Raw genomic sequence first — 121896 nt, forward strand, 5'->3', positions numbered from 1 at the left:
ACCAGTCTATTACAAGGCTAACACAGTAGGAAGAAGACAACCATTTTTCTCACACATATTGCCACAGCATGCATGTCTTTGGACTGTGAGAGGAAGCCAGAGTACTCACCAAGAGCCCATGCAGGTGCAGGGAGAATACGTGAACTCCACACAGAAAGGCCTGGTGGTGAATCCAAATCCAAGATAATCATGCCTTGATGTTATAAACACTGTACCAACGTGTTCCCTAGTCTTTAGTGTACCTTACCTCTCTCACCATGATAACTGGATTTCTCCAGTCCCGTATGACCCTGAATAAGCGGTAAGTGGAAGCTAATTGCCAAAAGCCTTGTTTCTTGTATTTAGCAGAAAGCTAACTTCCTCTTGTTTTGGCCTTATTGAATCCACTTCATGCAATACCAGAGTGTTCAGGAACTCTGGTATTGTGTGAAGGTAGTGGATAAAGTGTAATTCCCCTTTAAGATACAGCTTCATTATCTGTTCCTCTATTCGTGCCCCTGCATAACCACATCTGTGCAGATTCAGCACTGTTACTGGCTTCCCTGCCCTGCTGAGCTGAAACATAATAATTGGCTTTTTTGTCCATATTGAGAGTTAATGTTTCTACTTCCTGCTAACATGGGAGCACCTTATCATTTCAGCACAGATAAAACAACAATTATTTTGTTAACATTCAACAAGTACAGCTTCTGGGAGTCTTAGTAACAGACCCACCATCAACATATCAAGGGAAGTTTGTTGAATGCTAACAAAAGAAATAGTAGCCTGAAAGTAGGGCGGATCTTGGACTCTCTGTGCCAATACACACATACAGTATGTGTGCTTTTGCACATACACATGCACTCACACACTCAAAAACACCAAGCAAGCAGAGATTCTCACCCCCACTCTCAATCCTTCTGCAAAACTACCCTCCTTAGCTCATTGTGCCAGATCTATTAAAGCCCAAACAAAAGACACTTGTTTTGATTCGTGTTTTTGCAAAAGACCAGCCTCGAACTACCATCAGATGTGGCGAAGGATCCGAGGATCCACGGACGACACTGAGCCAAGCTGTCAAACATTTATGACAAACTCTCTTCCAAAACAAGGCATAAATAAAAAAAATAGATAAAATATGTCACAAAAACTGAACAAAGCTGTGAGGCTGTAGCTAAAGGAGCAGGAGTGTGATTAAATACAGCATTGGACTGGTGTTCAGCTACAGTAACTGGCACATGGGCACAAGTATAAGGTTACGTGGCCAAAGCCAGTCAGGAGTGGTCTCATATGATACACTTTTGGCCTGGACTTCAAAGAAGTCTCTTTTTACACCCAAGTCTTGAATCATTTTGATGGCAAATCACTGGTGACTGTTCTTGGGGACATTTCCCAGTGTTTGCAATTTCTACTTGATGTCACATGTACTTCAAAAATAAAAACTTAACAGATGTTCAAGGAAGCCCAATCATTCAGTGCAACTTTTATTAGCAAACGAATATTTCATTTATTGAGCAAATCATATATATGCAAATTATTTAGGCTTTTAAATCCTGTATACATTTGTTGCACATCTGCAAGCCACTTTTCAACCCACCTGCTCTTCCTTTTCTGCTGTGTCTATCTTAACCAGCCTGATATCCATTGTCACTGCCGCTCTGTTTTGTGCCAGGCTCTTGCTGGTGCTCTCGCCGCCTCTGGCTTTCCATGTATGCACATGAAAAAGCAGGGAGGTGTGAACTGCCAGGCCTCAGAATGGAGCCATGCCACCAAGGATAAATTACTCCAGATGGTGTCACGAACCAGGCTCAAAGGGAAAGACAAAATATGGAGAACACATATCACTTGTATGAAAAGTAAAATAAGTAATTAAGTAATCTGTTATGTCTGAATGGCTGCAGATGGCCAGGGTAAGTAAATAAAGAAGTAAATCAAAGTCAAATGTAAGTCAAAGGGAGAAAAGAGTGATTGACTGCTGAGGAACATAAAGTATATACCTGCAGATGAGCAATCTGCAAAAAACACCCATCCTGCTTGTTGAGTGTAAAATTACATTTAGCTGGAGCTGACATGAAGTTTAAGAGCCTGAGTGCCACAAATCAAAGGACCATCTTCTAAGTGGCAGCTGCTTGGAGGTTTTTGCCAATGCCACTTTTTGGCTAGAAACCTTCAATTTGACTAGAAGAAAGAAGTAAATGTGGCTGATGTAGACACAAATATTACATTTGGAACTAAAATATCAAAATATATCACAACAGAGTTGTTTTTGATCAAGCCACTAAAAGTACCTGCTGTGAATACTTGATAAATCTTATTCGATATTATCAAAGTAGTGTCTAAATTCTGTCGCTCCACAATTAGCTTCAGCACAGCTTTGATGCTCAAAATTTGTCCCTTGGCTTCCAAAGGGATCAACTCATATTCATTCTAATCAGGAGCAAATAAAAAAAAAAAATACAGATTGAGATTCAATCCCAGTAAACACTTGATAAGTTTATTGCTCGGGAGTTTCACTTCTTATTAAGTACAAACTGAATTTTAGTAAATTATTGTCCCCAGTAGAGTCAAAAAGTATGATAGATTATGTTTTAGGCAGGCCTACCTCATGAGTGACTAGTTGCTACTCTATGACAGTGCAGTTGGTCAACTTTTTTACACTTTCGGTAAAACAAGACAAGGTGAGTATAAAGCAAACAAAAACTTAAAGGAACACAGAGTATAGTGTCAAATTAATTAAATAGTTAGTAGCAGAGGAGGTTGGTATTCGGTTTTAACTGCGTTGGTGTTAATGAAATGAACAGCAGGTACACTAGAGGGGCAACAATGAAACAACCTCAAAACAAGAACAGTTTGGCAGGTGGAGGGCACTGACATTTTCCAGCCCATCTTTTCTGACTGTTTTTTCACTAGCTCTGTATTTGACCAGGGTCAGTGTCCAACTCCCCTAGGATGGCACATCAATACATACCTTTGTCAGGTTTGCTATGTCTCTCAGCACAGTCTCAAGAGCATAGAGGAGATGCCTTGAGACAAGCAGATACTCTTGGACAGGACTCCAGAAGCTCCTTAACCCATCAGCAGGACCAGTACAGGAACAGCAAGAGCCACAAAATTAGATCCTTCAGGTCACTTGTGTAAATATCCCTGACCAAACAATCAGAGAAAGATTTCATGAGGGTAGCTTTAGGGCCCAAACATCCTCTAGTGTGCCCTGTGCTCATGTCCACTGCACCATGGAGCCAGTTTGGATTTTGCCTCCCTGTGCTTTTCACAGATGAGAGTAGGTTCACCCTGAGCACATGTGACAGACGTGAAAGGGTCTGGAGAAGCTCTGGAGAAGGTTATGCTGCCTGTAACATCGTAAGGCATGGCGATGGGAGGCATATCCATGGAGAGACACACAGACCTCTATAGGCGTGGCAGCAATGCCCTGACTGTCATTAGGCATGAGTGAAATTTCATCAGAATGGGCTAGCCTTCCACTTTGATTTTCAGGGTGTCTTTGAATTCAATCCTCTTTATGTTGCCCATTTAAATTTTTCATCAAACATTGTGGCATCCTTTCATTCCTAATACACTAACCAGTACCAAATTGGCACAGCTATCCTGACTTAAAAAGATATCTACTGACATGGCAAAAAGATTTCCACTTACACAAAAGCTATTCATTCATGTAGTTAAAGTGTCAAATTAAACGTAGATAACAACTTCACTATCCTGCAACTTTTTTGATTCACGCACTGCTATTTTTACAGTGACAGTGCAACAGAGACTGAAATACGGTGATTACATGAAATCAATGAGAGCACTTGCCTTAAGGGCCAAAAACTGTCTGCAAACATTCTTCCTCTCAGCGTGTATGAGTGAGACAGCACTGTACAGTAAGTTACAAATCATGTAATAAGTATTATCCTTACATTTACACTGGTTTCCGCTCTTAAAGTCATGATGTGCAGCAGTACAAAAGTGTGTGTGCATGGGGTTTTGTGTGTGTAGGTGTTTGTGTGTATGTGTGTGTATGAATGGGCTGGTTTATTCATAGACACCTTTACCACTTAGTATCACATTTGTCAATGTCAGCCTAATCCCTCCTCATGTCAACACTTAATTAGTAACCCTGGCAACACACACACACACACACACACACACACACACACACACACACACACACACACACACACACACACACACACACACACACACACACACACACACACACACACACACACACACACACACACACAAGCATGTCAGTCCACAGTATCGATAGGAATGGCCACACAGCGGTTTCCAGGGTTATTATCGTAAGTGTTGACAGGCAAACTGCTGAAAAACAACAACAGCTCTCTGCAGTTTATTATACGGATGGGTGTGGATTCCAAGAAAAACATGGATGATGTCAGATTTTACAGTCAAAGTTAAATTAACACAACATTTTCACTGCAAAATCTTAAAAAAAAAAAAAAAAAAAAAATGACAACCAAAAACTGCAAACAAGTCTGTTCCAGTCATGGGCAGAGCATTTTATTTCATTTTGCACATCAACATGAAATTTTGCAAAAGGTAATCAGAGAAAGCATTACTTGAAATAAAAACTTAATTATCTTAATTAAAACAGTGTTCACCAAGTATTACTGCTAAAAAATGTATGAGTATAGATAGTGCACACATCATCTTCAGCGATTCAAAGATTCTCCACTCAGCTAAAGAATAAGTGGGGGTTTGTCCCCATTTTGCCATTAGAATAACATTTAATCTGTGTCATTTATTATATTTATATAAATTAATAATAATTTATTGATTTATACAACAGTAGCAGTGTAGATTAATAAACATAAATGTAAAGTTATCCAAAATGCTACACTGTGAGTCTAAATGCACCAGCACATTAGGATGTCATTGCTGCTCATTGCGAGCTACAACTGTGCGATATGGAAGGAATAAATTTGAGTGGGACATCGAGTCTGATGCTTGTAGACCAGTGGTGTCAAGATAAGGCCTGAGGGCCAGAAATGGCCCAGCAAAGACACCAATTCTTAACACTTAAGATCAAAGTGGGCTGTATGTGGCACGATATTTAAAATGAGGTTTATATCCCTGTTGTGGGGTGTCCACCATGACGCCGTTGTGGAAACAGCTACTAGAAGCATCTTACAAACAAGCTTTTGCTATCACAATTCAGCTGCATTTTCTGCTCTATCAGAAGCACAAACATTTTGTTTTGCACGTTTAGTTTTTCATTTATTCTCCTTGATCGCTGGTAAGTTTAGAATTTTAATGCTCCATTCCTATTGGTTGATTCTTAGACAGTATTTATAATGGTAGACTCTCATCTTCAATTTCTAAAATTGCCAGCTTTGGGCTTCGATCACTGAGCAGTGTAAGACTTCTGATATGGAGGCACAACCAATATAATATTTAGTCTCTTAAAAAAGACTAACTGCACTTACTGAGATCCTACATGAGACATTTAAATGCAGATAAAATCCTTAGTAGGTTTAGGCTGAAAGTCTATATAATTAACAGATTAATGCTGATTTCATCAGACTAGGTGTAATGTCAAAGAGCTTTCTTAAAATGAAAAAAAAAAAAGCAGAAAATGAGCTGACTCTGCAGTTCCCCTTAGCATTGCAAACCATTTTAGCCCCTTTTAGATGGTTATTTTGCTTTTCTTGTCTCTGAATGGCCTCTTTACTTGTAGCCCTAAAAGTTATGCGTTTGCCTTATATTCCTTAAAAAGCTTTACTTTCGGACAGCTTTACATTAGCTGAAAATCACCAGAATGATGGACTGACAGAGCTGATAACAAGCTATCATTTAAAGACCTCAGCATGCTATTTTCAGAAGTTATAATGACACTGAGGATGAATATTAAAAGAAATCCAGATTTTTTCTGTGTGTATTAGATGGACACTTATCATGATCTAACTTGGTGACGACCCTAAGCCTAACACACATCAGAATGTATTTATGTCCCCCTGCCTCGAACTGTTGTTGCTTATGCATGTTTTTTGACTAGAATGAGCACTGTAGTTTGAGTGGATTATAATACATATCATACTGCTGAAAAATGTCCATTTACCAGCAAAAATACTGTAGTTCACTCTGCATTTATGCTCTTTTACTGAAGCCACTTTCCTAAAAAAGTATTATATCATACGAGTATGAGCTTAGTCATCACCTGTTGATGAATAATCCTCATAAATTTGGAATTGTGAAGAAAACCCAGCCCCATTTTGATGGTGCGCTAGTGAGATGCTTCTGCAGTGGGCATTGCTCTGTGCACCTCCTGAAACTGGTTACAGTTGGGATCCCCTCTGACTTTAGGTGTCTCTGATATCTGGACTCCTGTTAAGGGGTCAACACACCAGCATTCTCCCCGCTGGCCGTGGGTGGACATGTTGCACTGGAAGGAGAGAAGAAAAACACAAACTAGGCAAGATGGAAAACACTGGGAAAAAGAGGCGGGAGGGTAAGGAAACACAGTGAAAGCAGGGGATGCATTAATGAAGCATGGCGTAGGGTGGCTTGAGATTTGTGTTCATGTGTGTGTGTGCGAGGATCTTCTGGCGGCGGGGGGTCATTGGATGAGAGTGAGGACTGTGATTCGGGTGGGACAACACTCACCCAATAACAGCCTGTCCTCAGGTTATGCCCCCTACACACAACCCATCCACAGCCACACATGTGATCGCAAACACTCCCACACATACACGCACAAACGGAGGCATGCCAGCAGACTAGCTCCCCTGCAGAGCCCACCCTTCCCCCCCAACCCCCTGAAATGAGGTCATAATTGAAGTGGACACAGTTTACGCCCCGCGTGCGGGGCGGCCGGGTAGGGGACGGCGAAAAGAATGAAGAGCTGGGGGGAAAGAAAAGACTTTCCATTTTCTTCCTTCGATGAGAAAGAACAAAAAAAGTGACAGTTACAGTAATTACCGCGCGACAAGGAGGGACAACTCCAAAAGGGAGCCGAGTGTTGAGGAGGTACAGTGTTCCTCCCTGGGAACCGTGGACTCTAGTCCAAAACAATGCTGTTGTTTGTGACCGGTGATGAAAATTGGCTGAGTGGTTGAGAGCCCTGCTTTAGGAAACGGTGGCGCCTATTCAAATCTTCTTTTCTGCTCTACTATCCTCGTAAGAAAACACTGGATATGTGACCTTGTTTGTCCTCCCCTGTCTGATGTCTATGGATGGGCATAATACAAATTCAAGCCCCCAGTCGGAAGCACAGTTCGTTCCTCGGCTTAACAAAAGTCTTCCCATGAAGTACGCCAAACAGTTTTATTGCCTTGTAACCTTGAGCTCAGAAGCTTGTTGCCTCATTCATGATGACAACATCTCCCCATGCATTTGTGCGTTTGTGTGTGTGTTTAAGAGCAGAACGCTAAGGAAGAGGCGGGTGTGAGAGTTTATTAAGAAAAAAGACAGGGGGAGGAGGCAGGTGGCAGGAGTGAGAAGGAAGTTATACTTTTGCCAGGGTGATTTTGCCAGGCTGATACAAAGGAATTGTGTGAGTGTGACTCAGACAATGAGAGAAAAGAGAGGGGAAACCCCACAAAGTAATACGTGGGTGAAAGAGGAAAAACCAAAAAGAAAGTCTGAGGAACTGAAATGAAAATGTGAAAAGCGAAGGAGGAAACATAAATGCACTCAAAACTTTAATGCGTTACACATGTATAGGCACAAGAATCTCCACCGATACCGAAAGCCACAGAAGCTCTTTCCCATCATCAAAGTCAGCGGTCATTACTTACATAACCACCAGCAAAGTTTAAAACCTGTTGACATCTGCAACCACTTGAGTTTGTTATGGTCTTGTGTTACAGATCACCACGAAACAGTAAGTCACCAGCAAATCCCACAGAGCATAAAACCGCCATGTATCTGCTCACTATGGGCTGAATCACCAAAACATGCCACAGCAATAGCAGGAACCGTAGGAGTGATGTCACAGCAGGTGTGCTGCTTTTTGACAGCAGATGGAAAACACCTGCTGTGACAGCACTGACTGGGGTGTGGCCGTTATTGTGAAACTCGTGAGTTTCCTGATGCGTGATTCAGTGTTCGTATTATTCAGCAAAGATGACAAACGAGTTTACAGTACATGTGAGTAGATCTGAATAATGGAATTAGTCCAACGACGAGAACGTTTTTTGTTGTTTTTTTTGAGTAGTTCAAATGAAGGATGAGGCGTGAAATTCAGTGGAACAATGTGAAACACTGCTTAGACACCAGTGTTTTCATTTGGTTTGGTGGTTTGTAATTTTCTATGATTTTCAGTTTTACTTAACAATAACTGTAAAAGATTTTATTGCCATTCTGAAACTGAAATGTGGCCACAACTGTATAACCTGTGTCTTCCGTGTCCTTTGGCTTTTTGTATAAGCAGAGTGCGGCTCTGAGCACTGTAAATGGTGCTCAGCAGTGGAAGATTTGATAAACAAAAGGGTGACTGGTCAAGAAATGATGTCTCTCAAACTGAACTTTTAGACTACCCTGGGCAAAGAATGGAAAACGAGGCACGTGGCATTGTAAAGCGCTTTGGGTGCCTTGAAACGCGGTATATAAAATTCAATCCATTATTATTATTATTATTATTATTATTACTTGGACAACAAAGGTGACCTGTTTGGGCTTGCTACTTTCTGTTTCCACCTTCAAACTGGTTACGGATTTACATGAGATTGTTACTCTAAAAATAGATAGATACATTTAGTGACTCACCTGACATTTGTATACACCCCATAAACAGAATCACATCAAAATAAGCCATAAGCACACAATACTCAGTCACTTGCACTCTCCTTGAATTTTAGAGATCATTTTGGGCATACCAGTATGTGTTGCACATGTTCAGAGTTTTGATGGTTTGATGAATGAAAGATAGTTTGGATCTGGTTTTCTGAACAACGGGGGCAGCAATTTAGATTTCCCCTTGATGGATGAAAGTTTCCTCAAAACTATATTCTTTGTTGTGCCTTTCTGCTCAGGCATTCAGTTCAAAAATCCTATTCCAGGATACCTGTACTCAAAATTAAATGAAAATGCTACCACATTAGGCTGTGTCCATGCAGGAATTAATTCAAGGTGAACAGAGATCATAAAAACTAATGACATATGGCACCTTCAACTTGGCAAGATAACTGCTTGGTACCCTAGATAAACTTTTTTAAACTTTTCTCAACTTCCAGTTCGGTGATTGAAGCAAGTACCAATGAGTGTGTAAGGTAATGCTGATTGACACATTACCCAGCAGTAGATACATAACAGTATAACCTTCTATCATCTCTTTTGAGTCTGATTTCCAGTGAGAGGATGAACATAAATATGCAATAGATCACATTTAGGTAAGATGACTGATGGACTCATCACACAACAACCCCCAACCAGGAGTCTAAGACATGGCTTTAAGATGTGTATCATAAAACTCGCATTATTAAACATCTTTGCTTCTGCTTGTGATCAAAAAGGTTCTCAATTCTAGTAACTTAACTAATATCCTTTTGGAGATTTTGTTGCCTGGCTCTCTTGCTAGTTGCTGTTGGGGCAGATCGATCTTAAAGTAGAAAGCTACTCAAGTCACAGCTTACAGCAGTTTGGCTACACTGACCACATCAAGGCTGGACAATATGTGGAATAAGAAACTCACTGGAGAGGCAGTCAATTATACTGTTGTGAAGATATCAGTGGAATCCACACTGACAGTCTGACCCTGAGAGACTAAATAATAGCAGCCCATCATCCTGCTGGTTGCACTCATGACCTGATGCATTATGTTCATGCTTGGATTCTCGGTCTTAGCTGAAGACAGCTGACATGACCAATAATTATCCTTTAAAAGAAAGTAACATCAGTTTGACGCACGGGTGGCTGAGGTCCACAGACACAGAAAGTTCTACCGGAATTTAACTTGAAGAGAAGATCATCTAAAGCCATTTTTTTTAATTTACTTGACCAAATTTGGAGATATTTTTTGTTTGCTTCTCAGGTTTTCCAGCATTGTTTGGCAGGCTTTTTGCAACAAGGGCTATTTCTTTCTTCCTTTTATGTCTACCCTCTCGTCAATGGGAAGTCTCAATTCTTTCTTTATTATGCTTCAAATTATATCCTGTAAGAATCTAAAACATAAAATAACAAAAACGTGAAAAGTCTTACCATACATATATCATGGATGGGTCTCTTGTGAATTTATCTGACCCAAATGTTCTCTTTTGTAAAATAATGTGACGTAGGACAGGTGATATGCCAGCAGCTCACCTGCTTGAGGTTATACAGTCCATGTTTGTCACAGTTTGGAAACTTGAGCTGATACAGGTTCTCCAGTGGGCCTCTGTTATCCTCTGAAGTCATTTTAGCAATCTCCTCTAAGACCCTGTCCAACTCCTGCTGACAGGCACTCTACATGATGAGGGAGAAAAACAACAGTGAGTAATTAACATGTACAAATACACCTGTAGTCACTTTTAGGCGAGGCAAAAAAGAGAGGTAGGTTAAATTTGACTTGTGCTGGAGGCCGAGCAAAATGTTCTCCAACAAAAAAAAAGAACAGTGAAATAAAATACATCTGTGCATCTTGTAAAAATGTCACAAATATACACATTTATAGTTAACATTTTTATGAGCCACAGTTAGACAAGCAGCAGTTCAGCCAATATTATTGATGTGAGTCTGCTGGAGCGGAACGTAACTGACTGGGCTGCTTAACTCAACTGGTGGCCACGACCATGACCACACAGACACACACAAACCTGTGCTTTCATGCACGCACAAAATTCTTAGCACACTTTTCCTGTACTTACTCTTCTTGTACTGCACATTTACAGTGTATTCAAGTGTGCACTGTAATGCAGACACACACACCGAGTGCCAGCCTACCCGTGGGATCAAAGGGGTCTGTTCTTATGATTAGTTGGCTGAGGATGAGAGAAGGGAGCGGGAGGAGGCACAGTCTGCCACGAACTTTATCAGACATCTGAACATATAGATGAAAAGCCCTCTCCCCCTCTCTCTGTGTTAGACTCCTTTTCTTTTTCCTAATAAAGACATACATAAACCAACATGTCAAAGACAACTTTTAGTTTCAGAGCAGAGTCCCTGCTCCTACATATTGGGATGTTAGTGGCCAGATTAAGATGGTCCCTGGACTGATTCTGGGCTGTATTTTGCCCATGTGTGTTCTTGAAAGACTCGTGTTGAGATTGATGTCTCAAGATTGGACAAGCAGTCCTTAAGTTGTAATTTAGACACCCCTTTTACAGAAGTGGTTTGGTGTAATAGTCTTTATCTTTTTATTTTTATTTACTGCAGCCTGTCACCACGACTGACCTGATGATGTGCCTGGAGTTTCTCTTCCAGTTTGGGAGTTCAGCTCCTAATACTTCTATTACCACTTAGGACTTTAACCTCCACATCTGCTCCAGTTGTTCCTGGCACTTCTTTATTTTCTTGTGCTCCTTCTTCCTGATGTTGCTGTCCACTGAGATTGCCACATCTATTAAAATTGTGGTCTTCATTGTCAACCACCACTATGTCTGATTGGTTGGCCAGCAACTTGTCTGTCTGGAACTCGAAGTCCCACTGCACTGTTGTTCTCAACATCCTGTGGTGGTATCTCTGATTGGGAGTTACGGACTTCTAATCTGTATATGGTACAGATGTGCCAGTACACTATCTTAGCCACATCTTCTGTCTGTCTATGATACATCCCATGCAGGGCCTTGGTCTTCCATAATAGTGTTCTAATCCTCTTCAATCCCGCCTGTTAACCCCAAGTAGGTGGATCAGTAAATTCATGTCTCACTCACTTATGACTGACAGCTGATGGTTTCACCACTCCTGAATCTACAGTATATCTGTGTTCACTCTTTGTTATGAGCTGGTTTAGGGGGAGGCCTATGCAGAACCGCGTCACCTTGGTATATCCTGCACTTGATGGTAACTTGTGAAATTCCCTGGAATGGGTCTATAGTGTTCTCTTCCACAGCCCCATGTACTTCCTGATGAATGTTATCAGTGCACTGTTAGCCTCGTAGCGGCCGCCGGTCTGACTGTCAGGTGAACTGAACTTCAGGTAAGAAGTTATGACCTGCAGTCTATCTGGGTCAGATATAAACCAAGTTTAGGTGGAGTTTATTTTCGTTATGCTGAGTTTTTCGTACTGCGTACTAGCTAGCATGACGGGGTTTCTATACAGCTGGGTGGGTGCTATGATGTTACTGATGTTGAACTTTATTTTGTTCATAAGGTTAATTAGTAGAGTTGCCAACCGTCCCGTAAAAAACGGAATCGTTCCGTATTCAGACAAAATATTACGCGTTTAGTATTGAGGTGAAAAGGAACACAGTTTGTCCCAGACTTCAGCTACAATGAAAAAGACACAAAGCTGGAGTTATTCTGTCTTTTGCTGTCAGCTGCCTCTTCTTCTCTCATTCTCTCCCTCTCCCGTTTCTACTTCAATCATGAAACTGATCAGCTGGTTACTGTGCAGGGGGGGCAAGGTAGGGCCTTAACAGGGAGAGGGGCGCACAAAGAAATACTTTTCTTTCTTATTCTCATTTAAAATGTCTAGCTTTTAAAAAATAATTATTTGAGCCTTACAACAAACGATTGATAGATTAACGCATATATACCATCAAGACAGTGTACATCACTGTCACAACAGTGTTTGTTTTCATTCAAAGGCTTTATGATTTTTCCTATAATGGTGGGCCCAGAGTCAAAATGCCCAGGACGATTTTTTGTCACAGTCCAGCCCTGTATGCAGCTCATGTGCAGTCTGGTGTTACCTACATCTTCCTATTCAGAAGGCAGAATTTCCGAGTTCTGAGTACAGTCAAAGCACCACGACTGCAGTTTTTGTGTTGGATGTAAAAAGCGCACATGACGCTGTGATGTAGGCTAGAATCATGGCGGCAGTCAACGACGGTTCCCAGTGCGCTGTAGCCGCTGAATCACTATCTTCAGCAGTAGCTTTCTTTTACAGATGTTAGAGCACTGAGGTACCAGAGTGGATCTTTGGTCTTGGGCTCTTCTATAATTCCCACTTGTTGCATATAACCTCTCTCATTAGGTCAACAGTCAACAAAATAACAGCTGGATAGTCTGGTAGCAACATTGGATCAGTGGTTTGATTCCAGGTCAGCCTAGGCACCCAATGCTACTTGAGCCTATGTTGGAATATGAGTGAGCTGGCTTAATGAGGTCTGCATCATGTGTTAGGGAACTAGGGTACACTGATGAGAACCTGACTATTATACTTGTTATTGGATTATTGGATTGCAGTAATTTAATCTTTATGAATTAAGTTGGATACATTATATCTTACATTTTGTTATTGGCTTTGGAAGTTATGGACACCACTCTTCCCTGTGTCCCTCTCTGTACTGTGGAGCCACAGACTCGCCCATTGGTATCTTTTTCTATAAAAATGGGCTGGTTCCCTCTTACATGTCTGCATGTACTGAATGAATATGGCTGTCACAGTTTTTTTTTTATTTTTGTCAAAAAGAAAATTGAGAGAGACAAAAAGAGAGAGAAATCTGTCACAACCAGAGCTCTGACAGTGAAGCCTGTGTTCAGCATATAGCTCTATGATCTCCAATGACTATTCACAACAAAGTGCATATACTCAACACTAGTCATTTGAAGTCCCTCCCCTTGCCCAGCTGCACGACTCCTTTTACTGCACTGTCTCCTTTGTTGCTTCTAATGATCTTGACATTGTATTGTACCGCCCCGCTTATTATTTCTTGGTGTATTTTGTTTTGTTTGGCTGCAAGCGAGGTTGTTAAATGAGGGAGAAAATGAGCAAAAGCATATCATTGTTTGTCTTATTGAGACATATATGGGCGTCCATATGCGTAGCCCCCTTCCGGCCCAAGCTCATTTGCATGAAACAGGATATGTGTGCTTGCACGCCAGCCCATTGACGACTTTCTAGGAACTGTTTTTAATTTTTTGCGGTGTTGCACTGTGAAATGATGAGTGAGTGCTAAATAATGGAAGGGGGCGGGGTTTTAATGTAAAGACTGCATCAAACTGCCAACTGCCACTCCACTGTGGTGAGAAAAACAAGATCACTTTTCATAGTAAAGGTGCTCATTATGAGCAGTTACTGAAGACGCCTGTGGCTGAATAGGGGCACTGTTGCTTCTGCAACTTTCTATTTAATTAACAAACGCATCAGTAAATCATCAGAGTGGAAATGTGTCATTATGTTTGAAAGCATTTCAAACACAAGGCCTTCAGCTGCCAAAGCTATACAAAGAATTTCTCTACAAACAAATAGTCGTTGCATTAAGAATCTGATGTCACTGTAACTGTCACCTCAGCTCATATCAACTGGTGTATTTTTCAACACTCACAGTTTCTATTAAAGCACATAAATGAGCGCTTATATTAAAGCATGGTACAGGGTGGAAAATGTGGAGCCTACCAAGTAAGCTATGAACTGAGATTGAGCTGGGCCTGTAAAACGCATAAAAATATAGAGAATGTCAAGGATTAAAAAGTGAGTGTGTGTTTATTGTGTGCACATATTAATCTGTTTGTCTGAGTAAAACAGTGCCCAGAGGAGGGCACCACTGTACCAGACATTATTGCTCACACAGCACATTTTTGACCTTGTGTCACTGCTTCTTTTGATGGGCAAACATTTCGCTGTATCCTGTAATGATTATCTTTTGTAGGCCTAGAAAGAAGATGTAACATAGGCAGGTAACGAATAGGCCCCTACATTACACACTGCTGAGATTTTTTTTTTCTTTTCAGCTGTTTCTTTTTAACGACATGCTTCTTTGTTTCCATGTCAGGCAGATGAGCTGCAGGGGAGGTTACAATATATACAACAGTTTTGCTCGTACGATTTATAATAACTTGTGGATCCAATTATGTCAGACATGGAGCCAATATACTTCAGGTTACCAGTTAGTCTACAAAAACAAATCCCAGTGAAATGAACCCTGAATTGTTTACCTGTAGCTAAATTATAGGAAAAAGATTTAACCCTGACCTGAGATACTCTCTGATTTATCTTCATCCTTGTTCTGCGGTCCTGAAGGTATTGTTCGAGGGCGGTCTTCTGCCAAATCCATGGGTTTAGAGGCGGTCTCCCGGTGAGTGGATTTTCAGTCCCATGCACCTCTGCAGCAAATAAACACACAAAGCAAATGCAGTTAATGTGTAGCATATGTCCAGATAAACATTCAGACTTCATGGCTTTTTGGTTTCGATCCTTGTGTAACATTCAATACTTGTTAGGTTCCTAGAAAACCTTATTTTGAGTCATTTGTTTGAGTATGAAAGTTTTCTTGTGGTTTCTTTAGTTAACAAACAGATGTTGTACACACTAAAAATTGCCTCACAGTTTTTAGTGTGTACAACATCTGTGCTTACTAAAATGCTCAAGACTCATCTATATTTATCTATTCAGTAATCAAAGCTACTATTAAAAGTAATTATTTATCTAATAACAGGCCCTTTGAAAAGTTGTCTTAATCCTAGAATTAAAGGACAAAGTCATTCTGTGTCCTCAAGGCATCCTGTGACCCTCCTGCTTCATGTGACTAATTCTGTGCAGCCAGCCGTTGTGTGGACCAAACCGTGCTAAGATGTTTTTTGTGAAATGGCCAAGTGCTACATCCAGCCCATTTAGGTTTAAAATACTGAGCTACACTGAGCAGTGGGGGTCTCTGTGAGAGCAGTTACTGTTGACTGTTATAGCAAAGTATGTTCATCATTTGGTGGCGACAGGAGAAACAAAGCACAAACAACAAAACAATCCACTGAGGTCATTCAGGGCAGATCCAGACAGTGAATTTAACGATGCTGATGACTGTAACTTTAAAACAGAACTACATCAGGGGGTTAAAACTGTATGGACTTTCATCAGCGTAGCAGTCAAAACAGTCATGAATTATAGTCCTAAGGTAGACTGGCAGTCAGTGAAGGTGAGTCCAGACTCGTGAGGATGCACATCTGATGAAGGCTTTTCATGCTGAGTAAGGATTTTTTATGGCATCTAACTTTCCTGCCAGAGGCTTTGTGGGTGTGTGAGAGTGTGTGTATTTGTGTAAGACCGTGTGTGTCTGTAATTAGCACTGAAGCAGAAGAGGTTGTAAATCAAGCCTGAGAAGGAAGCCTTCCCCCAAATCTTGGGAGCTCCTTACACATGCCATGGCACTGTCTGAATGTGTCTGTGCTCATGTGTGCTGGTGCACGCTCTGCCAGGTGTGCAAAATGAGCAAGTCCGGCTTCTATGTTGCTAGAAACTTGTGTCTTACAAATCCCTTTCTGGCAAATTTGGAAATTTCCTCTTGAAAGAAAATTAAAGCAATTAAAGACAAACAAAAATAAATCATAACTAAAAAAACAAAAGTGAATTATTTGACCAACAAATGTTTTCAACACAGTTACGCTAATTTTTATTTTATGTATCATCAGTTTACATAAACACTTGCCTTAAGGCGCTTTGTACTCCACCTGTATTACAAAGTAAAGATCCTACTATATTAGAGTGATAACCCAAAATCAGTTAATTCCCTATGGAGAAGCAGTTGGTTACAAAGGGGAAGAAGAGATGCTCAGTGCATCATGGGAAGTCCCCCAGCAGCAGCAGCATAACTAAGGGATGGTTCAGGGTCACCTGATCCAGACTTAAGCTTTACCAGAAAGCAAAGCTTAAAGTATGAACCCTAGCCTTAAAAGTAGAGATGGTGTCTGTCTCTCAAACCCAGACTGGGAGCTGTTTCCATGGGAAAGGGGTTTGATACCTGAAGGCTCTACTTTTAGAGCCCAGTCTACTTTTAGAAACTCAAGGAACCACAAGTGAGCCTGAAGCCTGGGAGCAAATTTTTAGGTTGGGTTAGTATCATACCATGCAGTCTTTGTGATAGGATAGAGCCTGATTATACAAGACTTTGGATGAAAGAAGCATTTTAAAAGGACCAACATTTAACATGTAAGAAACATAAAAATGTGTTCATAGTTTCCCAAATGACAGCGTTCTACCACCACTGTCTTCACTCCTACAATCACTGAACCTATAGTACTCCTGTGTATATCATACAATGAGAAGTACTCATCAGGTTTGGAGAATTACTAGAAATTTGAAGGTCAGTACCCATTCTCTCTAGATGTGTTCCTAGTAAAACACTGACTCCAGGTTAATCAGGAAGATAGTCTGAGCGGTGGAAAAAGGACCAAGGAAAGGTTCAATAGGTACGTGGAAGCTAACCCCCCGGGTTCATAGTTTTACAGGGTCTTGTCAAATCACATGTTGCGTCCTGAATGAAAGAAAATCCTGATTTGGAAAGAAAGCATTTTAAAGTTGATAGAAATTAGCAAAAATCTAAGATGACAAGTCACAATGCTTCTGGAAGTGTTTTCGTAAGACACATCTGCTCTTTGGTCACAGAGGAATGTAGAATGAACCCCACCCCCACTGTAAAACATGGAAGAGGCTCAGTTTGATGCATCTGGGACACAATGAAATGAGAACAATGAAATTAGATGATCTCCAAGACATTCTTCAGAGAAGCACTATCCAGTGTCAGGGACCTGTTATTTTCTAAAGGAAAAGGATACCAATAATTATGGCTAGTTTTTCATTTAGCTTTGCATATCATGTCAGTTAACAGAGGCAAATGGTGGACGATGGCCATAGACCCTGCCAAGGCTGCCCTTTGTCAACAATTATGTTCATAAGTTCTACGGACAGAATTTCTGAGAGAAGCCAAAGTGTTCAATTTTGTGGTTTGGGATAGTGCAGTGAGGCAGAGCTCAGTTGTTCAAGAGGGGCTGGAGGTAAAGCCTGTGATACTCTATGTCAAAGGGAGTCAGCTGAGGCTGTTTGGGAATCTCTCTAGCGTGCTTCCAAAGTGAGATGTCCAACCAAGAGGAAACCCTGGGGAAGACCTTAGACCAGCAAAAACATCCACTGGCTTGTAAACAAAACGGAATAAGTGGAAGGGTGGATGGATGGACCAAATTTCACTGTAATCCATCCAATCTTTAGTGGTATATTTTTATTTGCAACAGTACTGGACAGACTGGTTGACCAGCGTTACTATCCCTCAAGCCAAAATCGTCTTCTTATCGAGATTGGAAAGATTCACATGTGAGCTCCACATGGACAGACTGTGACCATAAATGAGTCCTTAAGTTTCAAGCGGTCAAATTAAATTCCCTACAATCTGTCAGTGTTGACTACATGTAAAAGCTTCCAACCTCCACTTCAGCATACAAATTCAGACTTTTGTTCCAAGTTTTGTTAAGATATTCATGAACTGTGAAGGAATCTTTGACTTGGGAAGGTTTTGCAGGGCACATCAAGCAAGGGCTTGCTTTTAAGAAGAAATGATATCTGCCGTCAGAAACACATAAAAGCATTTTATAGCTTCACAACATAAATGTTAGTGGAAGAAAATGGATGGATGGGTAATGTAAAGCATTATTTCCCCTTAGCAATGCAAAAGTGAATGAAGCAGGAATGCTGTGTTGTGGTTGAGTTAAATAAGGTAGATACACAGCTTGTAAACACTTTTCTGCAGTTGTGTTTGAACTGCCTCTACAGACACTTATAGGAACTCATGACTGCATTTTCAAGCAGAAAAAACCCCAAACTTGTCTTTAGCCAACAGCTGTCATCACAATACTGTATTGTTGATTCTGTCTTCAGCGCCATAGAAACTACCTGTCTCGAGCTGTTTGCAGTGTTGGCTTTGGGTATTGCCTCGATGTGAAGCTTTCACAGTCCTCTCATAGCACAGAATGAGTAATATAGCAGAGCTGGTCTCAAATTGACTGGGCTTTGACGTCCAAGAAAGTGGACTACTTTAAACCCACTGTCTGTGTAAATGGTTCCTCTTAAGTCCCAACCACTTCAAACACTTTACAGCTGGCAAATGTACAAAAAGAAACAGAATAATGAAGATCCCCTTCAGACCTTTTACAGTAAGCTCTCTCTTTCAACTCTTCTATGTGGCTGTGTGTCATTTTAAGCAATGAAGCTGCCTTTGTAGTTGTTAACAGGAAACTTTTGGTGCTTCTACACTGATTGTCAGGCTTAAGAGGCAAAAAGGTCAAAGTCAATTATTTTTCAAAACAGGCTCTCGGGTGCTGATATATTCATTGTAAACTTACCCCCAGAATGTTGTTTATATGTGATTGCTTCAAGAATATTTATCATTTATTTAAAAATTGCATTTAAGAAATAACCTTAAAACTCATTTCAGTTGATGCCCAACTCTTCAGTTTCTCCAGGAGCTTTACTAAATATACTTGATGCCATTAATTAAGAAGTAGAACCTGCGGCTTCACTTTTTCACAGCTTCTCATTAACTCTGTTTAACGGTGGAAAAAACTCTGAGAAAACCCACCAGACAGCAGAGAAACTATGCAGGTGAGGAGGCGTGAGAGCATTTCACTGCTCAAGACTCCAGTAACACGGAGGGTTTGGCAGATTTTTTATGCAGTTGTGTTGCATGCATACGCTCATGTGCAGGTGGTGTGATCCAATATATCTACTGGTCACTTCTGTTAAAGAGGTTTTAGGTCAGTTCTTACCAAAATGTATCTTGCAGAGAAAGGCCAGAGACATGTTATAGTCTTTATGCCAGTGTGACATGTTTGTTTTTGTTTTGTTTTGTTTTAAGTAACTTTACTAAATACAACTAATATCCAAGACATTAAAGCTTAAGATACGTTTGTTGAATAACTGCAGGCTTATATTCCATCCCTGAACTCTGAGCTGACAATACCAACACAACAAAACGCTTACAATTTCACCGAATGCAATGTATTCCAGAAGCAGCTCTTCACTCTATCAAATGCACCATTTTATCAATCAAACTGGACCAGTTCTAGTTTTGAGAGAAGCCACACCAAGATGCACAGAGCAGATGAGCAAGGCAGGAAGTCAGACACAGGAATAATCATGTTTCAAAATAAAAGACCCCACTATACATGAAACTTACCAAGCTCACAATGACTAGGTTGCCTAAACTTAGTCATCTTAAGTATGCTGTACTTTTTAAGTTCTGGGAACAATTACATTTTACACTGAGAGCGATCTGAAGATGTGCGAATGCTCCTTTGTCGGTCTTGCAGTCCAAACACACACTTCTTGATTGTGCCATATTCTGCAGCAGCAGCACTTTCCCACAGCAGAGCAATGCAGAAAATCATGAAAAAGCACATGAAAAATACCCCAAGACATTAACCTGGCCTCCCTGCTTCTAATCTGATGGAACAGCTAGAGTATGCAGATTCATGGAGTCCCCACCCCAACCCCAACAAATAAACTATTTGTTGACAATGTTTTAGTGCAGAACACCACCACAAACTCCAGAGGTGCGGTTCTCAATGCAATTGCTCAGAGTGGTTTTGGCAGCGTGACCAACAAAATATCAGGGATGAGATTTTAATTTTGTGGCTGATTTTTTAAAAATTACACTAACTCTGTACAGACTTAGGGGGGAAAAGTATCCCTCGCCTTGTTGTTCCATAGCCTGTGAGCTTAGGCAGTGTTTAAACAAGCACTTCAGTCAGTCATTGTGGAAGCTGCACATTACTGCTGTGGTAGGGCAAGGTGGAGAAGGTTCTCAGGTTTAACAAAAAACAGATTAAAAGAATGAACTTCGGACTTCTTTTTGCCTGGTAGTCAGAAGCAAATGTTAACATCACTCTGTGTGCCTCCATGCAAACACAGAGGCAACCTTTTGCAAACACTTTAGTTCAAAGTGCAGTATAATATATTGCTATACAGGCAGTGCTGTGAGCATTCATTTGGAGGCAGAATGTTGCTGGTGAAGATGCATCTATTGCATAGTTTAATCTGAAGACATCAGAATATTATGTTTGACAAACTTTATATGTTTTCTGAATCTTAATCTGATAATTAATGCAGTATGCAAGCTGCAACTTCTCAATGTGCTTTAAGATATGAAAGAGAAGGAGAGAGGGCTATTTACACCTCAGAGGGAGTTTTCTCAGGTTTGCAGGCACCCACATGCAACTCCCACCCAAAGTGATCTGTTATAGCTTTAACTTTTCACACATTCTACTGTGTGCAGCACAAATCGACACAGAATAATTAAAGACCATAGAGTGTGAGTGAAGGAGAAGCAGCAAGTCTCAGCAGAGGAACCCCTTCAGGCCATAAAGGGCAGTCTAAGACCACCGACGCCACAAAGAAGAGACAAGGAGAGAGAAATAAACAGAAGCACAAGGAAAGTGCAAAACAGGTTTGTGCTTTGCGCAGTGGGGATTTTTCAGTTGACGACTGGCGGTCTGAGTGGTTTTATGAACGTCACTATTGGATGATTCTGTCCAACCCACCGATGTGTTGAATGAATGGGTAGGGGTAGATGGTTATGATAATAAAACAATGGTTAATTCATGGTTGTGGTTAGGGGAAGGTTTTGGCTGCCAACATGAGAACTCTGGCTACACATCAGAACTCTGAAACTTTAAACTGGATGCCACAACCTGATGAGGGAGACATGGAAATCAAAGATCAAAGTCAAATCAGTGTTGATTGAACAGGTATTCCTGCTGTGTGTTCTACCCTCCACTGTGTTCTCTACGTGTCCTATCAGCTGCAGTTACAGCAGTGTAAAACACTCAGATTAGAATAAAGTATAACAACATTTTTATATTTTTTGCATCACCAAAATAATACAAGCACATTTCTGTGCATACACAGCAAATTCAAAAGTGTTAAATGTTTTGGTGTTAATAGTCTTCTTGCAAAAGTAGAGTTAATTTTACTCTAAGCAGAGTCACATTCTTTTAATGTAACTCTGAGGTGTAAAATGATAGTAGTTAAAATCGAGTGTTAAAAATGAGTGTTTCTCTGTCAAATCTGGAGGTGTTACAATGGAAACATTAACTCTTGACCTCTTAACTCTGAACTCCTAGAGGGGCTATGACACCAATAGAGTAAATTCACAGACTCCGCCTCCAGCACGGCTCCAATCGAAGCTGAAGTGAAGCCGTTTCAGAACATTTTGCTCTACATATTTGAGTTGTTTGCCATGCTTGGTAAGTCATTCTTTCAAAGATTGTTTCAATTATTATTATGAGCTTTTACTTCTGTGGCTCTTTAAGAGATAAGATAAGATAAGATAAGATAGAACTTTATTAATCCCTCGGGTGGGTTCCTCTGGGAAATTCGACTTCCAAAAAAAGCACAGCAACGACCGAAGTTACAGTTACAGAATTGTTATATATATATATATACACACACACACACACACACACACACACGCACACACACACACACACACACACACATATATAAATACAGAGACAAATATAAATAAAATATACAAAGGGGATAAATAGAATAAATAGGAATAAAAAATAAAAATACAAGTGAATTGCACATTTCAAGTATTGAGTCTATTGCACTGTTGACTATTTACAAAAAGTATTGCACAAGGTATTGTACAGTGAGGTGAAGAGGCACTACAGCTTAGTTGTTCCCCCCTCCTTTGTCCACCTGTTTCCCCTCCCTCTCCCCTCCAGAGAGGAGTTAAACAGTCTGATGGCGTGTGGGACAAAGGAGTTTTTAAGTCTGTTAGTTCTTGTCTTGGGGAGAAGCAACCTGTCACTGAACAGACTCTTCTGATTGTTTATGGCCGTGTGCAGAGGATGCCCAGCATTGTTCATAATGTCCAGCAGTTTCTTTAATGTCCTTTTCTCTGCCACTGTCACCAGAGTGTCCAGCTTCATGCCGACCACAGAGCTAGCCCTCCTGATCAGTTTCTCCAGCCTGGATGAGTCCTTCTTTGCTGTGCTGCTCCCCCAGCACACCACAGCATAGAAAACTCCAGCAACCACTGACTGGTAAAACATCCTCAGGAGCTTCCTGCAGATGTTAAAAGACCTCAGCCTCCTGAGGAAGTACAGTCGGCTTTGGGCTTTTTTATACAGGTGCTCTGTGTTGCATGACCAGTCCAGTTTATTGTCCACCCACAGCCCGAGGTACTTGTACTTGTTGACCACCTCCACCTCCTCCCCCTCTATCTGAACCGGCAGTGGACCTTCTCTGGACCTCCCGAAGTCCACAACCAGTTCCTTAGTCTTTGAGGTGTTGAGTTGCAGGTGGTTTGTGTGACTCCATGCGACAAAGTTCCTCACCAGACTTCTGTACTCCTCTTCCTGATCATCCCAGATACACCCCATGATGGCCGTGTCATCTGCAAACTTCTGAATATGGCATAATTCAGAGTTGTAGCAGAAGTCAGAGGTGTACAGGGTGAAGAGAAGAGGGGACAGCACAGTTCCCTGTGGTGCTCCTGTGCTGCTGACCACAGTGTCAGACGTGATGTCCTTCAGCCTGACGTACTGTGGTCTGTCGGTGAGGTAGTCGGAGATCCAAGCCACCAGGCAGGGGTCCACCTCCATCCTGTTCAGTTTTTCCTGAAGCATACAGGGCCGGATGGTATTAAAGGCACTGGAAAAGTCAAGAAACAGGATCCTGACCGTGCCTTTTCCCCCATCCAGGTGTGAGTGGGCTCTGTGTAGGAGGTACAGGATGGCATCCTCCACTCCGACACCCGCCTTGTATGCAAACTGTAGTGGGTCCTGGGCATGTTGTACTTGTGGTCGGAGGAGGTTGAGGAAGAGCCGCTCTAGAGTCTTCATAAGATGTGACGTCAGTGCCACCGGTCGGAAGTCATTCAGCTCATTGGGCCGGTTCTTTTTGGGGACCGGGACGATGCAGAATGTTGGAGTTAAGACAAAGCTGTGTGGAAGGCATTAGCCATGTTGCTCGGTGATAGCATAATATTCTGTTTTAGCTAGCTGAAAGGTATTGTTTGCGGGCAAATACCACAGCCTTGAAAAAAGCTTGCATGTGAATTTTCAGTCAAACTTTTGGTCAAATACACCTAAAACAATGTGTAGAATGTGAAATGTTGGTATAACGGTGCTGCTTGAAGCCTGAAACCGATCGCCCATAAAAATAAAAAAAACGAGCAAACAGCAGTAGCAGACGTCCTGACTGGATTCTACGTTAGCATAGATCCCTCCAGAGTTTTGTGCACACGGTTTAGGTAAAAATGAAAAAGGTTGAGGTTTTACATTTAGTTCAGTATTACCTGTTGCCTGTGTCCTTGTCTTTTGGGAAAATACTTTACACAAGTAATGGCTCAAAGAGGATTCCTTTTTCTTTTTTACTGTGCTGCAATTGTTTACTGGATTATTTGTGCCATTAATTAGTGTCAACTAATTTTTATTCAATCTCCGCACAGGATATGCTTGTGAAGATGGAATATGGGGGAGAGCAGAAGTGCGTTGAAGTTCCACAAAGGGATGAATGAAGGACATGCAAATTGTATTGAAGAAATAAGTGATGAGAATGCTGTTATTTGCATTTACCATGTCAGACCTTTTGATAAACACAATTCTAATGAAAGTGAGAACATGTATACTGTTACATCTTTCAGAAAATGTTTTGAAATTGTGGTGCACAGTTCAGAATAAATGTTTTTCAAAACCATTGCATCTTTTTAGTAAATGTTTAGTTCCAAAAGAAATTTCTAGAAGTTCAGAACAGTAAAATTCCCGCTTTTAAGAATGAATTAGAAGATAACTCTTACGTAGTTAAACTAAAATACTCTTTGAGAGTTAATATATAAACTCTTAACACCAAGTGTTAAATTATCAACTCCAGACAGATTTGGTGTTTAACACTAAATCAGAGTTAACGTACCAACTCTCCAAAAAGAGTTAAATTAACACTCTCTGGTGTGGACCCATATAGACACTTTAATAGTGTTGAAATCAAATCCGACAGTGTTAATTTGGACATGCTGGATTTGCTGTGTAGCACTCTAGTAAAAAGATTCCAATCTCACGAGTTTCTCTTCCTGGTTGAGTGCAGCTTAATCATTGCAAATTGGTGGTCATTAAATATTTATTTTAACAAAAAGATATTGTTGACAGTATGCTGTTGGACATGGGACAAAAATCAAAAATGAAATTAGGAAGAGTAGAGGTGTTAAAGTGAGGAAACAATGGAGCCAGGTGTCTGCTATCCGGTTGTTCAGTGATGACGCGACGAATCCTACTTCCGGGTCTAAAGTAGTCTGCGTTTAATATGGCTTTTGTGTTGTTAACATGTTTAATGTTTTGTATTTTCTTCTATTTGATCTCAAAAAGCTCCTAAAACAGTCAGTGATCACCGTTGACCTCCCTCGGCTTTTATTACCGCTAATCATTTATTTAAGCTCAGTTTTTAAAACCTTAGGATGTAACTACAGCCCAGCCCATGCAACAGTATATGAATGACTAACCTCGTATTGTGGATGGATTATCTCAGTTGTTCTCCTGGCTGAAGTTTGGTCCTTTTACAGCATCCTGCCATGCGATTACATTTGTTTCTGACCACCAAGAAAACTCACGTTAAGTTTTATCGAGTGGAAAAAAAGTTAGCTTGTTTATATTATGCTAACATAGCTGTGTCACTAGCGGTCACGTAGCACATCATTATATACCAGCTAGCCCAACTTCAGTAACCCTACAAACGTCACTGCTGTTTAGTTTTCTGTCTTCATTTATGCTGGAAGTGATAGCAGAGCTGTACGTTTTAATTTGTTTCCAAAACCCCGCAGTCAGGACATGCTATATTGTATTTAGATAGAAGCTAGCGAGCTAACTTCCTGCTAACTTCTAACTCCGTTAAATGTCATAAATTACGTTTTCATGGATGCCTGGATGTTAAACTCAATTGTTACACCTGGTAGAGCAGAACGCTGATCATTTTATTAAAGATGAAAGACTTTAGACAGTTTTTCAACTCTCAGTAATGCCATAGTGATCGTTTGATATATGAACCTGCAGCGGAGTTTAGACCCAGACACGGCTAGTGACGTCAGACTGAACAACCGGATTGTTCTGACTGTATGCTCCCCCGCCTGCTACAGTATAGTACTGCACCTTATAGACAGACTAGCAAGTAGAACACACATCACATCTATGAGCTTAATGCAATGACTTCCCGTATTTGTAAATAATATAATTTTATCCATCTTAATCATCTGTACTTTAATCATTTATTTTTAGCTTATGCATACAAACAATCATCCATCTCAGTATATTATACAATATATATTATCTCTCTCTATCAACACCTACTCCCTGCCGGTGATCAGGTACCCTGCTAGGATAATAAGATGGCCAAAGGAGGAAATAGAAGCCACTGACATCAAGACAAGGAAGCTCCTGTCCATGCATGGAGGGTTTCACCCCAAGTCCAAGCTCTATGTACAGATTTAGATTTTGTACTGTCTTCAGAGAACTGTGTACCGTGTAGCAGCAGGCCTTATTCTCAGAAGACATGTTTGGCCCTGCACTGCAGGCTGACCAATTAGCTCTAATTAATGGGTGAATTTCATTTAGCTGCTCATCTCTGTGGTCCTCCCATTGTGCTTGAAGGGATTGCTGGGTTTCTCTACACAGTATTGTTAGGTCATAAAATCATATCTAAAGAGTTTTAAATGTAATCATTCTCTGAGTTTACTGGAGCACTTAACCGGTACTTTATTTACCACTGCCAAGCAGAATATGTGATCGATTCAGTTATTTCCTCGTCTGTAAATTTGCTAGTCTATCAAAGAGACAGGCAAAAGAAAGAGCAAGTATGCTGGTATATTTGTGGGAAGGCTAGCAGAAATCAAAATTAAAATCCAGTATCCACCATACACACTGCTAGTAACTCTAGTATGTCAATGGAAATTCAATTTGTTTAAATGCAAATCATGCATCATTTTCTGGCCTGTTTTTTAAGCTGGATTCGATGCAACGCATTCAGGCCAAGCCCAATCACTGATTGACTGGCCACTAGAGAAACCCTCCCTTGTACAATTCCCCAAACCGTTGGCAGCAGCAGACTTAAAATAATGTTGTGGAGTGTAAGCGCAGACTTTCAGCCTTTCAAGTAAGTCAAGCGAATTTGTTTTGAGCAAACATTCTGTGCTGCTCAACAGATCGTCCCTGCATAAATACAGTGGATGCTGAAATGTTAATGGCTAATCCAAATATTGCTGCATAATGATGTATCCATGTTTCTGACAGATCTTCCACACCTGCCATAGACTTCAGCACCTCATCGGAGTCAGTGAATTCATTTCCTTTGTCCAGAATTTAAAGGAAGGGAATATTTGGTTTGATGTCAAGACTGGAGCTCACAATCATCACCAGACTAAAACCTTAGTGCACCAAATACTGGCTGCTGCATGTCTGTAAAATGCTTACAACCGACCTTTACTTCTCCTTTCTGACATCATCATCATGCCTGATATCTTTAACCTCTGCTGTATCCTGGACGGGAATTTAGACGGTTTGAAAGATGGTCTATGAAGTTCTCTTCTGAAGCCTCTGCCATCTCTCTTATTTTCCTTTTGGGTGATGGAAATGGGCTTAAAACTCCTCACTGATTGGCTAATTCCTCATTCAGTCATTAATGAACATAGTCTGATTAGACCTCCTTTCTTGGATTTATAGCTTAAATGACCGAGCCCGTAAACTCATCAGGACAGTTTGTGCAGAGGTGAGGGAAGACTGGTTTTCTCACAGACTTCTACGGATATGAAGTCTATGAGTCTTTTTGCAACCACAGGAGATACCCTCCTGGTGGCAATTAAAGAGACACTTTAAAGGCATGGTAAAGGCACTTCTGCACTGGCTTTAGTTTTCAAAATCCAAAGCTATATCCATATTTTGAGGTGTCTATGGCATGGGGTCTCACCGGTTTATGAGTCAGAAGGTTATGGTTTCCATCCAGTTGTGACCTTTGTTTTCCACAATTTTTTAACTCCGTGTTTCTTAGTCATTTTTAAACCCTGCATTCACTCACTGGTTGGGTTTAGGAAGTGAAAGCTACTTTAATTTGATTTAAAAAGGGATTGTGGTTCTGGTTAAAAAAAAAACAAAAACAAAAAAAAAACACCCCAGTGCAACTATAGTGCACTTCAAAAAATGATGATTTTGGAGTGAAAAGTACCTCTCACCAATGCTATAACCCACCTTGTCATATAGATTATAAGGACGAGGAACAAACTCTACCTAAATGAGCCATCCCAGTGGCTTTGACAAAACAGCACAAGTTGACGCCCTGGAGTGGACTTCCAGGGTTTCCACAGTGTAGTACAGGATATCTTGGCAGAGACTTCCCATTCCATGCACTGGTTACTGTCTATTCATTTAGATAAGTTAATAAAAAGACAACACTTTGGCAAGCATACTCCCGTCTCACAGGGAGCGCCTACCTGTATGCAACCAAAGTGCTCAGTTGATTAATCAGTACTACTTGGACAACAAATTGAAACTGGGAAACTGAAAAATCTTGTCCCTAGTCAACACATTTTACATATTTATACACAGATGTTTGTCTGCTGAAAGCACCAAGTCTCAGCAAAGCTCAAGGAGGTTATGAACTCTAGACTGTTTACTCAGGCTGATGTGCTGCTCATTTCAGTGACCCAAAGGACCCACGTGAACCCAGGATCACATCAAATAAGCACAATATCCTAAAAAGCAACACTGTTTTTTTGTTGAACTGAAAAGTGAGAGTGTAAACTTCAGGATCTTTCCTGCAGTTAACGAAATGTGGATGTTGAAGGGTACAAAGAAAGACAGATGTTGATATTAAATAGCTGCCATGCTTGAAAAGTCAAGCTTAACAGAGTGCAACCTGCCCTATAAAACAATGCTCGTTTGTATTTTAACTGATCTGAACGCCAAAGGTGATAAATCACAGCATAGAGCCCATCCCGAGTGCACTGTGCTCAGATAAAATTGCAGGATTGGAAATGGGTTTGTTTTCATTATCCTCTCCCATTTAAGTCAGTAGCCATGAGACGCAAGATAAACAAATAAATATTTAGCTCTAAGCAGTTTATATAAATAGGTCACACCACCTTCTTCTTCTTCTTCTTCTTCTTCTTCTTCTTCTTCAGAGAAACTCTTTTCCAATAACAAACTAACACTGATGCTCACAACAGACACTGAGACATTTATGATTGAATGCTAGCCTTAAAAGTTTCAATGTGTATTAAATTTCCTCCTTAATACAATAGCCTACATCAAAATAAGGCATTCCCAATACGAGAGCTTTGAGGCTACGTGGGTTATAGACATGTTAGAGTTCATTGGAGGGATACTGCTGGTTTGCGCTCACAGATGTGGGTCTGCCACTGCCTGCCAAACACATTGCATATGTCAACATTCATTTTCAGGAATCAATAGTGACCCTTTGTCCCTAATAACTGTAATGTGGGATAGCAAAGCTTAACATTTCTCTGTCCCAGCAGGATTTCTGGGTTGTTTCTTTTGGGATAGTTACAAATATGTTTGATGTAGATGGTGGTTTTTCTGACATTAAAAGAGTTCTGCAGTGAAACTGTAGTCTCGACTCTGCTAATTCTCAGTGAAGTTTTTCCTTCTGTGTTATAACTTCATGCTGAGGTATAAGAGAATATAGGAGAAGTCTCAGTTAAAGCACAGTACAGAAGATACTTGACAGAGGACAAATCTTTGGATGTACAAAACAGATGTACACAGACCATCACATATAGCACTGTGTCAGTTTAAGCTGTGGTGATGCAGACGTAGGTGATTTAACATCATAATGAATTAGATTTCCACTCCTAGGAAATTAATATACTTCTCTGTGTTTTGGACCTTTTGAATATTGTTAAATTCATTTTTGATTTTGAGAAATGATCATATTACCTGGATTTTATATTGTTTTGTTTTCTTGTTTAGTTCCTGTGACTAGAAATAGTAGAGCTTGGTAATCCCTGGTAATTTCCCTGCTATATTGTTAGAGGTGTCTAGTTTATTTTCAAGTTATTTAAGTGTTATCAGTTTCAGTTCCTGCTCCCTTGGTCTGGTCTCTTTGTTTTCTACTTGGTGTCCCCTCCTGTCTGTCATGTCTCTCGCCCTCTCTCTCTCTCTCACTTGTCCTTGTATCTGTGCTCTGTCTCCATGTTCTTCTTTTTGTGTTTCATCCTTTGTCACCCCCAGTCTGTCTGTTTATCCCTGCCTGCAAGTCCTACTCTGAGTCTTGGTATGCATGACACTTCCTGTTTTATTTTGACAGTCCCTTGTCTCATGTGGATTGTGTTCAGCTTCATTTCTCCTGACTTATTATGCCCGATTAGTCCCTCCTGTGGGCCTCCACTTTCCCTAATCATCCTCATGTGTATAAATTGTGTGAGTTCCCCTTCATCCTCACTGGAATGTCAGTTCACCTCCCTCCATGTGTCTTTCCGGGTTTCACAGTCTATGATCTTAATGTTTAGCTTTGCCCAGTTTGATTAGTAAAGTCTGAGTCTCCTTTTGTTTTGTATTCTTCTTTTGTTTTTCTCCCGGCCTAAATAAACTGTCTAGTCCTGATTGTACGCGTCTGCTTTTAGGTCCTCTCTCCAACATGACAGACAGAAGAAATCTAGTCTGGATTCATGAGTACTTCTCATGAGTACTAACTCTGTAAAGACTATATGCAATGACCTCCCCTGTACCCTTAATGCCAGGTTTTGAATAGGGATGGGTATGGTTTAGGTTTTATCCGATACCAGTACCAAACCGGTACTTTTTAAATGGTGCTTAAAGAATGGAGAACACAAAATTGGTCCAAAAACCTCTCGTGTTCAGCTGTTTTTTTGTAAAAATATAACAATGTTAGCCTTTTCTGCAGCTATAGGGGATTTGTGACATCACTCTTGGCTGGAAGCAGTGCTTAAACAATGGAAAACACAAACTTTGTCCAAAAACCTCTCATGTTTAGCTGTTTTCCACTTTTTCTTTGGTCATTTTAGCCTTTTTGGCCAGGGTGAAGGGAGTATCTGCCATCAAACAAGAAGACAGCCGCATGTAGCTATGATGATGTTTGCTAGTTCACCTTACATGCATTAAGTTAATAACGTGGTTAGCAACATAAATTACACACGAACAACATTAAGCTACTCACGCAGAGAAGAACGGCTGCTGCTGCATCATCATCCGTCATCATTTCTGCTACACTGGCAGGGCTAGGGGCCAGAACTCTCCTCTTCGGGTTCTTGGGGAATGTTGCTAACTCCGGGTCAGATAACCAGTGTTGCCAACTTAGCAATTTTGTCGCTCTATATTTAGCGAGTTTTCAGACCCCCTTAGCGACTTTTTTTCTAAAAAGCGACTAGCGACAAATCTGGCGACTTTTCTGATATTATTGGAGACTTATTTATGACGACTTTTTGACGTGCAAACGCGTATCGCTCTTACTCTCAACAAGCAGCGGGTGCTGCCTTGGGCACCTCACCCGTGCCAAAGCGCACACAGGCGGAGGATAGTCCTCCCCAGCTGCTATCAGAGCAGGAGACGTTCACACCTGTGCGTCCGAACAGCAAATGAATAGCGCATGAGCGAAGCCGCTGCTGCCGCACTGACTGTAACGCAGTCAGTTCTTCTTTTAATGTTATGCTGTTTTGTGGATCACAAGGTTTAAAACTACTTATAAACACACACTCTCCCTTGACTTGATCTTAGCCTTTAGTTTTGATTTCGGAATTTTGAAGTTTCACCACCATTTTGGCTACCACTGTGTTGGCTTATTGGAGAAAGAAGTGAACGTATTTGGATGGCAGCACTATAAGGCAAAGCTAGCAAATTTGGTTAATGAGCTGTGTTCATTAACTTTACAGTTAAATTACACAAACACAGAAACATTTAACAGACAAAACACTGAATATACCTCGCCAAAGCACAAATTGCCGAGATGGTTAGTTCCACAGATTATCTGTTAGATAATTTAGTTAAAATGTTCAAAAAGGCACCAACAGCAGAAAAAAGAAGTCCGGATTAGAGGCTCCCACTAGTGGAGGTAAAGCCCAGACAGTGATGGGCTGTAGCTGCCAGGTACCTGTCAAAGTAGCCATGGAGCTAACTTTAAGTCTTAACACTAGGAGTTCTAAAAAGTAAAACCCCTACCCTGTAGAATGGTTTGGAAGAGATCCATGTCTCCTCCAGGTCTAAAAAGTAAGGCCAATGTAGCCTTGGGGGATTATTCTCTGTTCAGTTTATTCAATTTAAATATAAAAAGCGATTTAGTGATTGAAAACAGCAACTACAGATTAATGCAGCTTTAATGGTCTTTCTTTATTCTACTACTTTGCAGCAGTTTTTTCATAGAACTTACCATACCCCGACAGGTTCAAATGTTCCCAGACATCCACATCTATTCTTTGTCCACATTGTCCCAAACCCTGAATGAGCTGCTGTAAAGGGAAGTCAGCATCCATACTTGGGTAGCACCTCAGACCGGTGGAGCACCTTGGCAGATAAACCCCACAGAGCTCTCCCACCTGCCGGGCACACACCGGACAGCAGCCGCAGCCTGGCTCCCTCACAATCTCTGCACATAGCGGATCGACTTTGGTGCATGCCATCATATCCTCTGCGGTGCAGCTTGGGCATCGGAAAGCTAAATCACAGAGTAAGAGTCCAGGCAGCCCAACATATGCAAAAAGCAAACCGTATAAGAAGTACATGCCCATTATAACGCTTGCTAGGTTTGTTAGTGACCACTAAAGGTAAAATGACCCTACAGCACGAACCTCTGGATTCTCTGACAGTCCTCTGTGTTTGGGTAAACACTGTGGTGCCGCTGACAGGGTCCTATCTGCTCTCATATTACCAACTGACTGAGGAGAAAGAAGTCTTTTTTTCCCCCTGAAAGTATCAAAATATAAATCCCTGTTGATAAGAAGGTTCAGAAACTGAAACTGTTGCTTTCAGGTGCTATAATGTCACTCAGTACAAGATTACCAGAGAGGAAAATTTTCAACATTTGTGTTTTTCCATTTCACTCCAATTGCACCATCTACATGTCCTTACTAGCAGGCGGGCAGGCGATACGGTCTCTCAATCACACCACCACACAGTACTGACCCACACATATGGTTCTTACACACACACTGGACTTTCTGGACTTTGGTTTTGCACAACACTGGTCACTATATTCTTCATTTCCGGTTAATACTTGTACAGCTGCTGTTATTGTGTATATATTTATTTATATTTAGATTTCTTCATACATTCTTATATAGTTCTATATTGTGTATTGTGTATTTTGTTGTACAGTTATTTTATTTTCAATTTTAATTTATATATTTATCTTTATCTTATTCTTCCCAGTTAAATTTACCCTTCATTCTAATTTGTGTTGTACAGTTATTTCATTTTTAACCTTAATTTATATTTTATTCCTTCCTAGTTAAATTTACCCTTTTTAATTTTTCATATTTATTTCCTATCTTATTCATAGCCTTTTCCTTTTTTGTTCTCTTTAGGTCACGAGCAGTTGTCCAAGCATTTCACTACATATCGTAGTGTGTATGACTGTGTACGTGACAAATAAAATTTGAATTTGAATTTGAATTTGAAGTCAGTGCTCTTTCTGTGATTTGGCTCCCTCACTTGCTGCGTGTCAGTTAGCACTCAGTTAAAGGTAAGACTAAGGAGCCAAAAGTGCTCTTTTTTCCCCCTCAGTAGCTCAACCATTTTACCTGCACACAGCACAGCTTGTATTATTTTCATTGTGTGTGTGTCATCAGGGCAGAAAGCAGCCCTTCTGACATCTACTGCAGAATTACTCAAAGGATGTTTTAACAGGTATGTAGCTAAAGTGGACACAGTCAATGTGACACCATTGGTCCACAACATCAGCTTTGAGTTGAATATGTTGAATGTTTTTGACACTGAAGCCGAACATCCCATGCTCATGAACTCCAACTGACATGATAATCTTGCTTTAAAGTGTATCCTGCTTTTTTTCTTTACATTTTAATGGGAACCATAATTTAAACAATTACCACCATGTTGGTGAGGAAAGGAAAGGACTGTCTAAGTATTGGACAGGATGAGTAGGGACCACCCTTTTATTTGTCTCCTCCCACAAATTCATATGAAAAGGGGCAAACCGCATGCACAGGATCTAGCCAGAAGTCAGACCCTTCAAACAGAAACTACGCAGGCTAGGAAGGAGGTAAAGTCATCTTGCTGTCTTACACTCCAGAACTCCACCCAAAGGCTGACGTCTAGTTGAACATTTTGACCATTGCAATTTTTGATTTTTAAAGTAAGATTTAACAAGCAAGCGGTAGAGCTGATTCACTATAATGTACCATCACACTGAGTGATCAGTTGAACAAATTAGAATATATAATATGTTAATCAATTTATCTGAATGTATAAAGGTGTCCACTCCCTCCCATTATTACTTTCATTGGGAAGAGATGGGAAGTGAAGCAAATGTTAGGATACTGATAAGCACCTTCCTAGTCACCTTCCTTTTTCCACCCCCAGCAGATGGTGCTGAGGGTGTACAGGTGGTTTTTAGAGCTTTTTTCCACAGAAAATATCCACCCCGTGCTTGGAAATGAGGCTGGTGTGAGTAGCAAATAACAGGGCTGTAAAAACTAATGCAGTTGGCTGAAAGCCAGCGAAATACCCTGTAGGAATACAAAGAATTGCAGATTCAGGTGAAAATGATGTGATTCCTTTTCACGAAGAAGAGTGATTTAAGCTGCTGATTGAATCTAAAAATGCAATAATTAATGTAAACTTGAGCATTTGCAGTTTAAACAGGACAAGTCCTCTGCTATTAAAAGTAAAACTATGAGTGTAATTGTAGCACCACACCAGTCAGTGGCAGGTATTCACAGACATGACTGGGACGCCATGCATTTAATTACACACTGATTAATGTGACCGCTGGACACCGGATTCATAATCAGTCCCAGAGCTTCATGCGCAGCCACTGTTTGATAAAATTAAGGTTGAACAGAGTCCTGGGTTTTGCTTCGGGCCTATTTGGTGCTCTCTGGAGTAATCAAATAATAATCTGCTCCACGGATCTGCTGCAGAGCCTGCTTCTCCAAACCCACAGAGAACATTGCAGATAGCCATTTATTTCATAAACCTTCACTTGCGATGATGTAGGTGTGTGTGTGTGTGTGTGTGTGTTCCTTCTAGAGATTCATGTGCAGAATATTAATACAGTACATTTTGTTGGATTTTTATGCTTTCTTTTTCTGAAACTAATTCTAAATTCTGCATTGTCATCAGCCTCGTGTGTATAGTTTTCTATCAGTATCCTCCTAAATATCAGCCTCCTTTTCAGTTCTGTCCTTTGAATTTATCCATGACTGAGGGAAATAACCGACTCTGGAAAATGTGACCACCTTCTGTAATATTCCATTTGTCTCAGCTAAATGACTCTTTGGGAGATGGATCTTTCAGGAGCCCAGTTAAAATATCTCTCAGCGCCGTAATATCAGGTTGTTCCGCTTAAAAAATTAGACATCCCGACATTGTTCAGCCGTCGCCCATTCATTCAGAGTTGCTAAGCAGCACGTACACACAGAATATCATCGTATTGAGGAGTGGTCGTAAGAAAACATTTCCATTTCAGGAACAGTTTACCGAGCAAACAGAGTACACAGCAGGTAGACACGGTTTAGTTAACGTTGTGCGTCTTTTAAAGACGGCGCACGTGCTGTTTGGATAGCGTCTCTCATGAAACGGAGTGGAAAATGTTTTCACAGATAAACCCAGGAGAAGAATGATGATGAGAGAGGTGGGAGGTTCGGGAGACAGAAGTTGACAAAACACTTTTTCCACACATTTGTTATGTACATAACCAACACTCTTATATTTTTTTTAAGGTTCTGTGACAAACTGGTATTTGTGTTAAGTTGCTTTGAAAGCTGTATGGGAGGAAATGTGATGATTTACAGACACAGACAATGAAAAGGATGTCATCACCCAAATGGTAATGGTGTAGGAAAAATTGTGTACATTAAAGACCCGTTTAGCAGTTTGCTATACTGTTATCACTTAACATTTACTTTTAAATAAATGTGACTCTTATTTTATCAGATAAATTCAAAGATTTCTAATAGTAATTGAATCCTACAAGGCACACTGTAGAGTCCCCATTTACACTTACTGGCACACATATTCATTGACGATTTATTCTGTGTTGTTTTTTGCCTGTCACATGTACATCTGATGGCTTCACTGCCGGGAATATCTTCCCTACAGGCAAGCCAACACACACGGATCAAACTGCTGACCCTCCAGTTAGGTCACTCAGTAGATGACCTGCTCCTAAGCCACAGCCGCATAGTAAGTGTTGTTATATACAAATATCAAATGAGCCAGTCAGATGGAAACAGCTGAATGTATTTAGTAGGGGTGCAACGATACGGTTCGATATTTTTTCGATACAAAAAAATGTTCATGCTTTTTTAATTTATCATTTATTAAAATTATAAATATATAATATTTTAACTCAAAAGGTTAATGTTGCTGAAACAACAAAGTAATAAAAAAATTAATCTATCTGATCGAGAAATCACTCATCTTTGGAAAAGAGAGTTTATTACAGAGAAATGGCTCTTTCCAAAATAAAAGCTATACTATACACCTCTTCTGGGGTATACTCTCAGCAGCATATTAAACATATCAGGTCCCCATGAGGAGAATCATGTGCTAACGGCTGTCTAAATGACTCGGGTAAAGTTTGTAGCATGCGTGCTTGTTGTTTTTGTCTGCTTCCACTTGTCTTTGCATTAGGATGATGTCGGCGTAAATGTGCAGTCATATTCGTTGCGTTCCCACTAGTGCTGTCAGCGTTAAATTTGAAATGACGTTAACGCCACAACAGGGCAAATCTCTGTTAACGAGCTACCGCGGATCGCCCCGTGCCTGGGGCTGGACGGCCAACACGTTACCGAGCTAACTGCGCTAACGCAGTAGTTCCCACCCATGTAACTGAGCATTGCGTGGCACATCCGACATACTGTTTTACTTTTGTCCATGACGTGCTTACCTTCAGGGTCATACTTCACATGAAGACCAAAATAGTTCCAAAGGCCAGATCTGAATGAGGGTGGGGGAGGTTCAATTTGCCATGTTGCAAGGAGCTTAGCTTCTGTCTTGCTAGCTTGCGCTGCGCTCAGTGGATCTGCGCTCGACAGTGCAGCCTAGGCGGAGTAGTTGAACGCAGATCCACTGAGCACTCAACACAGACAGCATTGCCAGAAGAAAAGTTGATAAAATAAATTAAAAATTTTGTATTGTTCGATACATATATGTACCGAAAGCACTGTATCGAACGGTTCAATATCAATACGAGTATCGTTGCACCCCTAGTATTTAGGCATGTAGATGTGTTTAAGACCACCTGCTGAAGTTAAAATTGAGCAATGGCAAAGAAAGGTGATTTAAGTGACTTTAAATGTGGCCAGACGGGACGGTCAGAGTATTTCAGAAACTCTCTGAAAAAGAGAAAATAACAGTGAGAGGTATTTCTCTGGGTGAAATGACTTGTTGATGCCAGAAAAGTAATTTCACCCAGCTGCCTTCCTATCTCGCAGAAAAACAGCAGGAAACCACACCGGGCGGCACTTTGGTCAGCTAAGAACAGGAAACTGAGGTTACAATTCACACTGCCTAACTAAAATTGGACAACATGAGATTGGAAAAAATGTTGCCTGGTCTGAGTAGTCTCAGTTTCTTCTGCAACATTTGGATGGCAGGGCAGAATTCATGTAAACAGATCAAAACATGGATCGACTTTGCCTTTTATCAAGAGTTCAGAGTGATGTGTAATGAAGTACTAGCATCAGTTAAATCCCAGACACTACCATCTTCTGATGGCTGCTTCCAGGATAATGCACCAGAGCTCAAACTGGTTGCTTGAACATGACAATGAGTTCACTGAACTCAAGTCATCTTCACTGTAATGAGTCCAACAGAGAAACTTTGGGATGTCGTAGAACGTGTAGATTCACATCATGGATGTGCAGCTCTAAGATATTTGCTCAGATGTGCTTTAAAGTAGAGATGGACCGATCCGATATTACATATCGGTATCGGTCCGATACTGACCTAAATTACTGGATCGGATATCGGAGAAAAATAAAAAATGTAATCCGATCCATTAAATATCACGAAAGCACCTCACAAAACTTGCAACACGCCGTAACTCACCTCAGAACTTTAGCACGTCGGAGCAGTATGCATCACGTGATAGAGCGGCTGTGGCATGCGGGACCTGTCGGTGGTCTGGATAGCATGTGGAGCTTCGCTAGCAACCCGGCATTTCATCTCCGACAAAGTTATCCCCGAGAGAAGTAAAGCAAGTGTGTAAGTCCATCTCTGAATGTTTGTAAAGCATTCCTGCGTTAAGCTTAACAAGCGACTGCCTCTTCTTGCTGCTACTTCAATCATGAAACTGCTTAACGATCAGCTGATCGGCTTTTCTGTCGCGAGTCCGTCTCTCTTGTTTGTTTTTGGCCCACTTTGCACCAGAAAGAGGAAACCAGCGGATAGACAACAGCAGCACGTTTAAGCTTGATCAGCTGTTGTTAGAATTTATTTATTATTACTTTCTACTCCAGGATCTTTTTCTACGTAGCTGACGCTGGTAACTGTGCAGGGGCGCATCTAGCAAAGTTTAGCCAGGGGGGCCGATAGGGCATGAACAGGGAAAAGGGGGCACAAAGACATACTTTTCTTTCTTATTCTCATTTAAAATGTCTAGCTTTTAATAAATAATTATCCGAATCTTACACCCAAAGTTTTAATCTGATGTAAAATGAATAGAAGTCAATTACTGTATATAGTGACTATTAAGTCTAATATATATACCCTAGTAAGCTATAGTACTTTTTCCTTTGGGAAGGTACCATCTGTGCAGTCTGCAATTTTGTTGAAGAAAGATGTTGAATCTATTTAATTATTCTTGAAAAATAATTGATTTCTGTGCATTGTTTTTCACACTGCATCAAATTAAGGTTGATTACGTTGATTAAGCATCATGAGGTGGAGTGTGAGGGGTGGTTCCCTATTTTTTATTTATTTATTTTTGTTGTTGCTGGGAGTTGGAACCCTATTAGTTAGGTTGCTTAATATTTACGCTAAGTATTCTTTAAAATACCAGAATAGGGAGGATGGTGTAGGTTTAAGTTTATTAGATTGATCAGTATTGCTGAACTATGAAATTTTTTTTTTTTTGCATATAGGTATAACAGAATAGCTTTAGTGTAGTTGTTGTTTTAAACTTGAGTATGAATTTATACAAAATGCAGCAAGATATTTAAAAAAACAGTTTTGTTGATTAAAAAACACTATATCGGATTCATATCGGTATCGGCAGATATCCAAATTTATGATATCGGTATCGGTATCGGACATAAAAAAGTGGTATCGTGCCATCTCTACTTTAAAGTGAATTAGAAAATATCAGTACTAAAATGTACTTGGACAGAGTGGCTGGCAATTTCAAACAAAGAATATTTGATATACCAGCTGTTAAGTGAAACCTAGTACTTTTGCCACCATGCAGCATGCACGATGGTTGAAAAAGAAATCGCAAGACCCTTGTAATGCAAGCGGGGTGTGGTTGTCCCTCTTCATATTGTAATTCAGGCCATAAAATTGGAAATGTTCTCATCAGGGTTTCAGAGTAATTCCCTGCATTGTTTGCCACGAAGGTTCTGTTACATTACCTCAGAGGGGCTTCAAAGTCAAAGCTATTCCACACTTTGTGGCTTTAATCAAAAGCCAAACTATTTTATTACCAATAGTGTTAATATGAAGCTCAAATGTGTTTTACATACAAGCCGGTGATGACGTAGTGACATTAGACTTTCTGTAACCTAGACACCAAAATATTTCAGTTTGATATTTCATATCTTATCTCTCAACTTACATGATCTATTTGACAGGCCAGTAGCATTTCTTTCAACTACTGGTCCGACAGTGAATGCTTTGTTCCAGGATAGAAGGCCCTGACAGACATTACTTCATACACCCAGACCAGCTAAGTTGAAGCATGTTACACAAGGAGCGACACTGACGTCACGCTGGAGCTGCAACGCAGGCCTGGAAGCCCTAACTAGCATCCTTGGGTCAGTCAAAGAAGAGGAAATATCTTTCTCATGTCATAGGCGAGAAATTTCCCATGCCCTGTCTCCAAGAGGTGCAACATACGCTCCACACATGACAGTGTGTTAAGCCACCATTACATCATGTGTGACTGTGTAATAGGCATTCATACACTTTTGCTCCAGTACTGACAATAAAATCCTACAATCCTCCTTTTTCAATTATTCTAGCAAAGCTAAACATGTTAACATCACTTTTAATGATCTTTTTATATGCTGCAAATTTTCATCAGCCAAAACATTAAAACCCTAATGTGTTGGGCCGTTTTGTGCTGCCAAAACATCTCTGAGTTCTTCAGGTCATGGACAGGACCCAAGATCTCTGGGGGTGTCACATGGTGTCGAGCACTGGGATGCTGGCAGTTGATCCTTTGGATTTAGTGGACTCTGTTTTGGGGCATTGTTACATTCCCCAGGCAGTCCTGGGAGAAGAAGGGAGAGACTGGGGTAAGTTGCTCCAAGGGGCAAGATTAGCCATGCCTGCTAGCTGCCTCCTTCCAAGAGAAAGATGGTCACTGGCGCCATCTATGCCTTACCCTTGATCAGATTTAGAGGATTCTCTTGCAAAAATCATCCTCCAGATGCAGGTAAAGGATTTGCCATACAGCTGAATTCTCCATAGCATCTAGTAGCCTGATAACAACAGTCTACTAAGATAGTATCAAAATCAATTCTGCCAAAAATTAGGTCGTGAAAAGTTGTTCTCAAAATATCAGATGATGGCCACCATTCCACCCCTTCATTCCAAAAGTATTATTGACAAAATTACTACAATTTATTCTCATTATTGACACAATAGTTATATTTCACTTTAAATATGATTGTTATATATGCAATGAAATTCTGTTTAACTTTTGTACCACATTTATTGAATCCCACTAATCATGCATTTAACAATTTTTTGATGTATGGGGGTTTCTAGAGTCTACAGCACCACGCAGTACAGAAGACAGTTCTGTGTGCAAAAGCAACACAAAATTACCTGCCACTGTCGTTTTGATATTGTCGGTTATATGATACAACCAATATCTTTGTAAATGGACTGGAATTTATGAAGCCTTTTTCATCATTACTCAAAGCCCAAAGCAAGGTACTTCATGCTGTTAATACCGTTTTTATTGATTGCTCGCTAATGGAAGCAGTGAATGCATATTGAATTTCACAATCTTACTCAATTAACTTTTATTTGTATACAAACAACCAAAACGACAGTAGCCTCAAGACCCTTTGACACACAGGCTGGAGGATCCAGGGATCAAAGCTAACAGCCATCCTTGAATTTGGGAGAAAAGTAGCTACGTTTAAGACAGTCTAAGGAGCTTGGAAAGAAAAGCGTCTGGACTTCTTTAAGTTACTTAAAGATGTTTCACCTCTCATCCAAGAAACTTTGATTTTAAGACAGGCCTCCAGTAAATGCTCTATATAAGCAAAGCCAAGTTTCTGGTTGCATCTGTGAAGATGTATGTCTTGCCAGTGCAGGGTTCTCATACTTCTTTTCCATTTAATCATCACGTGGTGTGCAGCCAGTTCTGTCTTGCTGCCTTTTGAGAACCAGCTTATATTTCAACAGGTTTGAGCACTGAACACGTTACGTAGCATTATGCTGGAAAAGTTGGGGTAATTTTATGGGAAGAAAAATAAAAAAAAAACAGACAGTGCAGGGATGAACTTCACCTGCTTCCAAGATGCCAAGGAGAGGAAAGTCTGAAGAGTGTAGAACACTTAGTGGTATATAAAGCAGCGTTACTGTTTTACTGAAGCGTTGAGCATTGTGGCCTTCATCAGGGTCTTCATAAAAACATAATGTAGGAACCATTTTGAAATAGCAGAGGTAAACTATAAATTTGGCTCTAGATTGGGGATCTAAAGGCAGCTCTAAGCAGAGTTAAAACTAACAGATCCCAAGCATAAAGCTTGGGGTGTGTTGGAGTTGGAAATAACAAATTTCCTCTGATTGTGAGTCTCTTTCAGTTTGTGTGTGCTGACTTTGCACACACAAACCCACCCCTTAATTCCTACCCCACCCCATCTTCCACTGCTGGGAAGCTGGATAAGAATATGATTTAACACAAAGCATAAACATTTACGTTAAATATGTGTCTGTGGTGCCTGTGCGCTGGCTTCTTGACTCTTAGAGTTTTGCTAAAGTCTCTCTAGGGGGGCTCTGACTGGAACACGCCTTTGGGTAGCATGGGAACAGGCAGGCTTGGTCTGGGAAAGGGAGCAGGCTGTTCATTTCTGTTGCACAATCCAATTAGCTCCGAGTTCCACCGATAAGAAACAGCACCAGATCACTACAGAAGCTTTGTGTGAGAAGTCGTGCGTCTAATAGCTGGCTGGTAAACAATCGGCAGCATCTTCAACAGGTTCCGCTTTCACCAGGGATCTACGACAGCTGGTTAACAACAGAGGTACGTGACTGTAGAACTTTTTATCTTTATAGGTTTTGGGTTTCGTAAAATGATTTACAAGTGTTGGCTGGATGGATCGCCGCATAGGTTGTAAAACCAACTGCAATATAACAATTCGTGCATTTACATCACTGACAGTATATGTGCTTTTATAGAGGGACAAACATCACATGTGCACATAAGAGAGGAAAATACAAAGAGAAGAAAATGCTTTTCAACATTCCATGGCAACATCTGTTTTCACTTTTTCCTCCCACGAGATAAATTCATTAGTTTGTGGGAATGTCCAGGAAGCAGATGGACATCATGTCTTCATACACATCCTTTTTTCTTTCAAGGTGTATGCTTGGGATTGAGGTGAAAGTTGGAACCTTAAATGTTAAATGTATATCTACCTTTTAAATGCAGACTGACAAAATGGGAAAGGGTCTCTTTTCTTTGTCTTTGTTATTGTGCATCATAACTAGAAAATACAAGAAATGTCAAATGTGGAAACCATTATGTGCATTTCAAGGAATTAACACTCCAGTGAGGGGAGGAAGCAGAGAAAACAAAACTGGAGAAAGTGTCATTTTGTAAAGCTCAACAAGACAAATTAACAGAATAAAAACAGAATGGAGAATTTAGGTTTGTAGGGAGCTGAGGAGTGATCTGACTATCCCTACTAGCAAAAACACACATGCACAGTAGGCACATTGTTACAAAATCCCCATTTGAAAACCATCTTGCATTATTAATGTTATTTTAGCTTATCACTACTTTGTCAGCAGTCATTTCACCTGCATGAAGCAAATTGGTCCTAAAAAATAATCTCGTAAAAAACGTTGAAAAGGAAAACCCAGTCTGTTTGCACAGTTGCTGAATGGTGGGATTTATGGGACCGTGACCCCAAGGCCCTGACAGACAGCGGGGAGGAAAACAAAATGTGGGAGAAAGGAAATGGATCACTTATCAGAAGCAAACCACAACTAACAAGTGTAGATGACCCACCACCTAAAAAATGTCAAAACCACTGCAGTGTCAGGAACACTACCTGTCTTATGAGTGCTGTCAACAGCCCTTAAGCCACTGTGTGATCTTCAGAAGCTGCAAGTAAGCTACACAGGAACCGTGTAACCAAATACCCCTTCTTTCACAACTTGGACTTCCTCAGGGGACTCGATACGAGCCAGAGACAACAAGACTGTTGGTCTGTGTAAAGGTGCCTGATAACGTGAAGGAGCCAAGGTGGTCGGAGACTTTGCTGCAAAAAAAGTGAGAAGTGTCACGCTGGTGCAGATGGCTCCATCAAGGAAGTTTGAAAACACCTGCACTCTGTGCATGCTGAGGATGTAAACCAGTGGTTGTTTGGTGTATTAATGAATTCTCATAACAATCTTTTAATAGATCATGCTGACTGCTTACCTGCTGGCAATCTTCTTCATCTGCGCAGGTAAGTGTAGTCAATCACACAATCATTGCAGACCAAAAATGAGAACTTAAAAGGTATATTTGGGTTAGAGGAATCTTTTTTTTTTAAGTTTTTATAGCTAAATGTATCAAGACAGACAAAACAGCAGTTATTCACAACAGGAAAATGGGAGCGTTTCCAGGTTTTTTTTTTTAAATGGGCCGGCAAAGGAGAACCTCGGGTGGCTGGGTTGGGGGTGGAGATGTCTCACAGGGACAAATAAAAGCATCTGGAAGTTCAATGAGTTCTAATAATGTTAATATGCTCCACAAACATGCATTAGATGTAGCTGCTTGTAGCAATGTTGGAGTCACACTGAAGGGCAAAGGGAGCTAATGGAGCTAATAATATATTTCAGTTTTACTGCATGGTCTATCAACACATATTTGGCTACAGTTTGCAAAGTGAAAGAGTAAAGGGGGCACAATTAAACCAGCAGCATTCACTGCATGCAATATTATTTATCATTATACTCATATGGCAGTTGTACCTTTCGTTTTGTGTGATTTTCAACAAATTACACAACATCAGAAAAGATTTTCAGCTAGAATATTTCATTCATTTCATCTGCATGCATATATTTGCAAGATTCAGTGAAGACAGAATTATTTGTCATATAAAAAAGGGGTGTGAATGAAGTTTCCTTTATGGACACCACATGAACTATAAATATAATTATTTTTTTTTTTTTTTTTAAATGACATCAGAAACAGCAGTATGCGACATTACGTGATGGCAGAGCTTCAGTTCATCCTTTGTCATTTTTTATAAATATAATTTAAATAAATAAATATAAATATAGAGACCCTGAAAAGCTGAAGATGGAAGATTTTTACGTTTATGTTTTCAAATTGGGGAATTACAAGATATATCCAGGCCTGATACATCTTCTAATTCACAAGAACCCTTCATTACATTTAACTGAAAGCCAATTTGAATCCAAATTATTACAAAAAAAATGAACAGGCAAACAGTGGTGTTTCTAACATTAATATGCGCTATCCTGAATTGAGTCAGCAGTGCTGACTCTCGCCTATGTTGTGCAATGTCATTTTCTTCAGGAATCACAGCAGAAGCTGTCCGTCCACCATGCAACGAGGACCTGTTTGACATCAATGTTGACAACTGCCTGTTGGATTTCAACAAAAGCATGGAGACAAGTGACTATCAGAACATGTGCCCGTGGCCTATGGTTCAAAGGTAAATGTTAGGCTCTTCTTTTCTTCTTCATTTGTTTATTTTTTAAATTTAGCTAATATAAAGTTGTCGGGGGGGTTTTTCTGTGTGTTTATATAAGAGAGACAAATGAGTTATATTTAACTGGACAAGAGGCTCCCATGAGTTTCCAAGACTTGAATGAGTGGTGTGTGATTAACCAAGCATTAATGCATGAGTCTGTGCTGAGCTCAACATGAGTGAAAACACAGGAAGGCTGGATAAAGATCCAGCCTTCCTGTGTTTTCACTCATTGAACTCTACAATGAAATACAGACACTTCTTTTTACTGCCTTTTCAGTAAAGACGTATAATAACCTTTAGTCATGGGAAAATCAGATGCTTTCCAGTCTCCTCATTACATTTGATGCCGGTCGAAGTTTTAATTACTCATATTCTAATGAAAACATGTGAGACCATTGCTCTTGGGCTCATATTTCCAGACAGCAGTTGTTTCTGGAGACTTTAGTCTTTGCCGTGCTACCTGGAGTGGATGGCAGTGGACTTTAATTATGACTGTAATAATCCATATTTTACTGTCAGCATAATTTGGGAGATGAGGTACCGTAGAGTTTAAATGGTGTGTAAGGGTGGAGTGTCCATCGTCACAAGGAGCCTTGCTTGTTGAGCAGGCTTCTGGCTGTCAGGTTCAATTGAGCCTCGGTGGAATTTTTCCACACTAAAATTTTGCAGCGACATCTGGTTGCGAGATTTATGTTTGTTTAGAGAGGCTACGGTTGCTTCTCTGCCCCGAGGACGTGACAAATTAATGCTTAAACTTGAAATGTAAGCTGCTGCCTAAACATCAGCGGGTGATTTCTCCATTTATAAAAATCTTGAAGACACTCAGGCTGTTGATGTTTTTGGCTTTGTGCGCCTATAAACAAGGCGCCTATAAGTGCAATGCAACTGTGTGACATGGATCTATGATCATGCCAGGTGAACTGAGGCAAAAAGCATGGCTTCTATTCATCTGCTGTTGTTTGTTCATGCTACATCCTACTCAGCACAGTCATGTGTTCCCATTTTTTGAACCAGTGCACCTGTACATTTCACTGGCATCAGGATATTTTAATAGTGCATTTGCAAGAAATAAACAATGTTTATATTATTTGGTATCTTATGGCTGATTTTCCCCTAATGATAAATGAAAATGTGCTGATGACCCATTTAAAATGCATTAATGGTGGGTTCTGAAAGAGGGTTGGTCTGTCCTGATGATGCCAAATAAATAATTCATGCATACCTGATCTTTTAATTTATTAATAAGTCTTTACTCAGTTATCCCATGAAATGAAGGTCTGTTTGCAGACAGTTGGGTGTGTTGTGGTCAGTAGAACACACATAACAGCTCTGTTGCCTGGCAATACTGTTAGCTAAACGGGAAACAGGAAGCTGAAATGTTAAGGCCTCAGTCACCCAGGTGGAGAGACTGATCGGTGACCCTCTGACAACCACAATGTGTATCCCTCTGCTAGTCGCTAGGTGAAAATGGTTGCAAAAATGCTACTGCACCAAAAACTTCCATGTGATTACTTTGGTCACTAGCAGATTGTTGCCATTGCCTGCCGTTTGCATGGAAGACACAGACTTGTGTGCAAATACTTACCAACTACTGAGCAGCAGTGAACCTTTTTATGAAAAGGTGGCGTGTTTTATGAAAGCTACAGGCGACTGCAGCAATCTGCAATCGTGGAAAATAACTTTTTCCCTAGTGACTTGTGGTTTCCAAGGATTCACCGAGCAGACTAAGGCCCAACTCTTAAAGCTACATGTATGAATAATGTCGAATGTGCTGACGTGGAATCTGATTCTCAGCCTACAGATTCATGCTGCACATATTTCACACACCCTAAAAATGTTACAAGTGAAATTCTTTACCGCCTGAGTAATTTTGGGTCACCTTGACTTTAGTCTCACTCTCTTTCTCTGCAGCAACTACAACAAATTGATGACATGTGTGGAAGACTGGGCTAAGAAAACTCGGTGTTGGGGTTATGGATTTTTGGTAGATGAGATTTACTTGGAGGTCCACCAGACGTACTTTTCGCTATGTGGATACGTTCGTGACCCCCCACTCTTCACTCTCATCATGTTAATAGCACCGTGTATTATTGTCACACTTTTTCTGCCTCTTCTGTGTGTTCACATCGCCCCCAGGGACACATAAATACCCAGCGAAGGAAAATTGGAATATTTTTTTAGCCAGTGTTCTGACAGTGCTAACTGTGCTTGCTACCTCTGTTGCAGAGATTCAGGAAATTCATCCTGGAAGAAGACACTTCAAGCTAATAAAGAATCATTTTACATAAATCAGAAAATACATTTTCTATTCAATGAAGTAGTGAAAACGCCTGACTACTTAAGTTTGGTTGGATAAGTATCTTGGGCTGTTCACAAAGAGTTTCATGATCCAAAAGACTGCAACGGAGAGGACAACTGTACAACTGAGACTCTTTTGGACCTAAATGTATTTATCCAAGCAGACAAATTGCAGGGGAGCTTATAAACGGGTGTCGTAAATTGAGCAACAATGACTGCAAATCCCCCAAAGGTCACGTTTGGTGGAACAAAGCAAAAATCTCACCTGTTTTAAATATTCCCCTGTCCCCTTCAGGATCCCTGTGCACCTCTGCACCATTTCCAGCGCTCTGGCTGTTTTCCGATCTCTCTCTGGAACTCCTCCTCTGATCACTTGTCCTCCCTTTTGTTAAAACAACAACACTTCCAGCCTTAAATTTAATATTTCGAGAAGAATGTCAGAGAACAACATCTAGTGACTAGTGACTGACATTATCTCCAGTCACCATCATAGTGTTGGTATGTGGCTTTCATAGTGTCAGCACACAAAGCATCCACTACAGGTCAGGTCCTTTTTGACAAATGCTCTCATGAGACACCTCAGATTTTTACAAAAGACACTCTTGACCTTATGTGCTGCCTCTGCACTTGAACAGTTTTTATTTTTTTCACCAAAAATTGTATTTCTAAAATGTTTTTTCGTTTTATAAATCATCATTATGACCTGTATAGAGTGAGCCAGACTAATTACAAGTGCTGGAAGCCGTCCCGAGGTCCCACAAAGGCAGTCTTGAGGGGGACATTGGCTAAATCTACAAAGCTATGTTTTTTATGTTTGAGTTCCAAAACCATAATGCACAGAAAACAACATTTTACAGGATTTTGTCATCCAACTGTAAAATTATAGGAGATATTTTACTATTTAAAAAATAACATTGTTTTGAATATTACCCTCCATAAACAAATATGAACACAACTGGAGGAAATCTATGAAAATGTAACCATTTTATTGTTGTAGTGATTTTTCCCTGCAAAGGTCAAACACTGTATTTCTCTGTGACTTGTTTGGTAAATATACAGTACATATTTATCACATTATACAGTCTGTAAAATGAACATACACTGAGCACTTACCTAATGAATGTTCTTCACTTCCATTATTCTTCCATGTGTGGCAGAAGTAATCTGGTTTATACTGTAATCATTTTTATGTTGACAGAAATAAAAACAATACCATTTGTATTTGAAACACATAATAAATATTTATTTCAGACAAAAAAATAATGCTTTACAGTTTTTTGAAAACCTCTTTGTAGCCATAGCAAGACAGACCTGCTATTAAAGTATTCACATGACCTAAGTGTCATCTACAGATGCAAACATACTGCATTTAATTATTTTTTTCATCCAATTACTACTTAAAAGGACTGTTGTGCAGAGCTCATGCAGAAAACTGTGTCAGTAAAACAATGTAAAGATCCATTAGGTGTTTTGGGGGGATTTCAATACTTGAACAATTTTATGGTTCCTTGTAATCTGCAAAGGATGCTAGCGTTCTTAATCTGACTGAGGATCAGTTGCCCAGCAAAAAAACAGAAAGCAAGTTGAATTTTTTAAGCCAAAGGGGAATTTTCTCAAGAATCGGTGGGTAAACTAGAGACTGTTCAGATCCAGGAGTGCCAATTGGTGATATTATGTCTAATAAGACTCTAGCATCATTTATGCACAAGGTGTTTTTTGGTATTTGTTACCTGATGCACCCGGTTAATTAAATAAGTGCCACTTCAAACTCCTTGTTCCCCAACATGCAGGTAAAGTTACCAAGTAGCGCCTAACTCTAATAAGCAGATTTAAGCGAAATTTGCTAATGCGGGTCTCTAAAACGGGACCATTAATTGTCAGCAGGTAATCTTGCCACCAAAAACACACCTTGTGCATAACAGGGAGTCCCAATTAACTGCTGACCCCGCTGATCATGAGACTCGCTAGCTGTTGTGTGTTGTAGAGTTCTTTGGTCTGGCTCTTATTAAAACCTTGCTAAATGCAGCTTACACCGTGCTGGGAGAAACGTATAGTCGTTTTGTCTTTCGTGGATCAGTCACACTAGAGTAAAAACAGTCCTTATGATTAAAAAAAAAAACTGGTGGTTGATGTGATTTCATGGAACTTTGTTGCTGTCAAAGACCAAGTGCAACTACTGGTGTCGACCAACTGGTCACCCAGAGGTTGAGTGGGTGACGCCCTCAACCTCTGGGCGACCACTTTCAACTGGAAGGCAGTTGCACAGGTTGCCAAGTGGAGACAACTTATTCGTGGTGGGAATGGGACTCACTGTAATCACTCTCAGACTGGCAAAGGTTTTCAAATAATCATTGCGTATTTTGTAAGCACAGAAAGAGTCGGTCTGTGCAGATGAGTGCAACTCGACTGTGACAACTCCTTGCAAAAGGGGACTCGACTCAAGTGGTTGCCGGCTGCTTGTATCCCGATTACATTCCTCTATTAAAAACAAGGCTGCAGAGTGCTTGCGTCATTTTGCACAGGTAAAACCACATCCTACTCACTCTGTCTTAGTGCTCTTTTATCACCGTCTGGACTCAGTAAATTTGCTTTGGAGAGTACAACTGACTGTGAGTGGTTTCCAGACCTGGTTCATTTAGTTTTCCCTAGTGTGACTTCAGCATAAACAAATAGCATAATCTTAAAAATCATAGGTGTTTCTCACTGAACTGAACTGAACGTATTATTATTCTATGAATAAAAAAATACTATCCACAAAAAGGAAGATTAAAAAAGGATAATACTGGAGATAGTATTTAATTTACAGCAGGAGATGAGGAAAATCTGATACCAAAGACAGAAGAAAAAAAATTAGTGGCATTCCTTCAGCATCCACCATATTTCTGTTGCTCTTAAGAAAATATCAGTATTACTGCATTTCCTTGTAGCAGTTAATCTCGTTTCACATGTATCTGATTTATCGTTATATATAGTCAAACCGAGTACACTATTCAATATGCTAAAGACCCAAGCTTGTCAGATGTCTTCACTCAAGCTGATGACAGTGGATTAGTCTTGGTTCAAAAATAACAGAGCTAAGTCTTAGAATTGGGTGGGTGGCCTGGCCTGCTACCACTGAGGCATAAGGTGACGAAATGAGGTGACGTGAGAACGTTGACATGACAGAATTTTCTTTAAGGGTCAGAAAGACCAGAACGATTTTTCTTTACATCTCGTGTGTTCTGACATCCAACACCAGACAGGACCAAGAGGCAGCGCCACACCTTTTCTTATCTTAATAATACCCACAATTCCACTTTTTCTCTTGTGTAAATACTGAAAGGATGTTTTGGTAAGTTTGCTGGTTCTTTTTAGGCTGTGGGCTCCACAGACACAGCAGCTCGTGTCACACACACACACTTGTATCGGGCATACACCTCAGAGCCTCTTTCACCATCACAGGTCGAATCAGCACAGCATTGTTGACAAACAACAACTTTGGCTAAAAAATGAACTATCAAAGCTTTCACTGCATATTTAGTTATTAATGGCACCAACAAGGCATTTTACTTTAAAAAATAAAATCTTTACCCCCCTTTTGATTCTCATGTTCTCAGCCACTCACAGCTGGCTGTACAGCATCTACTCTTAGTCTCTCATAGTAATGCACTTAGTGCTCTGTGTACAACTAACATTAGTGTGTGCTTTTTAGGTATGGAAGTTAAATATTGACAAAACTATTAGACATAGAACAAATGTAAGCTTTCAACAAACTATTAAACAATGTTAGTCTGCCTGAAAAGATTTATAAATGCTTTTCATTTTCTAAATAAAACTATACACTTACTGGTCACTTCATTAGGTACACCTTGCTATTAACAGGTTGGACCCAATTTTGCCTTCAGAGCTGGCCTAATCTTTCATTGCACAGATTCAATTAGGTGGTGGAAACATTCCTCTGAGATTTTTGGTTCAGACTGACATGATAGCATAGCTTTGCACAGTTACTGCAGATTTGTTGGCTGCACATCTACCATCTCCCATTGCACTGCATCCCAAAGGTGCTCAATTAGAGTGATAGCTGAACTCTAGTTTAAGATCACTTGAGCTTTGTGACATGGTGTGTTAGCCTGCTGGAAGAAGCCAGCGGAAGATTGGGACATTGGGGTTATAAAGAAATGGACATAGGAAGCAATAATTCTTTGGTTGGCCGTGGTGTTTAAAAATGGTCATTACACATTGTTTTTGCCACAATACCATCCAAATGCTGCTTGCTAAATTTCTTTTCAGTATTCATTATTTCAAATGAACTGTCGTCCTTGTAAATGAGATGAATACAAACTGAAAAAATTGTCTGTAAGGCAGAAAATATGAGGGATGCTTGCTTACTCAGGGCAATCTAGAGTTTACACTTTTTAAATTTATACAATATTAGAATAATTCTAGGTTACAAAAAATACATAAATGTCACACAAAAAAAAAAAAAGAGTTAAAAAAAAAACCCCAAAACATCAACAACAAAAATAGTTTTTTCATTTTTTTTGCAAAATTATTTGGCAGTGCGCTTTCTAACATGGTGACCACTCATAGTTGTGTCATTAGTAAACTTCCATAAATCAAGTTCCTGCCCCTAAAAACACACTCAGTCAGAGGCAAACATTCAATAATGTCACGAATACGGATAGGGGTGGGTATAATGAAGAAAATACCTCACTGTCTCTGCCCTCAGTTTGCCATTCCAGTCTCTGTAAACTCCTGAAACATAAACACATGGTTGAAAAGGTCCATTAATAACGCAGCCCATTTTAAATGAAACTGCTACAGAGTGCTAATTCAAAGCACATTGTGTTACTCATTAACTCGGGGAGCTGCAGAATTAAATACAGACTGCAGCAGGTGTACGCTTCACATCAAAGTGGAGCTTCAAGTGCAGGCCTACAGAGAACAATCTAGGGGGGAAAGAGAGATTCATTTACCGTTAAACTTCTATGTCACTTCACTGGAGTAAACACATAATTCTACGCACTTGACCTCTTTTTCCTACATTGTACAACATAAAAGCCGGGACTGTAAGCCATAGATTTTTACATAGCAAGCGCCGGATTGCCTTGACCGCTTTATTTACACAAAGAGGCAACAAACTAAAGGCTGGGGAGCAATATTTACAGATCAAAGGTCAGTTTCCCCTGAGACTGAATCTTTGCATGGCTCATAATATAGGGCATGGTTATGTGAAATAAGATGAATAACAGTACATTGCTGACCATTTAAAGTATGTTTATAGTGGGGTTTTGGCCTTGTTTGCCAGTAATTTATAGAAACCTCTTCAGCTGCCAAGCAGTCTCTCTCTCTCCTAACTTACTATGCACTGTTTTCTTTTAAAAGGTTCATAGACTAAATGTTAGCAGTAGATACATTTTGGTAGTAACAGTGCAAAGAAACAGACTTTCATGTTGAATTAACCTTTTTGCCAAGCATCCCCCAGAGTGAGGAATTTGGGTTTGGGTTCAATCATCTCTGCTGTTCTTTTCCACTTTCACTGAATGTGATCAAAGAGTGTGCCATCAAGATATTGTAAGAAAAAACAGCAGACAATTGCTGACTTTCTGCAGATATCCACCCAGTTAGAATCCCCAGGACTCAGCTGACGCTTCCCGAGTGTGTCAGTGATGAAAGCAAGGGAGCCACCGAATGCAAACATGGAAAAAGACCAGAACCCAATGTGCTCACTTTTTTTGTTGTATTCAACAACTCCCGTCTATTTTAAATCAATACGAATAAACTTTATAATCCTAATGTTTGGTGAACCAGACAGTGAATATCCTCAAAACATCTAAATGTGAAGCTTCTTCTTTCAGTTCCTAAGCTTTTAATTGCTGACCGTAAATGGACCATTGAGCCAAATATAGTAAAATCACACCAATTTCCAACACTAATTAATGAATTAGTTTTATCTTTTTGTTGTTTTATGTACAGCAGCTGTTATGTGTTTCTGTGTAGCATGAAATAAGAAAGGTTTCTGAAAATGTGCATGTGTCAAAACTACACTTTATTAGGTACACCTTAGGTAGTACCAGGTTGGACCCCCTTTTGAGATCTGGCGGAGGGATTTTGAGGTTTTTGGTCTTCTGCTGTTGTAGCTCATCCGATTCAAGGTTCAATATGCTGTTCATTCCAAGATGTTCTTCTGCATACCTTGGCTGCAATGAGCAGTTAATTTAGCTACTGCTGCCTTCCTATCAGCTCAAAGCAGAATCTCCTCTGACCTCTGGCATCAGCTATGCATTTTCACCCAGAAAGAGAACAGAATGGTCTTTTTCAGACCATTCTGTGTAAACCCTTGAGATGGTTTTGTGGGAAAATCCTAGCAAATCAGCAGTTTCGGAAATACTCGGACCAGACTGCCTATCACCGACTACCATGTCACATTTAAAGTCACTTAAAAACACCTTTCTTCCCAAATGTGATGCTTGGACAAATTTCAAGAAGTCATCTTGACCTGTCTATATGCATACATACATTACTGCAGTTGCTGCAGTACGATTGACTGATTAGATTTGCGATAACAAAGAGATGAACAGGTGTACCTATTGAAGCAGCAGGTGTCCGTTGCAATATAGGATAACTCTAAAAATAGATGGTAAATTACAATCCCAAGCTCACAGTCAGTCTGTGCAATGCAACCTTCATGCATCCTGCAAATGTTTAAATGCTCCCCAACATTTTCAGTACTATCGTGTCTGTGTTAGCCAAGTGCATTATTCATGACATCTCTTAAAAAATATACCAAATTTAGCAAAAAACTGACAGATACTTCAAATAAAGACACATTTTTCTGTTTTTAACGTGTCACTCTACACAATGTTCTTTATATTTTACACTAACTCTAACAGTAGCTTAAGCTATCCGAAATCTAAATACCACTAAGAACATGGTATAGCGTTAAGTCCAAAAGGTCACAAAATAAATAGATACAACAAAGTAGAAAAATAGGTTTAGACCATGTTAGCTATTTACTTATACATCCAAGGTCATAATAATGGGATCAGTGGAGGGCATTAATCACCTTAAAAAAAGTACAGTGGCAGCCCATGAAGAGGCACAGTCTCTAGGGGATTTTGGATTCACGGGAGACTACATTTAGAGATGAGGACTTGTGCCAGGGAGCTGGGTTGGCAGAGAAACGTGACCTTTTTTTCCTACAAGTCTGTACAGAAAGGAAAAGGACTGACTTAACTCCTTGTTTGCACATCATTGCAACCTATAGACAAAGGCAGTAATACAAAGGAAAAAGGCAGTTTAACAACAGAGGCAGTAAAACCAATTGAAGGCTTTACATTTAGAGAAAGTTCATCTGAAAACATTATTAAGTTTGATTGAAATCCTCTCCTCATTAAAGAAAATCTTTCCTTTCTCACAGATCAGTCCCAAAATAAGCCTGAATTAATCAAGCCTGCTGCAGTCCTAAAGGTCCCCACTATCATTGCACTTATGCCCAGAACCTGCAGACTAATTAAAGGGAGACATCAGGTAAAAAGAGTTCATATAAGTTATGTATGCTGCTAGATTTGGTATAGTCCACTTCAGGTATGCATTCAGAGCTATTTCTGTCAGGGTTAAGACATCGACACCACCACAAAGATCTAACATTAGATGTGCTTTTAAAAAAATGGATTAAATAAAGGTAAAAAGTGCTTATCCAACTATAGATTCTGTATATTTTACAAACACCATTGCAGAAGCTCCTCTTGCTATCCAGAGACAATGAGGTTTCCAAGATTTGCTTCCTCCGATCGGTCAGACCTGCAGGGTGTAGGTGATCCTTTTAGCTGGTTCCAGCTTAAATTTATACAAGCATGTGGATCTCATTGTACTCATCTCGTCCATCTTCATCAAAGTTGGGCGAATCTTCATCACAATCCAGCTGCAAAGGGTTGAAATACCTTATTATTTTCATTTAATGTTCATTCTGGACAAATTAAGCATAGTTTAGCGCTGCCAATTAAAACAATGCTGTGGAATAAACTAGCACACTGACACCATCATTGTTTATTCATAATTTAAATACAGCAATGCATGCATTTTGACTGAGCAGTACTCTGTTAATTATACACAGCAATTAGTGCCTCTAAGATCAATGCCTGAAAAAAAATAGGCTGCTTTTCGCAAGCTAAGGCTTTAGCACAGAGCCCAAGAGACCAGCCGGCAACCATCTGCCAGTCATGTATTCCCTGACCACTTGGCAAGTGGTTGCTGAAGGTTGATGGCATTTGCTGCCGCTAGGTACTCTGCTAGCAATGGTGAAATTAGGAAAAGCGTGACACAAACTGTTTTCTGGAAACAGAAAACATTAACCTTTAAAATAAAAGCTGCATCTTTTGATAATTGTTGGCTGCGGTGGCGAGGCACAACTTTTAATCTGAAGGTTTCTGGTTTGCGTATAACTTTTTCAAGGTTTACCACTGCTCAGCTATTATTGACTTTTTAGCGAGTTCAAATAGCAACGGGCAGCAACTTAACCTAAATTAAACACAAAGACAGAAACAGATGGAAAAAGCTAGCCTGACTGTTTAAAAGTCACCAAATCTTGAAGAAGCAGACTACAGTAATGTCTATCTAATTTTCTGTGTTAATCTGCATTAGCCAATTTAGCATCACAGGTGCAGGCTTTCAAATTATGTTTAACATATAGACAAAAGTAAGACATTTTTTAAAACGTCTGCTTTTATTTTTATTTTATTCTTTTTCTTTATATACAGTTTAGAACTGAGTTATAGGTCGTTATTGGAAAATGTGGTAACAAGAAGAACATTCGTGAAACAATTGCAATCCCCAGTTCAAAAAAAACCCAAAAAAGACATTGGAATGCTGTAATTTTAACTACATAGAAAACGCAATGATCTGCAAATCTCAAACCCATATTTTGTGAACTATAGAACACAGAAAAAATACAAATGTTTAAATTGAGAAAAAAATGACCATTTCAAGGTCATACGGTCATTTTGAGTTTGATGGCAGCAATATATCTCGAGAAAGTTGGGACAGGTACATGTTTACCACTTTGTAGCGTCTCATCGTCTTTTTACATCAGTCTGTAAATGAACTCAGGAGAGCAGATGCTGGACTTTTGGGAAAGGAATGTTGTCTCATTCTTGTCTGATAGAGGATTCTAGCTGCTTAACAGTCCTGGGCCTGCTTTGTTGTATTTTCCATCATGTCCCAAATGTTTCAGAAAGGTCTTGTAAAGGTATGAAGTATGCACTTTAGCATTGTCTTGCTGAAATAAGCAAGGCCTTCTCAAAAAGACATTGTCTGGATGGTAGTGTAGTTGCTCTAAAAGTTGTATATACCCTATGGTGACTTTCCAGATGTGCAAACTAAGGCACTCATACATCCCCCTAGAATCGGAAATGCAGGCTTTTGAACCAATAACCAGCCAGAGGTTCCCTCTCCACTTTAGTTCAGAGGATGCAGCATCTATGTTGTCCAAAAAGAATTTCAAATCTTGATTCGTCTGACCACAGAACAGTTTCCCACTTTGCCTCAGTCCATTTTAAATGAGCCTTGGCCCAGAGAAGCGTGTTTCTGGATCATGTTTGCATATGGCTTCACAATTTTACACTGAGGAATATTATTCTGAGAGTGTTCCACAATTCCCTTTTATTCAGTCATGTAACTGACCAGTTGCCAGTTAACCTAATTACTTGCAAAATGTTCCTCCAGCTGTTTCTTTTTAGTGCCACTTACTTTCCCAGTTTTTTGTTGCCTTTGTCCCATCGTTTTTGAGATGTGTCAGATTCAGACTGAGCTAGTATTTTTCTGGAAGCAAGAAAATGCAGCAACACAGGAAAATGTAAACCTTTGATATGTTTTTTTATATTCCCATGTGAAGAAAATATGGATTTATTTATGAGATCTGCAGATCGCTGCATTCTGTTTTTATTAACATTTTACAAACTGTTTCCACTTTTTTGGGATTTAGGTTATATTTATGGAATTATTGTAGAAAATCATTGATGGTATGTGTCAATCTTGACTAGCAAAGGTCCAAATCATGTACTTAGTAGTTTTCTTTTTTGTTTTGTTTTTTTAATTTGCATTTCCCATACATGGATCATTAGAAGTTTTTCTAGGAATGACTTTCCCTCAGGTTCACATTATTTCATCCACTAATGTGAACATGAGACAAACCAGAGCTACAAGGCCATTTTTCCCCTTTGACTTTCTTTGGTTTACCAATTGTCTATAGTGCAGAAAAGCAAAGCAAAGAATGTGAAACAGGAACATTTATTATGGAGTTCATACAAGGGTGAAGGTTCGGGGGAGTGGAGGATTTGACGTCAAGGAGGTTCAGCTTTGGCAATTTTCAACTTTTGCCAGTCCTTTAGGTGGTTTGGGGCAATTCTGCAGCGCAGAGGGTTCATGAGAACATATGAACGGTGGTCATGTTAAGAATAAGCTTATTTTCTTGCTCTTAAAAAGTTGACATTTAGGAAATGGAAGGTTTTAATTTGACAGTGATGACATGTATGGGTTTAGGTGGATCTGTCCAAGAAAACATGAAACCCAAAAGCAAAAAGCAATATCTGCGTATGTCTTGAAATGATTTGGATGAAATGATCACAGGGGCAAAAATAATCATCAGAACTGTCAGGGGTCAAATTTGTTTCAAGCCCTGCAAGTCAGTATTAGACCGATATAAAAACATGCAAACGTCCGCTGAATTTTAAATTTGCCGTATACAGTAAGTATCTCGAGGCTATGTGGGATCGGATGATTGTGGCAAACATTCTCGGAAAGCCTCTGCTACCTAAACTTACCGCCTGGAGCTCACGCTCCTCGAAGATCCTGGAGAGGATGAGGCGTCGCAGCGGCACCGTCATGATGAGGACGAAGGGGAACGCCAGGGAGGCCGCAGTAGACTTCACTACCCACAGAGCCACGATGCATGCCAGCTGGGTGATGGTAAACATGTTCATGCGCCATGTCTTCACCTGAAGAAACACACACATATTGGTCAGAGGGTTAGAAACCAGGAAATTACAGCACAGACAGATATATCCAGAGATGCACAAATCACATTTTTGGCTCCATCTAGTGGAAAATTCTGCATCTAATCTTTTTTTAAACATGCATGAGGGTTAGATTTTCTGTCTCTCTTTTTTTAAGAAATTCACCAGGGAAAATTTTGAATTACAAAGCCATTAAGATTGGATTTTAAGACATGGGAATGGTTGTAATTTATTTACAGTCTCATAGGCTTTATTGCAAGTTATCACGATAAGCAGCTGCAAAGTTGCTCTGGCTGTGAATGGGAGACATGTTAGCAGGGAGTGTTCCCTACATAACAAGATCTAAGCTTTTCTACGTGAGCTATTAGGTTGGAAACTGTGCTGTTAAAAAAAAATAATAGAGAGAGCAAGCATCTGCGCACTTGAGGACGTGCTGTTTAAGTTTCTGGTAAGACATGAAATACAATCCTACTATGTAGTCCCATGGAGAGTGTGTGTTTTCACGCACTGCTGCTGTGTGTACATCAAGATCCCACTACATCCTAGTTATAACTGTTTTTTTAACATCTAGGTAATCTGCTGCACATGTAAACACAGCAACTTTAGAAAAAGAGGTTATGTTTTTGAGTTGAAGGTGTTAAGTTGGTTTGATGGTGTTAAGATTAGCTGACCTGACAATATCGGAGCTTTGCTATTTTCCAGATATATCACATGTTGATGTACGAGTTATTTTTTTATTACACAAAGTATTCTGTGACCATGGCAGAGAGATAACCCGTCTCTATAAAGATGCAGGCTACTGTCACATTGCCTGTGCTGTTTGACCGCTTAACAAAAGTAATGAAACTCATAAAGACAGCCTGGCTGTGTGCGCCTTAATTTATTTCAAATTTCAGCAACAATATATTGGGCAAAGGATGTTGAAGACGGAGCTTCATCCAGAGGTTCATGGATGTAGTGAAGGAGGACATGCAGAGGGTTGGTGTGACAGAGGAGGATGTGTCTTCTTATAGAAGACTCTCTCGAGTATTGCAGGATCTTTACCTTTTAATATAAAGCATTTTGAGGCAATGCTATAGCCAGCTGATGCAATATAAATACTGAATGATTTACGGGAGGCAAAATTTACAAGGTTTTAGAATACAGCACAACACGACATGAAGTAACGCTAAAAGACTAAAATTAAGACATTTTTCTAGAATCTAGTTTTTATTTTTATCTTTTCTGATTTTTTTTGCTTTAATATTTGAATTAGATGTTTTAAATTACAGATGTAAATGGTTTGACACCAGTAATACAAAGAGTAGATAAAACTATGCTATAGTCTGACAGCTGCAGGTGAAATAAGAGGAATGGATGAATTAGTAACCAGATGGCCAGAAAATGAACTGTGCTTTTCCCTAAACTGTTGAGGTTACTCTCAGATTTGGGTCCAAACTCCAGGAAAAAACTCTTTCGAAACCAGGACTTTAAACCAGAAATCTGGTGTGCATGGTTTTCATTGGGATTTGTCATTATCCACTGTGACGTTGTAGTATGTCTCTGACTCTCAGCATCTAAGCCTCTCTGTTTTTCTTTTGATTTAACTCAAACGCTGAGGACGGACGTCATTTTGGTCCCGCAGTTGCTGCTCTGCTGGCTTTGGTTTCTCCATGTTACCGCTCATAATAGAGCAGAGGGCATGTAAACACTGCTATTGCGTGTGCTACCTTGGTGACGTAGATGTGGTCCGGGTGGTGCTTGGCAGGCGTGACCATAAGCGTTATGCGTTCGTACAGCTGGATGCCCGTCAGAGAGGTGACCCCCATGTACAGGAAGATCCCGAAGAGCACAGCCAGAGGGATGAGGCGGAGAATATCTGTCATCACTATGGACATACCTGATGGGCAAACAGGGATTTAAAGGGGGACTTTTAACATGATTTTACTGCATGCGTGCACAATAACTGGCAACTGTGGAGAAAATTATTCATTCAACAAGGGAACGGGAACGGCCCTTAAAAACAAACACGCTGTCGTGCCTTTTATTAGAAACACACTCCCTCTTCAGATGCCTTGGTTAAGATACTCTGAGGGCTAATCCAAACAGTCTTCTTCCTAATCCAAACAGCATTTCACTCAAACAAAAGCTCAACAATCATGATGACTCACCACGCCTGCATACCCAAACTGGATCAAACTAGACTTAAGATTGCTTCGGGAACCCTACCTTAATTGAAACAAGACTTTCAGTCGGCAAAACGCAATGAGTCAGTGGATGAAAAACAATGCTGCAATGTCAGGCAGTGCATTTTCACTTTCACAAAATTTTCTTCTTGTAGAACGACTGTCTCGGCTCATTTTGAAGACAAAGAATGAAAAATCATTTTAAGCTGTTGTTGGGCTGAGTCAACCTTCATGAATGTCTAGACATGCAGGAGCTACAGAGCTGCCACTCTTCCAGCTCGCGTTTATTTACCTAGAAATAGCCACTGGTTCAGATTCGTGTTTTATTCCATCTTGAATATTGATCTGGTGTAAATTCTGATCCTTACACTTTCCTTACATAGAATGATAAGAAGTGTAATTCTGCCAGCCGATTACATTGTCTCCCCTTTTCAATTAATTTTAACTAAATTAAATAGGTTAATTTCTGCGTTAATGTTGGCAAACTCTTAAAAAACAACAGGCTTTATATGTTTTTCTGTAATTGGACAAAATAATTGCGTTTATTTTGACTTTGGAATTAATGTTGCTATACTTACTATGGCAGCATCCACACAGTGTATATGCAATCATGTGAAAATGGACATTTTCACAGACTCTGTGCAAACCCCTGAAAGACCAAGTGCACCCCATTCAGTATCTTGTAGAGCCATCTTAACATTAAGTAACTTGAGGTAATCTTTTTCTGTCTGACTTAAGAAGAACTTTAGGGTTGATGTAGCTCATTAGGTATAGCAGGTCAACTATTTGAGGATTAATTTATGCACAGTTCTCCTTCCTTAATCTTTTCCTTTTCCTTTTGTTGATTTACTGCTATAATTTGGATCATTGTTCTGTTGCAAGACCCAATTTCAGCCAACCTTTAGTTTGGCTTTTGCCACAAGTGGCACAGTGCATTATTACCAAACATTATGACTCCACTCATATGTCCAAAGCACATTGTTCCAGAAGTCCTGTGGTTTGTTCAGATGCAAACTTTGCAAAGCTAAGTACACTATGTTCTTTCTTTTTACAGAGAAGAGGCTTTCTCCTAGCAACCCTTTCCAAACAAGCAATACTTGTTCAGTTTTTCTGATGTTGTCATGCACTTTAATATTTACCATGCGAATTGAGACCTGTAGAATCTGAGCTTTTGGGTTTTCTAACAGTGTCTCTGTTCACTGAAAAATCTGAGATCTGGCTGAATATGCTGGTCCGTCCACTCCTGGGGAAAATGTGGCATTGTAGTAACACATCCGAATGCTCCAGACCAGAAAACTACGAATACTGCTTTTATAGAAGTGTCCAAACTTGCTAAAGATCAGTTAGTCAAGTGCATTTGATTAGCAGCATCTGGCTACTACTTATCCTCTTAACTCCTCCGAAAGAAGTAATGGTTTAATTTGTTTTTCACAGGACTGCACAGATTCCTTAAAAAAACGTTCTTTTCATTTGACTCGGCCACTGGCTTCACTTTCAGACTTTGAGGCTCCATTCTTGTGTTAAAGCACCTTAAAACTGCATTCCTTTTAATGGCCTGCAGTGGGGAGAAAATACCCCAACTCCTCAGCAATTAGGACCTTTTCCTAATGAGTTTATGGACTTAATTGAATATTTGAAATCTTACATAACAGAGCATGATACACATTTTTTTTTTTTTTTTAAAGAAATCGCAGTCAAAGTGCTGTAGACGTTCTAAACAACCATCTGTTTAGAAAGTCTGCAAATAAATATACATAAATGCAATGTATGTATATCTAAAACAACAGGCTTGATGTCAGGCCTTTCTAACTACAGTTGCTAAGCTATGATCAAAAAAGCAAGGGGGTGTGCTGCATAATCATTTGGTACTCCCCACTCCCATCCTTGCCTCTCCTCTTACCAACAAGCACAGCCACAAGAAGTCCGGTGAGCCTCTGCTCTTTCACCTCCTGGATCATGGGCTTTTCTCCAGGAGCCGTGGCCTTGCTCATCACTGTGAGCGCGTTAACATGAGTGACAGAGCGCACAGTGGCTGCCGTGAGCCACGGCAAGCCAAAAAGGGGGCAGAGGGCACCCAGGATGACAATGAGCAGGAGATCCAGATGGAAGCCGGAGCCTTTAACCAGCCGACGCTCCTTCTTACTGACTATCAACCTAAGATGTTGGAGGAACAAGACGAAAACAATAAAATGTTTATTTTAGTGAACATATTTCATGCACATGTACAGAATTCTTTGCAACTGTATATAATCATGGCGTGCGAACGTACGAAGTAATTTGAGTTTCCATGAAAATAAGAATGAACACAAGCAGGGCAGGAACAACAGACGCCCCCATCATCCAAGTGGGGAAGGGCTTCTTGTCACCAAAGGGGCTGATAAACCAACCTCTCTTATCAGGAGACGTGACAGAAAAACCTGATGGCACATTGAGTTTCTAAAAGAGAGAAAAAAAAAATCTGTTTTTAATACTGAAAAGAAAAATGTGTTAGAGCTTTTGAAAAATGTCTGCACTTGCTGTGCAGGATTTCTGTGATTAGCAGTGACGCTACCTGTGTGTAAGTGTCAGTAATGGCGTAATCCACCAGTACTGAAACTAAGATTGAGATCGGGATGCCAAAGTCACCGATAATCCTTCTGGCCTGGGGATATCAAGAAACCAAACATTAAATTAAAAGTGAAAATACATCCCAGATCTCATAAAGAGAAACATCACTTGAGCATAAGTCAAAGATTATGTAAAAAGAAGTCATGCAGAAGGGAACAACCTCCTGTTGAGTGGAAAAATGCTGATTTGAATTGCTTTTCATATGAATGAGTATAAATTATATGACTGATCTGCTCTTTTTTCATCAAAACAAACCACTTTAGCTATCAAGACTAGCCAGCAGTAGTTTGTCTGTAAAACAGAAGCTTAAAAACGTATTTGCATCACTGAATAACTGCACATAACCGTTTCAGTGCAGAGACAAAGATATTTACGATCTGAAATCACACAGCCTACCTGCCTCGTCTCATCTTAAGCTACAGTTTACCTTCAAATATAAACTGTGAAGTCTTGATACATGCTCTGTCATCCAGGTACAGAAATGCCAGAAATGTTCATCTGGAACAAGTGAGTTATTCAGTCTTAGCTCACTGCAGGTTTTCCCAAACTTATAAATGGTACAGTTGCATAACAGTCATTATGCATTCAACTGCGAATGAAGAATACATTTGTATGAGTGACAAAACATTTCTGTCCAGATGGACAGAATCAACCTTCTGACATAAACGCTGACGTTTTCCTCCACTAGAAGTGCTAAAGAGCAATGTTTCATATATGGCCCTTGTTCTTTCACAGCATGTCACACATCCCTGCTGAGGTTTGGACACCTTTCCACAATATTTAGTGGTAACAGCATGCAGAAAAGCCACAGAGGATGAAGTTTAAACAATACTGTTTCTAAAATATACAGTAAAATATGTATTTATTTAGAAAGTAAATGAAATTTAAATTTCAAGAAGATGTTTCACCTCTCATTCAAGAGGTGTCGTCACTTCTAAAACCAAATGGAAGAGAGTTTCAGAGAGGTATTTAAACCTTAGTGAGGGTTGCTGACCTCACCTGAGCCACGGTGTGAAAAAAGGTGTGGGTCCTTAACATCACCAGAGGTTTCGGCTGAAACCACTGTGACACCTTCCCTCACCCTATCATGAGCATTGTACTTTAGACCCAGCTGCAGCTTCAGACAAATACTGGTTTATCTCAAGGACAAAAGCTCCCAAACACAAGATAACAACACTGGAGGAAATCAATGACTGGTTGTGCCACAATTTTCTCCAGCTAAACAAAAACAAAACTGAAGTAATAGTCTTTGGCGCCAAAGAAAAACGATTACAGGTCACCAGAGAACTTCAATCTATACATCTAAAAACCACAAACCAGGAGAGAAATTTGGGTGTAGTGATGGATGCAGACCTAAACTTAGAAAAACACATTAAGACAATAACAAAGTCAGCTTACTATCACCTCAAGAATATATCAAGGATAAAAGATCTGATGTCTCAACAGGACCTGGAAAAACTAGTCCATGCATTCATCTTTAGTAGGCTTGATTACTGTAACAGCATCTTTACAGGTCTACCTAAAAAAATCAATCAGACAACTACAGCTCATTCAGAACTCTGCTGCTCGAGTCCTCACTAAGACCAAAAAAGTGGACCACATCAGTCCAGCTCTGAGGTCCTTACACTGGCTGCCTGTCCGTCAGAGGACAGACTTTAAAGTTCTGATGCTGGCCTATAAAGCTCTGAATGGTTTAGGACCAAAATACATCAATGACCTCCTGACCCAGTATGAACCATCCAGATCCCTCAGGTCATCTGGATCCGGTCTTTTATCAGTTCCCAGAGTCAGAACCAGACACGGAGAAGCTGCATTCAGCTTTTATGCTCCTTATATCTGGAACAAACTCCCAGAAAGCCTCAGATCAGCTGAAACACTCAGTTTATTTAAATCCAGGTTGAAGACTCACCTGTTCTCAGCTGCATTTGAATAAAGCACCAAATCCACACTTTAAGCTTAAATTTCAAAACTTACATTTAACTACTGATTTTATCTACTGTTCTGATTTTATCTGTTTTGATTTTATATACTGTTGTTTGTTTGTTTGTTAATTAGTTAGTTAGTTTATTTGCTTGTTTTATTCAATTTTAAATCATGCTTTTTATTTGTTCTTGTTTCTAATGTCTCTGTAAAGCACTTTGAATCACCTTGTTGTTGAATTGTGCTATACAAATAAACTTGCCTTGCCTTGCCTTGCCTGTGCATGCTGTGCAGAGCAGCACTATACTGTACACCCTCACCTAAAGGGTAAAGGTCACTCTTTCGACAACAAAGCGGGCTTGACAGAAGAGTAAAAGAAGCCATCTATGTGCCCTGTGTACAACCGTAATTAAACAGATGCGGTGGGTTATGACACCAACTGTCAGCCACCTACAATGCAGTCTTGAGATCTCTTCCCAAGCGCCTCAACCCCCACTCACAACACGTGTCAGCTGACCTTAATAGATCATATGATAGGGTGAGGGCAAGGTATCGCAGTGGTTTCACCCTTGTCTCCATTAAACATAAAGAAGTCCATTCACTTTAGACTTAGACTAGATGTAATAAAAAATGCTCTATAGAGTCCATTTATATTCTCATGAGAAGTATGATATGATTTGTTTGAAAGGATTAAAGGAAGTTTATTACCTTGTTACCTAAAAACCGGCTGTTTCGAAACTTCCTGAGAAAGAATGCAACAAAGAAAGTGCCCATCATGAGCACCAGAGAAAGAAGAGCAGTGTTAGGCTGGTTGTATATGGGACCATCAAAATATTGAGACCCACTGGCGTCAGTGGGATACACTGCCATCAGTGGATGTTCCTTAAAAACCTGGAAGAAAAAAAAAAAAAGAGTAAATCTATACAATGTGACTGATTTTATTAGCATTTGCAGGACTGATTACTGTTTAAATTCTTACCTTGATGAGCTTAGAGAAAGTCTCATAGATGAAGATGAGGGAGATGAGGAAAGCGAAAATCTCCTGTGTAAAAGGTGAGATGTAGCGGACAAGGAAGCTACCCTCTGCTGCCACAATCACCAGGACGATGAAGATGAGCCAGAAGCCGATCCACACTCGACCAGTCAGGTACTCAAAGTTGTAGACCTGACAAAACTGAGTGAGAGGACAGATTAATCACCTGACAAGAGAAAAAGTACATGGGATGATATGAAGAGGGAGGCTTTGTGTTGTCATTGTCTTGTTAAAAGTCACCTTATAGAAGGCCTCTTCAAACACCAGTAAGGGTCCAGAGAAGCCAGTGATGAGAAGGGGTTGTCCAGCAAGCAGTGAGAATATAACTCCGATAGTTGCAGTGGAAACAATGAGTTCAGTCACTCCCATCATGCCCTCTGTTTTCTCTCCTGTATGTAGAAGTAGCCACACAGAGATAGACAAATTAGATGCAGTACATCAAAGAATATGGACTATATATTTTAAGTAAGTTTTGATTACCCAGGAGGCCTCCAAAGGTAATAGTGGGTGACAGTGCGGCAAAATAGATGAAGATGACAGCAGCAATGCACTGCATGTCCAGGGCGTCTTTTAAGTCGCTCACATATTGCGGGTAACGCCTGCGGATGTCGTGGATCAAACCTCCAAACAGCATTCCTGAGCGCTTTAATGGATCCACTTCCTGTTCTCCCTCCTCCTCCTCCTCAGGACTCACCTCTGTGGGCATTCATACAGGCATCACAGCATGAACAAACTAATATCCACGGACCATCCATGAGTAAAAAACAATAAACCACTGCAGTTCTTCAACTGGCCACTTGACGTTACCTCCAAAAGGGAGTCATTTCTTTTTGACCCTCATTTTAAAATGTCCAACTTTATAGTAGAAAGAAACGTCTCCTTTATAACAGCTGTACAGGGGGTAAATTATGTGCTTTATCTTCCATGCTTAAATTTTATTGCTGCTTTTTTTTTGCAAATATTAGTTCATTACTTCTGTGACTGACCAGTGGGTGCTAAAATACGTAGCGATTGATGCTAGCTGTTTATGATGCTAGTTACTGATATGGACCATTTGACCATATTTATGCTGCTGGTTGCTTTTGGAAAAGGCCATCCAAGAAGTCCAGCTTTTGTAAGCAAAATTCTAGTATTTTATTTGGTTGTTAATTAGCTTGTATTGGTTTCTGTCTATATAGCCTATGCACATTCCTTGCTAACAAAGCTTTTTAGCATTTGGCTGATAACTTAACGATTCATTTGCTCTTCTAAATCTAATAATTTCTTCCTCCAAAAAACAAGGTAGTGAATGAATTTTATATTTTTTCTATTTACAATAGATTCTATGAAAACATCAGAACTTACAGAAGAGAAAAGACATGAGAATAGATTAGACACATTTCTTCTGTTGATTTGAGCCCTAATACACAAGTCTCAAGTGTCCAGGTGTCTAGTTGTTCACTGAAGTTTTCCAGCCTTTTCTGAACCAGTGCTGTCTGGAACAATTCAAGTACATTATTTTTTACCTTTGATTTCTGACTCTACTCCAATTAAGGAGCTGTGCTTCTTGAGCTCTCTTTCCTTTCTCTTCCGCAGCATCTGTTTCTGGAAGTCAGCCACTGTCTTCAGGAGGTCTTTTCCCTCCACGTCTGACGGTGGAATCACGATGCTGTAGTCCAGGAATTCATTGATGCCATTCAGGAGGTCTTGTCTGTCATCAGCAAAGTAGGCAACCTCATGGAAGTTCTAATCCAGAACAGAAGTGGATGGCCGTGACAGAAAAAGCAGGATAATTAGAAATCTGTGTGACTTGTCCAATTTTAACCCCCACTTTCTATCACTGGAAAGATATTATAGGATTCAAAACTATTTTGGTTTAGCAGATTATCATTATTAGTAAAAAAAATTACACACCTTAGAGCCTTAGAATAAGATTTGGAGACTACCTTGTCTGACATGAGAGTGGAGAAAGAACGTCCAATTTCATGATAGTCCACGTTGGACTGACTGGGACCGAGAAGGACGAAAATAAATCGAACAGGGACGGGAACCTCAAGCACCGACTCCAGAAGGACTGCCTCGCTCAGCCTGACAAAGGCCATAGCCGGCTGCTCCAGAAATTCAACACAACCTTACAGAACAGGACAAAATAAAGAAATAAAAAAAACCTGCTTACTGATTTGATGTACTTCACAAGAAAAATATTGAGAGTGGCAGTTTGTGAGGCACAGCCAAATCAAGAAATTAGCATTATTCTCCCAGTGGTTTATAAAAACTGAAAAGAAAAACTCTGTCCCAAAGCTTACCAACTAAAACAATGACCGCCTCAGCGTCTTTGGGAATCTTGGCGAGAAGTTTCATAGATCTGGCTGTGGCTGGATGAGTCTCCGGCAGAGGGTGGAGAGATTTCTTGGAGGAAGAACAGTACAAAGATTACCCACATTACTGGCTAGCCAGGGTGATGTGATATAACAAAGAACTGCGCTAATAATGTGACATTATTCTTACATTTGTGGGAACGTAGGTATCAACAGTCACATCTCATTTCAAACCATTTTTTATGCCTCAAAAATATTTTTTAATAAGCTGGTTTAAATTTGCCAACATTTTAAGCTGAGGAGGAACAAGTTTTCGCAGCTAATATATCAAGATGCTTTAACCAGAAGCACCTGTACGCTGACTAAGAACTTAACTCAACACATGTGGCGCAGGGAGGCCTGCGTTCTCCGACTTCAAGAACTACTTACATGACCTCTGACCTTGTTAAGAAGCGTCTCAAAGGCCAAAGTGAGAGCCACGGGCCTCACATCAGGAATTTTGTGTAACCACGTTCAAAATCTGTGCTCACTGTGTGCTTCTTAGAACTTAATGCAAACCATAAACTAAAACAAGACAGCTCAGCATCCCTTTAATCTCCGTCCACTTAGATAGCTGTGTCCAATTACCCCGGTGGGATCTTGTCAGAGCTACTTAATCACTCACTTTGGCTTTGGTAGAGCCAATTTAACGCGCTGTCTGCCTGCACTGTTTCAACGACGTCACATTGTTTCATCGCCGAGACCCCATATTTCTCAGATCTCTGTCAGGAGCCTCTTAAAAATCAAATGAGCTGTGTAAATGACGTTAACTACAGAGACACTGACAATGTGTAACACATTAAAGAGAGAAGAGAAAACTTACAAACAGGCTAACAAAAACGTCTTGTTTGGGATCGTACACGGGTCCTTTGTGTTCGTGGTGCTCATCGTGCTCTTCGGACACCAATGGCTGGTTGGTGTCGTGGACGTGGTTGTGGTTGTAGCTGCCATGAAGACTGCTGGATGAGTGGTGGCGATGAAAACGATTTTTGTGATCGCTTAGATGGCTGCAAAAAAAATAATTATATATATATATATATATACAAAGTATAATTTCCAGCTATGCCTGCAATATAATATAGTCACTAAACTGCAAAAAATGTTAATGTGATTAAAGTTAACATCACAATATTAAACAGCAATGAGCATCTTAACATGGAGGCTTTTGCAAATTAGCAGAACGCACAAAAGCACAACCAAGGCTGTGAAGGAGATTTGGGTCACAGTAAGAGAGCAGATTCTAATGATGATATAAGCAACCAATACCCGTCCACTCATTTCATTTGAATCCCAAAAGTCAATCTCATGTGAGAGCCAAATAAGGGCTAAGAGATCATCAAAGTTATCAAATTGTTATATACATTCTCATTTCGAAATGCCAGTTGCAGTTGTTATCTCATCCATAGATATGGCCAGCAACTGCCATCCTATACTGTCTGCAAGGAAAAGCCTGCACAGTGATAGGAAACTGGAGGCTGGACATTGAGATGGGGATTTCAGGTCCTATCTCCAACACTTGAACCTATGCAGACTCGTACTTGTGGTGGTACAAAATAGACTACCGGTGTAACATTTCAATGCCTAAATCTAACCAGACAGTGAATGAAAACAAAAGTCAGTGAGTAAAAGTGAAAGGCCAAGAAAGTTACCTTCAAAAGGAGGTGGTCGAACTCGAGATGAAGGTTATGGGATTATGCTACCAACAACTCCCCCAACTGTGCTTACTTTTGTTGCTGCTTTAGAACGGAAACACGCTTCTGTCAACGAGGCGGCACCTCCAAAATTAAATGTGTTAACTGCCCGAGCCTGCTCGTAGCTGGAGACAGCTAAGAACTGGTGATACCAAATGATAAGGGTCATTCAGGGGAATAAGAACAACGGAAATAGTCTGAATCAAATTTGGTGCAAGTCCAGTCTTGTAAATGTCAACATTTTTCCATGACATTAATAAATACCTACGTGAACTTTCACAAGACCTGAAATTCCAGTGGGTGCTTCTGCAAGCACTTTTTCAAAGGTAAGAATCAGAAATATAATCTTAACTCAAAGCCTCCAGAAGGTGCAGCTGCTTTTACTATTATTTAATAACTACTGTTTTCAAGGCCAAAAATATCCATGCTCAATTGCCTAATGCTAAGGACAGCTTAATCATTTTTAAGTGGGCTGCAGAATTACCTGGATTCTAGAAATGCTCAAAACAGCTGTGCTTCTTATTCACCTAATCCATCTTTTGTTCATTTAATGTGTTGACCATCTTTACCTCATGCGGCTGCAGTGGAGGTCATAAATCTTAGAAAAGTCATCAGCAAAATCCTTCCAAAATTAAACCGCTTTGCAGCTAATCAGAAAGCGGTTTCAGGAAAATCTGAGTTGACACATTAACGTGATATTTGCATTACGGTATCAATAAAAGAGCCAGAGACTGACCTTTGTAGCCCTTATTTTCTCTGCTTTCTTTGCGTGTGATGTTAAGCACATTTCACCCCACTTAAAGACAAGTTTTTAAGCATGTCAAACTGGCCAAGTTTCACTACATCACTGTTCAGTCCACTGGTGACATCACCTCACTCATTAGGCCCACATGGTCCAATAAGACTGCGCTCAAATTGGAAGAGACAGCGCCCCAAGACAAAAGAACGAAGTGTGACACTGAAGTCAATTGCACACAAAACGTTTCCAAAGGATCCTTAAAGTGGTCTGAGTAAGCGATGAGCTAAATCCTAGCAGCACTTCAGTGTGATTTTATTCCACGTCATAAATCTGATCTTTTAGCCTAGCGATGACTCTAATGACGGAGTGTTCTTTTCCCTGTGGAACCAGCCAGTGACATGCTGGGAATTTATGCGAAAAGGCAGTGAAATGTGGAACGAATGCATGAAGGCCCGCTGCTAAGAACGTCCACTGGCCTGCTTCTTCTGAGTGCATCTGCTGTGGCGCTTTGTGAGCATGTGTGCAAAATATGTAAAAAAGAACTGTAAATGTTGCCATGTTCGCTATAATCCATGGGTCTAACTAAGGTCACCACACCATTATCCAGGAGAGATTCTTCTTCTTCAAATCCAGGCTGTACCATTCTGCCTTAAAAAAAAGGGGGGAACCTGGCAGGACTGAGGTTCTATGCAGTCAGGAGAAAAAGGGACATTCTGAGCTCCTTGTAAAGTATAACAATAACAGGCGTGAGGGAAAATTCAACACCAGTTGACAAAACTGTCTCACTCCAAGTTCAAAAGTTGTTCTGGAATGCGCTTGTCTTCCTTATCTTATTTTCTATACTACTTCCACCTAAGTACAAAAGCATCATTTTAGAAAAGCAAAAGTCACAGGAGCTCTTGAGTTAAATATCATAAGCTGCAGAACAGGATTTAGATTTGTTTCTATTAATATTAATTGGAGGCTTTGTGAGTAAGATGGCAACATTGTATGTACTTCTGACAGGCAGGGCTCGTCTTTCCTCTGGTAATTTAGCCAACATTTACTTGACTTGTTTCCAGTCTCTAGTTATGTAACTGTAAAATGTAATTCGCTGTGTTATAGAGCGCTATTCGATTGGCCACGTGTATCACAGTTTAGCTGTCGTGTCAATGCCAGGGCAAATCAATGAGTGGCAATATCAGGGAGCACTGGAGTCACAGTTCCATGCTTTTATTTGTTTGACTTGGGTACAGGATGTAAGTAACTATATCCTCACGTGTTTTGTGAATAGCTAGTTAAATATTACTTTTTTGAATTCGGATTATGACAACGAAAAGCACGTTCTAGTGTCCTATGATTACCACCACCTTCCCATATCTACTCATATACACTTCCGCTGGTTTAACAGCATCACACCCAATAATTTCCAACAACACCATCGATCCAGCAGTGGCAGGCTTAGACTTACTAATGCAGAAAAAAGCAAAGCGCTGAAAACTCCTCGGCTCAAATAACAGCTGAGCCAGCTAGAAAGAAACAGGAAACATTTGAAATGAAAACACGTATAGTTTTTTAGGAAAAAAGTAAGCCTGGATTTATAAAGTGAATTTTGGGGACACATAAATTTTACACTCTCCTTTTCACTCTCGGTGCGTAGGAATCAGCAACGGTCTTAAACAAAGGCAAAGATCAAACATCCAGGAAGGACCACACAACGAAGACTCAAATGCCAAGTCTAACAGCACAGGCTTTAACACTCAGTACAGATACAGCCCAGTCTTGACATTTGCAGTTCAGTCAACCCGGGGAAGTACAGCAGTTGATGAGCCAAGTCTTGTTAAATGTCACTTTTTGGAAATTCCCAGCTCAGTTCCCCTGAGTTGAATTTTTTTTTTCTCTCCTCTGTGGGATAATGATTAATGAGCAGGAAGGCTTGGATCTAATTCTTCATACGACCAAACCTACAATCCAGGGTCAGAATGTAAACAAAGCTGCATCCACAGTACCCTAAATTGACAGGTTGGTTAATACATGGGTAAAGAACCAACTAAATCTCACTGATTTTAGGGAATATCTCATGAAACAGAAGTCAAGGGATAAACAGGAAGCTTTTTTTCTCAAAGATCCAAAGATAAACATGTTAAGGAAGCACATTCTCATTAAGCTACTGTAAATCCAAACGCATAAAGAACACTTAAACAACCTTTTCTTAACATGAGTGTGTTACATGTTAATATGATCTTTACTCAGGGTCAGGCACAAAGTCAAAAAGAGCCTTAACCAGACTCCTTTCAAATATTTCAAGAAAGCTAAATGGTTTGCTCTTCTGTGTCCCCTGACACAATGAGAACTTTCGGAAAAACTTACACACCAAGTCACATCTTTTTTTCTGCTCTCTATCTGTCAGAGCTAGTGCACACACTGGCACACACGCCTACAAACATAAAGCAGCAGCAGCACACAGGATGACACCCTGTGTTACAAAAATCGAAGGTGGTGTTAGCATTTTAACTAGTCTTTATAATTAAACTGCTGCAAACCAATCGGGGAAAACAATCACTTTTATTTCTCTGATTCACTGCTCTGCTCGGCTTTTATTTTTCATCTCTTTTCCATTAACTTGAAACATCTTCTCCTTGAACTGTGGTTCTTCACTGTTTACCACCGCAGGAAATAATGTTATGAATTGGTGATGCACTCAATCAGGCACAGCCTAATGCTAGTGTCAGCCTGGTTACTGACCTGTGTTTGAGAAGCAGGGCCCGAAGAACGTTGGGCCTATCCTCGGCTCTGATCTGATCGGAAATGATCATCGTCTCCACGACCAGGTGGGCGATGCCGGGCAGAGAGGTCTGTTCGAGGTCCAATAGGATGGCACCTAGAGAAGAAAGGCCAACCCAAACAAGTCGCTGCTGCAACTTTATTCAGTCTTAAGGGGAAGAAACAGTTTTAAGCAAGCTTGAAACAAAGCAGGAAACAATTTGCGGTTTTCTGCATATCACAGTTATGTTTGTGAATTTCATTTCAGCTGCACATACGATAAACTGCATGACTGATAACGTGATGCTTGCTGGACACACACAGGAGCTTTTTACCATGTGTGATGGTGCGGCGAAGCTCCAGCAAGCTGCGGAAGGACAGCGAGGCCACATGAGGTTTTCCCCAGCGGTCCGTCTCATCGTCCACATCCTCCTCGAACTTGATCCAGCGAGCGCGCTCCTTCCATCGCATTTCATGGTCCTTCTCCACAATCAGCTCGTTCAGCTCCACAAACAACTGGAGATAAAACAGGGCAGAAACATAAGCGCTAAAGCACACGCTTGACCCGTTACACGTACCTGTCTAAGATTACTTTTGGAATATGTTTGACAACTGTGTTATGAGGGTGTAACTCAGTGGGGAAAAACATGTCTATCACGTTGTTTATAATCCATAATCAAGTTCCTTGGAACGCATTTAAAGCTGTGAAAATCCCCCCAACTTCTTTTCCAAGTTCCTATCTTCAATACAGTTTGTTTACCAAAACATACACGGAGAAAGAATAAAATAATGATTGAAGACAGTGCACACAGCACACTCAACCAGCTAAGAGAAAGGCTGTGTGCATCATGCACTCGCTGTCTTTGGACAGAACTATGAAGAATAAAGTGGTCTAGAGGGACAATCTGTTACATTTTTAAAAAGAATGACTTTTTTCCTCAGAGCAACACAATTTTTGTTTTTGACTGTCAAACTCAGAAGAAACAAATATGCACTTTGTGCTTAAGCTACAGTAAGACTACACTTGGGACCTGTAATTAAAGCTCTACTGCTCAATACTTATACTAATACTAACTAGGATTGTGTGTGAGAAAGGGGAAAAGCATACACAAAATTATCCCCCACTTTGCAATTCCCCTGAGCATTGCTGATCTATTTTCGCCTTTTCAAGCTTTTAGTTTTGGTTTGTCTGTCTACAGTTTATATCTGCATGTTGGTTATTTCTCAATCCTTTCATCAACCTTTTTTCAAACACAGACTGTAAATGGATAAAGCCATCGTGACACAACTTATTGCTTAGCAAAGGTCATTCTAGAAGCACCAGCTTTTTCAAAAAGGAACCAGTCTGACCGAGAAACTGGAACACAAGAGACATTTAAATGATAGCAACTTGTTAACTGAATATACCTCGATTTAATTTCTTTTTTGACTGTAATGAAGACCATTATTTACAAAAAGAACATCATGTTATAATCAGCAAGACTTGAAACCATGAACTCGTGAGGAAGGTGTTTACTTCAGTCACAGGTCACGAGACAAGGGCTGTTCTCCCATAGACTTCTATGGAAATTAGTTTCATTATGTAGCTAGAGGAGATGCCCCCTGCTGGAAATTAAAAACAATGCGGGTTAAAGGCACTTGCATATTAAATGATAATTTCAGCCACAGAAGCTACATCCATCTCTTATAATCACTTTTGGAGAGCAGCAGGGAGATGTTAGTGGTGTCATGTATTTAATATATATTCTTAGCACTTATTTGCTGATTATATTGTTTTATGTATAAGAGAGGCCCAACTCTGAGTACAGTCTGTGCCAAAACGTACTGACAGGAAACTGCATGCTTTTGCAGAGAATATGAGCTGCAGGCAGAAAGTGAAACTAAGTAGTGTTTGATTGAAACTTAAAGTGTGCGTGACGTGTAGAGGAAGTATATAAATAGACCACTTTGAGCCGTGTCTTTCTTTGCCATTAAGAGAATACACAAGAACTGGATTTAATACTTGGTGCCGTGACCCGGATTCTTTTGTGGCTGAGGGGACTAATTCGGAATTTAAGGTACGATCTGATATGAGGCAAAAAAGGTAAAGCCATTGTACAGTGTCTCCTTTTGTAACTTGCTAGCAGCCTTTGGATCACTTATTAGTTAAAGGACAAGATATTTTCCCTGCAGCACCTTTATTACACAGTAAAAATGTCAGTAACAATCTCAGTTGTTGTCACAGTTTATCTCTGCCACTGTGCCAACACAATATTATTTAACACTGTTTAAGGGTAGAATTCTTAACAAAGCAAGCTATTTAAAGAAAGTTCACTCATGAACCAAAGAAGTTTCTTTATGATGCTATCATAATAAAATCGAAGACTCACAGTCATAGAAACAACTATCAGGAGGCTGTGAGCCCCAGCACATGTGCAAAAGTACTCACATCTGACTGTGTCCCTGCAACAGTATATGTCTCCAGGACCACATTTTGTCATGCTGACGCACAAAAAACAAAAACTATAACACAGTGAAAAGAACACCAGCTATGCTACTGCATGTGATTAAAAAAGTAAGCAAAACAAAACGTGGCTGTCACCGCGCTGCAAACCTCGTGAGTTTTCTTTTCCGAAGCCCTCTTCTTCTTCTTCAGGCTGGACAGCGGCGTAGAACTGTTGCTGGTTCGGCTCATGTGACATCGGGACGACTTCTTCACCAGGTGCCGACGCACCCCAGGGTTATCCTCAAATCTGTGACCTAGTGTTGTCGAATCAGAATGTAAGAGGTCAGAAGTGCTAAGTCATGATGTCTGGATTATTAGTAAACAACCCGAATATGTACATTTAGTAAGAGGTAGGCTGAAATGCTTTTTTAAGTGTGTGTTTAATTATAAAATGTGCTCCATACTGGAACGTCCAATAACATAAGGCACAGACTACACAGTATTGTGTGGAACAGGAAATTATTACAGAAGAGGAGGTTTTACGCACAAACATTTGTCAGTTCATAAAAACTATATTCAAATTCAATTTCCTCGACCTGCCAATCACATGTTATTGAATTTTGGATGAGGCAGCCTTGGCAACGACTCTCCATTCAACAGAGGGGGGAGATTGGGTGGTCCCTAAATTTGAATAAAGGGAATGGAAATCTAAAGCTAGCATAGCTTTTCCACATATGTGGAAATATGTTTAGAGAGAAATTATTTCAAGTTCTGATTATCATAATCTATTTACAATTCATTACAAAACTAAAGAAACACATACACAAACCAGATCCACCAACGGATCTGGTTTGTGTATGCCAAAGTAATGGTGGACTGTACTGCTGCCGACCAGCCAGAGCGGCCAGTGCATGAAAATAATTTCTTCCTGAGTAAACACTGTCTTTTTTAATTTTTCTCCCTGAGCAGTTGGAGGCCGAGTGTTTGTGTGTGCACAAACTGCTGTTAGTGTTCCATCCTGCTGCGTCATGCCTTCCTTGGGGAAACAGAGAGAATGGAAATGAAAATGAAGTTAAGCTACATTTTATTTTGTAAAGTCTCCCAGGCAAAAACCTCTGAAGGTTGGCCTTGTTTGAACTGCCTCAGCTGATCTGGATGAGCTGTTTTTTTCTCACCACAGGGCAGGGCAAAGAAAGGGCATTCCAGTGTAGGTGAAAAGGACATTCTATCCATCTTCTTGAACTCGTTGAACCCATGTCAGACTTTCTCCAAACTCGCAGAGAAACCATGACTTAGATGCCCAATGATACCTGAACCATAGTAGGGTATAATCCAACACACTAGAGCAACAATTGTCCAGATATTTTGTAAATGTCTGATGAACTTTCAAGCATTTAGAAAAAAATCTTTGGAAGTATCAAGGCCTGTAACCTTACATTTGCGAAGAAAACTCCTTTTAACCTCCTGGGGTGGCTTAAAAAAAAAAAAGGTGAGTAAGAAGAAACACTAATCATGGGAAGCCCCCAGCAGCCTAGGCTTATTACTGCATGACTAAAGGGGACTCAGGGTCATGTGTCACAGCTCTAAGTACATCACTTTCTTCTAAATGAAAATTTAAAGTCTAATCTTAAAAGCAGAGTCTTTCTCTGAAACCAAACTAGAAGCTTGTACAACAGAAAACGGGCCACTCTAGTTTTAAATACCCCAGAAACCACAAGTGAACCAGCAGTCTGAGAGCAAAGTGCTCTAATGGGGGGTATGAAGTCTTTAAGATAAAAGGCGGAATGATTATTTTACAAGTTTAAATTCAATTCTAGATTGAACAGGGAGCCAATGAAGAGAAGCCAGTATGGACGAAATATATTTTGTCTTTCTTGGTCCCGTTCAGCAGTCTTCCTGCAGAGTTTTGGATCAAATGAAGGCTTTTGAGGGAGTTTTTAGGACATCCTGATAATAGTGAAAAACAGTAGTCCAGCCTACAATTAATGAATGCATGTACTAGTTTTTTCAGCATCACTCTGGGAAAGGATGTTTGTAATTTTAGAGATAATGCACAAATGGAAAAAAAGCAGTCCTACATATTTATTTGATATACACACTGAAGGACATATCCTGGTCAAAAATGACTCCAAGATTCCTTACAGTGTCACTGGAGGCCAAGGTAATGCCATCCAGAGTATGCATCAAGTTAGACACTGTATCTCTGAGATTTTAAGGGCCGAGTACAATAACCTCAGTTTTATTTGAATTTAGAAGCAGGAAATTAGAGGTCATCTAGGTTTTTATGCAATTAAAAATAGATAAAAGTGGGTATCTTATGCATAATCAGTGAAAATGTGTGCTATGCCTTCTAATGATACTAACTTCTAATGACATGTTCTAAAACACATTCAGACACATTCTAAAACAGGCAGAAAGATTTTTTAAAATAAAATGCCAACATGCAACATTTCAAATGACATATTTTAAATTTTACTTCATGTCAATCCAGCCTATAGTGGCACCACTCCAGTTATACAAACCCACAGGCAGTAGTTAAGATGTTGTGAAATACGGTCTTTAACACGATGAATGTGTGTATAAAATAATACAAATAAATAACATAAATAAAACTACTGTACGCTAGCAACAATGTACTGAGTTGCAGTGCTCAAAATGCTAAGACTCATGATGGCAGCGCTAAAATTTCGCTTTCTCTCACTGTACATTTTCATTGTCATTTAATGTCACATGAAAATACTGGCCTTTGGTTAAAAATGGTAAATGGTCTGTATTTATATAGCGCTTTACTAGTCCCTAAGGACCCCAAAGTGCTTTACATATCCAGTCATCCACCCATTCACACACACATTCACACACTGGTGATGGCAAAAAAACCATCATGGTTTGTGTTGAAAAACCTTATTGCCATCAAGATGTTTAAAGGTAAAGGAATCACTTTGGTTAGAATCATAATTTGACACATCTGCTAAAACAGGTAATAAAGAACTAAATGTATTTTAAGACCTCCAAAAATAAACCCCAGTGCTTTCATCTGCCCCGGGAAAGGTAAAAAACAAGTCCAAAAATGCACATTATAACCTAACCGCCCCCAACATGTCCGGCTGGATAACCACTGCTCATCTACAATCACAATGAACACCGGTGTACCACAAGGCTGTGTGATGAGCCCTTTCCTCTACTCCCTCTTCACCCACGACTGCAGACCTACCAATGGTTCCAACACCATCATTAAGTTTGCAGATGACACAATGGTGATTGGCCTCATCAGTTACAACGATGAGGCCGCCTACAGGGAGGAGGTGGATCGTCTCGCTGAGTGGTGCGACACAAACAACCTGCTGCTTAACACTGAGAAGACCAAGGAGCTCATCATGGACTACAGGAGGAATGCTGACCCACATCCACCCATCTACATTAAGGGGACGGCTGTGGAGCGTGTGAGCAGCTTCAAGTTCCTGGGAGTCCACATCTCCAAGGATCTCATCTGGACGACCAACTGCTCCAAGCTGGTCAAGAAGGCTCACCAGCGCCTCCTCTTCTTGAGGACTCTGAGGAAGAACCACCTGTCCTCAGACATCCTAGTGAACTTCTATCACTGCACCATCGAGAGCATCCTGACCAACTGTATAACAGTCTGGTACGGGAACTGCTCTGCCTCGGACCAGAAGGCGTTGCAGAGGGTCGTGAAAACTGCCCAGTGCATCGCCGGAGCACCACTTCCTGCCATAAAGGACATCTACAGGAAGCGGTGTCTGAAAAGGGCTGGGAAAATCATCAAAGACCCCAGTCGCCCATCACATGGACTCTTCACCCTCCTGCCCTCTGGGAGGCGCTACAGGAGCCTCCGGACTAAGACCACCAGGTAGCGGAACAGCTTCTTCCCCACAGCTGTCAGACTCCTGAACTCTGCCTCCTGACATCTGACCCACGTTAACACATGGACTGGACACACACACACACACACACACACACACACACACACACACACACACACACACACACACACACACACACACACACACACACACACACACACACACACAAAATGGACAACTGTACCTTCATACACACAATAATAACATGGACTGAACCACCACTCACAACCACTAGCACTTTATATAGCCTTTGTAGAAATTATCCACATATCTCACTTATCTTAACTGCACTACTGTATAATTCTGTGTAAATAATCATTCTGTATAATACAATAATTTTTAATTCTACAACTGTTTATAACCTGCATAGTTCCCATTTCTGTATAGCTGTATGTCTAATATTTCTGTATAGTTTTTCATATTTATATCCTGTTCATAGCTTGTACTCACTACAGCCTGTACATACTTATAGTTATAGCATATTTATAACATACCTTCATATCGTGTACATTATAACATACCATAATAGACCCATTTCTGTAATACACTTACATATCTATATTAGTGCTAATATATATTGTAATATATCTATATCATGGCTAAAGCACTTCTGGATGGATGCAAACTGCAATCCGTTGCCTTATACCTGTGACATGTGCAATGACAATAAAGTTGAATTCTATTCTATTCTATTCTAATTAAGGTTTTAACTTTAACTTATATCCTATACTCAGGCTCATCCCAAAATTTCTCATCCATGTGGTGGAGCATCATGACAGCACTAATACGCCATGTTTCAAAGCCAACACAGGGATTAAAAAAGCAGAACCACTCATGGTTTGTCAATGAAATGTCTTTCCGCTCTAGCTGTGGATGAGCCCAAAGCCAAATAGGTGCCACTGGATCAATGGAAGAGTAGGAAACAGCAGCAGTCGAGCACTGTGTCAATTCAGTCAATACCGTGGACAACACTGTTCAGTGTGTGGCCATGAATGAGCCTCTACTGCCAATAATGAAGCTAGCAGCAGGCTAAACGATCAATGGAAACAAGTGAGCTCCCTTCCATTGATTAATCATGTAAAAATAGAATAAAATGCTTGCCCATGTGAATTCCCTAATGTGTTTCGGAAGCATGACGTAACTGTCACTGCTGTCAAATATCAATCATTTAAACAGATGAAATCCTACTCAGGAGTGGTGAACCTCCATGGAAAATACGGCCAACTTACGGATAGGCTCGAGGGGTGACCCCAGCTGGCTGTGGATTGACTCAAGCAAGTCATAATCATCAAAATCCAAGACAAACTCTTCAAAATCCTCAAATCCATCCACGATTGAAAATGAGCTGCGGTGTTCAAATTGGTGTTGCTTTGAGGTTCCAAAGCCTTTCTGGGTGCTGCAACGTCGTTCTGGTCCATGGTGCTTCTTGGTTCCTTGGTTCTCCTGTCCCTCAATGTCTGTCATCTCCACGGTCGGTACCTCCTCCTATCCACCTCTCTCCAAGGGGACACCCTGCTCATCCAACTCTTGAATGCCGTTGCTCTCACTGGTCTACTGACCTGAAGAGTCTGGATGCAACTGCCTCTTTGCGTTGGTTGTGCAATAGCACCCAAGTCCAAGCTAACCGACTCTCGAGAGAGAAAAAACAGCTGGTGGTCACAGTAGCAACTTTTGAAGAATAAGTTGCATGCATCAAAGTGGAACAAAAAAAGAATCTGTGTGATTGTCAATCAAAATATTCAATATTCCTTTCACTACAAAAATATAAGTTAGTCACATGTGCAGATCCTCAGTGTCACAAAAATACACTTTTTTGCCTTAAGTCCAAATGCAAAGCTGGAGCAGCACCCGAGGCAGCAACCTTCTGCTAGATCCACCATCAGAGAGCTAAATAAAAGATTTTGGCATCCACTTTAGCTGCAAATCCAAAATCACTTATTGATAAGGGATGGTCTACTTTAACAGACCATCAGCTGTCAGCTGAATGGAGGCACCACCCTTTTCTAACAATGTCCACACGCTATTGATTATTGGGGTTGCTGGCAAGGCATAAAAGAGTGGATCAGAGATCAAGAGTTGATGCCTTTTGTTTCCATAGCACCGCAATCACTTTCAAACCATGTGATGTATAGAAGGGCCAAAGGTTGCGATCTCCACCTAAACTGAATTAAACTGAAAAAGCACACATACACAGCACAAAGAGAGATGCAGAAATACATACTGAGAAACAAACAATACACCAGCTGAAATTAAACCTATCTGATGAGAAGAACAGAATACCCGCTTCTGCACTCCGCGTTGAGGATATACTGTTTAACGGCGTTAATTGTTAGAGGAAGCTGCACCTTTCCTGTCCCTGCATCTCCATGGAAACCATTGCATCCCCCCCAGATGCCCTGGTCTCATTGGCCAAACCAGGTGCACCAATGTGAGCTGAACAGGACATTCACCATGTCCATTGGGTTTGTGACTCACTCTGCATTTATACGAATGCCTGCATGAGTGTGTTGTGTGTATGCACGGGTTTTTTGCTAGATTGGATCTGTCTGATCAAAACTGCGAATTCTCTTTAAAACCAAACAATGCTTTGCACAATAATCTGAGTCTAGTGGGTGAACTTCGCACTGTAACATTTCCATCAAGCATACCTTGTTTTTCCATTAGAGAATCCATTTTTGCTGTCTCACAAGACCAACAGCAGCACTTCGAACTTTGTATGATGTGCTGCTGCAAAAAACGCTGATCTGACGAATGCCAGCAACCACAGGCTTGTCATTTGCAATTATACTCTTCCTTTTTTTATGCCCCCTTTTTCCTCTACCTCATCTTGGAGTTTAAGTCCCAGTATTATTTAATTAATCACCATATTTAACAGCTGGCCCATAAACGTCCCAACCTGAATATTAACGTCAAAGAGTGTCACATTGCTTTTAAACATCGGAAGCACAGATTGTGATATTTTAAGCTTTAAATAATGATATTTAAAGAGGCAGACTAACATTACTGAGGTCATATTCCCATTTTGGTTGAGAAGTATCTTTTTGAATCCTGTTGAATACTGTCAAGAATACCTCAAGTTGATTTTATTACCTTACAGCTGTCAACACAACTAGTGTTTGGCCAGATTTTCTGTTGGTCTATGCTAACACAAAACTTTTGTACTATTAAATTAATTAGTTATTTAATTAATCACAGGTACTAAGGATTACAGTGTGCATCTTACTGCTGTTAGGCCACCATTTAACACCAAAAAACAACCAAAAAAAACCCCTCCAACTCTAAGCTCTAACTCCACTGAGCCTAGAATGCCGGTGATAGCTGCTGCTAGGAGTGTTAATTTATTTGGAATGCCAGGGGGGAGTTGTTAGCAGAATGAGCGTGTAATTGGTGCGGGTGGCTCGCTCAAAGCTGTGAGCATGGTGCCAAAGCTCTGGCTCTCTCGTAGCTCTTCACCAAGTCCTCACCCTGAATTTTAAGAGTGAAGCCCCTCATAATTTTGGCCCTTAATACTTTTATTTTCAAGTAACACTACATCTGCCATCAATGTAACAATTAGCACAGTAGTCTAATACAGGCCATATGGTCTATTTGCAGAGTTCGGTCCATAATACAAAGAGAAAAACCTCGGTGTGCCTTTACTTACCAATCTGCACACACACAGCTCGCCATCATCAAACATTAACTTTTGTGTATTTTGTGTATCTAAGTGACATATTGAAATATCAAAATACAACTGAAACATGATAGAATAATTGTTGTTCCTCACAGGTTCCTGTGAGTCTGATTCTTTCCTTTGACTTTAATAAATACCTGCAGTTTCTCACAGCATGCAGGGAAAAATGTAAGCCGTGCCCTCATTAATGCATGTGGCACATCAGCATTAACTTAGTTATTAGGATGTTAGTATGCAATTTGATCTGACAGTAAATAAAGTTTTGTTCTTCTTCTTCTATATGTCCCTTCATCTGTTAACCAGATTTCAGGGTTATAAGGCAGACTTGTTTATAATAAAACAATTCTTGTCTTGATAAATCCCACACTCTACCTGAGCTATCAGATTTTCATGGTCCTTTTTCAGTCCTTTTTTATATTAGATTACATACTCTTATCAGAGTACCTGTTTATTTGTGCTGTTCATGTCATTGTTGAAATAAACCGACTGTGTCTGCATCCAAAAAACTGTGTGTTTTATGAATGACCTGCTGAGGTGTTCACTCTACACCATCTACACGTGGTTTAATAAGTGACTTGTTGCAAACTTGTCCCAATCACATCACGGATTAAGACCTGTCTGTGTACTTGAAGGGCAAATTACCAAAGTGTAACAGGGGAGCAGACACTAATGATATACATGGCCATTCCATGTTCTAAGCATCACTCCCTACAAATCCAATGCCCTGTTTTTCTGTTTCTAGAGGGGCCCTAAACAGTCAATGATTGCTCTGCTCTGGGAAAGCAGGAAAAGCCAGGGGCAGGGTCGGCGTTGAAGGGGAATCGACTACAGGCTTCTGTTAATTAAAGCCCCCTGATGCTCGGAGAGAGAGTATTTCTGTGGCCATACAAGCTTTTGCTTAAAAAAAAAAAAATCCTCTTTTAGCATTTATTTTTTTATTATCACTTACAAATTCTTTCTGTTAATTCTGAGCATTTAAGCATGGACCTTCACTTCCTAAAGTGATGCTTTGTGCAACATGTGGTAAAAAAAAAAAAAAGTCTCCCACAATTAACTCATTCACTGCCATTGACGTCTATAGCCGTCAATTGCAGTGTATGAGTCAATGGGTTTAACTCATTCACTGCCAATGGCTGGCAGTGAATGAGTTAAGACTAATCGTGACAAAATGAAGTATGGAGTGCAAAAATAAGTGTAGCTCATGTCTACTTCCATAACTGTGCTACAAATTACAATATGAAGCCAACTGCTGTTAAGGATACAATATATGTAAAGCATAGTGACATATAACTGAATAAATACAAAGACTTTATTACAGGAACAGCCTACATTTGCAAAAATTATGAGTCGATATTATATTCCTCCTTCCTCCATCCTCCACCCTCTGTTTTGGAAGGCTTATTTTTAACAGTGCATACGTGGGGCTGTGTGGGCTGGTTTCATGAGACCGAATGTGTGGGATGTTCATGATGGAGCCAAAACAGCAAAACCCGTCAATGTTGGGCCTCAGTGAAGAAATGGAGTCAATAAATGTTGCAGGCTCTCTAGATTAAAAGAAGCACTGCTGAAACAAAATACAGTTTTGTAGTAGACTTTTTCCTATTATTTTTTTTTGCATCAAAACCATTAGTTAGGTCCGATTATACTACAAATCTGGGACTAAAGTATTTTAAATCTGTGCAATGCTGTGCTTTTAAATGTAAGAATTTGAAATTTAAAGATATTTAAATAAAAGGAACTGTTGAATCTGATTTTAATACATTAATATTCTTGTTATTTCAATCAATATTCAAAATTGATTGAAATCAATTTTGAGTATATATATATATATCTATATATATATATATATATATATATATATATATATATATATATCTATATATATATATATATATATATATATATATATATATATATATATATATATATATATATCTATATATATATATATATATATATATATATATATATATATATGAATAAAAACACCCAGCACGCCCCTGCGGGCGGTTTATCCTTCAAGCTCGGGTCCTCTACCAGAGGCCTGGGAGCTTGAGGGTCCTGCGCAGTATCTTAGCTGTTCCCAGGACTGCGCTCTTCTGGACAGAGATCTCCGATGTTGTTCCCGGGATCTGCTGGAGCCACTCGCCTAGCTTGGGAGTCACCGCACCTAGTGCTCCGATTACCACGGGGACCACCGTTACCTTCACCCTCCACATCCTCTCGAGCTCTTCTCTGAGCCCTTGGTATTTCTCCAGCTTCTCGTGTTCCTTCTTCCTGATATTGCTGTCATTCGGAACCGCTACATCGATCACTACGGCCGTCTTCTTCTGTTTGTCTACCACCACTATGTCCGGTTGGTTAGCCACCACCATTTTGTCCGTCTGTATCTGGAAGTCCCACAGGATCTTAGCTCGGTCATTCTCCACCACCCTTGGGGGCATCTCCCATTTTGACCTCGGGACTTCCAGGTTATACTCGGCACAGATGTTCCTGTACACTATGCCGGCCACTTGGTTATGGCGTTCCATGTATGCCTTGCCTGCTAGCATCTTGCACCCTGCTGTTATGTGCTGGATTGTCTCTGGGGCATCTTTACACAGCCTGCACCTGGGGTCTTGCCTGGTGTGATAGACCCCAGCCTCTATGGATCTTGTACTCAGAGCTTGTTCTTGTGCCGCCATGATTAGTGCCTCTGTGCTGTCTTTCAGTCCAGCTTTGTCCAGCCACTGGTAGGATTTCTGGATATCAGCCACCTCCTCTATCTGCCGGTGGTACATACCGTGCAGGGGCCTGTCCTTCCATGATGGTTCCTCGTCTCCCTCCTCTTTCTTGGGTTTCTGCTGCCTGAGGTATTCACTGAGCACTCGGTCAGTTGGGGCCATCTTCCCAATGTATTCTTGGATGTTCCTTGTCTCATCCTGGACTGTGGTGCTGACACTCACCAGTCCCCGGCCCCCTTCCTTCCGCTTAGCGTACAGCCTCAGGGTGCTGGACTTGGGGTGAAACCCTCCATGCATGGTAAGGAGCTTTCTTGTCTTTATGTCAGTGGCTTCTATCTCCTCCTTTGGCCAGCCTATTACCCCAGCAGGGTACCTGATCACGGGCAGGGCGTACGTGTTGATGGCCCGGATCTTGTTCTTACCATTCAGCTGACTCCTCAGGACTTGCCTGACCCTCTGCAGGTACTTGGTGGTTGCAGCCTTTCTAGCGGCCTCTTCATGGTTCCCATTTGCCTGCGGGATCCCCAGGTACTTGTAACTGTCCTCTATGTCTGCAATGTTGCCTTCTGGTAGTTCAATCCCCTCAGAACTGAGGGGATATATATATATATATATATGTCAGAAGCCACTGACATAAAGACAAGAAAGCTCCTTACCATGCATGGAGGGTTTCACCCCAAGTCCAGCACCCTGAGGCTGTACGCTAAGCGGAAGGAAGGGGGCCGGGGACTGGTGAGTGTCAGCACCACAGTCCAGGATGAGACAACGAACATCCAAGAATACATTGGGAAGATGGCCCCAACTGACCGAGTGCTCAGTGAATACCTCAGGCAGCAGAAACCCAAGAAAGAGGAGGGAAACGAGGAACCATCATGGAAGGACAGGCCCCTGCACGGTATGTACCACCGGCAGATAGAGGAGGTGGCTGATATCCAGAAATCCTACCAGTGGCTGGACAAAGCTGGACTGAAAGACAGCACAGAGGCACTAATCATGGCAGCACAAGAACAAGCTCTGAGTACAAGATCCATAGAGGCTGGGGTCTATCACACCAGGCAAGACCCCAGGTGCAGGCTGTGTAAAGATGCCCCAGAGACAATCCAGCACATAACAGCAGGGTGCAAGATGCTAGCAGGCAAGGCATACATGGAACGCCATAACCAAGTGGCCGGCATAGTGTACAGGAACATCTGTGCCGAGTATAACCTGGAAGTCCCGAGGTCAAAATGGGAGATGCCCCCAAGGGTGGTGGAGAATGACCGAGCTAAGATCCTGTGGGACTTCCAGATACAGACGGACAAAATGGTGGTGGCTAACCAACCGGACATAGTGGTGGTAGACAAACAGAAGAAGACGGCCGTAGTGATCGATGTAGCGGTTCCGAATGACAGCAATATCAGGAAGAAGGAACACGAGAAGCTGGAGAAATACCAAGGGCTCAGAGAAGAGCTCGAGAGGATGTGGAGGGTGAAGGTAACGGTGGTCCCCGTGGTAATCGGAGCACTAGGTGCGGTGACTCCCAAGCTAGGCGAGTGGCTCCAGCAGATCCCGGGAACAACATCGGAGATCTGTCCAGAAGAGCGCAGTCCTGGGAACAGCTAAGATACTGCGCAGGACCCTCAAGCTCCCAGGCCTCTGGTAGAGGACCCGAGCTTGAAGGATAAACCGCCCGCAGGGGCGTGCTGGGTGTTTTATACATATATATATATATATATATATATATATATATATATATATATATATAAAGATAAAGATAAAAATGTGAATGTTTCAATTGTGTAAGCATAGTGGAAGTACTTTTCAGAGCCAGCAGAGGGCAGCAAACCCACAACACACATTATTATTATGTCATCAAAAATGTCCTGTTATTTCTGGATATAATTAGTCACTTAATGAGAGGGAAACAGGGTTCTATTTAATCATTTAATCTGTAGTCAAAGCAGCAGGCTTTATTATGTCTTCAACAGCACTCAAGATAGCATCAAGGGAAACATATCCAGCTCTATGTTAAGAATAATACATACTGACATTGACTTTCCTTTATTGCGAGGTGCACACAGCCAAGAATCTGAAGTCACATCCACGTACGATCAGATCAGAGCACTGATGCGAGTCAAGGTCTTCATTTTTAACTCACTGCATTTACTTGGCATTTACATCAATAATACACTAACACACATAGTCCCTGGCTGATATATAACAATACAGGCAGCTCACAAAGACTCCCCTCCCTCCTCCACCACCACACACATCACTGTTGTGGCGTGGGTGATAAGCAAAAATGAGTCATCTCAGAAGGTGCTTTCAGAGATGGAGACAGCCATCTACCGTTGTCCTGCTCCAAAGCTTTTCCTCAACACCAGTGAGGAATTTAAAAGGCTATTTTTTTGTATTGTCCCCAATAATCACATAAAAAACCCTATTTGACTTGCATTTAATAATAAAAACAATAACATAGCTACCTGAAAACAGACAGTTATTCCAGTATTTCAAACACACACAGGTTTCAACAGGTCTTTGCATCAATTTGCTCTAAATCTCCTCTTACCTCCTCACTCGTTTTCTCATTGTTATGGCCATTGCCAACCCCGCCCTCCTGCTCCTGCTCCAGCAGCCTGCAGGCTGACTTACCTCAGCACCAGCACTCTTCCCTTACCCCTCTACGCTGTTACCAATTTCCTCTCCACCGGGTTTTATCTTCCTGCCCTAAGCCTCCCTCCAGTCCTTCTCTCTATTACTGCATTGTATGTCTCCACTCTATTAAAAGGAGTTTCTACACCTTCGTCAACATGATGTGGGAGAAATGGTAATAAAATAGAGTGACACAGAGCCTCGCCGACTGTGATGCTGTCCAGTGAAAAGTACTAAACACACCAATCGATTTATTCACAGCATTATTAGATCAAGCTCAATTCTATATTTTTTTCTAAATATGTACATGTAAATGTGTGAGTAATGGCTGTTTAAATACTTCCCCGCGGTTATAAATCAAGCACATTGCGGCAACTGTTGCTGTGATTTGGCTCTATATAAATAAAACTGAATTGAATTGAATTATAATCATGTTGCTCTCAATAAAATATCTCCCTCTGCTGGTACTGCATCTCACTGCAACTTACTGCAACTTCTGCATTCATGTGCTTTTCACACTTTGGAGAGGCAAAGTGTGAAATGGACACAGTGGAACACGTGTCTATTACATGTTTTTCTGTGATACTGGGTTGAACATAAACTTCCCTAAAAATACAGTGTAGTATTTTTCTTACTTTTCATGTCATCCAGATCAGCGCTGACCAACATTTGGGCTTCAGCCTCATCAGTGGGCACCTGCTGATAGACGGCAGTCTCCAGGGCAGTCATGCTGCCGATGCAGATCCGCTCCCGCAGGTCGTAGTTGTTTCGCTGGGTGCCCGGCAGACGGTGGTGGACAGGCTTCTTGCGGAACCAGCCATGAGGTGTGATTGAACTTGAGGGATCTGATCCTGAGGGAACACTGACAAAGAGCACTATAAGTTAATTTTAATTTAATAATTAAATAATTAATTCTTTGACATTATGAAAGAACTTTATTTTATTGTTTTCAAAACCAAAATATGAACCACAATGTAGTCCACAAATCAACCATAAATCATCACATTATAAAGTATTAATATACTTTATGTTAAAATCGTTTTTGATAAATACTCTCTTGGCTCATGCACTTCGGTTACTTTACCAACAGAGGGCTTCACAACACAACAACAGGCCTGGATCTCCTCTCCAAGCCTCTGAGTCATCCTCAGCTGAGCTTACTCAAACACAGCAATGAAACGCTGCATGGCTCAGGCATGATGCTTGTTTCTGTGCTTTTATCCAGTGAGCCATTAGCAGAGACAAGGACTTGAATCACCATGGCGCCCCTGACCTCCCAACAGCAAACTCCATGCATAATTCAAAGCATCACCAAATAATTCATATTCTGATGGTTATATTGTATGTGTTAGCAAGCCAGATATGAATGATTCAGCTGGAACCATTAATGGATCATAACTGCCCTAAAAACTGCACGTATGGGTTATAAATGTCATTGGCTTCCAATGACAAGTATCACACATCTAAAAATACAGCTTACTTAGCCTATGCTCTCGTATGCACGAGCCTGTTTTATAGGTTTTGCTGCACGAAAAAGTATTCACACAGTTAAAGGTTTCAAATTCAGAAAACAACAGAAAGCACTGAATATAAACCAAAATGTATTTAATAAATTTGAAACTGATAAAATACTAAATTATGACTGTTGTTAGGAAAATGTAACCAGCAACATGCTCCTGTGATAGGCTTTATCACTGCCAAATTCTGCCTTGTGAAACAGACAGCAGTCAGGGATAAACTGATAACAAAAGGCTGTTAAAGCTGCATAATTAAGTGGATGAAAGTTTAACAAAAGACTTGGTGTAGTGTGAAAGAATTTGCTCACAATGATAATCCTACAGCTAATCTCATCCCTGTATTTCCCCACAGTGTTATAGCATCTTTTAGCAATGTATTTCAGTTTTATGGCCCACAGCTTTAATAGCCTCCCACTGCTTTAATCAGCTGTGTTTTCAGCTTCAGTGGGCAGCTGTTTCCAGCAATATAATCTTTAATGAACACACTGTTACCTGTCCAACATATCAGCCACAAACAGACAACTTTAGCAGCTAGCTTAACTTTAGCAGCTAGCTGCTAATGGTCAGATACCTGAAAAACTACACAATGGGTTGGTGGAGACTAAAATAGAGATGCACAGCTAAAGGTAGAGCAGTTTATGAGGTGATTGTAACTGTTTGTGTATGAAAGTATGCGTGTCCTCCATACTCTCCCCGCACTCGTTATATTATCCATTTTTGATCTGCACACAGCTGTTGCCAGAACGTTGCACTCGCTTACGTCATTGTCATGAGACACTCTCACAAAACACAAAAACAAAAAAAAACCAACAACACAGTTTTAGTAACGCAGCGTGCTTGCGGGAAAGTAACAGTAATCTAATTACCTTTTTGCAATAGTAATCCCTTACTTTACTCATTACTCACTTTACTTACTTGTAAGTCGTTACTGCCCATCTCTGCCCACAGCCACCTTGAACCCATCTGTCCCTCCAACTGAACACCTCTCCACTGTTCTCATACATCTCCTGCATTAGCCTCCCATACTTCTCCACTACTCCTGACTTCCTCACTAGTAACAAAGATCCTCTCTTTGTACAATGATATGCATTACAACCAGTTTAGTGTCAAGCAGGGCTAATGTGGGGAACATAATTATTAGCTCTGATCCTATGCATGCCGGTCAGAGCTCATCACAGTGAGGGACAACATGAACAGTCGAAACTTTAAGGGCTGATTGATAACAAAAATCAATAGTACTGGGTGTGTGTTACTCCATATTTGTTCTTTTGCACAATTAACCTCAGTTAGCATTCTGCTAGCAGTTTACCTATGCTGCATTTCTGATACAGCTAAATTCTCAGTAAATCTGTTGTCAAGAAATATTGTTCTGTTCCTGCTGTGAGACAATAGAACACCCATGAAACACTTATATATGTGCACTGTATTAACAACGGTGGAGCTTAATTAAGCTGTTCTGCACCTCTAAAATCCAGATTTTTGTAATTGTGATGCTGTCTGACAAACTCTGCAGTCACAAATGTTAAAAACAACAGCTGTGCCAAGAACTCGGCTATATTTACTGGGGCGATTGTGGCTCAAGAGTTGGCAGTTCGTCTTGTAATTGGAAGGTTGCCGGTTCGAGTCCTGGCTCTGACAGTCTCGGTCGTTGTTTCCTTGGGCAAGACACTTCACCCGTTGCTTACTGGTGGTGGTCAGAGGGCCCGATGGTGCCAGTGTCCGGGCAGCCTCGCCTCTGTCAGTGCGCCCCAGGGCAGCTGTGGCTACAATGTAGCTTGCCATCACCAGTGTGTGAATGGGTGGATGACTGAATGTAGTGTAAATTGCTTTGGGGTCCATAGGGACCAAGTAAAGCGCTATACAAATACAGGCCATTTACCATTTACAAGCCAAACTATCATTCGGAGAGAAAGTCAGAAGCCACTGAGTGACTTATTCAGGTCTGCACTGGCAGACCGTATACTGAAACACATGTGCTGCTCTTATTGGCTGCTTCTCTCTATCACTCATAAACTTCTTCCTCAAAGGGGCAGGTGCAGCAGCCACACTAGTTTGATTTAAAGTTACCAACACTGAAACTGATTATCAAACAGTCAGAGTGCAAGTGTGCAGCATTTACGACTGGAATTTAAAATACACATTCTGGATGTAATATGAATACACATATTACTATTACATCTACGACTTTAAGACGTAATATTAATATGTGTATTAAAGTGGTAGAATATGGGACCTAGAAAAGGTTTCAATTTGAGTTAATTTAGCTAAAAGACTGACAAGAGGTCAGTACTGGTCAGTGAGTAGGCTGTAGCATATCGGCTTTTTTCACAATGTCCTGTAGCAACAGACACGCTAATTATGCGAAACATATGAAACAAATTATATGAATATTTGCCATCTTTGTGTTGGGGAGTGTTGCAGATTTTATACATTTTACAAATGTTTACTAGGACATTGGAGAGGACTCAGATGTCAGAAGTCACACCTGTTGCATGCTGCTTCTCCTCCATCCATGTCATCGTTCTGTCCAGTAACAGTTATTCCCCCATTATGAGCCGCCCCCTTTGTCAGAGTCAGCGCAGTTGTTTTCCTCGACAAAGGTTGTTCTTCGTTTTCCGTGTGGACGATAGTGTGGTGAAGGGGTTCCCCCAAGTCCTCTTGGCTCCCCAAACTAAACTGAGAGAAAGAGGAGGATCAGTGAGGGGGAGGCATATATAAAACTGGCTATACATAGTAAAACCATAATCAAAACCACAGATGATTCTCTTTTGTTTAAGTATTAATGCCACAAGCATCTTATCAGCAGCTCAGGTACATGAGTGGATTTTGCAAAAGTTACACTGTATAAGTCACATTTTACCTGTGGCTGGACCTCAGGGAGCTCTGCGGGAGTGGCAGCCACCCCTTGCCCTTCGGTCTCCGACTCTGCCTCTTCCTCGTCTACCTCGTGTATGGTAGGCGTAACGTCAGAAGGCGGCAGCGAAGTCTTTTTTTTCCTGCGCTTCTTTTTGCGCCTCTTCTCCATGCTGTGTACCCTCTTCCGTAAACGCTGGGGCACGGGCAGGTGAGTGGACAAGGGGTGGTGCATATGGTGAAATGTGTGTCTGTGATCTGTGTCAAAGAGAGGCCATGATATCAGATGGTTTATTCACATCAGCTGGCTGAGCAGCTCATTCCATATCACGTGAAATGCTTTTTCTTTGGTGATGTATACAGACTTCCCAGCTGCACATCCATGACATCAATCGCTCACTCCAACAGCTCAAAGGGGGTTTATTGGATTGCAGTCCGATGAATGTGGAGGCCATTTGAGTACAGCGAACTCACCGTCATGATCAAGAAACCAGACAGAAATAATCTGAGCTTTGTGATACATTATTCTTCACAAAGCAGCCATTAGAAGATGGGTACACTGTGGTCATAACTGGATGGGAATAATCAACAACAATAGTCTGGAAGGTTGTGGTGTTCAAACAATTGCCAGTTGATAATAAGGTTTTCAAGGTATTCCTAGAGAACATCCCCCACAGCATTACACCACCACAAGCAGCCTGAACTTCTAGGATGGATCCATGATCAAATTCACTCACACTACAATCCAAGTGTTGTAGCAGAAATCAAGATTCATCAGGCAACATTTTTCCAGTCATCTGTTGCCCAATTTTAGCAAACCAATGTGAATCATAGCCTCAGTTTCCTTTTCTTGGCTAACAGGAGCGGCACCCAGTGCGGTCTTCTGCTGCTTTAGCCCATCTTCTTCAAGGAGCAAAATGTTGTGCATTTACAGATGATATTCTGCATACTGTGGTTCTCTGAGTTCATTTTTCCTTCCTATAAGCAGCAGTCTGGCCATTCTCCTCTGACAATTCCCAGTGTAAATTTATTCTGCACATGTTAAAGTCATGGGTCCTCCACAGAATGACAGCGGTACCATGAGGGGATGTTTTTATTCTTAGCTACCTCACACATTTCAGCCTGTCTGAAAAACTCCTATACTTATTATCGACTTCTCCCCAAACAATTTCTAACTGGGATTCAGCTCAGCAGAATGCAGAACAGTTTGAAGAATATTGGGATGAGACTTCTTATAGTTTGTATTTGGCTAAAAGGGTATATACATTATATGAATATTTTTTTACCTTTTCTAGCCATTTACAGTGATAGACATCACAGAAAGTCATAAAAATAAAATGCAGACGTTATTCTTTTTCTGAAATACTATAGTCGCCAAACGTGTTGAAAAACTTTTACTAAAATCACTAATTAGCATTATATTTGCATTTTTCCTCATTTCAGGATGTGTGAGCCCTTTATATTTGTTGTTTCTCTCCTACTCTCTGTGCCCACACAGGCTGCAGCCTATATTGTCATACCACCAACAGACATATTGTTCTGTTTCTTTTCAGGCAATGAACAGTTGCCGACTGAAACTGCACTTTTAATCAAAAATCGCTTCCAAGTAATTTCCAAGCGGCAGCAGTGTGCTGATGTGAGCTGTGAGCTTCTGTTGTTAAAGAAGTTGGAAACTTTGAGGAGAACCTCAGAACCAGCTGGGTACTTAAAAAAGCTGATATACCAGCCGGCCTTAGGACTACTTATAGTTTGCTTGGGCCAAGACTTTGAATTCCTTTCAATATCAAACATGCAGTGTAAAAAAAGTGCAACTTTCAGTTGAAAGAATCTTCCTTTAATTCCTAAAACCCTAGAAAGACATAACTAAAACACTCTTTAACAAACACCAAAGGAAAGCAGCTCCATCTTTACCAATATTATCTCTTGTCAGGTGATAGCCGTCAGCTAATCTCTTGAAAGCTAATCCAGCCTTTTACTCAACATACCCAATATATGGTGCCCTGCTTTGATCTAATCTCTTACCACAACGGACAGGGTCAGGATCAGCTGGGATACATGTGTATTTACAGTACAGGATATTTCAGCACTGATGATTGTTATGATGCCAGATAGCAACAGTAAAAGATTTTTTTTAAAGCACTGTAGAAAAATCGACATTATGTGCACTGTCACATAATGTGGCATTGTCTTATTTCTTGCATAGTTGTATATATGTATATTTTTTCATTTTCATTTCTATTGTTTGCACCTTTGATCCAGGAGGATGATATTTCGTCCCACTGTATACTTGAGTGCATATTGTTGGGTTGACAATAAACATCAACTTGTCTTGAGATTGTTTCATGTCAGTGTATCTTAAATTGTAGTCTTCAGTGTACTGAGTGTATAGGTACCAGCAGCAATGGCTGCAGTGACTCCAGCCATGCTCCCAAAAGTATAGGACAAATGTGTCTATTATATGGACACATGCTGTACGTCCAGAGGGGGACACATTAAATAGGCACTTTTAAATTGTGTTTGTAAAATTTCATATTCAGTCATGTATTTTAAGATTTACAATAAGCTTCTATGTCCATTACTTAAAAAATACCACCTTTTGAAATTCTTACGGATACATCCTGTAATTTGTTTGGACAGAGTTGCAGCTTTTCCTCTGTAAAAATTTTGTGATTGTTTCCTTGTCTTGAAAAGCTCTATATAAATACATTTTACTTGCTTGCTTACTTTGTTCACAAAATCTAGTAAATAGTTCAAATAACTGTGCAGTGCTCAATTCTAAGATACGTGGTAGAAATTCATACGCAGTGTACAGAGTGCACTGCAGATAAAGCTGATGGATACCACATGACAGGAGTACTGTCATGGCTGCTGGTGCCAGACGGTCTAGTCTCAGTATTTCAGTAACTGCTGATCTGCTGGGATTTTCCCACACAACCATCTCTGGGGTTTACAGCATCAGCTCTCTGGGTGAAAGGGTCTTGTTGATTCTTGCTGATAGGAAGACAACAGAAACTCAACAAAAGCCACTTGTTATAACCAAAGGATGCAGAAGAGCATCTCTGAATGAACAACACATTGCAGATGGGCTACAGCAGCAGAAGACAACACCAGGTGTCAGTCCTGTGAGCTGAGAACAGTGAACTGAAGCTACAATTTGCAAAGGTCACCGAAAATGAACAACAGAAGATTTGAAAAATGTTGCCTGATCTGATGAGTAGCCCTAAACCAAAATAAAATAAATATAGAAATGCTAATGAAAATGAGTTTTGGTCAGTAATATAAAAACAAATCCAAAATATCAAATTCGACATTTGACTGCAGTCTTGTCCCAGTGGCTTCTTTTGTTTGTGCAAGTGAAGCTATACTGTCATGTGTGCACGGCAGCTTTGCTTACACTCAAAGTCTTTCTCAGTGTAGTGTCGCCCCATCCTGTCTCCACTGGTAGAAGCAGAGTCACTGATGATGTCTGCAAAGCGCTCCACGGACAGAGCTTTCTCCCAGCTCTCTTCCTCCTCTTCTTCCTCCTGGTCCTCCACGCATCCATCCTCATCTTCCTCTTCCACCCTTACCTGGACGACAGTACAAATACTTTCAGTAAAGACAAAAAAGGATGATTAACTGCATGGCAATAACCGTAACTCATATATCCAAAGGCCACTCTTGCCCCCTGTCATTGAACCTCAGCTTTAACAAGAAGTTTTTCCAGTTTGCTATAAAATCTCTACGTGATACATGAAATGTGTTACCCTGATTACTATATTGTATATGCTAGCAGCCACACGAGAGGAACATTCATGCTAAATGAAAGTGTAATGCTAATCTGGGATGAATGCAAAACAAATAATTATTTTTGCTACTATTTTATATGGAAAGTAGGTCTGCTGTTTCTATTTCCAGACATGATTTGCACTCAAGCCAAAGATTTATTTTTGCTGTTAAAAAGCAAAACAAAACATGTGATTGTATTTTAAAATAATTCTGCATCATCAGAATAGGAACACAGCAACTGTATATTCTCTGTTACATGCACAGAGGACATAAAATCAATACAACAAAGTGCTAAGCAGCAAAGAACTAATGCACTAGAGAGCCCCTGGAGACAGTGAAGACTGATGGGAGTGTCCTGCCTCAGCTATTTGGTGCTTGTGATAGGTCAGAATCACTGGCACATGCTGCTTCCTCTGCCTCAGATTGGTGCTGGCACAGTGCGTACTTTGGCTACCGTTCAGTGGTCTCAGATTGCTGTGCCAGGGCTCCATTACTTCCTAATTACCAGCAGGATGAAGGGACATGATGCATTTAATGATCCAAGCTACCTATCTACACAAGGCTGAGGCAGATGTAGCTAGGCAGAATAAAAGAAAGGTTTTTTTTTTTTTTTTTAAAGTGAGTGAGCAGTGAACGCCTTGTTTTTACTGCATGTCCAGCTCAATTTTGTTCATGGTTTAATGTGCTCTGTGTTCCAATGAGTCAATTTCCCCATTCACTTCCTCATTTCCTTCACCTGCTCTGGTGAGGGCTATTCGTCAGAGTAAGACCCTGAATTTAATAGTCCCGACATATTGCAACAGGGAACAATATTCTAGGGAGAGTTTACTACAGACAAGAGGCCTAACTCTTTCATGTTAGCTTTGAAGTCAGATGAGGTGGAAGGACACAGGAGGTGGGCCACCCCAGCCCAGGTGGTGGCGGCGTGATACGTACAGGAATAGAATCACACACAATGGCTTACAGTGATTTGAAATATTGTATGCTTTAAGTACTGTATGCCCAAATGGAAATCAGATCTATTACACAAAAAAACCCCAAAAAAATCAGGAAGGTATATTTGCCCTGTTTGCTATGAGTGCCATCACTGTGGGTTACAATCTACTGTCTGTAGATGTAATATTTCATGAAAATTCAAAATCTCTGTGGCTGGTTTGGCCACTTTGAACCAATTAAAATGTAAAGAAGCTTAAATTAAAAAAGTTCAATCAACACAGCTGAGATCCTCTCTAACCTTTACTCTAACCGCCCGACATCTACTACAATATTAATTTTTCATAATTTGTGGTATGGTGAGCCAGAGATGCATTTAAATATTTATCAGCGGCTGACTACTGTTCAGGAGGGCGTATGTGGGGCTGTGTTTGCTTTGTGTGAGGATTAAGTGTACTCGTGTTAGTGATCAGGAAACACTAAGTGAAAGCCATCGGGGTTCTGTACGCGCATTTCAGTTATGAAGTTACAAGGTGAATCAGGAATACTGTGAGGTCAGTTATAAATGATAAGCTACTGTAAAGAAATTTGGATTATGTTACATGTGTCTGTGAAGGTTCTCAGTCATCCAGGTCATCGTAGTCTAAGGAGCTGCGAAAAAAAAAAGTGTCTGAACTTCTTTAAGTTGCTTGAAGACGTTTCACCTCTCATCTTCAGTTCTAAGAACAATTAGTGGAGAGTCCCAGATTTTAAGCCCTATGGGAGTGTCCCCAAGAGGGTCGTGGACCCCCTATTGATCCTCTACCTAATCACACGAGCCAAGGTGTGAAAACAGGTGTGGGTCACAATCAGTCAAGGTTTCGGGTGAACCCATTGTGAAGCCTAGATTCACTGAGGTCATATGGCCCAGGATGTGAGTGGGCATTAAGGTGTCTGCGAAGGGATCTCAAAACTGAATTATAGATGGCACACAGTTGGTGTCGTAAGCCACCGCCTCTGTTCAAAGATGGTCACTCACAGTGGACATAGAAGCTTCTTTCACTCCTAAGAACTATCTTAACTGTCCTCTTTTAACAGCTGTACCCTTGTTGAATGACCAAACTCTTCATCCAAAGTACACAAGTACTTCTATGTTTGAGGTAATATAGTGCAATAGTTCATTCAAGTAAATTATTTAAGTTTTTAAATGCAAACAGAGATCGCAGCATGCACTGTTTGACTGTCACAACTATACGAGGAAAAACAGCATGCATGATGGGAACTTTCTGTGTCTTTAATGCACGTTAAATTAGATCTTCCTTGTTTCTTCTCACAGTAATGAAAACTAAGTTAACCATGATGAACCTTCATATTAAATTAGCGTCCTACCATTGTACATGTATTATCTAATGAAGTCATAGAGAGCAGCAGGTTCACAGGTTGTATTTGTAACATTTTTTTAAAATAAAATAAAAAAGGACGTCACATTAGTTGCATCAAAATATGTGTTTTACGTGTAAGAAAATACAGCTGAGTTGAATAAATTAGCAAATGTGAGACAAATGAGTACACATCAGCTACTGAAGCAACCATCAAAGAAACAGACTTTGAATAAACTTTGGTTTTGGCTTATAAAAGCTGTGAAAACACCATTGGACACTAAATTTAAAATATAAAATGAACCTTTTACTAATTAAAACACAGGTGGATAAAAATATTTAGCTCTTTAAAATTCTTCTCTTTGTGTTTCCTCGCAGAGTGCTCCTCTTTCTGTTGCTTCCTCCTCCTTTTATTTGGCGTGCCGTGTTTAAAGCGGCTTCCCTGTCGCTTTAAGCCGGGCCTCTTTGATTTAAGGAGCTGGCACGCTTCCCAGAAAAACAAATCACAACTAACATAAATATCAGCATCAGTGTTTTGCTTTTCTTCTCACTGCACAGCTGATGTTTATGAGCAATTATTTCAAACTGAACAGTTTGCATAAATATGATGTTTTGAAATAAAATGAGGGATGGTGAGCTCTCCTCAAATATGGTTCAATTATTGCATGCACCCATAAGCCTTATGAGCCTAATTACTTCTGTTAACTTCTATAGAGTCCCTGTAGAAAACAGCAGCCTTTGTCTTCAGTAAATTAGCCCATTTATAACTGCAACATGCTATCAAATAGAAATATTCAACATATGTTGCGTTATCTTATACATATGCCCGCGCTGCAGTATAGAATTGAAACTTTTGAACAATACGGTGCCACACAGTATCAGTTTTAGGTTGAAGGTGTACTTGGAACCCTTTTGGTGAAACCTTCAATTAAAGTTTACTACAGAGAGGACAAACTGACAGCACTGCAACCAAGCCAGTGATCCTTTTATGTAGTAAGCACTTAAAATAAGAACTTCAAATAACTGAAGACCAAGCAAATAAAGAGATACCACTGATTTGTCAATTTAACATTTAAATGCAATGCAACTGATTACCAAAGCTGGATACTTGTTTTCCTGGGGCTGTCAAAGAGTACAATGTAAATCTAAGGACAAAAAGAAAATGTCTGCAACAAGTCATCATGGTTTGGTTTTTTTATGTAGAAGTTTCAAAAATGTGGCAAATTAAAATGATAGAATTTAACCAGGTTCTTCCATGCTGCACCACATATGAAACATCACTGTTAGCGTTGAGAAAAAACACTTAGATACATAAGCAAAAGGTGCAATGCAAATATAAGAAATACAATAAATTACAGGAGTGCAGCATCCCACATTACCACCAAATGATGATCAGTGCTGTTAGCAGCAATGTGCATTGCCCCATCAACATGCAGTCCAGAGGTGATCAGGTCTTTGCAACCGTAGCACCTAGACTCTGGAATAACCTCCCTGCTCATATTCGTTGGCTATTATCTGGCTTGTTGTGTTGTCACCTTTATTGTTTCTTGCCCTGTTCCTTCTTAACTGTTTCGCTCTCATTGTCTCATGCTCTGTCTGACTGTGAAGCACTTTGGTCAACTCAGTTGTTATTAATATGTGCTATAGAAATACACTTTGATTGATTTGATTGATGTGCCTTAAATTGCAAGAAACAAAAATACGTGACTAAACCAGGACCTATGCTGTGTTGTTTCAGCCAGTTCACACCTCCAGTGAACATGTCAAAGTGTCCCCCAGTAACCCTAAACCACACCTGCCTCCATTAGAGAGTGAGTGTGTATGTGGTGTTTAGAAGTGTTTAAAGGTATAGAATAAAATACTGTATAAATGTATGTGTGAATGGGTGAATGTGGCTTACAGTAAAAAGCGCCTTGAGTGCTCACTAAGCGTAGAAAAGCTTGGTATAAATAACAGTCCATTTACCATTCACGTTAGAGAGCAACACCAGTGGTCTCTGTGGCAACGGGGACCATTGGGCTTTGCTTTCATATGATTCATACACACATGCCCTCACACTAAACCACAAAAACAAAGTCTCGACTAGCAGAATCAATCAGACTGTAGGAGACTAAAACCTGTGCAGAGAAGCCGCTCCGTCTCACTGCAGAGGCTCCGTCTGTGTATATGAACACAGAGCTGACAAGTGATTGAAGGTAGAAAAGAGTCTACTTTTTGCAGCCAATCGTTGAGCCTGTTATTTCCACCAAACTACAATATGTTACATGCACTTTGGAGGACACAGTTCCCGCTGTGCATAATGACACATCACCTACTTAGATGATAGAACTGTTTTTCCCTGAGATCACCGGCTATTCTGTTTCGCTTGAAGCAAAGCTACAAAGCATTGTGCAAAGCTGGACATGGAGCATTTTCCACAGACCCCAGGGTGACTCATCACTGCTTGGAGAAATTGGAAGTAACAATTTAGTCTTCAAGACATTTCAGTGCTCTTTTCACTCAAGATAATCATCTTGCTATTGTGTAAGGAAATGCTATTGCTCAAAATATGAGCAAGGATGTACACCGAGCCACACCAGAGTCTAAACAGCAGGATTTTATGACAAAAGTCAACTCATTAATTGAATCTCTGCAATTTGCTCAACTTCAATGAACTCTGATATGCAAATATGGTCTGCTCATTATCCATTTATGACCTTGGATTGAACAGTTTTAAGAATTTAAACAGAGAAGGCAACTGAGCTTATTATCAGTTTTGCACAATCCACCTAATTTCCTCTGCCAAACTATAAACTACTCCACCAAAAGTAATTGTAGACCACTAAAAGAGCAGATGGTGCAAATATGTCTCCTGAGTACAATGGGTCTTGTGCTGGCATGTTTCTGGCTGGCTAGTACGAACAATAGCAGTTAGTTTATCAATGGACTGTCAGCTAGTCCTGTAACATTGGTGCATGCGGCCGAGCTTATGTTAATTTAAAATGTTATTGCTTGCTGCCATATGGCAAAAATATAAACAATGCCTTTGGAAATATTGGAAACAAGCCCTTTGTTTTCAGTACACATGGTGCGTCAAAGGGCAGCGTTAGCCTGAGGATGACAGAACAGTAATGTCCAAATGCTTCCGACTGAATTAACAGATCCAAGTAGAAAATATTCAAAACAACAACAAATATTATGTTTTATTGCCTATTGTACACCATTATGGATATGGAAATATCTGCAGGCATTGCTCTCTGGTCGAAACAAGTGTTCTGGCAGCTAACTGGTGTGAAAGTGTGAACTGAGTGCTGGAGATGTTGCAGCTAAGAACTGACTTAACACCAACTCAAACAAATCATTTCATGGCTATCTGTCAAACAATCATGTAGGCTTGTTTTCTCACTTAGCTTTCTGATCTCAAGCCGCACTCGCTAACAGCACTGAAGTTTCTGGAGACGTCCTGTAGCTTTAAAGGAACACGACTCTATTGTACAAGCTGCTATAATAACATCTGCTACACAACACTTTTCTTATTCAGATTACTTACTCTATTACTTATCCAGAGTAATAGAGTAACTAGCTGGTTAGACACCATGTTTCTTTAAGGACTGACCTCAATTCTATCTGAATTTAGAAGCAGGCCTTTATGTATTTAAGACATTCATGTGGATAGATGAAGCTGGTTATCAGATGCATTGCAATGAAAATGTACAATATGTCTCATAATTAGAGCAGGGCGATATGACCAAAAATATTTATCAAGATATACATTTAAAAATTTGCGATAACGATATAACTGACGATATAATTGACACTAGACAAAATACTTTACAACTCCAAAACTTCATTAGTGCAAAAAAAACCCCATCAATGTATTTTCACTTAAACAAGCAGCTGTTTTTTATCTCCATTAAAGTTATATAAAAATTTAACAGTGCAAATGCAAATTCCTTGCTGACAGTTTAACCAAAAGGCATTTGCAGTGGGAATTGGCCGACATATCCTCAGCATAACCATGTATAATATCCACAAAACTTAAAAAGAGGTTATACACACACAATACGGTAAAATTATGTTGAAGCACAGTACGTATCACTCCGCGAGGCTCCTGACTACGGTAGCCGTAATGCTCCGACAACCCATTAAGCAGTGCGGGTTCATAGCTTAGCAAAGTCGTACTAAAACATTTGACAGATTTTCGAGCGCCGTGTACCACAGAAAATCGTTTTGAGGTCAGTAAGCACAACCAGAATTCATACATAAGGCACACGGGATTATAAGGGGCACTGTCGACTTTCAGAAAAATCAAAGGATTGAATTTAAGTGTGCCGTATTTTCCAAAAAACACGGAAAAAACGACGGCCCTCTAGCATGCTCTACCAAAAATAGTGCTTTGTTGTGTATCTGACGGACGAAGTCTAAACCAGTTCCACACCAATGAAGTTGCAGCATTTTTACAAACCAATTCTGCTTCATCCGTTTCATTCAACGATCCGCTTTTGCCCTTCTCATTCTCCGTCGCCGCCATGCTTTTTCCGCCATGTGCGTAAACAGAAGGCTGGTGGTTGGATCCTGGGCAGTTCCAGTCTCCATTTGGCAAGATATTAACCCCAAGTTGCTCTCCAATGCATGCGTCAGAATAGGGCTGGGCTTTGCTAAGCTACGAAGCCGCTCCGCTTGATGGATTGTCGGAGCATTAAGGGTATTGTAGTCAGGAGCCTCGCGGAGTGATACGTACTGTGCTTCAACATAATATTACCGTATTGTGTGTGTATAACCTCTTATTAAGTTTTGTGGATATTATACATGGTTATGCTGAGGATATGTCAGCCAATTCCCACTGCAAATGCCTTTTGGTTAAACTGTCAGCAAGGAATTTGCATTTGCACTATTAAATTTTTATATAACTTTAATGCACATAAAAAACAGCTGCTTGTTTAAGTGAAAATACATTGATGATTTGTTTGTTTTTTTGCACTAATAAAGTTGTGGAGTTGTAAAGTATTTGGTCTAGTGTCAATTATATCGTCAGTTATATCGTTATCGCAAATTTTTAAATGTATATTGTGATAAATATTTCTGGTCATATCGCCCTGCTCTGCGTCAGAATATGAATGTTAGATAGAAAGCACTAAAGCGTATGAATGAGTTAATGCGGTTGTATAAAGTGCTTCGGAGCTCCAGGACAATAGAAAAGTGCTATATAGAAATCAGTCCATTTAATAGACACGTTGATGGTTTGTAGAACGTATGTATTGAAGTTAACACCAAAACTCAAGCACTTCTGATTTAAGGCTTTATTTTTCAGAGCCAAAGTATCCAAGGTCATACGCAGTGAGGATGTAAGACTGTTAACAAGATAACCGACCTCTGTGGGAGTAGAGTTCAGGTAGCTGCTCTGCACTGTGTTGGCACATGGCATTGAAAAAGATGAAAGAAAATTAACTGCATCCTTGAAGTTTCAAATAGACATCTACTGTAATGACATTCATTAACCCCTCCTGTGCAATCCATTATTATATTATTATGCTAACTATCGTTATTCTTATTTTTATAATAACAGGTTCAGTTTAAGAAAACAATACTTCTTACCTGCTGTAGGTTTATTAACACATCTATGTCAGGGGCATGACCTCCTGTAGCCATGGGGCCCGGCAAGCAGCCAGAGGGTAGAGCAGACCTCTAAAACGTGCAGGGTCCCGCAGGGAAGTGGACTAGTGTGGCTGGAATGAGGGGAGACTGGCTATGGAATTGCTGTGAGGAAGATGATGCGGTGGACGTGACTGGACCAACAAGAGTGGTCCAAGAAGTGGGTGACAAAGGTCAAAGTGTTTAGGTGTTGGGGTCAGGTAGGGTTTGTATCTTTGGGAGAGGGGAATAAGCAGGAGAGAGAAAGAGGGAAAGAAGGGCTGCACGGCAGGAACCTGGAGGAGGACGGGATCAGCCCTTCTCTTTCACTGCTGGGGATCCAGGAAGCCTTTGGGGTGGCATAACCTGCTGGAGAATGAACAGGGTAGGAGGTTAGCAGTCAGATATGATGGATAGTTTGTAACCAAGTGACCAAGTGACCAACCTTACATGTGACCAAGCACATGTAAGGTTATATAGTACATAATCACCATATGCTGATGGATACACATCCAAAGAAACACAGTCATATATAACCACAAATTACACACAGTAAACTAAAAGTCCACAGACAAATCTGAAAACAAAATGTGAATCAGAGAATCTAATTTTAATTTTTTCCTTTTTAAAAAATGTTGAGGTTTTTTTTAAGCTAGGTAGCTTAGCATAATTACAGGAAGTGGTCCAAATTAAACAATGTTCTGTAAAATCATAACAAAATCCACCTATGAGCAAGTCTAAAGTTTGCTATTACTGATTATAAAGTGTTTTGAGTGCTCAGAGTAGAAAAGCTTTATATAACAATGAGTACCACAAAAAGATGTTGGAGGTGTTTGCTTACAGATTGTACTGCCTTGTACAAAGGCAGGGTAGCTGCTTTGACCGTTTGCAGCTATGAGCTGGTTGGCTTGTACATTATTATTTATGCAAAAGTATATTCAGGTGGTAGTAATGTAATTGACATTATAAAACATGCACGTAGCTTTTGCTGTGGAAAAATGGAGCTACATGAATTTTACTTGAATGTCACTAGATGTCGATAGCTGTGGTTAGAAAAAAATACTTAAGCCTACGCTGTTCTGGTGAGTTTATGAGCTCACTAAATTATTTTGGATCGTATTGAATAACAAAAACTCTTTTTTTTGTAAATCATGATCACTAGACAATGAGCATGCTGCCTATGAGACAAAAAATTGTTAAACTGAAAAAAAGTCTGAAGGTTTGGTCACTGACTGCTTGGCTTTTTATGTCATAATTAAAAATGTGGCCAATAAAAGTATATATCTGAGTGACGGTAATAACATTTAATACGTAAAATGGTATTACGGTAGAATTATTTGTCTTTGGTGTAGTGTGACCTAGATAAGTTAGTTAAGCTATTTATTACAGTAAGTCAGGTAAAGTAATTATATATTTGAAACAGCTATTTCCCCACTTCTCACCTAGCTGACGTTGGCAGGGAAACAGGGAAATCTAGAGCTCTGTACCAGAAAATACCAGACTGATGCAAAAAACAGCTCACTGTGAGTCTCAGTGGGACTGTTACCATTATGTTAAAATTAAATTTCCAGATAGAAATTAGCATCTTACCAGCTAAGTGACTGTTAAGATATCTTCACAGGTCATTACTGCTGGTGCTCCATGAATTAAATGATTTCAAGTCTTTAGATCAGTTTCATAATTTGAAAACCCCAGTAGCACACATCCACAAAGAGCAGACAGCTGAATCATCCTGAAAATGTCAAAAATAAATGCTAGTGATTGGACTGGTCTCAACATGATGGAAAACAGGTGCTTCTCTTCCATGTAAACATGCCGGTTGTTGGTCTGTAATTATATTATTCTGGGCAGTGCAGGAGGGGACGGGGCAGGGGAAGAGCTGCCATTTAAAATCCACTAACTCCTCCAAAGACTGAGTCTGTGCTGTCTATAATTTTGGTGTGCCTACATTGCTTTGCCAGACCAGACAGAGAAGGAAATACCAGAATACGCTAATCCGAAAATCCTTTTGTCATGCGCAGGCTTTGCTTTGATTAACTCATATTTTTGATTTATTGAGCTAATAATACCCCTTGGTTTTTATAAGGCTTCGCTGCAGTATAAACAAGAAGGACGCAAAACAGAAAACATTAGGCTAAATTAAGCAAATAATAAGTAAGAATGTACTGCCAACATAAAATAGTCATGGGAATTAATGAAACCCAGTTAAATCAACCCCGAGTGACCAGTTGTGTTTGGTGTTGCCGTTTTCCCACAGTCACAATATGAGGCTTCACATCTGTCTCAGTTTTATTCAGCTGACTCACTTGCTCCCTTTGAGACATTTACATTTGGCTCACAGCTCACATTATACACAAGGCACTGCACAAATAGAAGTACTGGCTGCTGAGATCTAGAGCAGTTTGAGGTTATGTCTTTAACAGTGAGGTACTATGCACATGCACTCCATAGTACTGCATTAACAGTTCAGTACACAGCAGATGCATACACCTCCCCTGCATAACCACAGACTAATCCATTGTGAGTAACTCTCAGTGTTTTAAAGCACAGCTTTATGGATATGCAACGGAAATATACATTCAAGCAACGTGAATATGGAGTGGTAACGGGGTGAACATGGAGTAGGTAGTCACACCAAAGCTGACCCATATCTTGCCCTGCCTACCACCACCCAGACCAGTGCCCAGTGATATCAAATGTCTCACCCCCTTGACACAGCCATGTAATCAGAGAGCTCTGAATGGTTCTGCCTTTGAATGTGTGAAAGGATTGATATATTAGTGATTGTGTTACAGACACTGGTGGCGGAAGCAGCTGAGGAACGCCAACATTTAAAAAATGGAAAACAAAAGGCCTGGTAAACATCCAGTCTGCAATACAAAGAATCAGGGTGACTGGTCAGGGTGTGATACCTACAGAGAAAAGTAAAGATGAGATGACGGTAAAATATTCCGCTGGATTTCTGTTAAACATCAGCAACTGAGCAAGAAAGAAAAAACATATTTATATGACGATGCAATGATTGCATAACGAATGTGAGAAAGAAATCCTTGTCATATCACAAGTACATGGCAGGTTGGCAGATATGCCAAAAAATGTGTTTACAGACAGGCATTTCATTTGCTCAGATTACTATGTAAAGTGGATGCTTAACCTTGCAATTGACTTTATAAATACAGTCATTCTGGGCTCCCTCTGCTTGACAGCCACCTTGTTTAAACTGTTACCTGTTTCAAGAGATCAGCATAAAATATCAACTGCCAAAAGTAATTCGATCACAAGGTCTAGAAGTTAGAAACAAGCTGTAAAAAAGTACCACAAGAATTCTCTAGACTAGGAGGTTTAAGGACTAGTCACAGAGTTAATGGAATTGAATAACCATACCAATTCTGAATGTACACTAATACTGATGTCAATAGTTGGGCCTATTGGTGGTTAACCCTTTAAGACCTACCATAGAAACAAGTCCGCCAGAGTTATCTTTATATTTTTACATGCTGTAGTGCCATTTTTGGGAGCATTTCAAGTTGCTATACATCAATAAAACCGTTATAGCCCAAATTTTAATAATATGTATGCATTAAGTCTATAATAACTACATAAATTGCAAAAAAGTGCAATAACTACAAAAGATGTAAAATCGTATTTGGGTTGGTTTTTTTTTTTTTTTACATATATTTCTAGTTAGAGAAATTTAAGAGGTTTGTCCCTCAAAACTATAAATACAAAAAAGTTGCACAAAGTAGTTTCTAACAACAGGAAATTAATTTTGAGTGTCTTCATAGTTTTATTTTTGAAATACACAAAATATTATATAGTGCTGGAAAAACAAAAATAAATATTATAATGCAAATTTGCAAAATAAAATAAACAAAAATAAACTATTTACAGCAGTGCAATTTGAGTTCTAAGCATCCCAGAAACTATTCAAAAAAGCATGAAGTCAGACATGACTTTTAAAATCACCAGTACAGGCTTATAAGGTCCCTAAGGTAAAAAACTACATTTTCCGCGAAAAAGACGTCACTTCCGGTTTCGGCCAGGTAATGGTGGACACGCGATAGTTCGCGCTGACGTCTATCCCAACAAAGGAAGTGTTATGAACAGTTGATCAGATCGGCAAAGCGTGTTTCTGGAATATTATATTTTTGTTGCTGCTGTTTGTATTTTTGTTGCTGCAAGTGCTTTTTATGCTGTTTTTGCAAAGCCATATGTGGAACAACAAGATGATGACATAAGATGTAAGTACAACTACTCCGGTTTCATGTGCAAAACAATTATTGTGCTAGCTTGCATGGTTCTGGTTCTACAGGGATTTAAAAATAGTTACGCAAAACGGAGCGTGCCCTCTCCGACCAGTTTTAAAGGGTTAATACTATACATTGTAATACATATACTATTGTAGATTTACAAGACATCTGATGATGTTATGAAGTTCTGAGTAAACATGGTATTTACTAACATTTGATAGACCAATTAATACATGACTTATTAATAAAGAAATGTAATAACATATTAAATAATAAAGATAATAACTGCAACCCCACTTAATTTAAATTTGCCTATGTGTTTTTTTTATTACCTCTATATAGTAGAAAGTCAAGCCCAGGCCTACTCTCATATTTATAGTCCCTGCACCTGTGCAAGCTGCTTTGCAACCCAGCTCCATTATATCTCCTTCTTCCCATGTTTGTCTTTTTTAATTGATGCCTGCTCTGTACTGAATGTGGACTCTCACCACTTCTCTCCCCACCTTCAGATTTCCGTACATCCATCAAAGTGCTGGGATGACCCCAAAAACAACAAAATTAATGCTCTGATTTATTTCCTTTTAGGCTGTGATTTTGACATTAGTATTTCTTTAAGCAAAATAAATGAATTAAACTAAATAAGTAATAAATATGTAAAACTTTTTTTTTATAAAGAGAAAGCTAAACAGTGTATGTTGACTCACTTCCTGGATTAAATTTTATGTTGTTGAATTTATGACTTTTAGTCATCGTTAAAAATAAAAGTTGTGAGTAGCCAAAATGAGTTTGGCTTTTTAAATGAGTTTAAAAGGCCAAACTCACTCATATTTCAGCCTTCGATATATGAGTGAGGAGCATGGACATCTGGAAGCATCTTGGTTTAGGACTGCTGCTCGACCATGTTGAAAGAAGCCAGCTGAGGTAGTTCTGGCATCTGGTCACGATACCTCCTAAGCACCTCCCTTTGGAGGGTTTCCCGGCACGCTCAACAGGAGGAGATCCCAGGGTATTCCCACAACCCACTAGAGAGAATGTTTATTTCTTCTGGCCTGAAAATGCCCCAGGATCCCCCAGGAGGAACTGGATGTATCGCCCTGCCCAGGACATCTAGGACACTTTACTTAGTCTGCTGCCACTGTGACCTAGCTTGTGATATAATGGTTGGATGTCAGAAACTTAAGTTCCCCCCCAGCTCTATGAACTTGTTGAACGTTATCTGATCATACTTGTTTTGGAAAAACTTTGTGTTCAAAAACTGGTTTCAATCATTTTTTTTTTAGAATGTCCTTTTATTAGAACAAAGGGACATTTTAAAAAATCTTATGCCGACACAGAAATAGCACAAAAGTGAAGTTTGTAATTTAAAAGAAAACTCACAGGCTCCAGGAGTACTAGCCTATGTGCAAGAAGTGGCTGTTACGCAGCCATCTGTTCATAACCATTTCATAACCGTGGCTTGGGGGGTTGGGAAGCGTATCTGTAACCGGAAGGTCGCCGGTTCGATCCCTGGGCTCTCTGCCCTGGTCGTTGTGTCCTTGGGCAAGACCCTTTACCCTACCGCCTACTGGTGTTGGCCAGAGGGGCCGATGGCACGATATGGCAGCCTCGCTTCTGTCAGTCTGCCCCACGGAAGCTGTGGCTACAACTGTAGCTTGCCTCCACCGGTGTGAATGTGAGAGTGAATGAATAGTGGCATTGTAAAGTGCTTTGGGTGCCTTGAAAAGCGCTATATAAATCCAATCCATTATTATTATGAACACATTAGTTGTTGTATTAAACGGCAAATACAAGTATTTAATTTATTGACTACATTAATGTGATTAATAATTCTTGCCTTGTGAGCATCTGCAGTGCACTTTTGACCAAGGAGGGTTAGGGTCACTCTTTCTACCATGTTTGCTGGGTATAACCGCATTTTGAGAATTTAAAGTAATATACCACTAGTTCCAAACTTCGCAAAGAAAAACCACCATATATGTCTCAGTTAACCCAAGTGATAGAGTATTTTCAGGGGAATTCAGTTTGATTTATATAAGAAGAAGAAGCTAATTTGTTTTTGTGTCTGACTGCAAACTTTTTGTTTATCATGCATAAATTAGCAGAGTGTAATGTGCACAGAGGCAGAAAGCCACAGATGCTTGTAGAGTTACTGTTCAACAGCTTGGTGTTTGTGACACATCATTTAATCAAGGTAATCGCAGCAGATCAATACATCTAATGGAGCTATCTTTTGGTGCAGCCATTTGCAAATTAGATGTTGTAGCCCCCAGATGGCTGCAGGGACTCAACTAACAGCACTTTAAAAAGACTTTTAATCTAATGTGGCATAACAGCACCACATGGCACATATTCAAGTTAAATAACGTTGAACAAAAATAGAGGTATTTAGTATTTTAAAGACTCTTAAAACCGATACTGATATATCAGATTTAAAAAATCTGATATTCCAGTATATCGGACAATATTTTTTTTTGTTTCCGACACATATAGATTCAACAGATTTTCTTAATATTTTTTAAGCTATTTATTTACTCGTTTACACTTTGCCCGACTCATCTTGGATCAGCCTGTTGTTGTATTTCTGTGTTGCCAACAGAGAAGTTGAAAAATGCCCTCTGGTGGCCAAACTATGTAACACCAACACTCACAACATGGCCTTGGGTGTTTCTGCCGTGTCCTCTTTACTTTTCAAATGTTCATTTATCAAACATTATAAGTGCTGATATTTGTAGATCCGCAAATAGCTAATATAGGCTTTATTGTATTACTTGCTTTTGCCTTGTAGCCTTTTATGTAATATGGGATGTGAGACAGTATATTTTAGAGCCTTAACCACAGAGAAAAACACAACGATTTCAGAAGTATTAATTTAGTCAGTTAATTGTGGTGTGACATTGTTAAACTGGTAAGCATCGCCCACGTTAGTGTTCTGTACTGGCAGCTACTGCGGCTCTTTATAGGATGTCAAGAAACTGTCATTAAAAATTGAATTTTTCTATGTAAGAGACAAGATTCAAGACTTGTTAGAAGCTTGTATAACTAAATTGTAGATGAAGTCATTTTATGCTACTCAGAAAAGATGCTAATGACATAAGTAAAAAAGGGTGAAATAAATAAGAACCTGTGGCTGGGATGTGGCATCTTATTAACTTTAATTTTTGACTGATAAAAAAAATGTTAATGCAAACTGCTTCCCCTCAGGTAACAGAAAAGTCCATTTCATTTCTAAATCAAGTATAGTAAGCATGAAGCCCATGACTGTATGCAGGACAGATTCACCCAAAAGGTGCCATGGGAAAATTTAAATTTAAGGTAAACCTCGAAATGTTTACCTGGTGTCCCTGAGATTTTGCTGCTTCATCATACTAAGCAATTGTAATGAAAACAAAGAAACCAAAGAAAGAGAGTGGTCGAGTTTGACAAAGAATTAGTCTTGGCATCAGTGTTGAGACATCTTGCAGACTTTCACAGTGCACACTGACAAACATGGACAGGACCTCACATACAGTGCAGACGGAGAGTGTAAGATCGTGACTTGCTGTTAACCACATTTAACCTGTTAAATCACATGTATCCGCCTGAATACTGCTAAAAGCTTCATGTAAATATAATCTGTGCAGACCACTGCTGCACACAAACTCATCTACTAGTCAAAGACTGCAGTAACAACCACTTCTCCAACTCCAGGCCAGATCGGGGCACTTCAGACACAGCAGTGAGCTATTTCTTCATATATACATCTAAATTTAGAGATAAGTGGGCAGCAAACTCAGAGACATGATGGCTCATAATTCTACAAAGCCTCAAACTTGAACACAATGATGCAACAGACTTCGAGTGCAATATTTTAAGCTTGACGACCAAAAAGTATAAAGCTCTTTTCATAACTATAGTCATCAGTTTTGTGCATTCATATTGTGAGACTGGAACGACAATGATAAATTATTTATTCAATCTGATTTAATTCAGACACTGAATTTATCATTAATCCATTTCTAATTTCTATCTCAGACGCCATAAACAATTTATATCACAAAATCAATGTTAATAAAACCAAACGGAGAAAAGACTAATGTGTTTATGTAAAGCTCTTTTTTGAATTCAAACTGAGAATAAATTACATTTCATTGGTGCTGTTAACAGCAGTTATACATAACATTTTAAATAATTCAACAACAGAAACAAGATGACTGTGACTCTCTACAAAGTTTTTATTGCAACCATAAGTAGACAAAAATGAAAAGAGCTACTAGGTTATTCTGTCAACCTAAAACTAGGTTTGATAAATCATTTTCATTTTCATCAGAAGAAATGACCTGAAATCAATTTGTGTACTAAAATGACTGAATACTAGGGGTGGGGGAAAAAATCGATACTGTGTAGTATCGTGATATTTTGTTTGCTAATAATGTATCGATACAGGGACAGCAGAAATCGATATTTTGTTACAAAAAAAGTTTTTGTGGACTGGAACATGCTCTGACTTCAGAGCATGTTGATCAGCTCCTTTTTCTGAGCAAGAATCCTGACATTCCTTCACTGTCCAAATGTGTTTAACTTGTTTTTTGGCAGCAATAAACACGACAGTTTACTTATTTTAATTTAAGACATGTTTTATTTTAATTAAGTTTAAAACTTTTTTTATTTAATGTAAAATTATATTTTGTTTTAATTTATTTTCAAATTCTTCAGTTGCTGAATGGGCTGCATAGTTTTCATAAATTGCATAGTTCAGAATAGCTATAATTGTACCAGATGGTTGCATTCAGTTAAGTTGGACTAGACTGTAATACAAACCGTTCAGTTTGTCAACAATAAAACTGACTGAAATGAGAGAAAGACTGAGTGCGAGGCTTTGATATTAGATAAAATGAATATTGATAAAGTTTACCTTTATGTACAGAATCTGAATATCGCAAAATATTTTAAAAAATTGCAATTCTATCGTATCATGCGTTAAGTATTGTGATAATATCGTATCGTGGGATGTATGGTGATCCCCACCTCTACTGAATACACAGAGAAAGTGTATTTAGTTTTATTCTTTGTCAGTACAATTGGACAACACAAATCTATTGAGATGTCTAAATTACTCAGAATAAGGGGTATTAAAAATATTTTGTCTTTGTACTATAACAACGTTGTTGATTTTCCTAAAACTAGTCTCGGACAAACACCATCCATATTATAGTCATTTTAAAAAATAAAACTACCACTGACTTTTTTCAGGGGAAAAAACTAAAATAAAATAAAAAACTGAAGCAGATTTCTGTCCCGTCTTCACCCCCAACCAGTCACCAGATGGAAACCTGAGCCTGGTTTTCCTGGAGGTTTCTTCCTGTTGAAAGAGAGTTTTTCCTTCTCACTGTCGCCAAACCACTTGGTCATAGAGGGTCATATGTTGGGGTTTCCTCTGTTTTCCCTGTATTATTCTTTTGTATACAAATAAAGCACTGTGAGGCAACTGTTGTTGTGATTTTGTGATACATAAATAAAACTGAATTGAATTGAAAAAGATTTGGCACAGTAATGGTGATCTTCTTTTAAAGAAGATAGACACCTACTGTTCAACTTTTAGCAATAATATAAGTATGATGGGCGAGTCAACAATTTTCAACCAGAGTGAAGTGTCTCAACAAACTACTCAAAGAATTCTTACAGTAAAGACTTGTGATTGTCACTACTGTGAATCTAAATATCCACCTGTTGCTACCATCAGATCAAAATGACTTTGGTTTACTACCAAGCTAGTTGCCTATTTGATGATTGTTTCTACTTAGCTCTTGTTATAGTAACTTGTTTTGGCAGTGACACCTGGTAAGTTGTTCCAGTAATACACGTACTTTTCGCAGTAATATATTATGTAAGGTATTACAAGTCAGATTTTCAGTTTTTCCAATTAAGTCCATAATATTTTTGCATATTTTTCACTTAATTTTACTGACATACCTGTTTTTCAATTACTAATCAAACTACACCAGCTTTAACCAAACCAAACAAAACCAACAAACTAGCTCATTAGTGCAAATAGTCTAATAAAATTACTTCCTCAACAAAACAGAGGAATAAACTTCTTGACGGGTCAGTTTCTGGACTGGTCAGTTTCAGTTTTCTCAAATATTTATTTTTCAATCCTTAACATTAGCATTTTGGCTGCTACAACGTTTGGCTTTTAGCCCCAAAAGTGACCATACTGGGAAGAGAGGATAAGGGTTAAGTTAACAGCTATGGCTAGAAGCTGAAAGCATCCACTGAATGAGTGCAAAACACAGATACATAAACCAGCTAATTAGTATAAAGTAACCGACTAATGAAATAGTCAGATGTGCTATACCACACAGCAGCCCATATTACATGTCCGATAATGTCATTAACTTCTCCAACAGCACAAACATAGTCAAGAGGTCCAATTCAGTGACTTGAATTAGTGATCATTTTTCAATTTTTTCAATATTCAATATTTGTTTCACAAATTCCTTTCCAAGATTTCAATAAAACTGAAAAATAACACCAAAGTAACTGCAGTTTTCCGCATCTTAAAATGTTTGGCAAACAGGAATAAAAACTTGCAAAGTGCCTGATGTGGTCCGCGAGCATATTAACAATACTAATACTATCAAAATCACTGCCTTGCACTTGGATGGAGGCAGGAATAAGAGCAAGATAACTTAAACACGGGGCAATTCTTCACTCTACTACAGGCAGAGAGGAAATGATTCTCACAGGGTAACCTGAGCCTCTACACATTATGGCAAATCGTTCATGCTTTATTATAAAATGTGAGTGTTTATGTAATGTAAACTGAATTATGCTGTCATAAAATGCAAACAGGGAGTGAGATGAAACCTCCGAAAGGCTCCTTGTTTATTTATGATAGCTGAGCAGCCCTTCTGGAGGACATATTGTCAGCTGAAATCCCACTCAGCTCCTTGTGGCTCAGACATAAGTGGCTCGATGATCAATACTCGCACTCAATTCTGAAATTCCTTATTTATAAAAACAGAGAAGCACAAAGGTGCCAGGTTACCTCCACTCCGCTGGTTTCCACGGGAACAAACAGGCAGCTTCTTTAAACCTTCAGTTCCTGGAAATCCTCCAAAAGCAGCCCGAGTTTACTCTCCTCAGCAGACGACGGTTGCTGAGTCATTACTATGTGACCTTACCGCCACCTCCAGCTACTGTTTGAACTTGAACGTCGGACTATTTCACACAATCCAGAGCCACCGATCTTCTGCGAGCGACAACTAGAGCTACTTTCTGCGATAAAACAACAATGTCGACTATCAGCGTACTACAATGAGCACAACGCCACCGCCTCCGACTCGGAGGAACGCTGCTCGACCTGCACAATGAGTAATGAAGACGTATCTGCCTCTCCAGCAGCCCCTGCACCCGCAGACAGCGCTGCACCTGCGAGGACTCACTCTGCAGCCTTCCTTTGCAAGCTGGCATGTCTCAGTTTGAGCGAAAGCATTAAATGCGCAGCATTAAGCAGCCATTTACTTTTGCCAAAGCACATGCATGTCTTTGCTGCACGGCAATTATCCACGCAGCATCACGCTGATGCCACGGTGCGTAGTTGCCCACTCAAAACTCAACGCTGTAACGCTTGCATGGATCATTTCGCGGACTTACCTGCGTTTTCACAGAGCAGTCTGCACAGAGGAGAAAGAGCTAGAAGCGGGAGATGAGGCGACTATAGGACGCAGCAGCGGGGCTGGTTCACTCTATAACCTTTACTGGAGACACGCGAGGCAGCCTGCTGGATCTGCCAAAGGATGCTCAGGCTGACCACGTGACTGGGGAGGACAACCAGCCTATCTCAAGTTACCGATGGACACAAAATTTAGAGCTTAATCTCAGAAGAGTCAGAGCAGCAGGCAAAAGCAACAAAAAACCTCTTCAGTAAACAATTCCTACGAGACAGATGACCAGCTGTTTAAATATATATATATATAAGTGGAAGTATAACAATATGCCTCAACACATGTGGATTAATCATGCTGGCATAACTACATCAGGAATAGCATTATCAGAAAATCTGGAGGAGTAGTTCATAGTTTTACACTATGCCAAGTCACCCTCGAACCTTATGTGTGGCACCCGTGACCTGAACAGTTTGTGTTTTTCAGGTCTGTACTCATGAACTGCCGGTTTTGCATCATCATCATCATCATCATTATTGTTGTTGTTGTTGTTGTTTCCAAAAATAAAAATAAAATCAATACAGAAAAGAAGGAAAAAGGGCAAAAGAATCATAACTTATGAAACTAAACCATATCAAGAAAAATAAGGGGGATTTCAGATAGACTGGACACTATATGTATATTTTTATATTATGTATAATTCAGTTTCTCTATGCATGTATAAACATAACACGTGTGTCATCCTTTTACGTTTATAAAACTAGAATTTTTTTTAAGTGATTTTACTAAGGTGTTTATAATTTACGCACATCCATCATCATCCTCATTTTGTGCATCAGTTTTCTACAAATTGTACTTGTGGGTTTTTTCTAATTATTTTTTTAATGAAATCTTTTTTTTTCTTCTCCACACTTTTGTTATTTTTCATTATGGTGTTATTTTTTAAAAAAAAAATCCTGATCTTGACTCTACTCTGCAGGTCTTAACTATGGTCTTAAGAATTCCAAAAAGTTGATTCTATTCATCTGGACGTAGTGTTTTCAGTTCATCGTTTCGTCACTCATCCAAGTGACTTCTTCAGTCTCAGCTGACTGCAGGTTTCCCCAATCTTATAAACAGTACATTTGCACAATAACGGAAACCAGCCCACCAAATGAACAATGGGCTATGAGGTCAGTCCCTTGATCATTAATATACAAATTGTCAAGACCATTGATCAAAGGCCATGAGTACCATTCACAGAGAGTTGGGGAACGGTTGCAATCACAGCATTGTGAGATGTGGTCTTAAGAACTTCTAGTCTTGATTGTGGATGCTGGATCTACTAGCCCTAAACTATAACCATCATTACTGCCTCTACAAGTATGACATGGCCTACTTAATGAACATAACCTTAAATTCTGTAGCTGCTTTTACATATAACCTTAGACATAAGAATAGCCACATACACAACTAACAGAAAAAGTCCCAGCCTTTTGATCTATGACAGATGATTTGTGTTAAATTATTAAGAATGACTAATGTAGAATATGAGATATTAATAGAACAAAATAGAAATAGTAGAATAAAAGACCACAGTCAGATTAAGTGTCAAAGAGCACATCACTTCATCATTAACAAGATTACAGCTTTGTCGCTAAGTATTGAATTGACTGAAGTCCACTTACTGTAATAAGTGTTAGGACCCCCATAGGCCCCAAGAGTCTGTGCTACTTCCAATAAGCAATATTGTTGCTGCATACTGCCCTCTGGCTTGCTTAGTGACCCAGGTTTTTAAAGTCTGGTGCTGAGACTCGGCATATTGGTATGGTATGAGCTCTTTCTAATCTGCAATGGCTGGTAATACCCCACATTTATGTGCACGCCACAGACATAAACAAAACAAAATCCTAATGCTTTCATACTAATGCTCAGTTTCTTCTAATTTTGGACAACTTGACAAAGAAGTAAATAATTAAAGGTTCTTTGGCTGCTTGGATTCCACCATTTAAGCCATTATCCAGGTAATTATTATAGCTCAGTATCTCTCTCTGTGCTGCTTGTTTTTCCAACGTGACCTCGTGTGGTTTGGCTGAGTTACATTTTGCTACCATTCAAGATAATGCTACTTTTTACAGCTTTATCAAGTCTGATTTAAGAACTGTTACTTGGTATGGTTTGGTGCATGACTTTATTGAATATTTCTCTTATTTTAAATCATACCAATATATTTTAACAGCTATTTCTAGGTTTAAAAACTCTGAATCTATAGCAGAATATGTTCATTCCAAATACCAAAACCTGTTCCTGAATCTGCCTCATATACACTTGTTCAAAAGTCAGATTTTCTGCAAGCTATGCACCAAATGGGTTCTGCCAGTTATGACAGTCCACACTGCCAATGCTCACAAGCTCTGAGCTCTGTCCAGTGTAGGATAAATCCAGTAATAAAAATATTTGCTATAGTGTGTGGTCTACATTAGAGTACTTTGAATTTTCTTCTTCACTGTGTTTCTAGTTTTATTTTTTTTTTCAATCCTTTCAGAGAAACACACATACATGCTAATTTATTAGAACCTTTATCTTCTTTCATATTTTCTTTCATCAAATATATTAACTGTCACAGTAATGGATGCTCATAACAACACAATTTCAAATAATGAGTGTATGCACAAGTAACCCCTGTGAACCAAAAGCTCAGGCTTCAGTGCTCGTAAAAAGAGAGCAGCTAAAAATATTTATATTTTATTACAACAATGTTCAGTACAAGATTAAAAATAAAGATTATTTTGAACTGTGAGTCCAACGACAAAAAATGGATCTGGAAATTAGCTTTAAAAGCCCCTTTAAAAATATTTGCCATAAATTGACTATGTGCACGAGACAATGCTAACTTCCTGGTTTGAGACCGGATGTGGGGTTGTGCATTTCCGGTAGCTTTACTTTGCGGTCAGTCGCTACTGCCAAGATATACTCCAAAATCATGTCCAAAACTCGAAAACGGAAAGATTGCGTTAAGTTACAAAGAGCAGAAGGTGGGAACACTCACCACTGTTGTGTCATAAAAAAATCTAATGATCAATTTTGACGTTTAAAGCATTTAGATCTATCAGTTGTTTACATCACTCAACACAAGCAGAACTGCATTACTGCATGCAGAAGACACATCGTCCACATTCAGAAGTATCTCTGTATAATGACTGGTCTTATGATTTAAGCAGGCAAATGTTCAGCATTCAAACTACAGGTGAAGAAAAGTCAAACCAGATGTTTCCCCGTTATGTTGATATCAGCTAGTCAAGTACACACCTACACAGCATGTTAACAAACCGTGAAAAAAGCCACACAAAAAATGAATGGTAAGGGTTTCTATACATTAGTATTTACGAAGGGTATGTTGTGACTTATCTTCAAAATTACAGCGGTCCCTCGCTATAACACGGTTCACCTTTCACCTCGCTGTTTTTTAGTGCAAGTTTGCATGCTTTTTTTTACGTCACATTGTGTCCTGCGTCCTGATCACTGCAGACGATGTCCTCCGTGACGTCTCTCCTGTACAGTACAGAATCGCTGCATCGATCGCTAGCAGTGTGACTCTGAAGTGCAGTACTGTATGTCCACGATACGTTTTGCACCGTCAAAAAATAAAATTGGCTACTTGATTTCACCGATCGCTGGTTATTTTTAGAACATAACACCCGCAATAAACGAGGGACAGCTGAGAAATATAACATTTGAATCCCTTTTCTCTTTTGCTCTGAGGCGCAGGGGAAAAATATCGACAAGTCGATGAACATCATTTACAGATATATTGGGTAAATGCCCAAGACATCTATAGAAATGTAAATCGCCGCTTGATTCATTCATTTGCTTAACTTGTTTTGGACCGTAAACCAGGCGCGAATAGGACACCGGAAACAAAGCTCCCCACAGGAGTTTCCGCACCGGAAGTAGCATATGCTAACGTGCACATAGTCAATTCTGTGTTAACAGCATATGTTTCCCTCTACTGGTCTACAGGGTGCATAGCACTTATGATGACCTGACCTAAAAAAATGCCCAACCACACATTCAAAAATATGAAATAAAGAAATAGATAAATCAAATTGTATCTATAAGGACTTATAAGGCAAAAAGATATATTTTACTCGAGTCTAGAAATGAATAGCAACAAAAACTGACACAGAAACACAGCTAACATTACACCTGTAACATCACGTTTTAGCGTAATCAGTCTAAGATGGTATACTGTATATATTTTTGCATGCTTGTGTGATTTGTTAGATATGAAAAAATAGCAGCTGGCTAGAAAAGCTGCATATAGTCAGTTGTCCACATGTCGAAATGCATGGATCAGCAGCTGGTATAAACACAGATGCAGTCTGACTGAAGGAGAGAGGAAGCAGTGTTTATAGCACGGCCTCATCATCTCTAGATGGCATCCACTGCTTGTCAGTTGCAGTTATACAGTGAAACAATAAAACAGCTGGACACTTAAGTTCAACAGTACAGCTACATGGAAGCATTTATGTTTAATATGCAGCGGTGCAGTTCAGCATGAGGACACTGGAGTATCTCTAGTAGCAATCAAGATTTTCTCAGTTGCAGTAAAATAAAAGCTGAAGATGCCTTTTCAGCTTCTTGGGTGGAAGAGGAAAAGTAATGACACATTACAGTGACAACGAGTGTCATACAAAAATAATCACTACAGGTAAAATAAAAAATAAAAATAAAATGAACGAGTGAGCTTTGTGAGGCTGCTATATGGGATCAGTCCACTAGAGGGTAGCCTAACTTTAATTATACAAACAGTTGTGCTTGTGCATGATGCGCTTTAACCCCAATGCAGTTACTAAAAGCTGCTTAAAGCTTATGAGCAATAACAATAAAAATAAAGAAAGAAGGAAACAATTATTATTAACATGAATTTGTGGCAATTGGTTATCAAGGTACTGGTTACCCTGTCGAGATGGGAAGTTGGATTATATGAAAGGCTCTTTTATGAGTGGCAGGACACTCTGGTAATGTTTGAAGTTCAAAG

General features: G+C 40.0%; 3 protein-coding genes across 11 annotated transcripts; 1 reads left to right on the forward strand and 2 right to left on the reverse strand.

The window, feature by feature from the left end:
- Positions 1 to 4481: 4481 nt before the first annotated feature.
- On the reverse strand, positions 4482 to 32745 carry LOC101469762 (insulin-like growth factor-binding protein 2-B). The gene is made up of 4 exons (XM_004559161.6): positions 32171 to 32745; positions 14996 to 15126; positions 10243 to 10383; positions 4482 to 6385 (listed from the first exon to the last, which is right to left on the reverse strand). The coding sequence occupies exons 1-4, from the start codon at positions 32526 to 32528 to the stop codon at positions 6227 to 6229; spliced, it is 789 nt and encodes a 262-aa protein (XP_004559218.1). The 5' UTR covers positions 32529 to 32745; the 3' UTR covers positions 4482 to 6226.
- A 9359-nt stretch (positions 32746 to 42104) lies between these two features.
- LOC101470043 (receptor activity-modifying protein 1) lies at positions 42105 to 48662 on the forward strand. 2 transcript variants are annotated; one of them, XM_076875284.1, is made up of 5 exons: positions 42105 to 42400; positions 43554 to 43654; positions 43787 to 43832; positions 44912 to 45050; positions 47001 to 48662. In XM_076875284.1, exons 3-5 carry the CDS (start codon positions 43790 to 43792, stop codon positions 47233 to 47235), a joined length of 417 nt encoding a protein of 138 aa, XP_076731399.1. In that variant the 5' UTR covers positions 42105 to 42400; positions 43554 to 43654; positions 43787 to 43789; the 3' UTR covers positions 47236 to 48662. The 2 variants fall into 2 exon arrangements, with proteins under 2 accessions (XP_076731399.1, XP_076731398.1); XM_076875283.1 differs by lacking the exon at positions 43554 to 43654 and having other exon boundaries at positions 42107 to 42400.
- Positions 48663 to 49389: 727 nt separating this feature from the next.
- slc4a3 (solute carrier family 4 member 3) lies at positions 49390 to 117010 on the reverse strand. 8 transcript variants are annotated; one of them, XR_013093645.1, is made up of 24 exons: positions 116866 to 117010; positions 104945 to 105349; positions 96706 to 96880; positions 93319 to 93569; positions 92944 to 93134; positions 89577 to 89803; positions 76205 to 76350; positions 73947 to 74127; positions 73594 to 73729; positions 69263 to 69446; positions 68389 to 68491; positions 68029 to 68213; positions 67609 to 67828; positions 66584 to 66799; positions 66344 to 66492; positions 66050 to 66244; positions 65779 to 65961; positions 63095 to 63184; positions 62813 to 62979; positions 62444 to 62697; positions 60088 to 60257; positions 58187 to 58360; positions 54433 to 55290; positions 49390 to 52121 (listed from the first exon to the last, which is right to left on the reverse strand). XR_013093645.1 is itself a non-coding variant. In XM_076875279.1 (23 exons), the coding sequence occupies exons 2-23, from the start codon at positions 104996 to 104998 to the stop codon at positions 55213 to 55215; spliced, it is 3729 nt and encodes a 1242-aa protein (XP_076731394.1). In that variant the 5' UTR covers positions 104999 to 105346; positions 116866 to 117010; the 3' UTR covers positions 49390 to 55212. The 8 variants fall into 8 exon arrangements, 7 of the variants coding, with proteins under 7 accessions (XP_076731394.1, XP_014263136.2, XP_076731393.1 ...); XM_076875279.1 differs by having other exon boundaries at positions 49390 to 55290; positions 104945 to 105346; XM_014407650.4 differs by having other exon boundaries at positions 49390 to 55290.
- Positions 117011 to 121896: the final 4886 nt, after the last annotated feature.

This window comes from Maylandia zebra, linkage group LG16 (assembly GCF_041146795.1).
Source record: "Maylandia zebra isolate NMK-2024a linkage group LG16, Mzebra_GT3a, whole genome shotgun sequence".
Classification (NCBI taxonomy): domain Eukaryota; kingdom Metazoa; phylum Chordata; class Actinopteri; order Cichliformes; family Cichlidae; genus Maylandia; species Maylandia zebra.

Coding starts and splice junctions, on each gene's coding strand:
- LOC101469762 (XM_004559161.6), bottom strand. CDS start 32,528: ATGGGCATGTACTTCTTATACGGTTTGCTTTTTGCATATGTTGGGCTG. Junction 15,127..32,170: donor TTTGAACCTGTCGGGGTATG/GTAAGTTCTATG, acceptor TATTTGCTGCAG/AGGTGCATGGGACTGAAAAT. Junction 6,386..10,242: donor GACTGTATAACCTCAAGCAG/GTGAGCTGCTGG, acceptor CTCTCCTTCCAG/TGCAACATGTCCACCCACGG.
- LOC101470043 (XM_076875284.1), top strand. CDS start 43,790: ATGCTGACTGCTTACCTGCTGGCAATCTTCTTCATCTGCGCAG. Junction 43,833..44,911: donor AATCTTCTTCATCTGCGCAG/GTAAGTGTAGTC, acceptor CATTTTCTTCAG/GAATCACAGCAGAAGCTGTC. Junction 45,051..47,000: donor CCGTGGCCTATGGTTCAAAG/GTAAATGTTAGG, acceptor CTTTCTCTGCAG/CAACTACAACAAATTGATGA.
- slc4a3 (XM_076875279.1), bottom strand. CDS start 104,998: ATGGCTACAGGAGGTCATGCCCCTGACATAGATGTGTTAATAAACCTA. Junction 63,185..65,778: donor GCCGGTTTTTAGGTAACAAG/GTAATAAACTTC, acceptor TGATATCCCCAG/GCCAGAAGGATTATCGGTGA. Junction 58,361..60,087: donor ACCACATCTACGTCACCAAG/GTAGCACACGCA, acceptor GTGTTTCTTCAG/GTGAAGACATGGCGCATGAA.